The sequence below is a fragment of the Sebastes umbrosus genome, chromosome 19 (assembly GCF_015220745.1).
Source record: "Sebastes umbrosus isolate fSebUmb1 chromosome 19, fSebUmb1.pri, whole genome shotgun sequence".
Lineage (NCBI taxonomy): Eukaryota > Metazoa > Chordata > Actinopteri > Perciformes > Sebastidae > Sebastes > Sebastes umbrosus.
The window spans coordinates 24,367,007-24,492,346 of record NC_051287.1 but is presented as its reverse complement, the minus strand read 5'-3'; the positions used below and the strand labels follow the sequence as shown (position 1 = coordinate 24,492,346).

General features: G+C 39.6%; 3 protein-coding genes across 5 annotated transcripts; 2 read left to right on the top strand and 1 right to left on the bottom strand.

Annotated features, from left to right (window-relative positions):
• Nucleotides 1–37,840: 37,840 nt before the first annotated feature.
• Nucleotides 37,841–52,250, bottom strand: lhx3 (LIM homeobox 3). The gene is made up of 6 exons (XM_037753055.1): nt 51,769–52,250; nt 44,915–45,086; nt 44,092–44,294; nt 42,100–42,251; nt 40,787–40,958; nt 37,841–39,512 (listed from the first exon to the last, which is right to left on the bottom strand). The coding sequence occupies exons 1-6, from the start codon at nt 51,842–51,844 to the stop codon at nt 39,076–39,078; spliced, it is 1,212 nt and encodes a 403-aa protein (XP_037608983.1). The 5' UTR covers nt 51,845–52,250; the 3' UTR covers nt 37,841–39,075.
• Nucleotides 52,251–75,316: 23,066 nt separating this feature from the next.
• On the top strand, nt 75,317–114,823 carry gpsm1b (G protein signaling modulator 1b). 2 transcript variants are annotated; one of them, XM_037752957.1, is made up of 14 exons: nt 75,317–75,598; nt 90,079–90,300; nt 92,122–92,257; nt 93,318–93,460; nt 96,658–96,781; nt 98,176–98,291; nt 98,809–98,964; nt 99,057–99,165; nt 99,261–99,375; nt 101,772–101,842; nt 101,975–102,145; nt 110,729–110,852; nt 111,786–111,991; nt 112,873–114,823. In XM_037752957.1, exons 1-14 carry the CDS (start codon nt 75,516–75,518, stop codon nt 113,071–113,073), a joined length of 1,977 nt encoding a protein of 658 aa, XP_037608885.1. In that variant the 5' UTR covers nt 75,317–75,515; the 3' UTR covers nt 113,074–114,823. The 2 variants fall into 2 exon arrangements, with proteins under 2 accessions (XP_037608885.1, XP_037608884.1); XM_037752956.1 differs by having other exon boundaries at nt 110,729–110,891.
• Nucleotides 114,824–116,420: 1,597 nt separating this feature from the next.
• ak1 (adenylate kinase 1) lies at nt 116,421–124,037 on the top strand. 2 transcript variants are annotated; one of them, XM_037752120.1, is made up of 7 exons: nt 116,421–116,568; nt 121,275–121,311; nt 122,042–122,077; nt 122,193–122,356; nt 123,469–123,585; nt 123,674–123,865; nt 123,951–124,037. In XM_037752120.1, the coding sequence occupies exons 2-7, from the start codon at nt 121,305–121,307 to the stop codon at nt 124,014–124,016; spliced, it is 582 nt and encodes a 193-aa protein (XP_037608048.1). In that variant the 5' UTR covers nt 116,421–116,568; nt 121,275–121,304; the 3' UTR covers nt 124,017–124,037. The 2 variants fall into 2 exon arrangements, with proteins under 2 accessions (XP_037608048.1, XP_037608047.1); XM_037752119.1 differs by lacking the exons at nt 116,421–116,568; nt 121,275–121,311 and adding an exon at nt 121,787–121,905.
• Nucleotides 124,038–125,340: the final 1,303 nt, after the last annotated feature.

Genomic DNA, 125,340 nt, shown 5'->3' with positions numbered 1-125,340 from the left:
ACACACGCAGCACCATTACAGCCAAGTTTAGATGTTCCCCCTACATCTCGTTAATAACTGCATCCAAGCTGAGGAAGCTCCTCCGCCTCGCACCATTATCAAGAAAAACGATGTCAATAAAGCGGATGCTAGTAATTTAGGCATCCAAGTGCCCTTGTAAAGGATGTATACGGGTTCTAATCAGGCATTACGGCAATATTATTGACTCATATTTTTCTCCTCCAAAACATGAAGACCTTTTGGAGCGTTGCCTCGTCTTCCCGTAGGTGGAGGTTGAGTCAGGGAAAGCAGACTCTGCACAGGTTTAAGAGCCTTTCCAAGTTTGAAAGCAACTGAAGAATGGTGCTTTTAAAATGTCATCGCCAAGGCTACTTCTTCACTCGCTGACAAACTGCAGAAGGCCAAATCTACTCCGCACCCGCAGCCTTGTGAAGGGGCAATTGCGATCCATGGCTATCCGCCGTCCACCCCCTCAAACCTTTGCCAATACATCGCCATCAGGACCCAAAGAGTGTCTGGAGTGAGCAAGATTAAAGGGGTAACATGTCAAAATCCTTTTTGACTCCCTCCAAATACTCTTGGGCTAAATCAATTAATTCATTAACTAAGTAGAGGTCACAGCCAATAGTCGAGCTTAAGACAAATTAAATCAATTAGTCGGGCTAATAAGATGAGGGAGACTTTAATTAGTGAAAGTTTAATCAAAGCCATGTGCTGCGTTATGAAGCAATGGATCTCCTATAAGAAGATCCATTAGGCCTGTCAGACCAAACTTTAGCCACTTGTATGAAAATATATGCGTGTCCCTGTTTAATAAGCTTATATGTTAGTTCCATTTCAGTATTGGGAGTTTCTGTCCTTTTTGATTTGTTTCTAAGGAATGCAATTCTGTTGAGGAATCAAATTATTCAGGAAAAAAAAGTTTAAAAAAAGTAAAATGAATCAAATTAAAAGATGAGGAAAAGGGCCTAACACTGATCCACTTCCAGGACAGTTAGGTGTGCAGAGGATGCCAAGCCTCGGAGAGCAAATTAAGTACCCAATTAAAATAATTAAAATAAACCACGATGCAGGCAGTCGGGTCAGACAGTTGCTTCCAAGTCTCTTTGCTATATAAAGTTGAATTATTAAGGAAATAGCCCCAAGCCCGTTCAATTTTCCTCAGTGCTTTCTTTTTTTTTTCTTGTGGTTTCATCATCTCTTGTGTGTCTGTGAAGCGCATGCATCTGTGTGTTTCATAATCCAGTCAAGCCATCTGTTTTCATTAAAACCTGCTCCTGTTGCACCATAGATCCCGAGTATTCATCTGGCCAGATGTTGACTTTGAACTGTTGTAGCTCAAAGTTTTGCTGGGTTGTTTTTGCAAAAACCTCAACAACTTTAGACAGCTTAGTGAAATGTGTTAAATTGAAGAAAAGTTCACGTGTTAGTGGTTTCTGTCGTACTCTCAGAGGAGTTACACCTCGGGGAAATGCTCAAGTGTGCGAGTGTTTTCCAACATTTTTATTTCAATAATGCGCTTTATGCCTGCAGATGTTGCCTGTAAATAGTGCATGATTAAATAAAACAGAGAACTGTTCACATTGATTCCCTTTTTCGTCCGTCTTGTCTCTCCTTCTTGTCCCCCATATGTGGCTGGATTGGGCCCGGCTAGTGTTAATCCTTGGCATAAGGGGGCTAGGCTGGATTATCGATTATCTGTGGAAACATCTGCATGCGTGGATGAGAGGAGGGTAGCGAAGCTGCATTTGTATCTCCCAAGATGTCACACGTCATGAAGACCGTCACCAGATCTTTTGACGGGTGCTGATTTGGTTACTAAATAGTTTCGGATTTATATTTGCCCATCAGGATATTTAAAGTCTTTTTTTTTACTTTTACTGCCAATTTTCCAGCACACACAGCTGTTAAAAAATCTGTTTCTCTTATTGCTCATCATGAGCCCCAATAAGACAGAGGCCTGGGTTTTCTGTTTTGCATATTTTGCATATAGAGCCATTTCTATCTGCATAGAGCCATTAATATGCAGCAGGGATGATTTAGAGGGCAGGGGAGACGGGGGGATTAGACCTGATTCAGTCCTCACTGGGGGGAGTTTGAGGAAGGAGGAGGTTTACATCAACAAGCCCTGATTTACGTCGGTGAACAGATGGCGGAGATATTGCTCTGTTTGGAAAAGATGTGCAATTTATTTTAGTTGATATTGTAGGGAGAGACAGAGAGAGAGGGCTGAGATGAGGTTACTGTGAAACTGGCAGGGTGAACTTTACTGTCATCGTACGGTGAAAAACAGGGGATGCCGTCGGCTTTTCTGAAGTATTGTGCAAGGTTTCTAGACTAACATGAATCATGACAGTCCAGAGTGCAGTGCAAGCACATTGCAGCAATTTGTTTTTTAGCAAACATTACTTTTATCCTCTATTCTTGGTCGAATTCTTCATAAATGAGCTGTGTCAATGTTAAGTAAATGGCATGCAAAGGGAGGCCAAAAACAGTTAGACCGCTGTCTAGTGCATCCATCTAACAGATAGCAACCGATGTAACTGTTTCAACTGTTTTTGGAGCCTTTTTTTAGCTGTATAGCAGAGCGCTGAAGGCTGGTGCAGTGTTCACTGTTCATGCAAACTCGTGGTATTCTGCAGCACTGAAGGACAAGAATAGAAAAGAAGAAGACAAGAAAACTGGTGAGACAAAGAGCTGCAGGTAAATTGTAGCTTGTGCTGCGATCAAGTTTGATCATAGCTTGGCAGAGAGCAGATATCTACCATGAAAAGCAAACTTGTCACCTTTTGGCTAAATTCTACGTTGTGAATAAATGGTAAGCCATTTGTCTTTCATTGCTGCTGCTTGAAATGTGGCTGTAAGTCGTATGTGCGCTTTAGTTTGGTTCACCTCTTAAAGGGTAACTTTGATATTTTTCAAACTGGACCCTATTTTCACATGTTTTTGTGTCGAAGTGACTAATGGGGACAATTTTTGAAACTGGTGGAAACGTGAGAGTGGAGAGAGGAGTGCCAGGGGACACCGGTGTTGTCAGAGTTTGTTGTGTTGGAGTACAGAAAGGGTAGCTAAGTGTTATCTAAGGGTGTTTCTCAAACTCAAAGCGATTTATATTTGCGTATATGTGAACGCTACAGGTTCGCTTTGCCTTTTGCCATTTTTTATTTTAGCCCTCTAGAGTTGATGTAGACAGATCGCACTGTGACGCTTGAAAAAACAACACGGAACCATGGCCGCTACTGGAGGAGGAGTAGTTTGGACCAAAGAATATACTACTGCACTACTCCAGATATAGAATGAAGAACACATCAAACAGCAACTGTCTACAACGCACAGAAACACTGAGGTTTTCCTCCAAGGTTTCAACTTCTTTTAATCCCACTAGAGTTTGGCCTGTCCACCCCACTGCGTCTGGAACGCCACCCCTGACGTAAACCCTCTTGTCAATTAAGGATCCATACACTACCATTACATCAAATAAGTGGAAACATGATATAGTTACCACATACTGGAACTGATCAATACAGTCCACTGCCACACACACACACACACACACACACTGGGCATTTCAGTATATAATTGATTTATGGAGATCCAGCCTTGCAGAAACATATTGATCCACATGAGGCAGTTTTGATGGAATATGGTGATTCGGCATTTTCATGATTACTATGAACATGTGGTGCCAAACGTAGTAATTTGTACATTTTTACATGAGACTGAGAGCTGTGACAGCGAAAAGTTAGTTGTGGTTCCAAAACAGGCCTGTCGTGTTCTTGTATTATAAAGTGAACTGTTGATTTTAGCAGGCATGCAGAGGGAGAAAGGTCAATGCTAACGAGAGTCCCTCAGTAAAAGGCGTGCCAATACAGGCAGTAAAAATGGAGATGGGTTAGAAACCTATAGGGTGTGAGATAGGACTGGATGTGTTCGTGTGTGTGTGTGTGTGTGTGCGCTCGGTGACACAAATAAGGCGTGCAAGTGAAAGGATACCGGTGAGGTAAAGCTTGAACCACTAGCCGCCATTAGCCTGATTGGCCTGAGAGGTCAGCAGGGGTCAATTGATGGGTCAATCACATTGTCGATTTGATGACCCGACCACATTGGTTTGGCAAACAAGAGGGCTTGACGCCGGACACGCTTCGCTCTCCCTCCCCTCGTCTGAGTTATTGTGCACGCCGGGGCTGCGTTACATTAACACAGAAAAATCTATCCGATCACTTATGCTGATTTACGCCTGGACTGCACTGCCCCGTCAACCCTCTTGACCAGCTCAAGAGAACATTTTTAATGCAGGGAGATTTATGCTGCAAATTACTCCACAGTGGTAAAATACGAGTGCATGAGATCTGACATCTGAGCAGAACGCACCGTTGGATTTTTTTCAAAGCAGACTCAGTAAGAAATCAGATATTCTGTGTGATATTTCTAAAATCTCTCTCTTCAAATGTTTTTTTGACGACATATATCACCCAACATCTTTTCACTATTGTATCAATTGCACCCATCAAAGTAAAAAAAAGCCAGACCTACATGTGATTTGAACCAAAACGTGGCCTAGATAGAAAACACAAGATAAACGCATCAGTTTTCGAAGCCTGTCTCCTGATCTATAGCGAAGTGCCAGGAGGTCTGCGTATCTTTATCGGCGCCCCATTAATGATACAGCAAGTACAAAAGTACCTCAGCTCGGATACCACTCCTTCCTTTAACCTGCCAAATCCAGATCCGCCTGAGCCACCAGAAAGAAATACCTCCACAGCGACATGATGTCAGGGGTCAAAAGGTTAAGGGTCAGGAGAGCAGGTGACCTAACCTCATTGAATCATTGCCACCAACACAGCAATGAAAGAATTAAAAAGGGGGGGACCTGTTTACCTTACTTTCCTTCCTTTTTTGTTTGTTAGTCTACCTCTTATTATCTGACCGCACAGAGAGACAAAGTCAAACCAGAATTTCATTCAAAATCACGTTGATATTCACACAATTTACTAAAAGTCTAGACCTTTTAACAAACATGGGACGTTCACTCAGGGGACCGGCGTTCGTCTCCCGTGTGTAACCAAAAGTTGAGTTTTACTGGCGACGAAATGTCACGACGCTACGCCACTGAGTTAAGAAGAAATCAGCTAGAGCATTTGCCTATCTCCGTCTCCATCTCCGTCTCCGGAATGGCCTTCCATTCCATGTTAACCCTCTGAGACCCCCAATAGACCCGTTTTTGTCTTTTTTAGGGGGGTACATAGGGTCTTTAGGGGGAGCAGGTCAATAGAAGTGGTGTACAACATCTGAAAGCTGGGAACCTGAAGATTAATTTCAGATGCTGCTCAGCTTAGTGTCAAGTTGTTCCAGTTATAAATCATAAATTAATATGAATTAACTATTCATTATTTAAAATTAATTGTAAAAGTGTATAAGGGTTTGGAACATTATGATGGAAGTATATGATGGTCGTCCCCATGCTCTATTATCTATCATAAGTTGTTGCAGCAATTTTTGGGTTGATACCATTTGTTACACAGATTTTTTACCACTCGAGAATTGATAAAAATGATCAATAATCCCTCTTAAATACCACATTAAGTCACCAAGACCTTGAGGAACACCGTAGAAAAAGCCATGCTGTGATTTGGGATCAAAAACTTTTGACATTTTGAGATTTCTGCAAGAATTTAATTTTTCTGCGATTGGATGGTGAGCACTTCTGTTGTGTAAAATGCTCAGAAACCCCCTTATTGTCAGTCTACCTAGGAAAGCCTCCATCCTCTGAATGCTCTAGGTCTCTTGTTTGTGGCTGTAAGGTTTCATGAGGCTGTGATTATCCTAGAGATCCCCACAGGTGATTTTATACAGTGAGGTCAATTTTAAAAAATGGTCTCACTACAATGAAATGGCTACTATGGGCATAAAGCCCTGCTGCAGCCTCTGAAAGACAGTAAAGTCAGTATAAATAATATAGGCATAAAGACTGAAAACTTTCCTTTATTCACTTTATTGCTGCCTACCCTAGAGCTCAGTTGGGTCAATCTCCTTTTAACATTGATGTTCTTAATGTGGTTGTTTTTATATGGTGTATTATTTGTTTGTTTGCTGTGTGTTCTGTCCCTAGTATTTATTACAGCCTACCCCTGAACTTAATCGGGTCCATCATCCCTTTTAACATCTCCGTTTTGGGTTTTTGGTTAATGTTAATTATTGTATGTGCTTGCTGTGTGCTTAGTTCTATGTATTCTTTTTTAATTGTAGAGTGTACTGGGACCAGGCTGCATGGTGATTCTGACACTTTAAATAAAAAATGATTGATTGACACGACGTTACAAGCGTACTTACTTTAAGCCAAACCATAATGCTTTCTCTAACCATAACCAAGTAGTTTTGTTGCTTAACCTAACCGCCACTGTTTCACAACGTTAACCACGCACAAACCTTCTGCGTCAGAATACTGTACGCCAAAGGGCTTCTGCCCACGTGGCAAAATACGACGAGCATAGTTCAGATATGTCTGAAGGGACAGAAAGCCTGACTGGTGCATTGTTGTTGTTTTTTAACTTTGTTATAGCGGCATGAAGTGATTTTTTTGGGAGCAGAGCAACAAGCTGTTACATATTATCATCTTATAAATTTAATTTGCATCCAGCAGATACGGAGCAAAATTAGCATTCATTTGGAGTTTTTCTTCTGTCAACCTGATTAATGTGAGTCCGATATTCATGGCTCTGGTCTGGTCTCCAACTCCTGAGGGAAATATCTGGCTCTTTAGCGGCTAAATGCTTCACTATGTTCACCAGCTAGTCACTAACCTTGTCTGTCTGCTGTTCGCTGCTGGGCTGGTAGCGTACAGTGAGTTTATCAGAGCTTTTCCTCGGGAACAGCCTCTGCTGTGTCTGGGAACGTAAAACTGATGAGAGCAGTGAGACTGAACCAGAACAGTGAAGTTATAGGTGGTACAACCAAAACAATGACCTGAAAGATGCTTTAAAGCTGCATAGAACTGAGAGGATCTGTAGAGTTATCAATGTGAATGTGTCACTACAGTATGTATTTCACATCTGCGTATTGTTGATACAAAAATATTGCTAATTTAACTTTAATAATAATAACTTTAATAGCCATAAACCCCAGGAAAGCTGAACGAGAGATTGCATAGAGTTACAGAAGCTAGTGGAGCAGCAGTTTGCCCAGAGGTGACGTCAGGTCTTGGGCTGTCTGTACAATTCTCAGTTGTGAAATCAAGCTTTTTCCAACTGTGAATTTTATCCAGGGTTAAAGCTGAAGTAGGCGAGATTGGAGCAAATATGATTAAAAAAAAGTTATTTTTATAAAATGGTTGCTATATCCTGACAGTAGTTCATGAAACAGGTAACCTGAAAAAAATAATGTCCCTCTGTGTCCTCCGGTGTCCCCCGGTGCTCCTAATGGCATCTGCAAGATTTCACAGACCGGAGGAAAACAAGCAGTCAGAGCTGATCTGAAGTCTGCTGTCCATCTGCTGTCTATGAGAGCCGGCTGTCAATCACTCGCGATCTCCGACCAAACGGTCAAACTAGGCAGCGCTGATCAAATATGAATCAATATTCTGTTACGTTAATGCCTATTTCTCGCCTCAGATGTTTTCAGAATCATCTTGTAGTGCACGGGTTAGCTGTAAAATGAGAAAGTTTGTGATGCCGCCGCCGCCATTGTGAAATCTGGAGAAGGAACGCCAAGTATCGGCCACATGACCAGAGCACAGCCAATAGGAACGCTCTCTCAATGAAATGACCTGTGATTGGTCAAAGTCTCCCGTCACGGGTTAGATTTTCTAAAGTCTGAAAACAGAGCCATAAGGAGGAGCAGAAGTCTAGTTTTCTCTCAGAACACTTGAATTACAATATGCTGAAAGGTTATTATGGAATTTTGCCCAATGATGCCAAAAATATACTGCCTACTGCCACTTTAAGTTGTTTTTTTTACCTCCGCCAAGGCCAAAGGCCTAGGAAGGAGGTTATGTTTTCATCGGCATTGGTTTGTTTGTTGGTTTGTTGGTTTGTTGGTTTGTCCGTTTGGAAGATAAAATCTGTGCTCTCTCGCTTGCAGCTTGTTCAGAACGCGGCAGCTCGTCTTTTAACTGGTACACGTAAATGTGAGCACATCTCCCCTATTCTGGCTTCTCTTCACTGGCTCCCTGTGCGTTTTAGGGTTGATTTTAAGATTTTATTATTAACATATAAATCGTTAAAAGGGCAAGCTCCAACTTATCTCTCAGACCTTTTCAGTTGCAGCTCTAAAAGCTCTGGAACGCTCTGGAACGCTCTGCCTCCACATGTTGGGCTGTCCCCCACACTGCCTGTTTTTAAATCAAACCTCAAAACGCATGTTTATTCCTTGACTTTTGGCTTTTGGCTCGGCATGAGAGTTGCCTTTTTTAATCCTTTTTCCTTTCCTATTGGTGTTAATGCTTGTATTATTTTAATGTCCTGCTGGTTTTAAATTGGTCTTAGTGTTTTAATGTGTTGTTTTTATATTTAATTGTACAGCACTTTGGTCCACTTTTGTTGTTTTTAAATGTGCTTTATAAATAAATTTGGATTGGATTGGATTCTCATTTTCTTGCGTAACCCATGTTTGCTTTTCGTTTAATCTGTCTTTCACAGAATTTCTGCTCAAACTAGAGCAGCTACTGGTTTAACTTTTAATGAATTGTGTTGAATGTTTTGTAACTAGTAACTATATCTGTCAAAAAAATGTAGTAGAGTAAAAAGTATAAAGTAGCATAAAATGGAAATACTCAAGTGAAGTACACATACTTAAAAATTGTACTTGAGTAGAGTACTTGAGTAAAACGACTTGTGTATTACAGCTCCCTTGTCACTCATTCTAGGGGCTCCGTGTCTCTACAATCCCTCCACCTGGCAGCATGAGTTTACTTCCTGTTAAGCTGTCCACACCTTTTTCCTACATTTCCACCTCTCCACCTTTTGCTCCAGATGTCAGCGGAGGGCTTTAAGTATCTGATTGATCGCCCTTGTACCTCATATTTCTTCACTAGCTGATGAGAGATTATCAGTGTCAACTAGTGTTTATGGGATTACTGAAACTCTCTGAACAACTTGCCTCTTAGTGGAAGAAAGATATAGTATTTATTAGCATTTTCCTCCTTTGCATATTTCTCATTTTTGTTATTTCACATTCAAATATTTCACAAGGAGGAATAGCATTATACAACTGTGATTATCAGTACATTAGGATCAACTGTTACATCTTCTAAACCCTTCAACACACATAAAATGTATCAATGAGTGAAGCAAATGGAACAAAAATCAGGTTAAAGGATATCAGTCGTCCAGGCTGCTGGTTTTGACAATAGCTGTGCTCAGCAGTGCTGCGGATCAGGTGTCCGGCTTCACACACGGTGACCCCAGGTCTGGAGGTTTGCGGTTACCTCCAAACTCCTCCAATATTAAACACAGACGTCCATTATCTGCAACTGGTCTCCCTTTACACGGGGACACACGCAGAGACACGTGTGCACGCTCGCACACAAGCATCTGCCTTTTACACGTGCATGCGCGTTTTGTTGCTTGTGTTGTGTGTGAACTATAAGGACAATAGATGGGCTCACAATGAAATATTTAAGAAAGAGCAGCCTGTAAGGTGTTAGAGGTCACATCACCAGGAGAAAGAGGAAGAAACAGGTAACGTCAAACTTTGTTGTTATGTGCTTAAAAACCTGGAGGGTCCCGGCAACATTCACTTCCTTTCCTTTCCTGCTCCTGTGGACATCCCAGGTGTTAGCTTTAGCTTTTAGCACATGTGCTTAATATTCAGAGCCGGCCATGACCAATTTGGTGCCCTATCCACCTTCTTCTCGGGGTGTTACTGTAGAAATGATAATGTGTGTAACTTCCGGTGAGGTAGCGGAAGTTCCCCCATCAATATTTGGGGTGATGCTGCAGGCAACCCAGAAAATAGGGCCTATTTAATATGCTTTGTGATTATGTTGTTGTGGGGATTTATTTTGTAATATTTCTAAATAATATAATTGAAATAGTATTAATATAAAAAAATAGTAAAAGTTATACATTTTGAATCATTTTTTTCTCCCCTCATTTAGGGCGCTCCTATGGAAGGATGGCACCCCTGGCTTTCGCCTACAGTATAACTCCTATGCCTAGGGCCGGCTCTGGGACAACCAAGAATAAGAGGGCCTCTTTAAGTTTTCACCGGCATTGGTTTGTTTGTTTGTTTGTTTGTCTGTTAGCAGGATTACTCCAAAAGTTTGCAATGGATTTGAATGACATTTTTTGGAGGGGTGGAGTGTGGCACAATGAACAATCCATTAGATTTTGGTGGTGATCCAGCTCATGATCCGGATTCAGGAATGTTTTTAAGGATTCCGATCAGCCTCTGCATTAAGACCACAGGGTATAACGCATGCGCAGTGTAACTGATGACGCGTCGATGTCACGTGACCCCACCTCCTTCCTTCTGAGAGCAGAGAGATACGTGTGTGGATGTGTGGCGAGACATCGAGGTGCGGGAGCTGCTGGCCGTCCGCGGTGAGAAAGAACAAAGCGGTAGATGACGGGATGAGAGACAACGTAGTGTAACGTTATACAGACATAACAAGGCTGCTGAATGAGAGAGGCATCCACCGATACGTTACACGGAAACACACCGTGTTAATAAAAAGCCGACCACATTCGCCAGCTGTGAGCTGTGATCAGTTTTTAAAGTCATGCACCTTGGCGGAGGTCTGCGCTCTCCGAGTGCCAGTCTAGATTAGATTTGCAGCTAATATTTGTGCAATTTATTCTCTCTTAATTTCACTTATAAATGTAAATGGTGTCACTTTCTTTAGAACTTTGAGAGAAACCTTTACTTGAAGTGCTTTGGGATTTTGTCTCCCAAATTTGTTTTAAAATAGCATGTTTAGAAAATCAATTATTGTTTCACTTTAATGTTCCCTAACATCGAGATATGCTAATACGCTTCTTCATAAAAAGCTAATTATGAAGGAGTGCTATTTTCTAATTATTTCCTGATGTTATTTTCTTTTTAATACTGTCTCTGTGATAAAAGGTTGGAGCCAAACAAACTTTCTTTTTTCCTCCACAATTCCTAGCATGTAGCAACATTTTCATGCTACAAGAGCAGACTTGCTTTGGAGCTTGCGGTGACTTATCCAGCCCAGGTGGGGTTTTGTCCCAGTCAGCTCGCTACAAAGAGCGTTTAGCCTCTCCTGAATAATCCAATGAGAGCATCCGGTAGATGGAGGCCGGGGGTTCGAAACCTGAGAGCGACATTTGACACGCACACACGCACGCACGCACGCGCGCACTAACGCACACACGCACGCACAGAGGGGAGCTGGGGACTGGATGACTTTGCGTGGTTGGTGGTTGTTGGTGGTGGTGGTGTGGCTTCTGGACATGTCACCTGACCCACAGCTCTCTCTGCCCCCCCCACCCCTCCCTTTGCTCCCTTGTTGATGCTTAAATGGGGCAGAGTGTGGTTGCTGCAATAAACACACGCTCTCACCTGGCCTCGAAGGGTCCAGTTTCCACCAAAGAGTCTGGTCTGGTTTTGATGCCTTTCTGTTGTACGGCTTGATATTTTTCCTTTACTGTGTGTGTGTGCATCTGTATTTGATTTTGTAGACAAAATAATATGCTGAAGAAGAAATGCTAAAAGAGGCTTCCGAGATTTTACGTCATGTAATAAACCCTGCTAATATTTGCAAATAGATAGTTGAGAAAACCAATAAAATCAACGTATCCTCATACAACGGTTTGTATGATATCTTACGAATTTTTCAGGCGCTTCCCCATGAAAGTCCATCAACACGTGTCAATTTCCTCTTGTTACAGGCATACAGTCTTTTCAAAATAAACTTCCATCTTCATAGGAAACAACAAAACTACTTCGTTAGGTTTAGGCAACAAAACTACTTCGTTAGGTTTAGGAAAAGATCATGGGGTTAAAATAACTACGGAAACGGCCTTACTTAAGTACAGAAGTTATGTGTCAAATAAGTCAACTTTTGGGTTAAAATAACCAAGAGAGTGGCGTTACTTAAGTACAGAAGTTACGTGTTAAATAAGTCAAGGTTCGAGTTAAAAGAACTATGGAATTGGCGTAACTTAAGTACAGAAGTTACGTGACAAATAAGTCAACGTTTGGGTTAAAATAACTCCGGAAGGGGCGTCACTTAAGTTCGGAAGTTGCATGATAAATAAGTCAGCGTTTGGGGTAAAATAACTACTTAAGTTGCGTAACTTAAGTACGGAAGTTATGTGACAAATAAGTCAACGTTTGGGTTAAAATAACTCTGGAAGGGGCGTCACTTAAGTACGGAAGTTGCATGATAAATAAGTCAGCGTTTGGGGTAAAATAACTACTTAAGTGGCGTAACTTAAGTTCGTAAGTTACGTGACAAATAAGTCAACGTTTTGGTTAAAATAACTCCGGAAGGGGCGTAACTTAAGTACGGAAGTTACGTGACAAATAGGTCAACGTTGAAGTTAAAATAACTACTTAAGTGGTGTAACTTAAGTACGGAAGTTACGTGACAAATAAATCAACGTTGACTTCTAGTTTTGCTCGGGGTATGAACATTGGTTTCCTGGGCGACAGTCCAGTGTGTTTTCATCCACCTGCCCACCCTGACCTCCTCCACAAATTTATTTCATAGGATATATACGGATTACAGTGCATTACTTATCATAGATATAGCTAAGAACGATGTATGAGAACCGCCTGATAAAATATATGATAAATGAGTACACAGGCATTTGAGAAACGCAATGTTGCACCTTTTCCCACACATTTCCCACCAAAGCACGTCATGGTACGCGGTCCAGCCGTGACAGAGGTTCATGTCCCGGCTGTCAAGCAATCACAATTACTGGATATTTGTTGGCCACCTCTACGACTCGCCCTGAACGCGGTGCTCAGTAACTTATCGCCCCGTCCCTAACCTTTCTGGGCAGAGGGAGCATCCATCATCTTAAAGTGCGATCTATTCCGGTCCACCTTCAGTCAGGAGGGGAAAGGCCTGAGCCAGCGTGTGTGTGTGTGTGCGTGTCGGCACAACTTATGGGCTGTCAGCACAAAGTGCAGAGCCTTGCCGGAAACTGACAACCACTGAATGACTGACAGGGACATTGCGCCATTATGTTCCCTATATGTGTGTGTACCGTGTATGCTCGTGTGTATAATCACGCACATTAAACCTCCCTTCGGTTACGTTTGTCTCTTTGCCCTAAAGGTGTTTTTTATGCCACTCGTCACGTAGTGAAGCAATGTACACAACCACCACTTATCATTATGATGGCTTCAACGCTGTCACCTAGAAATGTGACTGTGGCAAATTAGACAAGCGTCCTTTAATCATTTCTACAGTAATGGCATCCATCCTTCCACAAGACTTGTATAATTGTTTCTTTTTACATTTTAATGTACCTCTATATATTTTCATATCTGACGCCCAAAAGCAAATTAATTTCCCTCTGGGGGACACCAAATAAACAAGTTGAAATTCTGCTGTCATCTCACTGCTTTATCTGTGCGCCTCTGTCGCTTCTTGGTGCAGCTCACATTTTCTCCCACATGCCTCCTCCTCCTCCTTCATTTCTCCTTTTTCCCCACTTTCAAATATTCTCGCCTCTTCTACTCCCTCCCTGTACCATGTGATCCCTCGCTCCATCCCACCCTCCCACCCCGCCGACCCTCCTCTTTCCCATCAGCACACAGGGGCTGATGAATGCGTGGCCTACTATTGATCGCGATGGGTGATGGATGATGGCTGGGAGATGAGTGATGGGGTGCAGGCAAAGGTGCCAATAAGGGGGCAGCCGGAGGGTGGGGTCTCCCCTACTGGCGCTAATGGGAGAAGACTAGGGGAGACGGCCGCCCGGACCCGCCTTCTCAACCCCGACCGCGTTCTGTGCTGCGTTTCAGCTCTGCTTTGCATTTTCTTCCCACACACGGCATCTAAGGGTCATGCTTTTAATGTCCTGTTTCAGGCGTTGCATCCAGTGTGTTTGTGCATGTGTGTTTTGTGTGATCGCATGAGGTTGCAGAAAGTGTTCATGTATGTGTGGCCATGAGTAAAACAGAGAAGTGTGCATGTGCGTGGGTGGTTGCAGGGTGGAGGGTAGAGGGGGAGGGAGGGTGGAGTGCCCAAGTGGTGGTTAGTACGAAAAGATGATGGATGATGGGGCAGGAGGGGAAGACTGCTCCGCAGCTCCAAATTGATATCCCAGCAAATGTTTTTGTCTGCTGTGAAAAATGGTGCTGCAACTCTCATCTCCACTACCCCCCCCGCCCCCCCCTCCCCCTCCCCTCCTGCCCTCCTCCCCCTTTCTTGGTCTCTCTCTGCAGTGAATCACACCCTGCAATCCATTCCCAACACCCAAAGCTTTACTTCCCTGCTCCCCGGTATCCTGACAGCAGCTGATCACCTCACCAGCCTCCTGGCTTTTCTGCTCACATTGTATACCTGGCTCTCATTTCCTTGTTGCCATAGAAACCTGCCTCGGATTATTGTTCTTCACCCCTCATCATTTATCGCTTTCTTTGCCTTGCCCCTCGTGGCGCAGCATTTAGAGAAAACTACCCATCAGAGTGGACGATCAGTTGTGGACTATTAGCGCGGCTGCTGAGGGGAGGAGTGCAAGAAAAAGTAAAAGTCCTCCAGGGATTCTCTAATTGAGTGGGATGATGTGGAAGTTTGGTAATAGAGCCATACAGTTTAGAACAAGCTGTATAGATTCTTCAAATGCACCCTTTTTATTACTGTATAGATTTTTGGGCAAATTTATGAATAAAGTAGATAGTTAAGAGTAAAAAAAACACACTAGTCTAAAGAAAGAAAATGAATGAAATGGATTAGAAAGACCATACCAGTGTGTGAGCAATTTTTAGCTCTTTGACAACAAATGCTGTGTGCATTTCACATTTGATGTATTTTTCCCTCCATTCCAAGCAGCCGTTGTCTTCCAGTCTTCTCTGTACAGTATGAAAATCAATTAGCTAACTCATAAAGCTTCTTCGGTTTGTGTAATCCATCACTGTAAACATCAAGTCTGCATTAGCTCATCACAATAATGGAACTGTGACAAAACCTTCTCTATGATAACACAACTCAAGCAACAGTGTGTAGGTTTGTTTAGTAGCATCTAGTGGTGTGGTTGCAGATTACAACGGTTTTGCACTCTGCGGCTCGCGTTACCGCAGTTTCACAAGGGTGTCGGAGAACTACAGGTACGGAAACAGGTGATTTCAGGTAGTTTCAGGTGATTATAAACTAATGAAAACATGAATATGATGGGCCATTTTTGTTAATAGATTTCCCGAAAGATTACACGCTGTTCTTTTAAGAGCCAGCTAATTCATTTAGGCTTCAGGCTGCCTGAAAAAGTACATTGAAATTTCTTAAACACAGCCCCATAGTTCGCAAAGTCATGTAAAACATAAATGATTTATAGTAAATAGGCCAAATCTGACGAACCTTTTGATATGTCTTTGTTTTTATTTTAAGAATGTAAATCACATTGTACATCTTAAATACAGAATATGCATATATGCAAAAGTTTAGGTCATCACCAAATGATTTAATACAATTACACATGATATACAATCAGGTCTGCTTTTTGGTTTTTACTCCCAAATAAAGTGCTTAAAGGAACAGTATGTAACATTTCGGGGGATCTATTAGCAGAAATATAGTATAATATTCATAACTATGTTTTCATTAGTGTTTAATCACCTGAAACTCAGAATCGTTGTTTTTATTATCTTAGAATGAGTCCTCCATATCTACATAGGGAGCGGGTCCTCTTCAGAGTCCGCCATGTTGCTCTGCCATGTTTCTACAGTAGCCCAGAACGGACAAACCAAACACTGGCTCTAGAGAGAGCCTTTTGCGTTTTTACGTTACCTGAAGGCCACCATAGTTCTCCGACATGCTTGTGAAACTGCGGTAACATGAGCCACAGAGTGCAAAACCGCAGTCTGACTTCTGTTGTTCCTAAAGTAGTGTTATTATGGTGAGGCACTCGGCGGCTCACGTTACAGCACTCTTGGAAAGGGAGGAGTGAGCAGAGGGGTATTCAGTTGGTTGCAATCTGCAACCACACCACTAGATGCTGCCAAATCCTACACATTGTCCCTTTAAGATATTCTGGCAAAAGTGCTTGTTTACCACATGTCCGATCACCTCACCTCTTGTTTTGTTGTCCTGCCTGCCTTCACTGTAGCATCGCCACCTCATTCCTAGAACTCAGCGATTGCTTTGGCGAGTACAATAAAATCCTAATCGATGGAAATGCTGGCAAAACCTACGAAAAATAAGAATAAACCGGCATTTTTATCTACTCGTCTATTTCAGGTTTTATTTAGGCTGCTATTCCCTCGCAGTGTGGATTTAAAGGACACATCCACACCGTCGGATGGCACACTTGAAAGCTCTCCGTGCTTTATGGCGTTGTGGAAAATCAAGTGCTCGGGATGAGAAATGAGAGAGTAATGTTGGGAGAAAGGGATGAGAGATAACAGGAGAGATACATGTAGGGATGAGCTCACTTCCTTTGCGGTGCTTAAGGAGAGAACCATCTGCAGGAGAGATTTTGCCTCAGATTAGGAGTGAGGCGAGGCTCCAGTGGAGGGGATTACGCCTGCGAAACAGAAGCAACACTAATAGAGGACAATCCAGCTGCCTGGAGCGAGCTGTGCCACCCATCCAGGAAGACACATTAGCAAAAAGAAATATAGACACACAGAGATACACATCAACTAAAAAACACACATGCTTCTATTAAAATTGGATTTAAGAGTTCTTGCGATAAGGCAGTGGGCCAAGAGCAATATTTTGGAGACAAGTGATAAATATTTGTCTATGCAGACATCATAAATCAGGCTCATTATTTATCACCCTAACTGTTCTGTATCTGGAACACCTTTTTAATGTGTCTGTTGTGAGGACATTGTTCTGATGCTATCATCACTGAACATAGCCTTGACTAGATTATCAGAAAATGACTGAAAATGGTGCAAAAACTTCACCAAATATACATAAATATATATATATATCTTTCAGAGTTTTTCTTACAGTTCCATACTCTTAATCTGAGGATAGAGTCCGGCTACGTTTGGCTCCTGGATATGTCGTCATAACTCTAATCCTAGTTCACTAACTGGGCTGCCCAGTGAAGGGGCCAAGAAGCCTACTCCCATAAGACCAATCTCTCTGACATCTGGGCCTCTGCCTTTCTCTGGGCTCCAGACAGATGTTGGATGATTGTTAAGCTCCCAGGGTTCTTAGGGGAGGAGAAGCGAGAGTTGCCCATGGTTTGACTGGTTCTAAAATAGCTCTGTGTCAATCAGGCATGTAAGTATGACAAAAGGTTGGTAGACGATGGGGTAGACTAAAGGCCCATTGAAAGATTATGTGGTGAACTTGGTTTTGGAAATACTTTAAAATTGATCTTTCAATATTATCTGCCTAAGTTACATGGTACTGATGAGTTAAAGCTTCAGTAGGTAGAATGTTTTTGGCATCACTGGGCAAAAATTCCATGATAACCTTTCAGCATATTGTTATTCAAGTGTTCTGAAAACTAGACTTCTGCACCTCCTCATGGCTCCGTTTTCAGGCCTTAAAAAATCTAACCGGAGACTTTGACCAATCACAGGTCATTTCAGAGAGAGAGCGTTCCTATTGGCTGTGCTCCGGCTGGTGGGCGGTGTTTGGTATTTCCTCAACTGTTGTCAACATGGCTGCCGGGTCACAAACGTTCTCATTTTACAGCTAAACAGTACAGCACAAGATGTTTCTGAAAACATTTGAGGCGAGAAAATAGAATATTGATTCATGTTTGATCAGCGCTGCCTCGTCTTTTAGAAACAATTCAGAAAAAAGACCACCACAGCATTTTATGAAGTTTTAAAGGCAGAGTTTTAACGCGCAGCTCAGCCGATAAAAGAGGATAAAAAAAAGGTTAATCGAAACCAATTGAGAGTTAGCCCAGATAGCCTGCTACCCTCACTACAAAAATGCACAAGATAAACAAAACACAAACCATCAATTCATTTTATCAAATTAAATATTGCTGTATTTAACCCAAATAGTAGTAATCAAATCAAAAAAAGTACATCCATTAAATCAAGAGAAACAAAACTCAAATTCGGAGCCCAGATAAGAAAACCTAATGTCCTTTAAATCATTTAATTAAATGAGGACTTCAGATAAATGTCAGTTTTTTAAAAAAAAAAATCGGAAAGAATCCGGTTCATATATGTGTGTGTCTGAATGAAGGCAGTTCAGTTCAGTTCAGTTCAGATCAGATCAGTGTGTGAGGTTTTAGGTGTTTGGTTTTTTTTTTTTAAGAAAAAGAAGCCTGGAGAGTGTCAGAAAAGGAGACTTATCTTGATGGCCCAACAAAGGAAAGGAGGCCACAGTTGCTTCCAAACAGGTCCAAGATGAACAAGATTCCAGTCATCCACCTGCTCCAGGGATCAGCACACATCCAGCAGTGCCTTGTTGTCTGAGACAGTTTATTGAATCCAGCCGGTTCTTAGCTCACCTGCTGCTCAGTTTTACTTTTATAAATTATATGTCACTGTTTTCTTTGAAGAGCAAAGATGTCCAGAAACGGAATCTAACTTCAAATTAAATATATATATATATATTTAATTTATTAATTTCGTTCTAGTTTTTCCCCAAAAAAACATTATTCTTTTTTAAGCATTTTTATTCCTTTTTTTAATTGTGTCCCTTTTCATGACTGTGCTATGACTTGCTGATATTCCTATACTTTGTGAGGATGCATATGTCTTGATATTGTCACCGCCAAATGTTATGTCGTGTATGAGAAAATTCAAGTAAATAGATCACAAACTAAGGATAGAAGCTTTGGACTCATGACCATTTTCTACAGCCAAGGCCCAAAAAGAGCCCTAAAGGCCAATTTTTAACCAATTCATCATGATAAACTCTTAATCCATTTAGCTGTTTATTGCACTGTACATGTAGTAAAATATTATCATTTTATTCATGAATTTAATCAAATCAGTGGACAAAACCTCACATTGTGTATCATCTTCGTGTTGGCACAGGCAAAGGTCACAACGGAGGTCAGGTCAGAAAAACCTTCTCATGCTGCTTCATCAAATCCAACCTGACATCAGTCAGCTGTTTTCTAACCACAGAATGACCTACTGTGTTAAGACATTCGGTCAATGGAAACGTGCTAAAAGTCCTATCAGGATCGTTTTCCTGCCCCTGTTAACTTTAGCACTCTGGTCCAGATTTACAGTTGTTGGGGGGGTCAGAACACTTGTTATTCTCAGTCTACGCAGATTTATGGAGTCTCTCTGGTCAGCCAGTAGTGAAATAATTAACACATCACTGAGAACACACACACGGACAGTTGCCACAATAAATTGCACTTATGTTTTACGAATAAAACCTACAACATCGCTGTTTTGGTTCACTCTCACGGTTCTCATGGCAACACTTTTGGGCTGCAGCTGTTTTTTAGTGAAAAAGCTCAAAAAAAGCCAACTGTACTTTACTTGCTGTGCACCAACCGTCAGACAGACAGTTAGCAACTAGCTGGTGATCAGAGTGGAGCATTTCTAGTTCCTTCGGGAGTTGGTGGTGGAGGCCCTACTTTCTGAATTCTACATACCACAGCAGGCTAAAAGATGCTAAAACGTGAACCCACCTTGTTCACCCCATAATGTCCAGTTGTCTCTATAATAGCCGTGATATAGTTTGAATGGTGGATTAAACACTTATCCCTCCCCTCAGTCCGCCTTATTGATTTTCCCCCGTCCCTCTCCCTCTCCACCTTTCTCAACCCCCCCTCTTAAAGGTGAGGTGGATGCATGGCCTGATAAATGGCAGACGATTGATTCGTATTTAATTAACAATTTGCCGGAGACTCTCTCTCCCTCCCCGCTCTACTCCCCCTAACCCCACCCCTCTCTTCTTCTCTCTTATAAGGTCTCAGACGGCTTGTGAGACACACGCGACGAGGAGGGGAGAGGTGATGCATGGGTAATTTATAGTCTGATCGATAAGTCCTGGCCTAACATCTACACTTGCCTGGATATGAGGGCTGGAAGGAGTGTCAGGGTCCACAAACGGGGAGGAAGGTGAACGTTTTAAAAAAAGGGTAGAGTGACAGAAAGAGAGAGATTGATAGAGGCTGACACAGGAACAGGAGCACAGTGTGGAAATCATATTTACAGAAAATGAAAACAATGAAAATGACATTTTCTGATGCTAAAACAAAGGGGAGAAAAAGACGGAACATGTAGCTGAAGTGGTGCACAAGACTGATGGATGACATGGTCAATAACATTTTAACCAAAAAGAGAATTTAGTCATGAATAAGTGGGTGAAAGAACAACAGAGATAAGATTAGTTTTGCATGAAGGAAACAAAGTTAATTACTTTTTGGGTAAATAAACTACTATTTTTAAAAACATTTTTTTTTTTACAAATAGCTTCTAATCTAGTCCATTTATTGATTAGTCAATTGACAGAAAATTAATTTGCAATCACATGGGTAATTAATTAATCATTTAAATAATTTTTCAAGCAAAAAAAAGGAAAAAATATGATCTAATTTCGTCTCCTCAGTTATGAGGATTTGCTGCTTTTCTTTGTCTTATTTGACAGTAAATTTAATATTTTTGGGATTTGACTGTTGTCATTTAATCAATCAATCAATCAATCAAATTTTATCTATATAGCACATTTCATACAACAGGCGTAGAATCAATGTGCTGCAAATAAAAACAAAAAAACTGAAAAAAACATAAAATAAGAATATATAAGATAAAAAGGTATTATTATCATTATTATTATAAATGGAATTAAAAAAAATGATGACATCACCTTGTGATTTTCATTATTTTCTGCCAATTAATAGAGCAAACAACGAATATTCTAATAACGAAATAAATGATCAGCAGATTAATGAATAATGAAAACAACTGTTAATTGTTTCCCTGTTTTAGTTATATGACACATATCATACTTCAAGTTAGGGGGGCTGCACGGTGGTGCCCTTCTGTGTGGAGTTTGCATGTTCTCCCCGTGTTAGCGTGGGTTTTCTCCGGGTGCTCAGGTTTCCTCCCACAGTCCAGAGACATGCAGGTTAATTGTTGCCCGTAGGTGTGAATGTGAGCGGGAATTGTTGTCTCTATGTGGTTGTGGCTCTGGATGGATACCTCAAGTTAAGGCGCTGTTATTCTGTGATACATCCATCAGGGGGCAATGACGGGTTTAAGCCCATATTCTCTAATGCTCCTTTATTAGCCCCCCCCCCACACACACACACACAGAGCAGAAGAGAAAACATGAAAAGCCCTTATTATGATCAAATTCCTCAGGAGAAAACCTCTCATAAAAGTAATGATGCACACATAAGATAGAAGTGTTTGCATGACTTGAGAGAGGCAACAAATTAATTTATCCAGACCGAACCTGGACCAAGGTGAGAACAAAGACAATTAGTCACATACACATTCAGGATCACTGGATCTGGACACTGGACACCAACCCCTCCCCACACACACACACACACACACACACACACACACACACACACATACGACCAAATGGGCCGCTTAGTGGGCACAGTGTGGGATGAGCCCGCAGCCTTTACAGCGCTCCCCATAAAAGTGTTTTATCACATATCTTGTAATGCAACACATTAAGGGGTTGCTGTTGTTATTTCCAGCAAGGTCATTTTTACCCCCTTCAGCTGCATCCTACAAGTCTACATCATCACTGCCTCTCTCTCTCTCCCTCTTTGCTGTTCTTAGCATGCCGTGACACCGAGGCATGATGGTATTATTATGCTCATAAAGGTGTGAACGCTGGGGAAAATATACACATGTGGGGAATAGCAGAGGGCTGCATCATGACAAGGTTATCCGCAGCATCAAGCAATGGTTTATCTGTGCGTCTGTGCCGTCTGTGCATACATTTCTTTTTTTTTCTCTTCGGTTCAGCCGATATGCACATTTCTTTGTTGGGGAGCTTATGTGAGATGTGTGTGCACTAAGTTGTAATCAAGTGCGTTTGCGCAATCGTCTTCTGTGTCATTGTTGAACTGCTTTTGAGCTTATCTCAGGATTATTATTCCGTCAGACCTACTTTTACCTTTTATCAGTATTTTTAGCCCTTCTTTTATTCAGGTTTTTCACTCAGTCATCATCTTAATGAACACATATATGTATTTTTTTTTTATTATTCCTCCCTTCATATTTAAGTCCCCAGGCTTTTCTGGTAATCCTATCAGTTTGGCCTTACCCCCTAACCCCACAACTCTCGTCCAGCTCCAGCAGTAATAAAAGAAAAGCATAATCCAGTGTTTAGAAATATCAGATTTGCTTGTTGGAATCCAGCGAGCCATGTTGGATTAAGGGTGGCCTAGGCTGGCCCGTAGACGGTGGCTCTGAGCCCCCTGGTGATCACGGCTCTGGATGGACGGGAAGTGTGAAAAGCACAAGTTTGGATGGTATAGCGGTAGTTCCAGTTGGAGAAGCTTTAGACATCAAAATGAAAAGGTTTCTTGATCTTAAGCAGTGATTAAATAAAAAAAAAAATTGTGCTTAAATAAACAAAATAAAACATTTTTTGCAAAGAGTTTGGTTCAGAAATATTTTTGTACATCATGTAAAAAAAGGAAGAAAATTACCTTGTGCACATACTGTATGTGCCTTTGAGAGAGAATGTGTGTGTGTTCATGTTATTTATGGCTGCCAGGATTTGAGATGATAGAACAGGAAATTGGGCCGCTTTTTCATTTTTTTCCCCCCTTCCTATTTTACTGCACCCCGCTCATTTCTTTAATACCCTCTAAAATGTAAATCCGTATGCACACATGCATCCTGGACAATGCCCCCGATGTGAATTTTATGTAAAACGTACCCATAACTCTAGTCGACGGTGTAACATATGACTCGATGTAATTTCATTACGTAAAAGGGTTTTGTGTTTGTTGGAGAGCGGGAGGTGTGTGTGTGTGTGTGTGTGTGTGTGTGTGTGTGTGTGTGTGTGTGTGTGTGTGTGTGTGTGTGTGTGGGCACGTGTTTGTGGTTGGGGGTTAAGAAGATAGAAGAAGTGATTATAAGTAAAGCTTTATGTTTGTGTCATGCCTGTGCGTACTGTGTAGGGTCGAGGGTGAGTGTGTGAGTGTGTGTGTGTGTGTATGTGTGTGTGTGTGTCAGCATCGAGATCGTAGAAATGCAAAGTGGGCAGAGGCATTAACTAAAGAGGAGAGCCTTTCATTGACATTAGAATAATCCAAACAGTTTTTTGTTTGGAGATTTGACCATGCACTCATATAGGTAGGCAATCTACATATGGGACTAAATTGAAAAGGTCAGATCCCAATAATTTGTAATATTCTAATGTGAAACAGAGGCTGACCTCGACTCCATGTCGACTTTTATTTTGTTAAGTAGGTTTTATTGTGGTGTTTAAAAAAAAGCACGTCCATATAGCAGCACTCCCATACAGTACAATCATGGACATTGTAAAATGTACCGTTTTATGTTTTGCATTATTCTGTTTAACATTTTTCATAAAGATTTCAAAGACCATATGGTATGTTTTTTTCTTTTTTTATATGATAATTTGATATATGTGACATGGACTGTATGTCACAGCGAAACAAAAATAATGCATAATTACATGGTACTAAAAAAACAAAATGAAAATAAAGCATGCTGTAATAAATAAATAAATAAATAAATGAATAAATAAATAAATAAATAAATAAATAAATAAATAAATAAATAAATAAATAAATAAATAAATAAATAATATGTATGAATATATATATATATATATATATATATATATATAAATATATATTGGTGATGCATAATCTATCTTGATCAGTTTCTCTGTTGACTTCACGAATACTTTTTCCAATAAATAGATATTCTGGAAAAAAAGTAATATACTGTGCATATGCATGTATATACACACCACACACATACAATTCATGTATGAGTGTGAGAATGCCTCGTTGTGTTTTTGTCCTTGTGGGTGCACGTTAATATCTCTTCATGCTGTTCTGGTTACGCCATAATTCTCATATAAATATATATCCTTGTGTGGATTTCATTCATTAGTGTAATTGGAGGTTGAGTTAGAATGAGTATTTTATCTTCTCCTGTATTGTTTTTTTTTTTACTTTTTCTTTTACTCATTAACCTTTTTCGATCCATGTGTGTGAAGCAGCCCCACTGTTCAAGGGCTGATTCACTGACCTGTTTCAGGATTGTGAGAACAGATTATCTTTCTTTTTGTTGTGTCCCTGCTGGATTTTCTTATATATTCTAAAAATATTTTATTGGCGGGTCAAAAAGCCCTTGTAATGTAGCTGTAACTGCAACTGTAAATATAGTCATGTCACTCTCTTTCCCCTCAGTGTCTTTTATATTCTCTCTCTACATAAACAAGCATACATTGCACACACACACACACTGCATACACACATGCACACCTTTTCTTTTATTAAGGAACTGCCAATCTGTAATGTGGAAATCATGCTCCGCTGATATTGATCGGGGCGGTGTACCGGTTAGTAGCAATGGCAGCGAGACCCTGAGTGTATTTGTACACATACAGTATATATTTGTGTGATGTGTGTGTGTGTTCCTCTGTGTCTGTGTGTGTGTGTGTAAGCTGTGCCAGACACTCCAGTCTATTGGATTGAGATTCATTCGCTATTTAAGGGTCAGGGTTCGGGCCACGTGTGCGCTGCATGCCTCGCTGATCAATACCGCCGCCACACACCCTGCCTGACCCCAGCGTTTTGTCACCGTAAATCCCAGAGCTCCCTTTTTTCTCCTGTTCGCCACCCCCCCACCCTCCTCCTCCTCCTCCTCCTCCTCCTCATCCTCCTCTTTTTTTGTGCTTCTTAAGTCATTGAAAGAAGTGATGGATTCAAGGGGGAGCACTTTGTAAGATCTAAATACATTTAATGTAGCCGGGGATGGCCCTTTGATGGCTAATGCTCAGAGATTCAAGGGATGGTCGTGTCTCAGGAGGGATGTGCCGAGGAGGAGAGAGTCGGAAAAAGGGTTTTTGATGTTGGAATTAGTGGGACGATGTTCAGTAAGAACAGTGGAGATTTGTAATTATTTGAGAAAGAGGAGTGAAGAAGTTGAATTTCTCACCAGATACACAAAAAGTCAGCTTTTACACTTAACCATTACATAAGGTAAAACGGAAATTGACCCTAATCTTAACTAAAATGTATGTTGAACCCCTTAAAATTAACCAAAAACTAGCCTATACACAACTTTTTTTTAAGTAATATAATAAAAAACAGGGCTATAATTTTCCATAGGATACGATACTAATACTAGTATTTCCTTTGCATATGTCTGAAATAAAGTTAACGCCAATTAGTCGACACACAGACCAGTTTTTCTGCATCTTTTAAAACCATTAAGCGCACACACACACACACACATTCATGCACATCCACATGCACAGGTACGCAAATACACACACATGCAAAAATAAAAACACACGGCACATTTGCCCTTCCTTAGTGTCCTCCACACACGCTCCTCATTCCATACAGAATGCAAACACGGTGCCCCTTCACCTCCATCACTTCTGCTCTACATACCTCCCTCCCTTCCTTCCCTCCCTTCCTTCCTTCCCTCCATCCTTCCCTCCAGCCGGCGGTGGCAGCCGTCACACCGCGCAGACATGTCTGCCTGTCTGCTTTGATATAGTGGCATAAGGTTTGCCTGATCACCAAGGTCAGGGACGAACAATCTATTCAATCCACTCATTATTATTAGGGGTATAAATAAATTTGGATGGGAGACTGCACCTTGAACCTTGAACCCTTTACCCCCGAGCTGAAATTTATCTTTTTGCCATTTTTTCCCCCTTGTTGCTTGGCGACAAAAGGTGTCTCTTCCTCAACCTCTCTAGTGAGGTTTGGTCCAAAGTGTGCAACAAATCCATTAAGTGAATGAGATGGATGCTGCCGCTCTACATATGCAATATCACAGTTTCCATATAGACAAATCTTCCACGATAGATTTAGACAGATGTATCAGTTCATCACAATATGACAGTAATTGTTTTGTTTTTATTATTGAAACAGATAAAAAATGATCTATTAATTAAAGGTCCCATATTGTAAAAAGTGAGATTTTCAGGTCTTTTATATGATAAAGCAGGTTTAAGTGCTATATACTGTTAAAATATCAAAACGCTCAATATACAGAGAAATACACACAGCCCGTATTCAGAAATTGCACGTTTGAAACAAGCCGATTTCTGTCCATTTGTGATGTCACAAATATACAATATTTAGACCATTACAGGGTTTTAAATGTAAACATTCAAAATCTGTCCCAGTTTATTTCCTGTTGCAGTGTATGTAAATAAGATCAGCTGACAGGAAGTAAACATGGACCCAAACTGTTGCCTGGCAACACAATTCTGTTGCAATTCCGTTGAAATGCACTAAAACGGAGCGTTTCAGACAGAGGGTAAATACAGGTATATTCAGGCCGACAGTATGAGGAAAATAACGTTTTTTTAACGTTACAGCATGTAAACATATTCTAGTAGAAACACAAAATACAAGTATGAACCTGAAAATGAGCACGATATGGGACCTTTAATTCAATTTAATTAATATCTGGCAAACTTCCTATTGGACCGGTAAGCTAACATTACTGCAGAGCATGTGGAATATATAGCGATATTGTGGTTTTCACGATCAGTCTCTGTTTTGACCGATGTTTGCTCTCGTCTACGTAATGCGAGCAACAACAATGTTGTTGACTTAACGGCCACAGGTGTCACTGTTAACATTCAATATCTGATTCTTCCATAGAGCCCCTTTAAGGTTTGGTTATAACATGTCAAATGAGAAGTTGCTTTGGTTTTAATAGACTTTGGGAGAGATTCCATTCAGTGCCGTTGAAACATGTATGGTGGGCGATGTCTTTCTTAGAACAGCTCTGTATGAATGTGTATCAACTGTGTGTCTCCAAGTTGCCAACATTTAAAGTGCACAAACCTTTTCAGATATCTGAGCTCGAAATCACAACCTGAAAGTGGAGCTCTGTACTGTATTCTGCTCCTGTGTTAACAATAGTTCAGCGTCTCCCTCTTGCTTTTGTCCCTGATCTCCCCCCCTCCCACCCCCACCCTCCCTCTCTACCCCCAGAAACCAAATTATAAAATCATCGAGAGCATGATGAGATTGCTGCTCGGTTATTAATCTTCAATAAATACATCTTGACCCAGGGATTAAGTGTGTGCCCTCTCCACCCCCTTGTCCTCTCCACCCATCCACCCCTCCTACCCCAACACACACCACCCTCACTCATCTCCAGAGATGCTTTGACATGAATTATGAAAAAAAGGAAAGAAAACAACAGCCAAGGGTTGAGAGAGAGAGAGAGAGAGAGAGAGAGAGAGAGAGAGAGAGAGAGAGAGAGAGAGAGAGAGAGGGGCTGGAACAAATGTTCCAAACTGGATTGAGTGTCGGCGACTGATGGCGGCGACCTTGGGAGGGCCCTCGAGCTGAAGCGGGATTACTTCTTCTCTCTGGGAAAGACAAATAGCGTTGCTGGAAACAGTCAAATGGAAGCCAAGGCACTCATGTTCAGGATAGGTACAATGAATGAATTTACAGACGGGCTAGTTTTTTCAGACATGCTCATATCTCCAGAAATTTAGAAAAATCATATAAAAACCTTAATTACAGAATCGGAACATATTATTACACCAGCAACTTATTGAAAATAAAACTATATTCTATTTACAACTAATTTATTTGATATTAAGTGAAAGGTTAACTGAAATCCTACTGCAATTGTATACAGAATCCAATGCACTATCCACCTAAAAACTGTTAGAACACACCACAAACAGAAAGATAAATCCATAAACTGTAGTCTGTATAACAGCACAGGTAAACTGTGGTCCTGTTGTTGCTTTATATTGTGACAGATGTCATCCTGTTTTGTCAGGCCTGATGAGAGAAGACCTGGCTCCTGCCACATGTTTCTGGCCTCATTGATTACCTGTTAGACGCAGCACCCAACAGGGATAAGCAGGGGAGGAATAAGGTGAGCTCTAAATGATGGATACAGTTGGAAAATGTAAAAAGAAAACCCAACAGTTGACATTTTAATTTGGAAAAAATGTATGAAAAATGGACATTTTGATTTGGAAAATGTCAGTAAACATGCACTAGATTTACTCTGCAAGTGTAAACTGTAAGAAAATGATACACAATATGGGGTGATATATTGTGTTGTATTGGAACTGGAGCAGCATTGCCAGTTTCTCAAAGTATTGCATCACCTGGAGTGAATTATATCTTCATTATTAAAGGTGCTATTGATAACATTGATAACATTCAGCCACTAGATGTCTCATTCTTCCTCCCCCTTTCCACTGCATTTACTTCACAACAAGCCGTTGCCGGGTACTTACCGTCAATCTCAGCCATTTATCCATTAACTGACGACACAAAGATACCACGTGATACCGATGTTGTTTTACTATTGGTTCACAAGCCTTGTTAGAAGTGGGAACCAAACATCAGATATCTTCCACAGAGATAAACAAAACATTAATTTTGGACCCGCCAAAATTTTTAGATTGATTAATTTACAATCTTAATATTTTTTTTTCAGGAAAAGCCATACTTTTATTTGGCACCTTTCTAAAGGCTCTGTGGATGTTGTTTTTTTTTTTAATATATATTTGTCTACATAGAAAATGTTATCAATAAGAGATTAATACTTTTGAATCGTTTTTGAGACAGCTACGACACAAAAAGCTTAAAGCAGCAGTGGGTAGAATTGGAGCAAATATGTTTCAAAAAGTTATTTTTATAAAATGGTCACTATATCCTGACAGTAGTGCATGAGACAGGTGATCTGAAAATAACGATGTGCCTCTGTGTCCTCGTAAACTCTGACCAAACATCTTGTAGTGTACTGTTTAGCTGTAAAATGAGAAAGTTTGGGACCCGGCAGCCATGTTGAGATCTCTTGAGGAAATACAAAGCACCGCCCACCAGCTGGAGCAGAGCCAATAGGAGCGCTCTCTCTCTGAAATGACCTGTGATTGGTCAAAGTCTCCCGTCACGGTCTAGATTTTTTAAAGCCTGAAAACAGAGCCATGAGGAGATGCAGAAGTCTAGTTCTCTCTCTAAAAATTATTGCCTACTGAAGCTTTAAAGCAATGCTTTAGGACATTTTGGAAAACATTCTCTTTCTTTGCACAGAGTCAGATGTGAAGATCGAGACCACTCTCACGTCTGTCCACTAGATACGAAGCTACAGATGGTAGCTTAGTTTACACTGTGGTGTTTGTATTGATTAAACATTAGAGTTAGTTACTGATCAAGACATTTTTGATCAGATTCCAGTCATTATTTGTCTTTTTTCTCGAAGACCTTATTAGGAAAGACCCTGAATAGTTGTAGCTGGATGGTGCACACACAGGATGGGCCTGCTTCTTGCCAGACGATGTGTTCGACTCTGACCGGCTCTACGTTATGCCCATAACTCTCTGATCATACAGCAGCTACAGAGTTCAACCTGAAGCTACTGAGAGATTCTGTCATAGTAGATCTGACAAAATCATTACAATAAATTGCCTCAGGTAGAAAATGAATATTGCTTGTTTGTGGATGTTCTGATGATAGGTTGCTGGAGTACAGGTATGATGGTGAAGTGAAACTGTGTTTGTCTGAAAACAACCAACTGGAAACAACACTCATGATCCTCAATTTCCTGCTCTCTTTCCCCCACTGTGAAGTGATATTCAAATTAAATCGCTAACACGCAGCGCTTGCCCTCCTCGTCTCTCCTCCCCTTTCCTCAATTTCATGCTAAAGTGAGCCGCGGGTGCTTCAGCTCCTTCCTTTGCCACTTCAACAGCCGGCTTCAAAAAACAACAATTATACTAAGTGATTTATCGCCTCCTTCAGCCAGAGATCAGAGCAGACTCTGACCCTCTTTGATGATCACTGTGAAGTGGTGCAACGCTGGTTGGATTTCTGTTGGTAGCAATGATCATGTGTGTGTGTTTCCTCAAATACTGAAGTCTGCTCTTTGGGGTTTTTCCAACTTTTGGATGCAGGAATTCTCAATCTCCCATCCCTCTGTGGCTCCACCCTCTGAGTGCTGACAGCTGAGCAATGGCCTCTCCCGGGCGCAGCGATAATTGAAAAGCGCAATGGCTGCTGGTGTAGCGACCATCTGTGAGTCTGAGTGGTTTGGTGAGTGTTGGGCTCGTGGGCGGGGAGGTCGAGGGTTATGTGAGAGCCAGACAGCCTCCCGTGGGGAGCTGTTAACACCTCATAGATGCCGAAAGGCCCCAAGATGGCCCTTCGCACAGCCAAGGCTCCTAATGAGAAAAAAGGGTGATTATCCCACTGCGACGCAAATATAAACACACGCTGTTATGAATCCTGACAACAGTAATAAGAATGCAAAATCCAGCAGAAACATGGTTAAAGCATCAGTATTTCAAATGTTCATAAAGTGCCTGTACAAACACAGGTTCGTCCACAGCGACCGACTAAATCATCACTGTTATATTCTAACAGGGAATTTGTTTGCGATAAACCAACAGAGATGTAGATGGAAGATTTATCACCAATAAAAAAAACAATTAATGCTGAAATGATTACTCAATTATTCAGCTGATCCGTGGAAAATTAATTAAATCCACGTTGGATAATCATTTGTTTTAGTCATTTATCAAAAACAGCTTCAAAATGCAAAAGAGCTGCTCTCTTTGTTTTCTGTTATTAAAAATGGAGGGCTTTTTTTTAATGTTGGTCAGAAGAAATAAACAAATATATTTCTTCATCAGAAATAATTTTCTCTGATACATATAACTCAAAATACATACATTTTCTTAATTCCATCCACTCCATACCAGGGCTGTGTGTTGACAAGACTGTGGTGATATGATATGTATCACGATACGGGGGTCCATTTTGCCCCATCCCATGTTGATAAGAGTATTAAATAATTGACAAATTTCTCTTTAAGGAACATTTTGAACAGATAAAAAATGTGTGATTAATTTGCGATTAATCATGATTAAATATTTTAAAGCAAAAATGCAAAACGATATATTGCATTTTTTTTTGCATATAATTTTAGGAAAACTGCCATTGTATAAAGAACCCACCACCATATGCATAAAATCTTTTACTTTGTTTTATTCAATCAGAATACTGAGATCTGCATTTGCATTTATTACGGAGGGCACATACACTGAGGACATATTACTTTGCAAATGAAGCAAAGCATTGACTGAGTTAATCTTTGCATGTTAACTATTATTGGCAAATATATTAATACGAAATCAATACAGTATTTTTGAGAGTCAATACAGTATCACAAAACATAATATCGTATAATTATTGTTAGAATTACAAACTTTTCATGCAATTTGGTAGATATCATGCTATAGCTCAAAAGCTCAAATGAAAGCAGTTGTTAATGATGATACTTGAACAAACATGCCATCAGTATGCTTCTCATGTGCCCGCTCCCTGGGTTAATGTCTGCATGAAGTGCTCTGAAGATTGCATAAAACATGACAAACATCTAAACGCCAGCAGTGAGGAGAAGCGCTGGGTGATACATTAGCCGATACATTTCTAATATGAATGTTCCCTGAATGCATTTCAGTCAACCATTGCAGACAGATTACCAGATATTGCATTCCCGTCTAAGAATGAAATGAAGAGATAATTATGCGGCCGGTGGCGGGTAATGGAGAGGTGGAGCCATGATGGATTTGATTAAAGTTGTCAGTGAAAACACACGCTAATGACCGTGTTGATTAGTCAGATTGCTTTAATGCTGCTGCATGCTGCCATTAATCTACAGCATAAACAAAAGCATCCTGTTGGTCAGTGCTGTGTTTGCAGTTTTGCACCATCATGGAGACACTCTTTTCTTTCTCTTTTTCAACTCTCTCATATACGTTAAGTTTAAAGCTGCCTTTTTGTGTTGTTATTAGGAAATTTAACAATTTTCTGATCATTTCTTGGAAAAACAAAAACCCAAATCTTATCTTCTTGTGACTAATCTTCCTTCCCTCCTAAGTTTTCCCTTTCCCATATCTGCCTCCATACTACCACAAAGCCTTCAACCACTGCAGGATCTTATTCGTTAACACGTTGCCATAATTGATTGATATCTGTACCACAGATAATCCACCGTGCTCCTCCTCTTCTCCCCCCACATCCCTCCCCTCCTCCAGAAGTCCCAAAATGAAACGCTGCTTCCATGCATCCATGCATACATTTGCACACACACACATACACACACACACACATGCACGCACCAAGCGGCCTCCCCTCCGTTGCTGCTCCATTAGGTCTGAATTGTAGCTGTGATGTGTGGGACCCAAGGGAGGTGTTATTGTCAGGCCTGATTTACTCAGCACCATCTGACATGGGGCTGGGGGGCTTGTTTGTGTGTGTGTGTGTGTGTGTGTGTGTGTGTGTGTGTGTGTGCTTATGAGAGACAACAGGCGTGCTGCCAGCCTTAAAGAGTCCTTTACAGAAAGGACAGTCTAAAGCAACAGTTTAACAGTAGCTGCGAAAGCAATAGGCAACCTTAACAGTCACCGGGATATGAATTTATATTTCATGATTTACATCTTGTCGTTTATATCGTGTAGTTGTTACGCTGTCAGCACTGGTGACTTTATGAAGCATCTATTTTTATTTCTGTCTTGTAATTTAGAAACTGAAAAAAAAATCATCATTACTGTAATCAATTTAAATATCATTAATACACTCCTGTTACATCAAATTACAAATGACATCTTTAAAATCTTAAATCTCACAGTAATATTTAAATACATACATTTATTATTATTTTTAAATAATCTAATATACTCCTGCATCTTATACCATCTTAAAATACACTAAGCAGAGGCCTTATCTTTAGAATTATATGCATATAGAATTAATATTGAGTTATCCACATATTCTTGAAGCATTTAGAGATTAAACTTTTTTAATAAAAAGGTCCATCTCTGAAATTGCAAGGTGAATTATTATTGCTAATCCAATCACAAAGACGTCTCAGTGAGGACCAATCAAAATCTTCTTTTCATCAGCGGCGTTGCTAATGTCCTCTGAAAGAGGAGTGATAATGAATGTGAACCTGAATGTGGTGTTAGTGGGGTTATTTCTCTTTATGTATCATATCATACAGAGAGGATGTGAGACTCAAAATGATGAGATATCTAATAAGATATGGGTGAAAAATTAAAATGCAATGTATAATAAGTACTCAAGTACAAATTATTGTATTGCTCTTTAAAACTGTAAAACTGTAATGTCATTTTTGTGCATATTAAAGACATTTCAGCAAACACTGAGGACACATTGATTCAAATAAATAAATGGAGAGTAGATGGTCCAGAAGAGAAAAAAGAAAAACTATGTAAAAAAACAAAACACAATATATTTTTTGGAGTTGTCCTCTTCATCTTTGTGCAAGCTGCCAACAACAGTGGACCAGGAGTCTTGTACAAAAATATGAGGCCGACCATTAAGGTCAACTTAATTTGAGGTAAGTAAAAGCACCCGAGCTTGTAATGACACACTGCTCAGTGTAAATGTGAATTTATAAATGTTGCTCTGTTTAGGATTGAAAAAACAATCCCAATCAATTATATGAACATATTAATAATTTATTGATATTAATGAATTCTATTTTACTGTAATGCAATTGTTATGTGCATCCACAACTGCTTCGATAAATAAGTTTACCATTATGTCATTGTAAACAGAAAACACCTTAACGGATCAGATGTAGATACATTATTTAAAGGTGTAGTATGTAGGATCTGGTGGCATCTAGTGGTGAGGTTGCAGATTGCAACCATCCATCCATCCATTATCCGTAACCGCTCATCCCATTCGGGGTCGCAGAGGTGCTGGAGTCGATCCCAGCTGACATTGGGTGAAGGCGGGGTACACCATGGACAGGTCTCCAGACTATCACAGGGCTGACACATAGAGACAGACTACCACTCACACTCACATTCACATCTACGGGACATTTAGAGTCAACAAGGAACCTAACCTGCATGTCTTTGGACTGTGGGAGGAAACCGGAGCACCCGGAGAAAACCCACGCTAACACGGGGAGAACATGCAAACTCCACACAGAAGGGCCCCCAACCGGATTCAAACCTACGACCCTCTAGCTGTGAGGCACCACTGTGCAGCCTAGATTGCAACCAATTGAAACTTATCCTGTGTGCCAAGTGTGTCCAAGAACTATAGTGGAACTATAGTGGAACTACAGTGGTCGATGCAAAAAACATGAAAACGTCAATGTCCCTATCTAGAGCCAGTGTTTGCTTTGTCCGTTCTGGGCTACTGTAGAAACATGGCGGCTGTGAAGAGGACCTGCTGTAGATATAAAAGGCTCATTCTAAGGAAAACGCAATCTATTATTTTCAGGTGATTATACACTAAAGAATACATACTTAATGATATTATATTCCATTTCTACCAGTACATCCCTCTAAATGGTACACACTGATCCTGTTTATCTGTGTTTTTTAAGAATCCTGCCTTTTACTATTTTATTAATCCCCTATTTATTATTAGATTATACAACGGAGTATTAGGGCCACATTGAGGAAAAAAGAAATCTGAAATTTCGAGAAAAAAGTTGTAATATTACGAGAATAAAGTCATAACTTTACACGAAAAAAAGTCATAAAATTACGAGAATAAAGTCATAAATTAACGAGAAAAAAAGTCGTAAAATTACGAGAATAAAGACGTAATTTTACGAGAAAAAAGTTGTATTATTACGAGAATAAAGTCATAAGTTTTACGTGTTATTTTAGAGGGGAAATAGAGCAGCGTGCCACTTGTGTGAAAATGAGGAACGTGGAGCATCTTGTAAAGTTATACTTTAGTTTAGGTTTCACAAATAAGGAAATACTTCATCTTTTGGCACATCAGCACCACATTATCATCAGTATCAGGACCTTGAAAAGATTGTGCAAGAAACTGCATTGTCCTCTCGCCCGTTTTGTTGGTTGCTGGTAATGTTTTCCTAATATTACGACTTTTTTTCTCGTAAAGTTATGACTTTATTCTCGTAATATTACGACTTTATTCTTGTAATATTATGACTTTATTCTCGAAATCTCCGATTTTTTTTTCTCCTCAATGTGGCCCTAATACTCCGTCGTAAGATTATAGATCTGGGATGTGAAAAAGTGAATGCTCAGTATGTCAAAACTGCTGTGCTCTTCATAGAGATCATGCCATGCTTGAAGTCAGGAAGCATTTGGCCGTCAAATGGCTTTTAATTTAGACCTCTAATCACGTCCACGACAAGGCACAGTTTTATAAACAGCACATTTTTCTGCACATCTGCACATATAATAGCTTTCAATAACATTTGTACATGCCATTGTATTAGACACAAGATGACTGTTGTATCTCTCAGCATCCTCATCTTCAGCAGCTTTACACTTCATCACCAGGAAGCAGAGCTTTTGTTCTCACGCAGTTTTCCCACCATTTACTTAAATATTGTGAAGCTCCCCACTAACACCTCTCTGAACACCCCTTTTCTCACCTAGTCTTATACAACCCATCTGACAAATTGCATACCCAACTTAATCTAATTCTTTACACAGAAAACGTTGGATTTCCAACTCAATCTAAAAGAGTGGGGTGGGGTAATCCCAGATATTTGCTCAGAAGAGTTCATCCAGTGGTCGCCAAAATCTCACACCTGCTGTGTGACGGAGCGTGTCCACTGTGGTTTTTAAAAATCCCAATCAGTCGTCAAATTCAAAGACTTCTTAAAAGTCTTACGAGTACGTATGTGGTGAATCTGCAACAAATCAGCCTGTCTAACCCCAAAAACAAACAGTTTAGTAAAGTGACCAAGGTGGGTATCTAGGAGATTAACACAGCTTTTGACACTTCACTCTCACCCCCTCACTGTCTTTGCCAAACTCTCATCGGGTCGAGTTACACACCTGTCGCTTTTGTGAGGCAACAGCTGATACCTGCCACTCAGCTGGGAGGATTCAGCTGGATATCCTGTCTGGTGTTCCTTTTCTTGTTCTGGGAACCTGAGGAGCAGAGCGGGCAGCCATTAACGGTGGAGGAAGTTGGAGATTGCACTCCAAAAACAAAAGGTTTGAGGACAGCTGGCTATCACCTTCATGCATGTCATACTTTACAGAGCTGCACGGAAAGCTGCTGACATTCATGCATGTAGGAAAACAACAAGCACACAATCTAAAACTGACAGAACCTGATTCTAAAAGGCTTCAGTTATTTTGTTCACAATTGTCTGATTGACAGAATCAGCAAATATACTCACAATAATAATATCAAAGTTAAGTTACTGTGTTAGATTGTGATAGCTGATGCATTGATGTGTAAACATCATTTTAATGTTGCTGGACTATGCGGGGCTAATTTTAATGACTGTATATTTCGCTTGATAGTTTGATCTATACCTACTGATATATCTCGTGTTTTCATTGATGATGTTTTGTATGTAAAATCCTAATCTACAAAGTAACTATAGCTGTCAGATAAATACAGTACAATATTCCCCCAGAATTTCAGTAAAGGTAATGTATATAGCATAAAATGGAAATACTTAGTGTAAGTAAAGTACACTTAAGTACTTGAGTAAATGTTCCCAGTTACTCTCCACTTCTGGTTGTCCAAATTAAATGAAATAAAAAATCAATAAATCAATAAATAATTCAATAAATCAATAAATCAATAAATCAATAAATCAATAAATCAATAAATCAATAAATCAATAAATAAACAAATAAAATAAAATAAAATAAAATAAAATAAAATAAAATACTATGAAAAATAAAATTTGATCTACATATTTAGGAAGATTCAGTTGAAAGTTCCACAAAGTCCCACAAATAGTCGTTAGGCTTAGCTTTAGAAACACTCTGCAATTAAATAAATAAATAAATAAATAAATATTGAAGAAAGTAAAATGTTTAAAATGTATCACTTGATATTCACCTACAATCACACAAGGCGTTCATATCAAAAAACATTATTGAAGCAAATACATAAACATGCAATTTCACTCACACACACACACACACACACACACACACACCCACGCACACCCACACACACACACACACACACACACACACACACACCCACGCCCACGCACACACACACACACACACACACACACACACACACACACACGCACACACACACTTGCACGCGCGCGTGCCCACCTACACATGTACTGTTTAATCTACTTAATTGAACCTGACTTTGAATAACTAAACAAATGAGGAAATTCACAAGGGGCACTTGATCCCCTCTCGGCTAATGGATTGGAGATTCCTTTCCCATAGGGGCATTTGGGCAAACAAGACCCAGTAATCTCTGAATTGATGAGTTGACTCTCTGTCTGCATCACATTTCTCCACTAAAGAGCTGTTGAACCCCTGATACAGTGTTGGTAGTTAGCCAGATACTCAATTTGCAGACATGGGCAGTTACTGTGGGCTCGCTCTGGTTTCACTATCAGTGCTATAGATGTGCAAGATAGATAGATGCTGCATGTAAGATATAAGATAAATGTCAAGGATGACTCTACCTGACTCATGTTTCCTGGCTTCGACAAGAAATGTAATCGAACAAATGACTTTGAAAATGTCTCATGATGATGCACCATTTTGTAGTCCAACCAAAAAGGATAGAACTCCGTTCTTGATTTAGGTGACAAATTTATTAAAGTCCTGCCATTTAATCAGGAATCATCATCATCATTACCAGAGGGAATAAATAAGACATAAAACATTTTCCACATAAACAAACATATACATCAAACCCCCGGGTGCTACGGCGACTTCTTCTTCCTCGGGGGTTATTTTTCGGTAGAACAAAACGAACAAGATACATCTGAGAACACACAAATGCATAGAAGTAATTGGACCCCTAGGTACCATTTAAGACAACATCTACATTTTTGCCTATATCCCTGTTTAAGAATGTACAAAGTCCTCATATCTGGGTTCTTATTCGCGTCCAGGAAGGGGTTTGTATAAAAATAAAGTCTCCACAATGATAAACCATTATATATTTATATATAGACATTTGGCAACGACCAGACATTTAAAGACTCTGAAGTGAATTCTCAACCTGAACACAGTGTAGAAAACAAAGAGATGAGAACGAAGAGGGGGAGTTGGTGAAAATCCAAATGATCGAGTGAGTCTCGGTGTTTTGAATAAGCTTATAGTGGTATCTGAAAACTGAAAATTTTTTGACAGATTTCTTGCTTTACATACGGTTTTACTACTGAAGGACGATTGTTAGGCCAAGTGCTTTTAATGAAGGATATTTCCTTCCTTCGTTCCATCCAGATCCCAGATATTGAATGGACCTGTTATACTGCGTTCCATTTGAACTGGGAAGTCGGAATTTCAGAGTTCCCAATCAGAAATTTCAACTGGAATGCCTTCCTGAAGTCAGATTTCCAACTTGGAAAGTTGGACGAACCTCACCGACCCCGACCTCAAAATCCAAGATGGCTGCTCCACGCATCAACAGTAAAAAAAGCTGTAGTAATATACTGTTTATTAGCACTTCTGTCTTATTTGTGTCTCATTAAATCAGTCGTATACATGTCCAACTTCTAGCTGTGGACATATTGCGCAAAATACCATTGTAATGCGTTGTTATAAACTGATATTACTAACAATGGCCAACCTGGCTGGAGCAAACCCGTTAAATTTTCCGACTTGTTGTACTGAAATGCGATCAACTTAGATGTGACGTCATTCCCAGCATTGACTTCCGATTTCTGTAAATGGAACGCAGAATTGATCAGATATTTGTGAGATCCGAGGACAGCAATCTAGTCCTTTGCACGATCACTGTCTTGTGTGAGACTATTTTCCAATTCCTAAAATCCAACAGAAGACACAGAAACACCCCCCTAAAAAAAGTCCAATTTCTTGTCCCTGACCAATCAAAACTGTCCGTGGTCCACTTCATCTAACCAGGACGCGGGACTGGCAGGAAAGTCTGGGTATCCTCCGCTGCTGCCGGTCGAGAGGTCCGAGCTGGGGCCGTTGGCGGCCCCCATGGAGACCCTCACGGCGGGGTTGATCCCGGGCCCGCTGCCCTGGGTCATGATAGAAAGGCCAGAGTCGGGGTAGACCAAGCTGGAGATGAGAGGCTGGTGTCTGGGTAGCGCCTGAAGCGACCCCGGCGACTGAGGGAGGCCGTAGGGGCTGTTGGAGCGGATGTCGTGGAACTGGTCTTGAGATGGGAGGACTCCGCCGTGCTCCAGGGGGAAGGAGCTGTGGTTGTTGCCTCCTTGGCGGCCCGACATGGCTGGAGAGGACTCACTCAGGCTGCTGTAGATGCCGTTAGTGAGGCCGAGCTCAGACATGGGCGGTTCATCTGTGCAACACGGACAAGAGGGCAACGGTGAGATTTTATATTCTGAATTGTAATAATCAACAATGGAAACATTAATTTCTTGTGTTTTTCTTTCTCTTTTCTTTCAAATAAATTGTGTGAACATATTGTCCCTTTAGCAACTGAACTAACATGCTTGCTTCATTAGCTTGGATAGCTTTATCCACTCCCCTTATTGAATGAAATAATGTACAGGAACAAATGTTATGTGAATGATTTGATCATTCAATGATTAATGTTATGTTATGTTGCTATGGAAACTGCGTACTCGCCGGCAACGCATGGAAATGGAAGAACATTTTAAAGTCCAAAACATTTAAAATTTCTGTTAGAGATTATTATCCATTTATTTATTAATGAATTATCCGGAACAAAGTGTGTTTTTGCATTAGGAGGTAAAACAATGACACGCCTATAAATGTATGGAATGTAGTCATTTTTTCAGGCTGTTCTCATACACCGTTCATAGCAATACCTATAAAAAGGAAATTCACTGCAATTTGTATTCATCCCACAAAATAAATTTGTATGTAATCCACGTAATCATGAACAAAGAAGTATAAACAGCGGCAAACGCTGAGAAGGTCGGGGGTGGATAAGTGGGTCAAAAAACACCAGACTTTCGCCCAGGAGACAAGTGTTCGTCCCCTGTGTGAAACCAGAAGTCAGCGTTGATTTATTTGTTACGTAATTTCCGTACTTAAATTACGCCACTTCCGGTGTTATTTTAAACCAAACCACCATCTTTTCCTAAACCTAACTAAGTAATTTTGTTGCCTAAACCTAACCAAGTAGTTTTTGTCATAGAACGTCCATATTTAAGTTACGCCACTTCCGGTGTGGCGTAACTTAACCACAATCTTTTCCTAAACCTAACTAAGTAGTTTTGTTGCCTAAACCTAACCAAGTTGTTTCCTGTGGAGATGGAAGTTTATTTTAAAAAAGACTGGACAGAAATTGACGCTGGACATTCGTAGGAAAACGTACGAAAAATGAGGAATAACTTTTCGTAAGATATCATTCGCACCATTGTATGAAAATATGTTGTTTATATATATATATATAAATAATATAAAGATGGCTGAATTCCATTTAGCTGCTTCACTTTCAAGGTCCTGGTATTGTGCATGCTGGCTCACAGTCTGTGTCTTGGTTTACTGGGACATTTGAATCAAACCTGTGCTTTTCCTTCTATGTCTAGTCAAAATGTGTCCTGTGAAAAGTACTCATTCATTTTTGCGTGGTTGACTCTGTACCTGTGAAGGACACCTCGGCGTCGCTGTCCATGCCCTCCTCCTGGATGCTGTCCTTGTCGGATTTGGAGCTTCCTCGCGACCTCTTCATGTTGCGGAAGTACTGCCCCCACCTCTGCCGACCAGCGTCTTTCTTCAGCCTTTTCTCTTTAGCTCTCCTGTTCTGAAACCAAACCTGGAGGGTAAAAAGACAAGATGTCTTGTTTGGTAACGGGTTTGGTGACTTATTAGAAATACATTTGACTGTTAAGCACAATGAGAGAAATTAGGCTTCAGTGTAAAATAAAAAAATGTTTGTCGCCTTAACTTGTTCTTTATTGAAATCACTGATAAGTACACCTTTGAGACAGTAGCAGCAAAATTAAACAAAATACTAGCATATTTATTCACCTAATTTATATATTCCTCTCAGTCTTGAGGAACCATATACAAATAACCAACTATGTCTTTTACAAAGTCCTCTACATCCACAGTTCTCTGCTCTTTGCTTGATGCACATATTATGCTTCAAAAAGCATTAAAACTAAATTAAAGTTCAAGGACTGTCTGGACACGGCTTCACACCTTTGTGAGTTCAAGTGTTGAGACTGAACCAGTGACACTGAACAGTAATCCTGGGACCAGCGTCCCTCCATGCCAGATTTATCACACATTTAATTAACTTCTCGACAGCTACAAGTTGTCCTCACCCAGGGGGAGCAGACAGGTTAGCGTGCCACTGGTTTAAATTATTCAAACTTTTCACACTTTTGATCTGATCTATAAATTTTCACTTGGAGAAAACACAAACACATCATAAACATCATAAACTTCAACTGCCTATAACCTCACTGCTTGAAATATGATACAAAAATGTCACATTTCTTATTAATCTTTATGCAAAAAAAAAACTAATTCATTTCAGTCACAAACACAAAAAGCAGTTTTACATTCTCCTTAATGATATTCCGCCCTGAGTGAGCCCTCTTCACCCCTTCCCTTTCACTGAATAATGAGGAGCATTTTAGTGGCTTCCGTCTCTACTTTTGTCCTTGCAAATAAAACAATATATATGACCAACACCACCTAGCAACCGGCGTGAGGCTCCTCGGCAGCAGACAATATGCGAGGGGCCCCTCTTAGCATTGTTAACGAGCGTGCACTTAAACCATGCTGACTTTCATGTGGACTTCATTTCACTCCATCTAGCCATAAATCCCCCCCCCCCAGCACACACACTTATTCGTACAGTAGACTCGTGCCAGTTCAGCCACAATTGTCCCTCGATAATGAAGTCAGGACACTAATGGAATAGCCCTTAATGGATAATAATATACCTGCACAACCCGCATATCCAGGCCCGTCTCTGATGAGAGCTGCTCCCGGACGTGGCGGGCAGGTTTGGGAGAGTTATTGTAGGCGTTCTTCAGCGTTTCCAGCTGTTTAGCAGTGATGGTTGTTCGTGGCCTTTTTGCAGTTGAGTCTGCTTCTAAAAAAAAATTAATGGACAACACACAATGTAAGCCATAGCTGGGCAGTTATTCTGCCTCATAGCTGTCTTTTTTCTCCCATAAAGGTTCCAGGCCTGAAGTGTCAAGAAAAATTGTTAAATTGTGCAATAATTAAATTAACAAGAAATAAGACAAATTAGAGGATGAACAGTAAATTAAATAGTCTAATAATTCCATGTGACTGCTATTATACTTGTACAGATTTTCAATTCATTGCTGTCTCTAACACTATAATACAGAAATATATATATATTAATTATATTAAAAATGTTACTATCAGCTATAGTGTCCATTCATGTGCATGTATTTTGGGTCAGTAACATGAAAAATCTTTGATAGAAAAACCCATTCAACTGATAGCATAAAAAAAGCTTATATAATATACAACTTTCTAATTTATCATAAATGGATAAATTCTCCTCTGCCTATAAACTAAACTCTGGCATCCTGTGCATAATTGCATCATGCCTGCACATCTGTTGGCCAGCACAGCAAAAATACACAACCATCATCCAAATGGATGCCACCCAAGTAATTGCGCCCTCTCATTAGCAAAATAAACGTGTGTGTTTTTAGTGAAAACTTGCGTTAACTCGCCGCGTAAATCAACACTTGGTGTCGAGGCAGTAAATTCAAACAAACAGATGGGGAGATAAAACTGGACCATGCTCCAGTCTTGCCCTTATAGCAGGAGCGGAGCATGCTGGGAAGTTAGTGTGATATAATCAGGGTATCTAAACAGTGTTGGGGGGGAAATCTAAAATGTTATTAACTATTTTCAGACAAGACATATGTTTACTGTAAATCAACTATTTCAAATCAATACACATACTTCAGCTGGTAAACAGCAATAATAACAGTCTAGTTGTGAAAACTCATATGATTGTTAATAATTTCCTGTTATTGAACAACAAATTATCAGATATTACTAGACTGTATCTATGAATTATGTTTTTGGTAATAATATATTTTGATAATATGGCTTAATTTATGTATTTCTATATGTTTAACACTATATGTTTAACACTATATGTTTAAATATTTGTGTGATGTCCCTTTAAGAAAATGATCTCCAATATATACTGTATGTACACTTTGATGACCAAACAGGCCAAACTTTGAACAATTATTACAGATATTAACAAAATATTATTGTAAAATATTATTGTCCTGATGTATTTTCAATGATCTGGCTTGAAATTGTAATAATGCAATTTTATTTTTTTATTATACTATACGAAAACTCTCTGTTTATGTCCAGACTTACAGTTGCTGCTGACTACCTATAATTTGCACGAATAAAAGCAGTTTCAAGAAAATACTAATAAACAATACATGCCTTTGTCATTTAACTCAATTGCATTTTTCATTTAAAACATTTAGATATTTAAATCATTATTATGCATGGCTGTTATTATAGCTGAACAGTTCTTGCACCTGTAACATAATTAGACATAATAATAGATTGGTTTTCTCTATTTTTCTCTTATACACACACACACATGCAAGCCTACACACACACACACACACACACACACACACACACGCGCGCGATAATAAGAGTTATTGAAAGCTGATTCCTTGGAGCCGCAGAGTGCAAGTGTGCGCCTCCGGGCCTCCACTTTACGCGCATTTGCTATCGATTGGGTTGCGGGCAACGACGCAATTAGCGCAGGTGGGTCAGAGTTTATGGGTGACCTCATCGTCACGTCAAACGCACAACTCAAAGCGCGGGTACTTAAACACACAGCCTGCATGCACACAAACGCATCATATAACGCTATAAAGAGTTCAGGCCAACAATAGAAATGTTCTCACCTCTCTGTTTGGCGGTCTCGTAGTCGGCCTTACACACCAGCCTGCTGTCCTCCATCAGGTAGTACTCGTCACCTGTGGCCAGCTGCCTTTTGCACACGATGCAGGCGAAGCAGTGCAGGTGGTAGACGAAGTCCTGCGCTCTCCTCACCACCTGGGTGGGCGGGATGCCCTGCTGGCACGCGGCGCATTTGGTCCCGAATCTCCTTTTGGGAAATTAGACGGTTTCCATCAATACATAATAACTTTGTAAGCATTATTAAAGGGGACATATTATAAAAAAAGGGAGATGTTCATGTTTTTTTTTATTATAAAGCAGGTTTAAGTCCTATATTAATACTGTGAAAGTATCGAAACTCTCAATCCACAGGGAAATACATACAGCCCGTATTCAGAAACTCTGCATTTGAAACAAGCTGTCAGGATTTCTGTCCTTTTGTGATGTCACAAATATACAATAGTTAGACCCTTTACGCAGTTTTAAACATAAACATTCTAAAAGTGTCCCAGTTTATTCCTGGTTGCAGTGTATGTGAATGTCATCAGCTGACAGGAAGTACACATGGACCTAAACGCAATTCCATCTAAATACGCTAAAACGGAGCGTTTAAGACAGAGGGTAAATACAGGTATATTCAGGCAGACAGTATGATGAAAATAAAGTTTTTTTTTTAACATTACAGCATGTAAACATGTTCTACTAGAAACACAAAATACAAGTATGAACATGAAAATGAGCTCGATATGGGACCTTTAATATAATTTTAAGTATATATTTTTAAATGGCCCCTGAGATTTTTTTTTTTCTTTTTTGAAAGCTACTCACTTGAAGAAGTCCTCCTTGCAGTAGACGCTGTCGCCTCTGCTGAAGCACTTCTCCGACAGCTGCGCCTGGCAGTCGCTGCATTTCAGGCACTTGCTGTGCCAGTGGCGGTCCAGCACTTTGAGGATGAAGCGGTCCACGATGTGTTGACTGCAGCCGGCACACACTGGGATCTCTGCAGGAGACACAGATGGAACCACCGCGACATTTTTTAGTCATGTATTATGTCAGAAATATGTTTAATGGCATGGGAGAAAAGACACAACTTCAACCTGCTTATTGTGTTGAATATGTGCACATGTGATATAGTTATATGTTAATGCACACACTTTAATATATGCATGACAAGACGTCACAGTTTGTAGATGAAATAAAGATCAGCGGCGTAAATATACTTAGAAAGAATGATTCACTTTTTTGGTCCTTTTTGCATTTTTTGGTATTGTAAATAGTTGACTATTTGGTCGTATTTTTTTTTTTATCTTAGGATTTTATAAAACAATCTATACAATAATATACCATTTTCAATTGGAGCCTGTAAGACCTTTTCTCCCTTCATCATCACTACATCATCATCATCATCAGCCTTTTTGTTTCACATATCTCAGAATCAGTGACTCACCCAAATGCAGTAAAACAACTAAACACCAGATAAACATAACTGCACGTGAACACACAAACGAACAATTAAAAACAAAGATAATGAAATTAGTAAGTAAATGACAGTGGGTGCGTATGGACGCGTGCACATACACTAATCAGCCATAACAATTAAGACCACTGACAGGTGAAGTGACTAACATTGATTATCTCATCACAATGGCACCTGGCAGTAGGGGAGATATATTAGACAGCAAGTGAACATTTTGAACTTTGTGTTGGAAGCAGAAAAAATGGGCCAGCGTAAGAATGTGAGCGACTTTGACAATAAAGGTCCAAATTGTGCTGGCTAGACGACTGGGTCAGAGCATCTCCAGAACTGCAGCTCTTTTGGGATCCAATAGAAGAGCTGCTGTTGCTCAAATTGCTGAAAAAGTTAATGCTGGTTCCGATAGAAAGGAGTCAGAACACACAGTGAGGAGTAGTTTGTTGCGTAGGGGGTTGTGTAGCCTCAGACCGGTCAGGGTGCCCATGCTGTCCTCATGTTATGGCTGTTCGGTGTATATGGGCCTATTAGTGATTGGATCGTGTGTTTATCATCATTATATATACAAAAAAGCATAATTTCTATCACCATGACATTATTCCACACAGGTGCTTGTGCAGGGACTTTGATACCAATTATATCCATTTGTTTCTATCATACATTCGGTCTCAGTTTCATGAGGTCGAGAAAAAAGAACATGAGGCCATTATCCAAACTCATTCACCTAATCACCATCTGGCGGAAATATATGATTTTTTTAATTTTACGTTTTAAATGTCGAAGCATTGTCCTTGTCCTCAGCATGGAAAGGATGGTTTCATGTGCTCGAAATCAGACTCCAGAGGGTCTCTCTCATACATTTAAGTCAAACCTGACTTGAAACCACTCGTATATTTAGCATTATATCTCTCACTGAAGAATCGATCATTAAGTAAGTCATATTTCAAAATGTAAGTGTTGAATTTATAAAAACCTGTTATACTAGAAATAAATATGGATATCAGAGCAAACTGTAGCGATAAACAGATAACCAAGCTACTTTTTAAACTTCCATGATTTTAAATGGACATTCACACACTTATTCTGCCAATATATTATACTAAATAAAATAAATCCAAATAAATCCAGTTGTGCAGACCGAAGTTTGAAGGATTCTTAAAAGAAACAAAAAATATGAGATGCATTTCTAATCCCTAAATGAGGTGTAAACTGCATCATCTTGGCAATTAATAGCTCGTTAATTGATGATGTTACACGCAAATGTTAAAGCTGATTATTATTTTGCCAAGTGTAATCATCTTTAACAAGCAGCAGCCACTTTTACGCAAGGTCAATTTCAGACAGACGTACAGCACGTGACATCACAAAACCCCATCATTTCAACAGTTCCCTCAAAGCAACAACGATGGATTAAGACAACAGCTTTCTGACAGATTTAAAAAAATTAAATAGAAATAACCAAAAATAAGACCAACTGAAGTTCCAAGAAAAACGTCACCTGGCCTCTTTATTAATTAATTAAAATAGGCTCAACCACTTCATATTCCATCCGTGCAAGGAATCGCATTCCTATTGTTCTGTTGTGGACAATTCGTGAAAAATTAATGAACCATTTCTTCTTGCATCACCAGTGAAGCCCTGCACTAGTGTGTCGGTGGGATCCAGCCACGTCGAGAGAGAGAAACAGGTGTATCCAGCTCATCACTAATTCAACGATGAGCGCTCTGTAAAACTAGAAAGCTGCGGCCTGTAGTCTCACGGTGCAAACCAATGAGGTGTCCAAGCAAATTGTTCGCCTAACAAGGCCCTTTTGGCATATTAGAAATAAAATCCTAATGGAAATCTCGTGCGTAAATTCACAATATCTAATATATATATATATATTAATAATACTTTGGAGGAGGTGAGGTTCGACGGATCACTCCCTCCTCATAAGTGTGCAAAATGGACCTGTGTGGTAAATACAGTGTGGACTGAATGATAAACAAACCATTCAACAAAAGTTAATAGAAACATATGGTTAAAACTGTATTCTCAAACATGTGCACCCTTCTGAATCTTTATAACAAAGGTTTATATCAAACTAAAAAAAAAAGCGTAAAAACACATTCCAAATTAAAACAGTGCGTAAAACCGAGTTACACCTGTATCCTCCAAAAACAGTGCACTAAATATGAAATATATCGAAATTTAAACGAGCATTCAGATAAATCAAAAGGTCAAAAGCCTGATGCGTAAAAAGATCCGAAGCAACGAAAATGGCACCAAATGTCTCACCAGCTGTAAAACGCGACAGGACAATATCCCCAAATTAAAAGGATGCACAGCTGCAGCATCATCCATCATCCAACAGTTATTATGACACTTATCCAACATGGTGGAAACATTATCAACACACTGCAATTACAGCCACACTTGAGGCCTATTTTTAAAGACACTAAAAGTATGCTATACACGCACAAATGTGTGTAATATAAACCAATAAATGTATTATATTTTGTCTTCCGGTTACCTTTCCGTAGCTCCTCACTGTGCGCGAGCAGAGCGAGGAGCATCTCCGTGTTATCTGATGTCTCTTTTGGAGAGTTGCGCTCACCGCGTCCATCCATCGCTCATGATTCACGCTCACATTCATGCAAATCTGTCTCTTCATGCACAGCAAACCAGGTGTTGTCAAAATTTAGTGTATCAGGAGCCCCAATGGCGAACACGAGCGCGCGGTGGAGTTTGCTGTGTTTTGTGCCTCTCTGTGTTGGAGATGGGCAGGATTACGCTGCGCCGTTTCCAGGGCGACTGAGGAGATAGATTAACATCACCTACCGAAAGGAGCTCACACCGGAAGAGGAACAACCGGGAGGTGAGAGGAAAAAGCCAATAGAGTTTCAGTGTTGGGTCGTAACGTTACTCAAATACGCGTTACAATATTGTAGTAATATTACTCCAAATAACAGGAAAAAGCTGTAGATAAAATATTCTTCACATCCTCTTTAAAAAATCCAAATTTCTCCAACTCTGAAATGACATCATCCAGGAAGAGTTAATTTCCGTAAATGTTTTCACCATTACGTTGAACAATATGATGGCAATATGTTTCTTTTGGCAAAATCATATATAAAAGGGAAATAAAAAAAAGGGTGTTAATGCCATTACAGTTTTGTAAGAGTCATACAAATGCCACCCTTTGAAGTATAAGTATTTAGAAGATATTCTGCAACTAATTCTTATTACAGTTGTGACCGAGCTAGTGCGTCCTATTCTCTGAAGTGTTCTGAGTGAGAACCCGAAAGAGGCAGAACATTTATTACATAAAATGTTAATGATCCCCGCGTGGACATTGGACTGATGCATTGAGCACTAGAGAAAAAAACAAAAAGAACTCTACAGCCTAGAATAGATAAATAAATAAATAATAAATAATAAATAATAAATAATAAATAATAAATAAATAAATAAATAGATAAATGGATAAATAGATAAATAAATAAATCCAGAAAGCTGGACACCAGTATGTTGTTGATTTATTATGTAAATCGACCAGAGTGGTTTCTCGCGAGGATTCGCCATGCCGATCCATTTTTAATTCAGACCCCAGTATACTGCCATGCGTAAAGGAGAGATCGGACCCACTACAGTCTTGTTTAGACCCTTATTGTCTTGGGCTGAAATTTTAATTCATCCATTTATTTTTTTCAGCAGAACATAAAAAAATTATACAAATATATAATATAGCAACAATTCTTTCTCTCAAATAATCGCTCTATTTTACAGAAAGGTGCACTTGGAAGAAAATAAAAATATATTGCAAACAATACTGTTTGTCACTATTATTATTGTCATTACTACTACTACTACTACTACTGTTATTAATATTGGACAACATTTTTACGAATTCAATATATTTGCTTATGGAGCAATGCGTACCATTTTTGTACCATATTGAACCTTATCAGATGTTAAATAAGTGATTTTAAAAATCATATCCAGACACACATACAATCTCCATCTCATGTGTGTGGAGTGCTCCAAGACAAGTGTTTATTTAGGGGAGAGATCTGCTGTTCAATAACATGTTGATCGGGCCAACACCCCAATGAATTTTATTGACACTGATCTTTGGCACAAAAGAGCGCCTGGGGAAATCACGGCTAGTGCCACAGCCGCCGCGCGCACGCTGATGAATCCAAAATCAATGTCCCATTTGCCTGCGTTTTAGAAGTATATGAAAGACGTTTCGGAGAGAAAGGTGCGCTGTTCATGGGAGCCCCTCTTATACTTTTCAGCTTTATAATAATTTTTATGTCATATTGATCGCTCACTTTTGGGGGTGGGGGGTGAGGCCGACAGTAATGTGACAACAAAGCGATAAAATGACCATCAGGGTAATGGTCAGACAGTTAGAGAAAGTCGCAAATAAATTCACGTTTTTCGTTTTATTCTTTTTTTTTATATTTATTTTTTATTTTTTGCGTCAATCTGAATTTGTAAATTCGGGTTAAATCAATTGTGTGACCTGATTAAAAAATGGCAGTTTTATTTTCAATAATTTCACAGAAAACAAATATTTAAAATAAAATGAAAATGTAGAAATCTCTCCTGTATATATACAATTTGTGACTCTGTTTATATCAAATCGATTCTATATAGCAAATTTCCCCACTGTGGGACTAATAAAGGAATATCTTATCTTATCTTATTCTCTAATATTAATCTTATATATATATTCACTTAGTCCCATATGCATACTCTATGTACATAACCTCTCTGTGTATAGATATAAATATAACTCCACCTGTATATATAATTTATTCTTTTTAATATATAAATATTTTATCAGTATGAAATTTATACTTAACTCTTATTCATCAGAATACAACATATGTCTATACTTTGCACCTTAACTGCAATCTGTATATATCTATTCATATACACCACATATATCCTCATTTGTATATATTGTCTTAATTATCATTTTACTAGTTTTCACTCTGATGCAAAAGTGCATTTCGTTGTACTTGTACTATGTGCAATGACAATAAAGTTGAATCTAATCTAATCTAGTTTTATGTTGGCATTAGACTCAATAAATACAAAATCTCATTCCAAAAACAGGCCAAACTAACAAAAAAGTTCCCATCTTTAGATGCCACTCACTATTTATACAAGCTACAACTAATCATTTAACCATTTCATCCAGAAGCTTTGAATCCGACCACTATTCCATCTTCACCTCCTCTACTTGCAACTTCAGGTGTCCCACCTGTCAGGACCGGAATGTGACACCTGTTGAGCATTTAGTGTCGGTGGGTGGATGGAGAGCAGCTCCGCGTCTGTCGCATGTGGAGCCGCAGAGAGGCTGCAGGCTGTCTGTCGTCCGGTCCGGTGCTCTCTCTCTCTCTCTCTCTCTTTCTCTCTCTCTCTCTCTCTTTCTCTCTCTCTCTCTCTCTCCATCTATCCGCTCCCGTTACAACCGCAGGCGGCGGTGTGAAATGACAGCACGCGCATAACATCTGTTGGTGTGATTCTCCAACAATGAAGGCTCATTACAGATTCATAACGTTTCTCCCACACGCAGCGCAAAACAAGCGCCTCTAAACAGTCTGTATGTTGAATAACAGAAGGTTTCCTGCAACTGGTATATCACTTTTTAATGTCTACAATATGTCCTGTTTTGGGCGCATCCAATCCACAACATAAAATCCTAGTTGAAAGTCTTTTTGCTTTTCACAATAAAATAAAAGCAGTTTAAGGTCCATTTCACGCTTGTCAGCGAAACAAGAGTCCTGCTGTGCTGATCTGTTGTATTATCCTCTCTATATATTTCACGCCTAATTGTAACTCATTAACGGACCCCAGGTCATCAATTAACGGAAAATTAATCCACAACTATTTAGATAATTGATCAATCGTTTCAGTCATTTTTTTTTATCAAAAAAATGTGTAAATAATGCCAAACATTCTCTGGTTCCAGCGTCTCCAATGAGAGGAGTTTTTGCTACTCTTATATCATTGTAAATGACATCTTTGGGTGTTGGACTGTTGGTCAAACAAAACAAGATATTTGAAGATGTCACCCTGGACTTTTAATTGGCATTTTTATTCATAGTTTTTTTTAACAATCCGAAACGATGAATTAATTAACACTCTTAATATCTTCCCCCAATACCCAAATGATAATGTACATGCACAGTGAAAAAAATAAGTTCAAATGGGCTCTTACCTTGGCCTGGAGTGTATCGGGAGAAACTCCCGGTGTTTTGACAGCTTGACCCCGGGTGTTCAAGCAACATTTTCAAAGATGTTCCAAATGGGAAGAAAGCGGCCGAAACGCGTCTGTGGAAAAACCTATAACAATACTATGAAGTATATGGACTCTGGATGATTAAAACTCGCACTTCTACTCCTGGATGAGTTTATCCTCTCGATGGTGAGTTGATCTCTATTATTCGATGGCAGCTGGATTTGTGAAAACTATTGAAACGCAGGACGCCCGCGGAGCTCTCTCTCTATTTCTCTCTCTCTCTCTCTGTTCTCCTGTCGTCAGCCAACGAGGACGTGGACTTTGAATATTCATCAAGTTGCTCTTTGATTTCCGCGTTGATAAGCTCGAGATGATGATGGCGGTGGAAAAAATTGTGTGACCATGAGCGGCGTCAGCTGACCTGACTGAATGACTGACTGACTGTGAGCAGCGACCGGCAGCCGGAGACTTTACGCACAAGTAGAGGAGTAAGCGGCGGTCAGCTGTCTCTGTCCAGGGTGCTGAACGGAAGAGGGGAGTTTCTCTAAACGGGCTAGAGGCGTGTGTGCGTGTGTGCGTGTGTGTTGCTCCTATACCAAGTGGCACACACACACTCACACACACACACACGCACACAAACACGCATACACACTTGCCCTCCCCTCTTCCTCCTCCTTATCTTTGTTGTGGTGCACGTGTCTGTCTTTCATTGCGCACAATGGGGCAAGTGCGCACCGCTCGGGAACATTGTTGTCGTGCGTTTCCATCAGTGCGTCTCTCTTTTGTTCGGTTAAAAATAGGCAGCATCGCATTAATGACACAAGTGGACGGAGCGTACATACCGTTATGTTAGCTCATGGTGTCACGGTTCGGTTGTAGGCCTACTGAGATAAGAGAAAATGCGTGCGTAAAACAGCTGTTTTAAATGAAAGAACAAAAAAATACTTTTGATTGAGAAACATGACCACAGTACAGCATATTAATGGTTATGGTGGAATCTTAAAATGCACAGATGTTCTTTCTTTCTTTCTCTCTGAGGTCTCTACACTGGCTCCCTGTCTCTCAGAGAATTGATTTCAAAATGCTGCTGCTGGTTTACAAAGCACTAAATGGTTTAGGGCCAAAATACATTTCAGATCTTCTGCTATGTTCTGAACCATCCAGACCTCTCAGGTCATCTGGATCAGGTCTGCTTAGTGCCCCCAGAGTCACAACTAAACATGCAGATGAAGCAGCGTTCAGTTTTTATGCACCAAATATCTGGAACTAGCTCCCAGAAACCTGCAGGACCAACTCCAACTCTGAGTTCTTCTAAATCAAAGCTTAAAACTTTCCTGTTTGTTGCTGCCTTTTAATAAACCAGATAATGATCTTATACTGCACTGGAGCTTTTACTCTTGTGTGTTATACTCTATTTTAGCTTCTATCCTAGCTTTTATTTTTAGCTTGTTTTTATTTTCTAATCTTTAACGTTTTTTATATTTTTATGACTGTTTTAATTATGTCTTAATGTTCTTTTGCACTTTGTCGCAATGTTCTTGAATGTTTATGTAAAGCACTTTGAATTGCCCTGTTGCTGAAATGTGCTCTACAAATAAAGCTGCCTTGCCTTCCTTAAAAAAAATGTCCCTAATTTATGCTTTCCTGTAAGATTTCAATTTACGCGCTTGCGCAGAGCTGGTTGGTTATTTGGCTCGTTGCCAGGCTCCATGCTTTTTGACACTGTGCCAATTAACCACCACAACAGCACCAAACTCCTCTGACGCAGTCCTCCAGCTTTGATTCAATTTTACTCGCCCAGCACGCCGGCCCACAAGTGGTGTAAGCCAATTAGAGCTGCGCTGTTCATTAGTCCACTCAGGGCAATTAGCCTCCACAAAGTTGGACAGGAATCAACCACCTTTTTTTTTTTCTTTTCTCATCATACCTCACTGACTTCACACCCCCTCTCTCCCCCTCATCCAGCAATTCCACCACATCTATGTTGAGGTTTTTTAAAAACAAAAATATCTTGTTTTACATGGATGAGAAGCAACATTTTTTTTGGTGTTTTCATGGGCAGTAATCTCTGGTCATCAGGTCAGTGTGGATCTGGATTAAGGGAGAAGTGTTTGTAAATCTGGAAGGAGCCTGTACACAGTAACCTAAAGCCAACGCAGCATCAAAGGAGCTTAGAGTACAAGCACAACAACAGGACTGCTTTGCTTTTCCTTTTCATCCACTGAGAGAAGAGAGTCTTTGCTATTCCACTGTGGTGAAGATGTTTAAAACCTTTCGAATTAGGATCTCAAATAACGCTGTTACTAATAAAGGTGAATTCATAATCCATGACATGAATAATTTCCCTGTATTTATTATTTTATAACAACAAAATGAGTTACTGCATGTTTAAGAAGGGATTTGAGGGATAAACTGAGCAAAAAAGAAATTAGAAATTGTATGAAAAATGCTGATACTGACACTTTTTTTTAACACAAACATTTTGTTTTCTGGCATGCTCGGCTCCCTCGCATAAACATCACGACGAGCCAAACCCTGAAAACTTGCAGAGGCTTTTATCCTGTTTTGTTTGTCCCCTTGTGAAACCTTCTAGAGCATCATCACAGGAAATTGGTAAAGTGTTAACACACCTGGGTCCTTCTTGAGAAAGCAGCTGCAATCAGCCATTAAGGGTCCTCCGTGAAGACTCCACCTATTAGAACCTGATTTTGACCTTGAATATGAGCAGGTTCGATAGGCTCACAAGTGGATTAGACCTCAAGTCTCGCCCCTCAAGGATTACTTGAAAAGAACAAACGGTATACTGCACATGAAGCCTCTGTTTTCAAGTGAAGGCACTTCACCTGAAAAGAGAATTGAACAGTTTTACGAATACAAATCTTTACTCTAAGATTCTGTTTGTGTTTTTGCACTAAAACCTTTTATGTCTTGCAGGTGTAAACAAAAACAGAACATTAGAGTGAACTTTATAAGCACTATACCAGCGGTTCTCAAACCTTTTCCACATCAAGGATCCCGAAACTGACACAAATTAAACCATGGACCCCCATTTGATAAGATTTTGTCCCATGGTCCCCCATCTGATTGGATTCATGCTTTTTGATGTTTTATTACAGAAAATGTATGAAACACATGGCCAAAATAGTCATACATTCTGTCATTGTGTTAATTATGGATGAAATTATAGTGAAAATAAATTATTCCCCCTTTTTGCTTGAGACCCCCTGGATCCCCTCAAGGACCCTGGGGGTACACAAACCCCACTTTGAGAACCACTGCACTATACTGTCTGAACCAAACTATATTTTAAGAAGAAGAAGAACAAATCCCCATTCAACGGGAGGACTGCAAATACTTAAAACAATATACTGTATAATTGAATGGCATATTTTTGTCTTTAAGAATCTTTAAATCTTTCTTTCGCCAGCCATGTATAATGTCGTTTAAAAAATGTGTTTGGGATTTCGTTATGAAAGTAATTTGCAAAATAGATAATGTTAACATTAACTGAAAAATGTCCGAAATTTGACAGTTTTCAAATGTAGTATTTTTGCTAAATCGGCAAAACATGAGCAGTTCTCCAGAAGAGAAAACACTCACCATTAAAGTTCTTAACTTAAAGGTCCCATATTGTAAAAAGTGAGTTTTTCATGTCTTTTACATTATAAAGAAGGTTTAAGTGCTGTATAAATACTGTGAAACTATCAAAACGCTCAATATACGGAGAAAAACACACAGCCCATATTCAGAAATTGTGCGTTTGAAACAAGCCGTTAGGATTTCTGTCCATTTGTGATGTCACAAATATACAATATTTAGACCATTACAAGGTTTTAAACATAAGCATTCTAAATGTGTCCCAGTTTATTTCCTGTTGCAGTGTATGTAAATAACATCAGCTGACAGGACGTAAACATGGACCCAAGCTGTTTCCTTGGAAACGCAATTCCGTTGCAATTCCATTGAAAAGCACTAAAACAGAGTGTTTCAGACAGAGGCTAAATACAGGTATATTCAGGCAGACAGTATGAGGAAAATAAAGTTTTTTTTTTTTAATATAACAGCATGTAAACATGTTCTAGTAGAAACACAAAATACAATTATGAACCTGAAAATTAGCACGATATGGGACCTTTAATGACAAAAATACAGGTAAAAAGAATGAAACATTTTGAGAATAAGCTCCTATAATCTTCTGCCTCAAGGTGAGATTTCCCAGATTTGATTAGAATTCCTTTGAAACGTGTAGTCTGACTGTTAACGTGCTGGCTTTGATGCATTTACATGTATATTGGAGCACATGATCTTGTCATTTTAACATGCTTGCGTATGGCCACAAGTGCCTCTCTGTGCTGTCCTGAATTGTGCACATACATGTCGTGTGTGTGTGTGCGTGCAACTGCTATTGCGTAGCTGAGTCGGAGTCGGGGGTCCTGAGTGTTACCGCGGGGGGTCCGTGTGTACCCATGCTATACCCCTCTGACACCAGGCTGCGATTGTGCTCCTGTCATGATCAATCACGTCCTCCAAAGAACTGGCCTTGTTCAAGAGGGAGGGGACCAATCACACGCCTCATTACCCAGGCTTGGTTACTCCTAAGCGGAGTAGTCCCAAGACACCTCGGCCTGTTGCTGTCTGGAGAGAACGAGGAAGACGGCAAGTGTGTGTGAGGGAAAATGAGATAGAGTAAAGAAATAGGTTGCAAAGGGATGTCAAAGATGGCAGGAGAATGACTTCTGGTGAAACATTATTTAGATGTTGTATATCAATTTTCAGATAGGTCTGAATCATTTGCTGCTAGGGAGATAAGTCAACAAAGGCGTTAGAGATGAAAAACTTGAAGAAAACCCAAATTTCCACAGGAATAAGTAGCTGACCCAAAGAATATTTCCAGATATTGCAACTGGTGGTAGACACTGCAGATAAAGGCCCAACCCTCTGCGTCCCCTGAGCAACCAGCCTCTAGTTTTCAACCATAGCAAGCAGCTCTCATTGTTTTGAAATGGCTCCATCTGGCAAGGTTTCACTGACCAGGCCGGGCCGCGGCTCGCTCCCCCAGCAGCTGGCTAAACTGCCCAACCGCTTTTCCGCTTGGCCCTCGGAGTAACCGACACTCTCTGGTGGCTTTGCCCCTCCGACACACACAATAACACACAAGGTTAACTGTCCCCGTGCAGGCCGGCCAGTCTTTGGGTCAGCTGGCTTGAGTCGAGGAAGGGGAGGGAGGTGTACGCTGGAGGGGTTGAATGGGTGACACCATTTAACCCTTTGTTATTGTTATTCACCCAAGACAACTGGAGAAATGGTTCAAAAGTGCTTCATGTGTACTGTAAGACACCAGAAATTTTAGGAAACGGACAAACGCTTTACGCCGTGATTCCAAGTCAGCTCTATAATTCATTACACTTGTTATCATTATGGGCTTAACGCAACAGCTGGCCCTTAAGAGTGGAATGGAGGTTCCATTATTTGTGCACGAGGGTCTACTCTAGGCTAAAAAGGCTGCCACCTCTGCCCAGCATCAACCCCTTTGAATATTGATATGCTAATGATGAACAACACAGGGAACAAAGCCTGACTGCTACCACTGGAAACCAACACAATGGCCCTTCAGTCAGGTCTTGACACTTTTACCACCCAACATGTGTCCCCGGTTTCATGCTCAGACAATAAAGGCCAACAACTGCCCATCCATTTAAATGGGGGGGATGCTGCTCCTCAGTTCCGACGTGCTGTCTGGGGGACCTGACTGGTCGCGTTGTGTTTTAGCCGTCTTTTGTCCAGGGTGGGAAATATCAGCTTTTTAGAGCAATGATAAGCCACCCCAGAGTCAGACATAATGCCCGGGAGGTCAGAGTTCAAACCTTTCAGGCAGGGCTGAGGCTTGACCTAGCTTGTCATTACAGATGTTGGCCTGCTGTGGGGTCCGCAGGTGGTATATTTTGTTGGAAAAACTATAAAATAAAGATTTCTGAAGTGATATGAGCTTTACATCTATGGACTGGTTTAAAGTAAGTTTCATATGTAGACCTAATCAGCTTGATAGGATATTTTTATTTAGTTGCATGTTTTCATCAAAGAGAGGCATCCATGAGGCCAAAGAAGCTGTTCATGGCCAACGGTTTGTGGTAGACTATTTAACAGAATCAAATATATCAGATTTCTGCATTATTCTTAATTTGAATTTTTCTTCATTTAAGCTTTTATCATGAGGTATTCTGCTGTTCAGCTCAGCTAACACAAATGAATATTTTCACATACTTAGTCTTCTAAAAGCTAAGCGATGTTGCCATAGCTACCATCGAGGACACTGAGGTTATGTCCTCGGTATTTTCTTTGGGAATTTGGGTTTCTAATCTACAATTAAAAAAAAGGAAGAAAACACTATTTTCTTTCAGTATTTCTCCTCCAAAAATGTGAAAACATGCTTTGGGATATAAGAGTCAAATAAATTGTAACAGTTAACAAAATTAATCCAATTTGACTAACTGAAATAAGTAAAACATTTTACTCATTTTATTCTAAAATCCTGTTACGGCTCTGATGTTGCAGTCTACATCTTAACATTTTATTTTTACAGAAGAATTCAGGACCATTAGAAGGGCTGACCATGAGACAGTTGGTGTGCTCTTAATCATAATAATACAGTTTTTCTCATTCGCTTTGGCTCAATTCTCGAATGAGAATTATTTTTTTCAAAACATTGAGCTCAAATCTCTGAACAATTCTTTCTCATTCAAGCATGCAGATTGCATGTGCTTTGGCACATTTGGGCAAAGAATAAGTACAATTGTCTATAATTTGTAAAATAACCACTTGTACATGTCTTGCTGATCAAAACTGATGAGTTGATTCCCAGTGAAATTGTCATCCTCTTCACAACTTCTAAACATTCTTTCATCGTTTGAGCTATCACATGCAAAATGATCCATTCAATTATCAAAATCCGTCAGACATACATGTATATTCCATAGATATCTATGACATGGTGTTACGTACTATGAGGAGGTACAATTAGTTTGTTTTTTTACTGAGCTACAGCAGGTTCTTTCATTGTTGCAGGGTTATCCTTTTTCTGTGTAGCTACTACAGTATTGTACAATATTGACTTTCCCCAGTAAACTTTGGCCTACTGTTGAAATGGGGATCTAAAAAGCTCAGTGCGATATACAACAGCATTCAGCTAAACAGAACTGACACACTGGTATAGTGCATTGAGCAGTCAGTGTCAACAAAAACGTAGAACAAAACACAGATTTGTATATAAGAAACGTGTCCAGGGTTGACTGCTATGGTGAAAAAAGGTCTAAAAAAGGTCTAAAACGTCTAACGTTTCATGAACGTCTGACACAATAAACGAGGTTTTGAAAAATGAACAAAGTGTTTTGGGTGAGTTACTACATTTTGTTGTGACATTTGCACTCACAGTTTAAAGAATGTTAAGATGAAAAATGAGTTAAAGTGATTGAGAAAAACTGTAATATTTTAAATGTTCATAATATGTCCTAACATCATTAGATGAACAGTAATTAGTCCATATCTAAGGAGACTTTTCTTTCTCATATACAGTATTTCGAAAAACACAGGTGTAACTAATAACACTGATGATAACCACTGGGTCAGCATGGACAGAACCAGAGCGCTTACACTGAGATGCAGCCATTATTAATGTTATTAATATCTTTCACTACTCAAACAATAAATGTGTGGTTGTCAAGACAATCAGCAGCAAATATTGTCCTACTGTATACTGTGGGATAATGCTGACAAATTTAAAGCTGTTTTCTTATTTATAAAATGAGAATTCTCCACAGAAATATTTAATTATAACATCTAAATTCTGGACTTTATTGTTGATAGATTTAATGGAAGACAAGGAATTATTTTGACAAAGCACATTTTTTCAAACATATTTATTATCCTGTAACCTTTAGAGGGCACTGGGATCATGTCATATTTGTACCTTAATCCAGGTGCTAAATTGAGACAAAAGACAAAATTTTAAATAATTCCAATAAATTCCGGACAAAATAATATTTCTGGTTTGTAACTTACTGTATGGCATGTACTATTATAGATACATATTTTTATTTATGTATGTCGATAAGGCCTAACAAAAAAAACAAAAAAAATACTTAATCATTTGAACGATGGCTCAATTTAATGTCGTGTTTGGATTTTTAAGGAGGTCATGTGTCCCAGTGGGTGCTTATAATTGAACTCTAATTGAAATCTCTGTCCCGCCCCTCTCTCTCTCCCATGAACCCTCGCAGACACAGAGTGAACTAGACCCCCAATCTGGATCAAAACAATGAGATCAGCAGAAGAATTATAGTTCCTTCTCTGCAGCATGAAACAACCCCAATTCCAAAACACAACAAACTATTGTTTTGTGTTATTCTTTTCCCTTTTACTCGATTTTAAAACCCTCTTACTTTGTATTCACCTTTCAAAGTCTCCACAGTCCCTCGTTGATGCGTCCCTTTCTTTCGCCATCAGTAGGCGGAAAGTCGAGCGAGGGACACTGATTAGCGACGGTGCAAGGCAACAGTCACCTCGAATGATGGATGTAATCATTCTGCAGCAAAATGAATGTATTTATTATTAGTAATTTATTAGCTAATTAATCATACTGTGTGTCAGAGCATACCAGACAACCAGGCTGCCATTAGTATCACAGGGTCAGCTGTTTAAAAGCTGGCATTTATCATGGTGTCACTGTTAGATGTCATTATTGCTGAGCTGGTTGGGATTCGGTAAATTAGAAAACAGTTTATTGGGAACACCGTGCAAATCACACATCCTGAGGTGACATGCCAACTTTTTATTTCTTTTTCTGTTTAATTTTGTATTAACAATACCATGTTGTAATTTTTGTGATTAAGCATTTCCATGACTTTAAGAAGTTGTACTTTTACCTCAATCGCTCCATTAGTAATGCTGCATTGGGAGTCAGTTCTGAATTGTCTTAGACTAACAGTCTTATAGCTAAAGATGTATTGTTTATGTACCCGGGGGTGGTGGAGGGCATGTGTTTTTTTTCGGCTTTCTTTTCCACTGAAGGGAGGGTGTGTGTGTGTGTGTGTGGGGGGTCTAAACACTACGGATAAGAGGCGGCCCGGCACACGCCTGCCTGACGGCCGGTAATCCCACAGTCTCAGACTCATGACCCACTTTCTTGGAGGAGCGGGATGGAGCAGCGGCCTCTAACCCAGGAGGAGCCTCCAGACGCAGGGTGGAGGGGTCGAGGGACCCCCCTTCTGCCCCCCCACCCTACTCTGTCAAGACAAAGGAAAAGACAGACTCTTGCGAGGACTCCTGAAAGCCAAATAAGAGGTTCAGGAACACTAATACCTCAACCTGATGCTCTTATCGTTCTATCTAATAAATAATTCAGAAGACTTGCCACTTTGTTCTCAGTGCAAAATATCGGTTAGTTGGAGGCTTCTTTTATTCCTGATTGCACCTGTGCTTGAGATTCTTTATAGCTACTACAGTATTTTCTTCAAATCTTTGACTTGCAAAAATGTCATTTTATGTGCTTGAGATTCTTTATAGCTACAACAGTATTTCAGCAAACCTTTGGCTTACGAAAATGTTATTTTATGCAGATGATGTTCAATTTTACTAAAAGATTCAAAAGTGGAACAACATGGCAAATATGCCTATAGTTTGTAAGCTTGACCTTCATGTCAGATGGACTATGATTCTTCTTGGGATGCTTCTTAACACTGGATGCTCTTGTCAAATGCAAGGACTCGGCTTTTGTTTCCTAAATCCGGAAACTGCGAGAGAAATAATATTAAGCAAAGATCCGAGCCATTTCCTAATTAAACCGCTGAATTAAGCAGAGATCATCCACTAATACAAAGCGAATGAAAAGAACAGCTTCTTCATTATTGTGTCTTATCCCTTGAAAACATACTGACCGACATCATGGCACGAGCCACGGGCAAATAGGTCAACAAATGATGCATTTATGTATCAGATCATATCACCGCCATTAAATCTTATTCTTTTATTAACCACCACCTGCCCCGCCTCTTCCATATTTTGTTATTGAAAACATCTCCCCACGCACACCACAATGCACGCCGCTCTTACTTCTCTCTTTATCTTAATCCCTGGCAGACTTTAAGTGTCTGGCATCGGGACCAAAATCCTAAACTGGAGAGGAGCATGTTTGGAGACCTAATCCCCTTACCCATAGACTAGAGTTGCCCTAAATTCACCTCTCCCAAAGTAGGCCAAGAACAAGGAGCCACAACAGAGAGGCAAGCGGCTTCACGAGGGCTCAGCGTTGTCACGCTGCCAGACAGACAGACAAGAGTGACACACACACGTTGGCACACACACCCACAGACAGACGCATGGACAGATGACGTATAAGCTGGTCTAGCAGTACAGTATAGACAAGCTGACTTACAGACACACCCAGATGCTAACCTGAAAAGTAGACGCACACTTGCTTACGTGGTTTCTCTCTTGCACTTCTTATACAACATGCACACTGTCTCCTGCAGTACTTGTCTTTAGTCATAGCCTCCTTTCTTGTTTGACTCGGCCACTGGAAGGGGAAACGGATGGGCTGCACTCTGGTATGTTTATTCTCTGTGTCTCCTGATTAGATAATAACTTTCTTTGAGGGTACAGCAGCTTAATGAGAGATAATGTCCTGTTTTCGGTATGGCAAGGGGGCTGCTATAAGCTGTGAACACAAATCAATAAAGTTTTCTAAATCACAGCCCCACATGCTGTTTTCAGCAACCTGTAAGCTTGTGAAGATAATACCCTCGGTCTACAATCTGTGGAGGAAGTCATGAAATACCAACTTTAAAAGGCTTGGTGAAGGTGGAGAGTGTTGCTGCACACACACACACAAACAAACACACTTACATTATATTAATAATCATATTGGGTTTTGTTGGGCCAGTAAGAACAGGAAGAACAATTATAGTGACAAAAAAACAAAAAACATTTTAAAGGTCCCATATCATGCTCATTTTAAGGTTCATACTTGAATTTTGTGTTTCTACTAGAACATGTTTACATACTGTAATGTTCAAAAAAAATGTTTTTTCCCTCATACTGTCGGCCTGAATATGCCTGTATTTGCCCTCTGTCTGAAACGCTACGTTTTAGCGCATTTTGACGGAATTGCAACAGAATTGCTTTGCTGGGCAACAACTTGGGTCCATGTATACTTCCTGTCAGCTGATGACAATCACATACACTGCAACCAGGAATAAACTGGGACACATTTAGAATGTTTACGTTTAAAAATGTGTAAAGGGTCTAAATATTGTATATGTGTGACATCACAAATGGGCAGAAATCCTGACAGCTTGTTTCAAATGCAGAGTTTCTGAATATGGGCTGTGTGTATTTCCCTGTGGATTTAGTGTTTCGATACTTTCACAGTATTTATATAGTACTTAAGCCTGCTTTATAATAGAAAAAACATGAAAATCTCACTTTTTTATAATATGGGACCTTTAATGTACATGCACGTGAGAATTGTCTATGGATTTCATGATTCATGATTCATTTTTTTATAACACTTTCTTACTGTCTGCATGCTGTTAATGTACTTTATAATCTTCACCTTTAACAATTGTCCATCTCGAGTAGACTCCTGCCAGACATCAGTAAACAACACTGCCACCCTTTGGTCACCAGGAGAAAATCTACCCATACATGTTGAGTATACAGTAAATGGTTACAGGATTTGGTGGAAATCGCACGTCTGCATACCATTATGGAAAACTGCGAGAAACCCGAGTCAACAAAGCTATGCTTCTATGGTAAGGGGATTGTTGGAGGCCAAAGCATTGTCTTGGGGATTTCTGCAAAATAACGTGCATTCAAGGAGGTTTAAGGATAGAGCTGAGAGCTCCAGTTGGATTCTCCGATTTCAAAGGCTCATCCACTTCTTTTCCCCTTCCCACCTTCCCTCCCTTCACCTTCTCTCCTATAGCTCCCATGCAGGCAGAGTTCTGGAGTAGATTAGGTCTGATTTCATCCATTATGCAAATTGTTTTCTCCCTCCCAGCCCCCTGTCATCACTTAGTTTTGTTGAGAGATTGCTTCATCATTAGTACCAAACTGCACATAAAATAGCCAGGTTTTAGTGTAGTGTATTAGAATGAGCCAAAAAGGCCTGTTGTCCTGCTTTCAGAAATTAGAAAGCCCAGATGTTTGATGGATAATCGTACTGTCAAGAGAACCAACACTGCGAGAGAAAAGATGCTACTGTACACAGGGATTGTTGCACCTGCAGTTCACGAATATCTGTTGCACATCTGTATGTTTTGACCACAAAAAATATGAAGCATAAGCTTCGATTACTTTTATTTTATTTTTAATTTTCAAATTAAAAGTGGTATCCTATGTCATTCCCTGCTAAACATCATGGTTTTGAAGCTTGATTGGATTGGTAGTTCTGTATATTTTGACATTACAAAATACAGTATGTCAATAAAGAACACTTTATTGGGTTCCCTACACTTGTATATTGCAGTTGCTGTTATTTGACTATGTTTTACATTTATTTTTGTCAATGCCTGTCCTAAACTTGCATGAATGTGATAATCAAAATGATAATCCTGAAATAAACAGTAATTCAAGCACTCAAGTACATTTAAAGGGGACATATTATGCTCATTTTCAGGTCCACACTTGGACCTGAAAAAGCCCAGTCTGCTCTGATTGGCTTGCGAGAAAAATATAGTGCACCTTTACAAAGGTAGCTCTCAAGCTGTGGCCGGTTTATTCTAATGAGCCTGCATGTGACATAGGAAGGGGAGCCATATCTGAATGGCTTGTTGAATCACATGTTTTCTGATCTAGACAGCCCACAACAAACTGACTGGGTTGTCTTAATTCAGTTTGTGGGTTGGTAGGCACTCCAGGTACATGGTTTGAATATATGGAATGCAAAAAATAAATAAATAATAATAAAAAAAAAAATGACTGAAGATCCCACTGATTAAATCAGTGAGGGCACAGATTGTAAGTAATCTTCAGACCTCACATGAGAGGTCAAGTGGTCTTAAACAGGCTTAATCTATATATATATACCATATGGTAAACCCAAGCTTTACATATTTATTATATTAACAGTCTGCACAGAAGGGCACAATTTACACCTATAGTAAAAATAAGCTGTATCTGGAACTTACTCACTGGGACAGAGACACATGATGCAGGTGTTGTTTTAACAGCATGTAGCCATAAATGTTTTACTCCTGGTTTACAATCAGCTTTCATCTTTTATCTCTGTCTGTTTAACCCTGTCTTAGGTGGAAAACTGGATTTCTGTTTATCTCACAATATTTCAGACTTTCTGGTATTTACAGTAGTTGCATCACCATTGTGTGATTCATATTTTTGCTGTCGTAAAAATGTAACTTCCTTTTTCCTTATTGGACTACTTCTCTTAATCTACTTTACTTTCTCTTTTACCTTCATTAAAAAGGAAAGATTTTCAAGGTATGCTGGTATTTTGCATTGCCTCACTTCTACTTCATGTTTGGACCGTCAATGCATTCTTGCATACACATACTGTAAGCCTGTAACTGCCTGGCAAAAGTCTTCTGTTCTGTTTCTCTGGGCAAAAATCCTACAAAGTCGATTCAGCTTTATCATGAGCCATCATAACCAAATGGCTTTTATTTTCTTGTGTAACATAGTGCAAGAAGTGGAATCACACATTTTCTTATGATGCAGTTGATACACAATTTAACTTATGCAACTCTGGAATGCTTCCTTTTACTTTTGAAATGGCAGCAGGGAGGTCAGAATCAATGGGGAACTGGTGCTTTTTTACTTTATTTTTCAGTCTTTCGTGGAATCTCACATCAGGGGAAGCACACTATCGCCATAACCATGTCAGGAATTCTCAGAAAGAATTTACCAATAGCTTGCTGTGTTAAAGCTTCAGTAGGCAGAGCGTTTTTGGCATCATTGGGCAGGGTAGAGATGGCTGAGCATTGCAGGGTTTTTGAGGAGATCTGGATATGGTGATGCAGTGCAGCTGGTGGCTCCTCCTTGACTCCGGCACACCTGCAGACAATCAGACACAACACAGAGAGTGCTGCTCCAAGGCAGACACGTTACCATGACACATAATGTTCAAGAAGCAGATGTAACATGCTGTTCTCACTGGCTAAAGTCAAGCAAAACAAGCTTTAAAAGATCCCATTACTGTTTAAGCAGCACCCGATTCGAGGTTCTTTAGGTTTAGGCAATGAAAAACATTGTGTTTTGGGTTAAAATAACTACAAACACAAATTCATGGTTTTACACAGGATGCAAACTCCAGCCTCTTGGGTGAAAGCCCTGTGTTTTGTGTCCCATCCATTGTCCCTGACCTCCACCCCTTAGGGAGTTTCACACTGTCTCTACTACAGCGTCTGACTTCCGCTTCTGCTCCTGTCATAATTACTGCGGTTGCTAAAGGTCGCTGCCATGTTCTTTTATACCTTCTTTTGGTGATCTACCTATCTACCATGTGAATAGATGATAAAACCTACTAGTGGGTGTAGTAGGCCTCTATTGACCCACATCTATGGGGCTTATAGCAACTGATAATGTCTATGTAATAGCCTGATAACAGTCTAATTGCCAGCAGAAACACAATTGTCTCACTAGATACACCCTCTGTCTCTTTTCTGGTTAATAACACAAGGTACAGTTTCCCCCTAATTGGTGCATCTGTTTTGTCATTCATTGGCAAAGGGTGTTCAGACCATGGTCAACATCAAAAACACCAGTGTGTCCTCTTGGTTGTGTGGGTGCTGTGTTACTGTTAGAATTAGTGCTCGTGCAGTTGGAGCTGTGATGAGGATGTTTCCACCTCCGGATTATCAGCACCACCACAGTGAGGATTGTTTGGTCGCTCAAGGACACCAGCAGAAAGCAGAGAAGCATCAAATGAGAAGCTGGAACAAACTAATCCCCAGCTGCTGAAGACCACCTAGGCTCTTTTTAATGCTAACAATCACACAACCAATCAGAAATAAGTAGAATCTTTATTTCTAATCTTTCATGTTTGTGAAAGATGGGAATCTGGATCCAAACTCAATCCTCAAACTTGGCAGGATTTGAAGACAACAGTAATTTACCTGGCGATTAAACTGCTGTCAGGGTATTAAATAAACATTATCGGTCGCTATAACCTCCATAGATGTGGGTCAGTAGGGGCCTACTAAACCAACTAGTAGGTTTTATCATCATTCACATGGTAGATCACCAAAAGAAGGTCTAAAAGAACACGGCAGCGACCTCTAGCAACTGTAGTAATTATGACAGGAGCAGAAGTGGAAGTTAGGCGCTGTAGTTGAGACAGTGTGAAACTCCATAAGCAGTGGCAGTTGGGGTAGATGGATGGGACACAAAACACAGGGCTTTCACCCAGGAGACTGGAGTTTGCATCCTGTATAAAACCAACCATGTGAATTTATGTTTGTAGTTATTTTAACCCAAAACACAATGTATTTCCCTAAACTTAAGTAAGTGTTGTAGTTTTGTTGCCTAAACCTAAAGAAGTTGTAGTTTTATTGTCTAAACTTAACTGTTTTTTTCCCCTAAACCTAAAGAAGTTGTAGTTTTGCTGCCTAAACCTAAAGAAGCTGTATTGTTTGTGTTCAAAAGGTGATGTTTCACTCAGTTTTACAACATGTTAGAACGTGTTGCTTTTAAGTTTCACTTTAATTTTTTACAACGTAGTATGCCCCTACTGACCCACATCTATGGTGCTTATAGCGACTGATAATGCCTATTTAATGGCCTGATAACAGTCAGGATACACCAAGAAAGCCCCTCATTGTTTAAGTGCTTTAGAAATAATCTATGATATATTATAATCTATGATAAGATCAAATAGTGTCAAAATGGCTATCAAAGAGAATATAAATGTGAACATTTTGACTCATGGTCAGCGATGTACTTCAATCAGAACATGTTTAGCTTTTATGAACAACAATGAAACAGTACTATGATGTATTATTCAGTAATATACAGATGGAGAAAGGAAAATGCACGTCCCTTTCATACATACGTACTGACTGAAGTTAGGATAACCCTGTGAAAAACAATACAACATTTTTAAGAGTACCTAATGCAGGCAGATGGTTTTGTTATTGTAAAATGGGCCGCCTAACAAATGAGAAACAAATTTGAGTTGCTCAGTTTAAATCTGAAATCAGCTTACCTCAATCTCATTTTGCTTTTGTTGCTCCTTGTTGTCTGTAATGAGCTGCTGCCATGCACAAGATCCAGCAGATACTGTATATACGGTCGGAGGATTAAGGCAAAAACAGAACAAAACGTAGAGCAGGAGACCAAAAACAACAGAGAAAACAACAAGAGTATGAAGTAGCTGATTTGATGAGCTTATTATGCCAAATATACAAGTGGAGTTTCATTAATATAAGTGCTTTTCATTGCAATAATATAAAAGCAGAGAAAAACAAATACATTATAAAACATACTCTAAAGATTAGTGGCTGCTCGTTTGTCCTCTAGGAACATTTTTCTTATAATCCCAAAGCAGGAGCTCTGAATAATAAAGAAATTTGGCATAACAATAAACTGACATTCATTTTGATGATATATATATAAAAAGATTCTGTTCCATATTATTAATATTTTCATTATGTAATCATAGATATAGCTCATGTCAGTGATATGATGGATATAATGAATAAGATGAAAATAACAGATAATGTGATATACAGTGTATAAAGAATTTTGGCTCTAGGAGAATTCCAGCTTTTATAATTTAATAATATAATAAAATTCACATAAGACCTGCATTTATTAACAGGCAATGGTCCTTTAAGCTTATACGTATAGTTAATGTTTATTCTGTATCTTTGTTTAGTGGGGACTTTTCTTTTCTTGTTTTGGTGGATGAAGGACGCTGGGAGATGCGAGGATGTGTGGCTCTATACATTAATAGCATTTTCACGTATCTGAATATCATTATACATTGTCACGTTGGTACTAACATATTAATGCCATAGAAAAGGAGCATTGAGGAGTGCTGAAAAGCAGCAGGACCTGATACAGTACAACGAAAAAAAACAACAGGACTATGGACATCGCAGCACAACCGTCTGGAGCCTGACTGAAGGACGACATATGTGCTCTATCTCAAAATGACAAGTCGAAGCAAAGAATGTGATATCATCTTACAACATTTGTATATTACACATATAACTTGTTTACGTACATACATACGTACAAATAATTATGGAAAAATAATATCAACTTTACTATTATTGTGTATGCATCCATGTGTATGTGTGCCCCCACTGGTCCATGTGAAGTGCATTAGGGTAACAGGTTTGAATATACAAACAAACACTACATTATGTAGAGCAGTGACAAAATAGTTCCAAAAATGAATATAAATACTGAAAAAAAAAAAAATTTACCGCTGGAATTAAATAACACCAAAACAATGGAAATGAATCATCATAATTAAATAAATAAATAAAAATAAATAAAAATAAATAAATAAATAAATAGATAGATAGATAGATAGATAGATAGATAGATAGATAGATAGATAGATAGATAGATAGATAGATAAATAAATAAATAAATAGGAACCACAGATCAGAAAAAAATGAGAATAAATGTAAAATTTAAGGGTTTAAAAGATGAAAATGTAGCAGACAAACAAGTTCAATATTTTGCTGATGTTATATATTATTTAAAATGACCTCATAAGGACTTGGAAAAAAAATTGCCTCAACAAAAGCTTGATATTATAAGAATTGCAAAGATTGTATTTTTTGCATGACTCAAGTTATTTCCTATTTCATCGTTAGGTGTTCATGTCATTGTGTCCACCTCATGTACTCTTGTGTCTAAGATGCTTCAGCATGGAAAACAAATGTTGATCCTTCAGACTTATCGTTCACTAGTGCAATGCTGCTCTCTTATGGTGAACCTCAGGTACTGCAGATACCTCTTAGTTATAAAATAATAATCCTTTATTTATTCCTCAGAGGGGAAATTCAGGTGCTGCAGCAGCACAAAGACAGACAGTACATTAATATCTGAATGAATGGATGGGTGGATTCTCCTCTGTTGATATTAATACATTTAATTACCTTGAAAGAAATGAAAATGTTAAAGCCTCTGTGCACCCACACAGGTGTTTTCAGTTAATCTGGCTGATTAGACCTCTTCTCAGGACTGTGTGGGCGTGTAATGACTAATTGATTGACATCTTCCAGAGTCTCCTGGTAGCTTTGTTGAACCTGTTAGGGCGGCACAAATTACACCTTTATCATTCTTATTGGTAGATGAAGTTTTGTGAATAAATTCCCATCAAAGCTCGGGCCCACCTTCAACCTGAGCAGAGGTCTAATCAGCCAGAAGAACTGTGTGGGTGTTCAGCGGTTTAATGAAAGCATCACATGCATTTGGTGCATGTCTAAAATATTTGAACAGAATGTGTAAAACAGGATCATACCAAGGATTTTACTATTTCAAGCCACTGACTACATATACACTTCATGTAATGTAAACCTTGTGTTACTGCTGGCCATTTTACAAAGCATAATTCTACGTGGGCAGCCATTGTTCAGGTTGTGATAGCCTCAGGGAACAGGCTGTATGTTTGCCTGGTGAGCAACTTATCTGACACAAGAAGCATATACAGTATGATGTAACAACAGAGAAGAATAAAGAACACTTTATTTCTGTGGCAGCACAGACATAAACTTTGGGTCACGACCCCCCAAGAGGTCACAGAATAAATCTAAATTGCTACACAAAAAGTACATTTATTTTTTTCAGACATTCCTCTAATCTTTGCTTTTTTTCTTGTAAATTGCTGGATCATATCTCTTTGCATCTAATAATTACTCAAATAATTTATACTTTTTGGTTGACTTGCTCATAACCTATATGCAACTGTTCACTTGTGATAGGTTTAAAGTGGACATTGCTTCATTTTAAGGGGTTACAAGCCAAAAGGGTTGTGAACCACTGACCTAAAGCATATATTTAACAAATGCAGATATGTTTCACAAAAACAGACTTTACGAATATATCTGGGTAGCATCTTGAGATGCAAATTAGTTACTATGACATTGGCAAACCAGGGGCAACAGGGTGGACTGCACCTTCACATAATGGGCTACTAAACAAACTCAATGACAATCTAAACTAGGAAAGGCTTAAATTAAGAGTATATATCTAGAGAAAGGTTGTTCCAAGGCTCTGCAAAGCTGACGATGATGCCTGTTATAAATTTAGTAAGGTGGTGTGACACAAATCTGACTGACAAGGAGCCAGTCTACGAGGTACAGATGCAGTTAGCTGGAGGCATTATGAGAAAGTTCAGGATTGTCAGGCAAGTTGAAAGTCGCTGTGCTTGCACTAATATACTGAAGGTGGTATATTGAAAAACGCTGGTCAGCATATGCTGTTTGCGTGGCTTTAAAGCTGCGGTCGGTAACTTTGAGCAAATATTATAAAAAAGTTATTTTTATAAAATGATCACTATATCCAGACAGTAGTGCATGAGACAAATAATCTGTGAAAAAAAACGTGTTCCTTTGTGTCCTCCGGTGCTTCTAATGGCATTTGCAACATTTCACGGCGCTCAAAGGAAAACAACCAATCAGAGCCGAGCTGTCTCTACAGCAGCTGTCAATCGATGCTCGTGACCTCCGATCAAACGGTCAAACAAGGCAGCGCTGATCAAATATGAATCTGTTACTTTCTTGCCTCAGATGTTTTCATAAACATATTTTAGTGTACTGTTTAGCTGTAAAATGAGAAGGTTCGTGACCCCAGTTGCCATGTTGAAAACAGTCGAGCCAAACCCAAGCACCGCCCAACGGCTGGAGCAAATTTCTCATATAACAGCTAAACAGTACACACGCTCTCTCCTCATTGGAAACAATTGAAGAAAGATGCTGGTGCTCAGATAAAAAACATCCACCCAGCCTTGATGAAGAAGATTAGCTGTTTTGGAATGTTGAGATGTTAATAAATTAAAGATGTAACTTCCATAACTGTCATTGTTGCCTATTTAGTCGTGAGTTTTCATTGTCAGAGACACACCTAAGATTTGAAACCAGGCTCTAAGGGGCTTTACACAATCATGAGTCATGTTCCAGGTAGTGTAACCATTGTAGCAGTAGTCAGAGTACAGAGTTAAAGTTCTTGTGAGCTTTAATCCAGAAACAGCCAGAGGTCAAAACCAGGAGATCAATCGGAAAAAGGCAAGTTAGCCAGGTGAGGAATCCCCAATCGGAGAAACAGGCAGGTTCAGACAGGCTTGGGCTGATGCGGACTAGACAATGTGGCAGAGATCTAGTGGAAATTAACTGTTGTACGTTACAGGGCAGGAGGGAGTGGCACGATCTGGAATGACATCAAAGTTAATCACCGAGCAAATTGCAACAGAATAAATGTTATGATCAGACTGGAGTTGTGAAATCTAGGGATTTTTAACAACCCATGGGGGACTCAATATTTTGAAAAATTCACTGCTTTTCGGCTAATAATTCAATGAAAAAGAAAATATTTAATGGTAGTGTGGAGAGGGCTTTGGAACAGCATTTAGGTATTCATGTTAGGATATAAAATGTATAGACCATTAAATAGTTAACTTAAAATGTGAAAATACAAATTTCTCTCATTATTTCTAAAATCTTGATATAGTTCCCGATGCTGGGTTACTAAACAGAATAACCTTCAAACTGTAAGTAAAAAGCAAAAGTACCCTGTAATATTTGTGAGTGATGAACAAGGAGGCTGGGAGTATTTTAATGTTTTAATGGTAGTAGATAGACTCAGCCCATTCTCATTCCCAGGGAGTCAAATACAGATGCTTTGTCACGGCAGTCGGCATTATATACCGACGCTTAAGACACCCTTTTGCGCCGGTATGAGACGCACCAGGCTTTCCATTAACTACAATGTAAATGCATCCGCGGCAACAGTAAACGCACAGGGAAAGTGCTGTGGTGACGTAGCTTTAAGAGCGAAAAGAGACAAAGCGGGCGGGTGGGAGTTCAGGTGGATGGGTCCAACAAACACAAGGCTTTCATCCAGGAGACCGCTGTTCGTGTCCCGTGCGTCACATTACAACCAGCTGTTGGTTTGTGTACCGTGTTCACAACGTTCAGTGTCATTTCCACTGTACAAACGTAATAGTTTTAAGCCCAACCATGTTGTTTTTTCCTAAACCTAACTATAGTGGTTTTATTGCCTGAACCTAAGCAAGTGCTTTTGTTTACTTCACAACATTAAGCACGTGTATACTGTGACCGAAAAGAGTGACAAAAGCGTCAGTATATGACGAGTTGGGAAAGGAACACGTTGGTACACTGTATGACTGTAAATAAAACCCAGTTAACACCCCCCCAAATCTACCCAATCAGCTGACCTTATGAGGTTCATAAGGTCAATTTGGTTTTCAAATAATACGTTACTACTGGACAGAATAGCAGTAATATGAAAATATGATCACAGAGCACAAAAATGAGAAGCACAACGGCTGAAAGAACACCATGATCAAGATCTACTTAAGAAAATCCCTAAATTGACATAAAGACTGTCTCAATGTGTGTGTGTGTATGACAGTGCTACCCGAGTGTGTACGTGTGGGCCTTGTAATATTCCTACAGCATGCTTTTACATATGGCATTAAATTCTACCGGGCACTACATTTTTTTGTCTGACACTTTTGAAATCTATGTATAACGCTTTAGATGTGTTAAGACAGTAGAAATATGGAATATATCATGTAACCTTAAAGCTAGAGTTGGTAATCTTCTTCAGAAGCATTTTTGTTTTATTTGTTGAAATTCTCATTACATCCCGACAGCAATCAATCAATCAAATGCTCTGACAAAAGAAAAAGAAACAAATATGGTATCTGTAGATGTCGCAGGACTGTCATAAACCGTCCAATCATTTTATTCGGCTTGAATATTTTTAACATAATATTTCTTATTATAAGGAATCTGCCATGGTTGCAGGTGACCTGAAATTTGTACTTGCCACAGCCAACATTTACCCTGTATTTGGCAGGTGGCAGGTGCTAATTTCATTCCCTGATGATGAGTAAGGGTGGGGGGCCCATACAAAGAGTAGCATAGGGGCCCCTGACCACCTAAAAGCTGAAGTAAGCAAGATTGGAGCAAATATGATTAAAATATACTTTTATAAAACGGTCGCTATATTGTGACTGTAGTACATGAAACAGGCCTCTGTGTCCTCCGGTGTCCTCCGGTGTCCTCCGGTTTCCTCCGGTGCTCCTAGTGGCATCTACAAGATTTCACATACTGGAGGAAAACAAGCAGTAAGAGCTGATCGGAGGTCTGCTGTCCAGCTGCCGTCTATGAGAGCCGGCTGTCAATCACTCACAAACTCCGACCAAACGGTCAAACTAAGCAGCGCTGATCAAATATGAATCAATATGTTACGTTAATGCCTATTTCTCTCCTCAGATGTTTTCAGAATCATCTTGTAGTGCAAGGTTTAGCTGTAAAATGAGAAAGTTTGTGATGCCTCCGCCATTGTGAAATCTGGCAAAGGAACGCCAAGTTCCAGTCACATGACCGGAGCACAGCCAATAGGAACGCTCTCTCAATGAAATGACCTGTGATGGTCGAAGTCTCCCGTCACGGGCTAGATTTTCTAAAGCCTGAAAACAGAGTCATGAGGAGGAGCATAAATCTAGTTTTCTCTTAGAACACTTGAATTACAACATGCTGGAAGGTTATTATGGGATTTTTGCCCAATGATGACAAAAATATATACGGCCTACTGCCACTTTAATCCACCACTGTGTACAGATGAAATCTATCTGTGTTGTTGTCAGAGGTAAAAACACTTTGAAACAAGAGCAATAAAACATTGACAAAATAAAATACTTTGAGTGAGCATTAAATGTGTTTTCACATCATGAAAGGCCAAACAAAGCCTCAGCCAGCTGATGACTCCATTAAGGCACTGTAGTTGCTACTGCATGCCATGAATGGCTAGTTTTTGGTTTGCATAAGAGATCTCAATGAATCATTTTTTATGGGTATTTTTAATACCTATTTTTTTAGCCTCTGTTCACAAAAGGGGTCAAATACTGTGGGTAAGTGACAATTAACCAATAAGCCAATAGGTGCTACTGTAAACCTTCAGGTCTAATTACTTACAGGTTGAGAGGAAGCAAAGCTCCAGATCAGGATTGGTAACTGTTGTTTGTCAGTGATGGTCTACTACTTTTTTCACAACTCATTTGTCTTAAAAACAAGGTTATGCCTTCTTTCATTTCCACTTTGTAAATAATATTGGTACGGGACATGATGTCATTGTGTGAAACACACAGTTTGTCTTGCTGCTCACCAGTCAGCACATTTAACTAGCAACTCCCCGGCCTGTGACGTCATTTAGGGGGGCGGGGCTAGGCGTTTTTATAGTTTATTTGCACAATACGTCACTTCCTCTCAGCAGCTGCCATTGCTGTGGTGAATGAGGAGGAAAGAGGGAAGAGAGAGAGAGAGAGAGAGAAAGAGAGACAGTGGCGAAGAACGAGAGGGAAAAGAGAGAGGGGGAGGGAGTGACAGAGAAGAAGCGGACCGACAGAAAGAAGAGAAAGAAAAGGGTTGCTACGTCTGGAGGAAATAACTGTGAGGGGGGGCTCATAGCGAGGAAGAGGAAGCGAGCTGTAGGAGGCTAGCAGCTCTATGGCTCAGTCTGTCGCTGCTAACGGGGTGGACCAGGACCGGGACCAGGACCAGGACCTGGCCAGCAAGAGACTGCACTCAAGGTAGGAGCCAGGGGGGCTGTGAGGGGGCTGTCATTGAAAGAGAAAGGAGAGACAAGAGGGAGCGGCTGGAGGCAGAATAACAGAGAGGCTCTGCCAGCTCCTACTGAGGAGGAGTCACTCACTCAGGCAGGCAGGCAGTCAGTCAGGCGGAACTTGACCAGCCAGCTTTCACTCATTTTTTTGTTTTTGTATATTATTTTTATTGACAACACATAAATGGTAATGGACTTGCATTTATACAGCGCTTTTCTAGTCTTCCGACTCAAAGCTCTTTACACTACATGTAAAGTATTCACCCATTCACACACTGTGTGGATGACAGAGGCTGCTAAGGTGCCAACTTTGCCCATCAGGATCTAATTTAAATACTCATTCACACATATCCCTTCGGGAGCAATTTGGGGTTAAGTGTCTTGCTCAAGGACACATCGACATGTGACCTGGAGCAGCCGGGGATCGATGCGCCGACCTTCCGATTGGTGGACAACCTGCTCTACCCTCTGAGCCACAGCCACATCAGACAAAAATCAAAACCCCTAACCCAACCCAAAAGTTCACCACCTGCACTCTTACACTCATACACACACTCACACACTCACACACATTTACACCTGGGGAGGAGTGATAACTTAAGAGAGAATTATCTAAACCGCATGTTAAGGACAAAACATACATATCATTACATACAGCATCATCCACGTGATGGTTAAATGCAAGCCGTCCATAGTGGAAGTATTCAACAACAGAACAGAGAAAAGGAAAAACAAAACGATCAATATACAAATAGAAATATTGTCAAACTGAGTCCAAATATTGCAGAAAAGGGGCCCCAAGATTCTTCCCATTTATGTTGACATTTTAAATTATTGGCTCGCAATTTCTCCATGTGGATAACTGAGACCAATTCATGCAACCAGTTTCTGAAGCACGGTGGAGTTGCTTTCACTGATTTAAAGCTCAAGAAGACCCAGCAGCCACGGCTGCTGCAGCCAGAGCCCGGATCCAAGCCTCATTCCTGGCTCGGGTCACTGAGCTGCTGTGGCTGGAATGTGCAGACTGAGAGGAGCCTCAGAAGATGTGGACCTTGGGAGGAGAGTTGTGTCCAGGTTGGACACATTGACAGTATACACATGTCTTTGGTTTTAAAGGTGCCACATGTGGGTGCAGAAGCAAACTGTACAGTATGTGAGGAGATCACAACCTGAACACAGGTATCGTGTGTGTGTGTGGGAAGATAGATTTGTGTAGCAGAAGCTGTCAAAATGACAGTTTAACCACTTATTTGCATATTTGGTGTATATGTCATAACCATGTTCCCACTCATTTGCAAATTTTCTCGCTTTTCTTGCCTCACTACTGTCTGTGTTATTGCTCTATTTGCATATCATACAGCTTTAACATGTAACTGTGTTTCATGACAGTACCAATTGAAACACAATTACTTGTTTGCCTGTAAACCGTCAGAAAAAAGAGAAAAAAATGCCCATTATGACATATTCTAATTCATTGTTTTATGAAATTATGAGTCCAAAACCCAAAGATATTAAGTTTCATGTAGGCTATTACCAAGAAAAGCATCAAATCCTCACTTTTAGGGATGCACCGATCTGACTTTTTCAGTCCCGACACCGATAGCGATACCTGGGCTTTGGGTAACGACCGATACTGAGTATCGATCCGATATCAGTGTTTAATCGATAAGCTGAATGCTGGGATCATTCTTTTATGTGTAAGGCAACGTCACGCTTGACTTAAACATTGTTTTCTTATCTTTTTAAAACAAAATGTAACAAATAAATGCATAAATATAATTTATTAAATTGTTATTAATTATTAAAATAAGAAATCGTACACCAGCATCTTTGCAAAAAAATCTTCCAAGATTAACAGGAATTATCACTCTAGTGTAACCCTTTTTAATGAAGCAAAAAAATAGCCATAACATAAACGGGAATTAAAATTACATTATATAATGATCCCTAGTTTCATCTTTTGAGAACTTTAAAGAAAATATGTTTGGCATTTTTTCTTTAAAAAATGCCTGAAACGATTGATCAACTGTCAAAAAAGTTGCAGCTCTACTTATTTTCACAGTTGCACTGACTTATTTATCTGTTTTGTTTGCCTTTGTGTCATGTCATATCTTAGACACTGCTGATCATATTTTGGTAAAACTTGTCAGAAATACACGTCTTTGTTTTATAATTTGACATTTTCAAAATTACTAATCACCATAACACTGATTATATTATATTAGTGTGCCTCCACATCTTTGTTAGTCAGTCAAGTAGAATATATCGGATATATACCACCCACGGATTATGTAAACATTTAGGGAAGTGATGACAACAGCATGGTACCATTTTCCAAAGAAATGGTTGGAGGCGGAGTGCTGCAAGTCAAATCAATGTGTGTAATTGTGTAACATACATTGAGCAAGCACATTTTCTGTGCCCCCCCCCCCCCCCCCCCCCCCCCTTCATTTGAAGACACAGAGCGGACTGCTGGGAATGTTAATAACTGTTGAGAGTTTTGAAGTGACATTCACAAACCCTGCAAGGTTGTCCATGTCCCGAACAAACACACACACACACAAGATAAATACACAGGCTATGAGTCACAGTGCTGGTCATGATAATATGGCCAGGTCTACCCTCAGTGATTGCTTTCTTTCTATTTTACAAACAGATAAAGTCAATACATGACCTTTCTACGATGAGGGTTGGTTGTGGAAATTTTTGTGTGTGTGTGTTTGTGCATGCTTTTTTTTGTCTGAAGCTGCTAAGGAAACACAGGAGACACACAAGGATATTATCTGTGCATTCTGTGGGGTCTTTATCAACAAACAAGTCCTGTAAAATGCTTTAGTTTTGTTAGGCCCTCATGTTCCAGGCATTAAAGTCAGGATGGGCGATCTTGAGAAACCAGCAAGAGTAAACTAGATGTTTAAAAATGATCCAGTCGAAAAAATGAGCCCAGTGATGCCAACTCTTTTCCAATGAAAGTAGTTAGCAGCATCAGTTGCTAACTAGCTCCAAAAGTCCCTAAATCTAGAGAGAAAGTCACCAAGTCAGCTACACTGACAGTCCGTCGCTTCAGGCCTTCAACCCCAGCCACTCCCCCAAACTTATCATTGCAAACATAAACATATCATAATGAATGTGAACGGCGAACATGGCTATTGTTAGTACTCACAGCTGTCAAGCTAGCAGCTTGTGGAAGACTTTGTGACGCACAAGGAGTGCACGGGCAGAGAACACGCGGGCAGGTAGCTGGTTTATTACATTCCTGCGACAGCCACAGAAAATGCTCCGCTCATAGAAAAATCAAGCCCTTCCTAAACTAACAGCTAGAGATGGACCATCAGTCAGCAGCCATCCAAAGCCGGCCGGTTTTCAGCAGGCCCATATATCCCATTTTTTGATGGTCACAGTCAAAAATGAGTTCTGGCTGATGGTACATTTTTACCCTTTCATGATGCGTTCAAATGTTATCTAATGTATTTTTTGGCGAGAAACTTGAATAAATCCGGTTGTTTGAAGGAGATGTTTTCAAAGCCATATGAAATAGATATTAGAGAGGGAATTATGATTATGTATATATATTTAACTTCCTAACACTATCTCTAAGCAGATTATAATATATAATTAGACCTACTAATGCCAAGATTTTTTTAATCAAACCAATGTTGAAATTGCAATAAAAATATTTTAGATTATATATATACGGTTTATATATAATCTAAAATATTTTTATTGCAATTTCATCATTGGTTTGATTAAAAGAAATCTATAAATATATATATATATATAAATAAATACATTTAAATTAATGAATAATCGTGATAAATAACAATGATCTCAACATTGATCAAAATAATCGTGATTAGCATTTTGGCCATAATCGTGCAGCCCTAGTCTACTTACATCACAGATAACTGATTCTGTTAAATTCAATTATGATATGTGTACTGAAACCTTAGTTAGACTTGCTTCTTTATGAAACCTTTGTCCTGACCGAGAAGAGCAACACAGTTGTATTTCCTGTTTTACACATTCAGCGTTATCCAGTCTTCAATCAGCAACAGAACATAATAACTATCAAACAAAAGGCGGTGCCCTTACATCACCTCATTGTGAAAGGATAAATGACACTGAAGATGGACATGTCATTAGATCCATATCATGTTCGTCACAGAAACCAAGGATCATGGGAATTACTGCCTATGATATCAAATTACAATGATTCTTCCCTAAATGTCATATGTTCTCTCAATGTTTTCCGTTGTTTAGGAACTGACAAAACAGGGTTCAGAGAAACTGAATCGCGGAAAATAAAATGCCATTTTACAAGCAAATCAGACAAAAGCATAAAGAAGGAGACAGCTCTGCTCTAACTGGAAGAGACATGCGCTGCGAGAGGAAAAAACATTCCTAGAGAGTTTCTCTTTGGTTTCCCTGACAACTAGCCGTGGCACTCTGTAATTATGGCTGGATTACTACTCCGAGCACAGAGTTTCTTAGCTAAGCCAAGAATAATGGGGACAGTAGTGTAGAACCCTGGATATGGAATAAGGATCCACAAAGGAAGGCTGCACGATTATGGCAATCACCATTATTTTGATCAATATTGAGATCACGATTATTCATTGATTTTAAAGACAAAATATTTGATTGTATTTCACATTTAAAGAAACAGAGCGCTGCTTTCACTTCCATTCCTGCTAATGTACAAATCTTTGCATCAAAATGAGACTTAAAAAAAGGTTCTTCTTCACCTGAATTCGATGCATTTTTGTTTTATGAGGGTAAAAACAAGTAATATACAGTATATTACTCTTCTACTCTGGACTGCAGCCCCAACATTCAGGAAAGGTTTTCACAGTTTGCTGCTGTAGGTTGCGAGTGCAGCGGCATGACAGCTCCCTAAAGTGAAACCAAGTCATCTCGACCGCCGGCTGATGGCTGGCTCTTAGTTTAGGGAAGTGCTTGATTTGATATGCAGCTGAGTTTTCTATGAGCGGAGCACGCATTTTAAGCGTCAATATTGCAAACGATCATGTTCATTTAATTGTGGGAAGCCAAAATCGTGATCGCGATTATTATCTGATTTAATTGTGCAGCCCATAGCTCCAAGAAAAAAATGTAAAATAAAAATGTGCTTATTTTTATGAAGAAATATATTTCAGTGAAATAACATCAGGATTTAATTGGGTCAGATTTCATATTCAGGTTGTGGCTGCATATCGGAACTTTTCAAAATTGTACTATTTATTATCATTGATAGACCTTTTATGGGTTCATGGGACTTTGATTTTCATTCATATAAAATATAATATAAGAGGTGGTGTACAGTATGCAGCAGGTGTATATTGCAGCATTTGTTTACAACTATTTAGTTTGTGAAAGTTGTATCTAGGGCTGCATTACTTTCATTAATCTGCTGCTTGTTTTATTGATTAATTGTTTGGTAGGCTTGCCTCGGTAGTCGGTGTTGGTGTTACACGGTGGTCGGGCAGACACCAATTACATTACGTACCCACCGCCCCCACCGTCATTTTGCCATGCCGTTAATGAGGTAATCTCTGCGAGGAGGACGGAGCGGTCACAGCTGGTGTGAGCTGCAGAGCAGCGTTGGGCGGAAACCTGTGGTCCCGCAGTGAAAGCATAACCGAAGAGACCAGACACACAGACACCTGACGTTAAACATCCAAGTAAGCGCGCTACACATATTGACCGTCATCTTTTCTTTTAAAATGTCCGGTGTAATCGGTCACACCGGTGTTGTCACAAGTTTATTAACCGGTGGGAAAATTTCCTCACCGTTACATCCCTATTGTTTGGTCTACAAAAAGATTTTTGAAAAATGCCCAACACAACTTCCTAAAGCTTAAGGTGCCAGTTTAAATTTTGTGTTTTGTCTGACTAAGGGCCCAGACACACCAAGCAGACATCAGAGAACTGGCGGCGATGAAGGCCGACAAGTTGCATTTGAATACAACGCAAAGACTTCAGCCGACGGCCAGTTAGCATGTACGTTCTGTGCCTGCGTGACAGGAAATATCTCTCCACACCAGCAAGCGGCAATAATCTGTATTCGTCATTCAAAAAGGGAAACCAGAAGACCGAGGATTGCGGATATGCAGGCCGTTGTTATGATACGTACAAGAAACAAAGCGGCATTTGCTGACCATTTTCACAACACTCTCACTCACCACTTAGACTTATTCTAGATGGCCATGCTGCTGATTCAACATGCTGACTCTTCCGAAAGAACTCCAACATGGGCAGACTAGAGCTGACGGTGCGGGATACACCGCAAAAGACGCTCACCGACGGCCTCAAACTGTCTGACGGCCGACCGTCGGCTTGGTTTGTCACGGCCTTGACAGACCCAAACAAGCAAAGTTTGCAATTATGTAAAACAGTGTAGGACTGCAACTAACAATAATTTTCATAGAATACTTTATTGTCTACTTTTTGCGTGCAAAAGGCAACGTTTTTTCTTTAGTTGCATGTACAAAATCTGCTATTAAAAATGGTAAAATGCAGCATATCACATCCAGACAGGACACATTTACTGATTAATCCGCCAATTATGTTCTCCATTAATCACTAAACAATTTTGTCTATAAGATGTCAGAAAATAGGGAAATGCCTGTTAAAATTGACCACGGCCCAAGGTGATATATTTTGATATTTTGAATCCAGAGATATTCAGTTTACTATAACACATGACAAAAGACAACCATGCTGTTTCCCACGGAAAGAACAAATATGTCATAGCTCAGCTTAAACACAGACCTAACGTCTACCTCACTTACTTACTCCCTGAAACCTGTCCAGTGTGTTACATGTACTCTGTGCTGCCTTGGTAATGGCGGTGGGAGACTCTTAGACCACAGGCAGGCTATTATGGGATAGTGTCTCCCAAACAGACCAATTAGAGAGGTAATCAGAGGAGGGAATAGCAGACTGTACTGCACACATCCATTCTTACTCCAACCACAAACGATGACAAGGATTAAAGTCCCTGTGAAGATCCTCTCATGGAGAATAATCCCTGTTTTGTCTTGTTGTGCCTTTGCTGTGCCGCTCTTTGCATAAATCTCTCACTCTTGGTCTCTTTTTCTTTTATTCTTCTTTCTGCCCTCAAGCTAGCTCCCACGCAGTACTTTGAGTCCACTGACTTTGATCAAGATGAGTGATGATATATTGGCCTCTAACTTTACAACTGCACAGCTGAAGTTATTTAACCGTGTCGCCAGGCGTTATTAAAGCTACACCCTTTTTCCACAATCTGTTTTACTATTCAGGGTTTTACAGTTCGGTCCTGGTTTATAGAGGCCCCTGCACCATCTGCTGGAGTCAGTGTCCTCATGTCTTCCTTCTCATCTTTGTCTTTCCTCTGCAACAGGAGCTTCAGCTTTACTCCTCATCACTATCATGCTTCCACGAAGACACTGCACTGCTGTCCTTGCAAAGCCTCGGCTTCCACCTTTGATTGGATGGATGCTAGGTTCCTATCCTACCTCCTTGACACATTTTTTTGCTGAGGAAGGTTCCTAACGGAGTGAAATGACCCAGAAGTATCTAAGTAGCAGCCATGTTGAGAGCTGTTTGAATTCTCTAAATGCTAAGGAAAGATGCTTCAATGCTTCCTTATTTATCACCTTTAGCATAGGATACACTGGACCATCCTTTACCAAAGGAAAGGAGATAATGCCGTCCCACAATTCCTTGCGGCCGCAACATTTAAAGCGACGCACCATTCTGCCGTTCATGAAAACAAACAATTGACTTTCACTTCTTTGCAATATACACTCACCGGCCACTTTATTAGGTACACCTTGCTAGTACCGGGTGGTTTTCTGCTGCTGTAGCCCATCTGCTTCAAGGTTCGACGTGTTGTACGTTCAGAGATGGTATTCTACATACCTTGGTTGTAACGAGTGGTTATTTGAGTTACTGTTGCCTTTCTATCATCTCGAACCACTCTGCCCATTCTCCTCTGACCTCTGAAAAACAAGGCATTTTCCTCCACACAACTGACGCTCATTGGATATTTTCTCTTTTTCGGACCATTCTCTGTAAACCCTAGAGATGGTTGTGCGTGAAAATCCCAGTAGATCAGCAGTTTTTGAAATACTCAGACCAGCCCGTCTGGCACCAACAACCATGCCATGTTCAAAGTCACTTAAATCCCCTTTCTTCCCCATTCTGATGCTCGGTTTGAACTTCAGCAAGTCGTCTTCACCACGTCTAGATGCCTAAATGCATTGAGTTGCTGCCATGTGATTGGCTGATTAGCTATTTGTGTTAAGAAGCAATTGAACAGGTGTGCCTAATAAAGTGGCCGGTGAGTGTACGTTCTTTGTGGAGGGTTCCCCCCTCCACTGTTGCAGAAGAGCGATGACTCGCTTCTGTTATTGCCAGCCCACCTAAAAGATGTTTCGAGCACTTTCACTCTCGGGCGTGGACACGTTGCTCCAACAACAGCAAGATTAATTTGTCATGAGCAAGGAAGACGGTTTGGTCACTTCAGATCTCCCTCTGAATGAGGGGACTGGATGGTTCTGATGGCCCAATTATTTATTATTTCCCCACAAAAAACGCCACTATTTGTTAGTTTGCCACACAAAGCCTTGCTGTCCAAACCAGACTGATAATATAGGACCATTAAGGATTGAAAGAGTTATGTTTGGGCACTATGACAACATACTGTATACTGTAGATGATTGTCAGGTATTAAATTCCCAGGATTTGCCAACAGCAGACATTTCTGTTATTCATCAGCAGTTTCTTTCAAAACTGATTTTTAAGAAAATTTTCGTAGTATTCATAGTATTAGAAGATTTATTTTCCCCTCTCGCCCACTGCTAGAGAGTGATATACTGTAAGTAGGGATGCATAACCCTTTCTACAGTAGTGCATGAGACAGGTAATCTGAAAAAACAAACATGTGCCTCCGGTGTCCTCCGGACAAATCTGCAAGATTTCACAGACTCGAGGAAAACAACCAGTCAGAGCTGATCTGGAGTCTGACATCCAGCTGCCGTCTCTGAGCAGCTGTCAATCATTTGCGAACTCTGAACAAACGGTCAAACTACTAGGCAGTGCTGATCAAATATAAATCAATATTCTGTCACTATTTCTCTACTCAAATATTTCCAGTAACATCTTGTAGTGTACTGTTTAGCTGTAAAATGAGAAAGTTTGTGACTTGGCAGCCATGTCGAGATCAGTTGAGGAAATACCAAGCACCGACCACCAGCTGGAGCACAGCCAATAGGAATGCTCGCTCTCTGAAATGACCTGTGATTGGACAAAGTCTCCCGTCACGGGCTAAATTTTTTTAAAGCCTGAAAACAGAGCCATGAGGAGGTGCAGTCTAGAAGTCTAGTTTTCTCTCAGAACACTTGAATTACAATATGCTTAATGGATTATTATGGAATTTTTGCCAAATTATGCCAAAAAATGGTTGCCTATTGAAGCTTTAATAATACCATTACATTTTTAAAAATGACTTTGAAAACCTATTTTATTTTCATCAGATGCTCCTCACTTTCTAACTGTAACGATATTGAATATACAACTTGATGCTGTTGCTGACATTTTAACATCCAACTTTGTGTTTTTCTGATGCCATCAAACATAGTTTGCATTAGGGATGTTAATAATTAAATCATTGATAATAATTGGGTGGGACTTTAACGACCGCAGCCCTGCATGCAAGATACTAATGGAGCGGTTTAAGAGTACATGAGCACAGTATCGGACCCAATACTGATATCTGTATCGGTGCATCCCTAGATATAAGTAACAGGGGGAAAAAATACATACTGTAAGACCATCTGGTGGTGGACACTACCAAGGTCAAACGATTCTTTTTTTTTATTAGATCAAAGCGCTAGTTATGATCTAAGCCTGCAGTATCAGCATCTGTTTTGAAGAGGTCAGCACATATAAGCCTATTCACAGAAGACATTTTAATAGGCTTTTGTCACAGTAACAAAAGCACAGGTGTAAATAATACAATGAATGATGGCTGAATACCCTGTAGCTGCTTTGGTTGCAGTTTCCTGGTACGACTGGGACGCTTGATTAAAACGGAGCCATTGTTAATGTTGTTAGTAACACCTGTGCTTTTGATACTCTGACCAAAGTCCAAATGTACAGTAACTGCTGTGAGAAAGGCCTATAGCGGTCCAATGGGGCAGCTCTGGTAGTGAGACACAATGTAACTGACACAAGGATATGTCTAACGTCTGTCAAAATAGCAGGAAAAGGGAATAAAATACTCCATTTATTTAGATTGTGGGGTAATCTCATTTAATTACAATGTTTTTTTCAAGTATATCGAGATTTTGATGTTTGATTATGGTACACCACCTTGTATTATTTATATATACCTTATATTAGTTCAATAGACCTTTTTCCTGGCAGGCATTTACGTGTGATAGCAGGAAACACACAGGTGTAGTTAGTAAAATGATTAGTGGTTAGAGGTATAGAGGTATTCCAGTAGTAGGGCCTGGGTATTGTGCATGCTGTCATGGCTTACTGATGTACCTATATGGAACATTGTTAATGTTATTAGTTACACCTGTGGCAAGCTTGTGTGATGTTTCCATGGCAGACACGGGATGCGTTCAGGCACAGTATAAAGTATACGTTAACCGCACATTGGCAGTGTATAATATGGCTCTAGATTGTGTTTACGTACCTATAGCGCATAAACTAGGGCTGTCAAAGTTAACGTGATAATAATGTTTTAACGCAAATTTGTTTTAATGGCGCTAATTTCACATTAACACAATCGATCTTTTGGAGGGCTCAGTTTAAAGCTAGAGTAAAGATACTGGCATCATATGAAACTAGCAAAACTAAGAAATCCATCGGTACCAACCATGTTATACTGACTTGTCACGAAGGAGGCAAATTAAGCTTGCAAAAAATTTTGGCGAGGAAAAACTGGCATGTCCATTTTCAAAGGGTTCCCTTGACCTCTGACCTCGATATGTGAATGAAAATGGGTTCTATGGGTCTCCCCTTTACAGACATGCCCATTTTATGATAATCCCATACAGTATTGGCAAGTCATAGTCGAGTCAAGTTGACAAATCTCCTTTTAAGGTACATTTTGAACAGATAAAAAATTTGTGATTAATTTGCGATTAATCACGATTAACTATGGACAATCGTGCGATCAATCGCGTTTAAATTTTGAGTGAATGTAATTGAAAATGTATGCACTCCCAGTCTTGACATGTATTGGTCCCGTACCTCCTCTTCACTCAGTCGTATTTGTCTTGGCTGGTGAACTAAAAATGTTTCTCCCAGTGTCAGCAGATAGCTGGATTAGTGTGGGCCAATCAGTGCACTGTGGTCTCCTCCAAGGAGCTGCAGGTCACTGGATTAGCAATTGTCTCTCTCTCTCTCTCATCCTTCCTCTCTGTCTCTCATTGGGCCAGTGGTCAAGCTTAGAGGTATTGCCCTCGCTTTGTTGTCCCTTGACTGCTCTCACCCAAATTGTTCCCCACATTAAACAGTCCCCCCTCTCTTTCAAAGCGTGGCTTGTAATGGCAAGGCAGAACAATGGATCTCGCTGCCACAGCTGATATTTTCTACAATTCCCTCCTGACTGACCCGGCTGTGGGAGTAGAGGGTTCATCGTTGAATTTTTGGAGCGTCCTCAAGGACTTGAAAAGCAGATGTGATTCTCGGCCGGTCTGGGACTGTGTGTAGAAATTCCTGTTGGATTGTGTCCAGGTTTTTCTGCGACATTGCTGACATTTTTGGATTCTTATGGAGTAATTCAGTGGACAATATGGACTTTGAAAAAGAAGAACTATTAGCTGGAAATTTCATCTCAATTAGCTTTATCAGCTGATGTCAGTAAAAGCCTCAGCACTGCATTACCAGTGATTAGTGTACTGCTTGAGTGAACTGCAATTTTTGGACATAGCCAGTCTTGTTCACCCTTGTCCTCATGGCATCTGAGCATTGTCCTCTGACCGGAGCAGAGCGAGCTATGTGTAGACTGGTCCACTGTGGACCCCGACCTCAAGCTATGCTAAGGCCGTTACACTTGGAGCTTCAGGTGTACGTGGAGAAAACACGAACCAAGCAAAAACACAGGTACTGCTTCAACACCGAAAAGGACCAGTTCTGTGTAGGGAGGCACCGACCTGACTTTTTCAGGCCCGATAGCTATACCTGGGCCGATACCGAGTACCGATCCAATACCAGGGTTTAATTAATAAGTTGTATACCTCACTGTGTGGAGGTGACTGAGTTCATTCTTTCATGTGTAAGGCAACAACAGGCTTTACTTAAACATTGCTTTCCTAACTTTGTAAAGCAAAATGTGATCACTAAAAACATAGATGTAAATTTATTTGATTCTTTATGATCAAAATGATAAATCTTACAACAGCAACTTGATAAAAAATCTTCAAGATTAACAGGAATAACAACTCAAGTGTAAACCTTTTTAATGCAGCAACAGATTAGAATTGGAATTAAAATTGAAGTGAATAATGTATTGAGTATATAAACATAGAATTGAATTGAACTGAATATATTGGCCCGATTTACACCGATATCCGATCCAGCTATTTGAATTGGTATCGGTCCCGATAACTGATCCAGTATCGGTATCGCTGCATCTCTAGTTCTGTGGTGATGTTGATGCTTGACAAACAAGGTTTTTGCAAATGACCTTGGTGAGCACACTGATTCTAGATCAGGACGTTGAGAAGATTTGACCAGAAGATCCTGTTGGTAATGTAATTAACTGTTAATTACCTGTTACAATAGATCCTTTTGGCATTGACAAATATGTACCAATTGCAATTACGGTCATGATTTTGACAAGCAGGAAGACTGAGGAGACATTTGCATCTACATTGCTCTTGACTACACACAGGTGACAAAATACAAAAGTGCTTGTACTGTGTGAATTGTGCTTCATTAAATTTAAGATGACCAACATTACAGGGAATCAAAATAGTAGTTTGTGTGCAAGTGAAATTAGGTAAACATTCCCGTGTCCCGTGAATTGCAATGTGGAAATATGAAGAAAAAGGGAACAGGTAGATCAAATAAATAGATATAAAAATGAGATGGGGCCCTGACCATTGTAAATAGAGATTAAATGACAGATAGATATACTTCATGGGATAGGAGGTGTTTAAAGAAATGGAGGAAGTGTTTCTTCAATGCACCTATGAAACAATTGAACGCTTTGAGTTTCCCTACTGAAGCTGCAGGTGAAACTACATATGGTTCACAGCATCTCTTTGCTACATTTTTGAATGAGTGCCATTTGTAAAACAGATTAGATTGGAGGATAATCCTTGCTTAACTCTACATTCTAGTACCGTATCTGGAATTTAGAGCTGCAACCAAATCGGCTGGTCTCTAGTTTATCCTGGATTATACAATGAACCTTGGGTGCAGACTTTCTGGATGCAACTCACTAATGACGAGGCCTCGTTGTGCATGTTGGGACTGAGTGCTGTATGTGCAAGATGTTTTAAAGGACAGTAGTATATTCATATGTCTACACATTTTTGTCTTGATACATCAATATTTTGGTAAATGATTATTTTGTCTCCTGTCATACCTGGTTTGTGATTTTATATTTATTTATTTCACAAACATCTTAAAAAATAGTATATCTGTGTGTTCTGTGCACATCATCTTATAGCCCTGAGATGCTTACTTTTCAGATATGGGTTCCATCAAATACCATATGAATTGATTGAAATGTTCCCTTAACATTAAGGAAGTCGCCAATACACACAAAGTTAACATTTCTTTTACTTTCCCTGAGTCGGCGTCGTTGATCCAGCAGTTGCCATGGTAACTAGGGCTTGTAGAGGTGGTGGGAAGACTCCTCTTGACTTGGCCTTTGATATTTATTTCTGGAAAGTGTTTCTTCTAATGTATTTCAGCTTAGCAACATAGGGGAGCAGATACACTCGGATTGTCATGTGTTGACACAGGAATGACCAACATTTTTGATTTGCTGATTTTTCCCTGTTCACATGGACTGTGAAGAATATCAGTTGATGACTGACTCTTTTTATATTTTTTATAGAAAGCACTACTATTCATATACAGTATACTCAACCATTAATGCAAAACAACTGTACGTCTTTATATGTGAGCAGTAATGAGCGAAAAGTGCAACACCTTTTCAAGGTGCTCATCCCTGAGCCTTAGACTCTGTTGCTAAGGCAACAGTCCACAGATATGGCTACAGACCTTGTTGTCATGGCGATGCAGGCAATTTGTTCCTTACCCTGAGAAGATATTGCTCTGCCACTGTAATAATCCATATATATTACTATACATTGTTCTATCTCTGATCGTGCTCATGTGTTAATACTGTCTTCTGTCTTTCCCTGTATGTGTGTGTGTGTGTGCGTGTAAACCTGTGTGTGCGTGTAAACCTGTGTGTGCACCCTCTAGGATGGAGGCTTCTTGCTTGGAGTTGGCTTTGGAAGGAGAGCGGCTGTGCAAGGCCGGGGACTTTAAAGGCGGGACAGCGTTTTTTGAGGCAGCCGTGCAGGTCGGCACAGAAGACCTTAAGACCCTCAGTGCCATCTACAGCCAGCTGGGCAACGCCTACTTCTACCTCAAAGAGTACGGCAAAGCCCTGGAGTACCACAAACATGACCTTACTCTGGCCAGGTGAGCACTGTACCTTTTTATGCCTCCGCGCCGGTGACAGCTGTGGCTGGAGGCATTATGTTTTTGGGTTGTCCGTACTATGGCGTTTAATTAGGATCAGAATTCGCGGAAAAAGCATCATCGCGAGGAAGCATTTCTGCTCCGCATGCACAAATGCAGTCGCGCGAGCGCGGGGGCTGTGATGAGCGCTCGCTCGACCCTCTCTACACGCTCGCAACTGCTCAACTCGCTCGCTCATCAAGTTGACTTTTGAGACTTTGGAGGCGGGGATGGAACAGACAGTGGCTGATGTGTCCGCTCTTTGATTGGTCACATTCAAAACCTACAGTCTCTGACGGCGAAGGCAGAACATGAATAATTCATGAACACGTGACACCGTTGTCCAATCATAGAGCACAGAACACGTGACCGTCCACTCCTCCAAATATCACAACGTTATATCTGGGAAGCAATTACAATGTGGGTGGCTCACATGCCGGCAAAAGTCCACCGGATGACACAAAATTACATTTTGCCTCATCCGGCAGACCCTCGCAGGCAAAAGGGGGGAGAGCTCCGGGCGCCGGTAACACAGAAGGAAGCCGAACATCATTTCATACCACCCACATTGCAAAGTCAGTTGAAAATCGGCAAAGTTTCCCTTTTAATTTGAATTTGAGAGAGGTATTTATTTTCATCCAGTCAGATACTAAGTTATTGGGAAATGTGCTTGAATGTTGCCTGTAATTTGTTTGTACATGATCAACAGTAATCATCTGTATTTTGTTTTTACAAATCACTCTCCTCAGCCTCGGAGAAAAGCTTGTGCATATTTATCCCAGCATTCAAAACCACATGAAACACATCCAGAAAGTTTAATTTATGAGGCATTGGTTGCATATTTGTTGTTGTTTGTCTGCTTTGGTGGCTTAAAGCTCTTACAGTAACAGGCACTAAAGGACAGCATCTTCCTACTAAGGGAACTTACAGAAAAGGAAATAATATAAACTATAAGGATTCCAATGATTAATCTAAAGTTTTTATTTTTTTATTTTATATTGATAATAATAAACTGTCAAGAGAGGAACTTCTTGTTACCAGTTACATGAGATTCCATTGGGTTTTTATTGAAGACAGTCTGCATAGCTGGAAAAAAATATGAATTGTTTAAAATCAGTGACTGAAGCAGATGAAACAATGATTTATAATTTATAACAAATGAAAACAGACATTCTGCTGTGTCCATCTCTGGAGCCTGATTGCAATTCATTTATAAATGAATCCTTTTAGTTGTGATTTGATAATAGTTTAATGATTTTCGCTTAATAAAGCAAACTTTGAAGCTGGGTAACAGTTATTCACATCACTAGTCGGCTCATTTATGTAATCGGAGCTCTCTATATATGGGAGGAATGATGTACTAATGATTCTACCATTTGATACCCGGACCAGATGCATAAAGAGCATTGGGGATTTTGATTATATTGACATTGAATTAGACAAAGAAAATTCCAAGAAAAAGTGAGGGGACTTAGTAACAGTAACAGTCGACTACCAGCTGGATATTTAGCTCGTATGAGTAATCCGGTCCCCTGCAGTGAGTGCAGCTGGTTCTTCAGCAGGGAACTGATCAGAGACCTTGGGGAGATTTACCTTGTTACATTAGAGTCTCACCAGGGCCACTGGGACCTGGTCCTAGTCAGTAAGCAACCAATTAAAAATGTACTATCTCCCAATTAAATCTTCTTCTAATGGATACTGTTTAACTAAATGACATTGACATAGAAAAACTGTAGCCCCCACCACTGAATATCAAATATGTGTTTTCTTTTGCTTTCTCAGAACAATAGGAGACAGAATCGGAGAAGGAAAAGCCAGCGGTAACCTTGGTAACACATTAAAAGTGTTGGGGCGCTTCGATGAGGCTGTTGTGTGCTGTCAAAGACACCTGGATATTTCTCAAGAGCAGGGAGACAAGGTAACACACGTTTTTATAGCATCTCTAATAAAAGTCCTCAAAAAGCTACAATACATTCAGTTTGCTGCCTGTAGTGTTTATTTGCTCGTTTGACTGCATCAAAATTGTCCTACACAATCTCTATTTAATATTTGAGACATTTTACATGTATACGCTGTATTTTTATACCTCCAGTTTAACTCTAAGCTTCATTTAAGCATATTACTGTAGGCATATGTGGATGTCCATATGCTCGTATACACACAATCTTCTGGAAAAAAAAAGGAAATCAAAAGAATATAAATAAATAAAGATCTTTGTAATTGATGTAAACTAGGGCTGTCAAAGTTAACCTGATAATAACGCGTCAACATAAATTAGTTTTAACGCACATTAATGCAATTGATCTTTCGGAGGTAATAGCAGGCTCAGTTTTAAAGTTTTAAAGCTTCAAAAACTTAAAGCTAAGTTTTTGGGTGAGGAAAAACTGTTATGGCCATTTTCAAAGGGGTGAAAATGGGTTCTGTTGGTCCCCACGAGTCTCCCCTTTACTGACATGCCAACTCAATAATAATTAAGTCATCATAACTACATGATCACATGCAGTTTTGGTGCAAATCACAGTCAAGTCAGCACACTGACGGGCTTGGTTTTGCCACTTTATGATTTTAGCACATTTTTTATGCTAACTGCAGTACCTGTGAGGGTTTCTGAAAAATATTTGTCGTTTTGTGTTAATTGATTTCCAATAATAAATATGTACATATATGTATATACTGTACGATATGTGCATGGGATTATTTGCCCAATCCTATGTTGATAAGAGTATTAGATACTTGACTATATACTATACTATATACTATACTTAAATCTCCCTTTAAAGTACATTTTGAACAGATAAAAAATGCACAATTAATCATAGACAATCATGCGATTAATTGCAAATCTCGATTAAATATTGGAATCGATTGACAGCCCTAATATACACACATGTCTTGATATGTGTGAGAGATCTTCCTGCATCCTTTTCCCACTTTTTTTTAACCTTTCTCTTTTGTGTCTCTCTACCGTCTGGTTGCAGGTTGGAGAGGCCAGAGCTCTGTATAACATCGGGAACGTGTTTCACGCGAAGGGCAAACAGCAGTTATGGGGTTGCACCCAGGAACCAGGGGACCTTCCTCCTGATGTCAGAGACACTCTGCAAAGGGCTACTGGCTTTTATGAGTACGTATTGTTGAGTAGTGAACTCACACACATAGGGATGTCACAGAAATTTAGTAATTGATACCAATACCAGTTAAATTCCACGAGTCTTGATGCCCAATTCGATACCCCGGTAAAAAACAAAACAAAGTGATGAATCCCATGTACCTCAACATACACTCCTTTATTCCCATGTGCATACTTTTTTTTGCGAATTTATTTATTAATCCCTGATGATCCGCCTCAAGTTTCTTGCCAAAAACAAAATTTTACAAGATTACATTAGAACACATCTTGATAATGTTATAATTTACCTTTGCTTAATACTCATTTTTACTGAATATAGATTGAACACATCATAATGTAACTAAATGCCATCTCGGTACGTTTTATTTAGCCAAGCAAGACTGTGCTGCCCAGCTGCTGCTAACAACGTAAAAAGCTTTCCTCCTGCCAATTTCAACACCGATTTGTTATTCATGTAGCGTTATCGGGGAAAATTTCTATCCTCCCCGGGACGATGCGACACTGTCATCTCGAGCCCTGATCTACCTGCGGTACTGTAGAGGAACTAGTATCGTAACATTTTCCGATTTTTGGCATCGAATTCTAACCGAAGTCTGTATCGGTTCTCGTGACATCCCTACATACACAGATGGATGTATACAACAGAAAATCTAAACCACAGTGACAGACTAGAGCGTAACTGGACATTATGTGTCAAAGTGGATTTAATGCAGAAAACATATTGATGGATTAAGAATATTTTGCCTTTCCAAAAACGCATACAGAAATCTCATTTATATTGGCATGTGTCACTACTTTGATTCCTACTTTGACTCACCTCTGGCAGTTATTACCTACCTTATTGTTGAATACATCTGGTCCTGTGCGGCACATCTGGATTTGTGTGCAGAGTAATGTGGATCAGAGCACATCTGTGGGTGGAAAAAGCATATTTTTTTTACTGATATTTCACTCCTGGCTTTGGCTGCTCCATTTGTTCTGAATTTCACAATTCTTGTCAAGAGGCAGTCCAGACTTGATTTGGCTCTGTGGCCGGGGTGGTTTTATCAAAACTAACAGCCCTAAGATGTTGCTCACACATACACAGAATAACATTTACTTGAATTTTCCACTAGTCATTGTTCCATTTATTTTCACAATCCCTTCAATCCCAGATGCTTAAATGAATGCTGCCACTGTCATTCTTTATAACTGGGACGCTGTGAGAATTTATGATGAGTCGAGTCATTTTTTCAGACTTCACATTGTTGCTGAAGATTTTCATCAGACCGCAGAATAAGTGACTCCATGCTCTTAGTGTTTCATATGCCTTCTGGCGAACTCCAGGCTCATGTTTGCCTCTCTGTTGAAAGCGCTTCCTTCAGGCCAATCTGCCTCATAGCCCAGTTTTGTGATATACTACACACTGCTGTTCTTTTGACAAGATCTTCCCTCACAGCTAAAGAGCTCTGCAGTTTTATCAGATTTGTCCTCGGGTTTCTCGGTTTGGGGTGGACAGCAGCCTGTTGTAAAGAATGTGTTCACTCTTAACGCAATAGTATACACATATTTTATCTCCACGCCATTATCCGAAGTGTTCAGTTCAAATTTAATTGTAGAATTTACATTCTGACATCTAAATCGTCGGCTTCAAATTGAATTGGTCACCGGTAGACTCTCAATGACATTTTATAGGAAATTGAATGCAGTATTTGTAGTGCCTCTGCAAAGTAGGGAAAATATTACTGAATAACTTAAATATCAGGAAATAAGAGCAACAAATATCTTACACTTATGTTGATTATGTGTAGATCAGTGTTGATGCAATCAATTTAAAATGAAATCTGCAAAATTCAGAAGACGTGGCGGGATTAAATACTTTCTGAAGGTTCGCTAGAAAAAAGCAACTCACTGGTGGGAATGTGTAGCTCCATAGATGTGAAAAAATAGCATGCACATTTGGCATTGCCTGGATAAATAAAACATAATAACCCCATAATGATAGCTCATCTCACAGGGCAATTATACTGTATAGCCCCTATTAAGGCCTTTTTTAAAACAATGGAGCAGTTAACATCAAATTGAGAAACTGGCAAAGGTGAAAGAGAGAACTCCTACATGAATACGAGGTACACATTAAAGGTTGAATTAGTCATTTTTATTATTATATAATAAGCAATATAGCAAAAAGAAATACAGTAAGCTTTTTTGTGTGTTTCATAACTTATCATAATAAACAAATACCATTGGTTTACACCAACATATATGAATCTATTACAAACTTATATTTAGCTATTATCTAATGTTAACATATATAGTGACAATTTACTTTAATCTCGGAAATTTTCATTTAAATAAATGTCTGTTAAGTCACTATCGATCGCCAAATGAGGTAAAACAATGATTGAGCCTATGGCCCACTGATGAAAGTATTGCAATATTTCTATGTTTTCAGTATTATTATTATTATGAAATGGGTGTGGATGTGGTGACATTCCCGGAAAATTACAGTTTTTCTCCGTTGTAGACAAACAAAAAATGGAACTATGAACACAATTCTGAAAACTTGAAACTCATTGGTGCCTTCAAATGAAACTCGTGAGCTCGTGTTTACAACATGGGAAGTCGTGTACTAGATATGCTCGGCATTCAAGTGGTTAAGTCGTGAGAACACCGCTGCTAAGCAACGGCAATATTAACATTACGGTCGGCGTCTAGAAGCCACAGAGGCTAACAATTTAGCAAGCTGGCAAGTCGGTAACATAATGCAGTAAATGCAAAGGCATAATGACAATGGAGAAAGATGAGGCCGTTGGGAATATCAACATTTTCCTCAGACATGTTATACAGTTACGAAGAATAACAATATACGAATAAAATGACAATATATTAACTTATTATGCACCGAAAAATTAACTTCCGTGGCCTCCGCCATTTCTGACAGCGTTCATATGGACTCTTCTCGTGAACATGGTAAACACGACCCCATTTGAAGGCACCGCACTGTAAGTACATAGAAGTTGAATTTTTCTATTCTATTTCTATGCACACGTATCAACAAAAAGACTCCAGACTGCTAAACTCTAAGCACAATTCCATTTTTTTCTCTCAAATAGAACTGATAAATCAACCAGGACTGGAATCTTAAGGATTGCCACTCTAACATAATTTACATACTGCTACTAACTTGCCGTATACGTCTCTCTCTGTAGGATGAACTTGTGTTTGGTCAAAGAACTCGGAGACCGAGCTGCCCAGGGGAGGGCCTACGGGAACCTGGGCAACACCCACTATCTGCTGGGAAACTTCGTTGAAGCTATCAAGTTCCACCGTCAGGTGAGAAACTCAAGACCAGCATCATATTAATACCACCAGTGCATAGATAAGAGCTATCGGCCTTGTTGTCATGTTAGAGCAGAACAGTGACCTTGCGTCGCCAGGGCAACAGCCTTGCTTTGCTTCTGACACAAGGTCATTCACCTTGCAGCTGTTTAGTAACTTTGTGGCCCGCCGTGATACTGCACTGGAATGCACTTGATTGGTGTGTAAAATACAAATCAAGTGCAGTTCTGTTATCGAAAACATTTTTCATTATTTATCTCTCTTATTTAGATCAGGACTCACAAATACTGTGATCACTCACGGCCTTCTGTTTTCAGTACAGCATGTTGGCTTCGCCTTGGCTTGTCCAAACCATTAACACGCACAATAAAATATGGTTTTGTGGTGTTTTGGTGGCTTGTTGTGCACATGCTGTGTGGCTATGATGTCCCAGCCAGAGATCTTCGAGTGTCTTCCCTGAAGCCACAGTGCTGCCACGAGATAAATTTGCAGAACCGTGGTCGTCATCCTGTTCTCCGCCTTATGTGCAGCCCAGAAACAAACAAGCGGTTACCGCAAAATTTGATTTATTGTTGCGTTGTGATCAAACATGTTTGTATAACTTGAGCTTTTAGCTTATGGGTGCAGTCAGACTACACTGCTGTTCATTTCAGCGAAGAAGCAGGCCGTAATGCATTTTCTTCTTGTTGAGAAAATATCTTACCTAGTTTGCCTGGCTTGCACAGACTTCAGTCCGTCTAAAATTTTACATGCAAAATAGCAAGACTCTCCAATGCACAGAGATGGCATGTGTGGCAGAGAGTGCAAGGGCAGGGAGTCCTAGCTTTTCTTGCGAGTAAATAACACCTTGGAGTTTTTCAGTGGATCACAATCTGCCCCCCCTCTGTACCAACACACAGTGTGCAGAGATTGATGACCTCTCTTTGGAAAAAATTGAGGAAATTGGTTTCTTGGTGAATCAGTTGCAAGCATTGCTTCAAGCTCTCTCTCCCCATGTTCTCTGTCACTCTCCATTGTAAACCACTTGTTTCCTCATGGGAGAAGCCGGCCTCTCCTCTCTTCCCTATTACAAATCTATCAGTGTGCCACAGAGGAGAGCACACTTCCTTTAAAGGGAATCAGAGGAGCTGATTTGATGCACCGCCGCTGCTGCTGCTGCTGCATCAGCAAGCACATCTTTTCAGGGACCCATGTGGTCAGAACAGAGCTTGCAACTTGAACTTGTGTAATTGCCTCTGCTTGTACATTGAGTAAAAAAAAAACATAGGGCAAAGTCAGGTGAAATGACATGAAAAGTTAGCATTTTATGATATTTAGCTGCTAAAATTAAAAGTGGCAGGTTGAAAATATTGTGCTAATTTGTTTTAATTTTGCTCTGTCATCCACAGCGATTATCCATAGCCAAAGAATTTGGGGACAAAGCGGCAGAACGGCGAGCCTACAGTAACCTCGGCAATGCCCTGATATTCCTGGGCCAGTTCAACACAGCCACTGAATACTACAGGTGAGGAGAGAGGAGAGTCTGACATCTAGTGGAGGAAAGGGAAAGTGGATATCTGCATGTGACTGAAACAAATCTGATGCACGACACGAGAACTCTTAAAATACCATAAAAAGGGCTGTAGGACTATTTTTTCCATTTGTTTTCTCCTTTTCTCATTCACCTCTTTGTTACCTTCTACATGTTCAGTGTTTCTTTCACTCACTTTATCCCTCTGTTTCTTTTTAAAAATAAATAATAAATTAAAATAAAATAAAATAGGGGGTGAATGAGTATTACCCTTGTCAGCAAACCAACTAGTGTATCTGTAGAGGTTCTGTCAGAATTCTGTTGTCATAATCAAGAGTGGTAAACTCATAATGAAGATGTTGGTATTCATATTTGTTAATGTTTCTGGTCTGGTTAAAGTAATCCATAAAAGGCGATCATATTTTGTAGAACCTACCCTCCTGTCTTTTTAATGAGGTACCTTATTTTCTCTAAATCTAAATGCGTCATCCTCTTGTTTCTTTGTCTATAGGAAAACTCTGCAGCTGTCCAGGCAGCTGAGGGACCAGGTGATGGAGGCTCAGGCCTGCTACAGCCTTGGAAACACCTACACTCTTTTGCAGCAGTATGAGAGGGCCATAGACTACCACCTGAAGCACCTGTACATAGCTCAGGAGCTTACTGATAGGTAGAATGAGCAATATCTAACGCATATGCACAGACATGCCAGAGTACAGGAGTAGTTTTTAAACATCTGTCTGTATGTTCATGTCTCATTAGAGTTGGTGAGGGCCGTGCCTGCTGGAGTCTGGGAAACGCATACGTGTCTTTACAGAACCACAAACAAGCTCTCCACTACGCCCGAAAGCACTTGGACATCTCGAAAGAAGTGAGAAATTCTCAAAAATGCCCCTTTTGGTAAAGTCTTCCTGCAATCAAACTAATGTGACCCATCTGGACCCTGCCTCTTCATTTCCTCCTCAGATCGGAGACAGAAATGGGGAACTGACAGCCAGAATGAATGTGGAGCAGCTGATGGAGGTTCTGGGGGTCAACGAGAGCGACCTTTCACCATCCAGCTCAGAGTTTGAGATGCAAGGTGACACTCAAAGATTTTGTTACCGTCAAACAGAGCCAAGCCAGCTGTTTCCCCCTGATTCCAGTCTTTAAGCTAAGCTAAGCTAACTGGCTGCAGCTTCATATTTAAAGGGACTGTTTGTAACTTTTTAAGCGTATAAATGTACCGGGTCGGCACACATGCGCGTTCGCATATGCGCGCTCGCGTGTGGCCGGCGTCCCCGCTCCTCTGCCTGCTTGCCTTCACTCAGACAGCGCGCGCGCAATATCTAGTGAATGTACAGTGGACGTTTGTGCAGAAATAAATGCTGCAGCTTCACCAGACAAACGAGAGGTTTTCCGTGTTTTGTGAAGTGACGGGACTCTGCAGAGAGAAACCTTGTCATCTCATTACCGACCGGGTGCCGGTGTCTCCCTGTTCACTCCGGCTGCGGGCGGAGAGAACAGGAAGACACACTGCGGAGCCCCGCTGCTGAAGCCTGCGATGAGGCAGGAGAAGCAAACAAAGTATCAGCATTGATTCATGGAGAGACCTTCGTCTGGTCAGCTAACATTACTGCCAAGCAGCTGAAATATAGAGTGATATTGCGGTTTTAGCTGACGTGTGTCGCCTCACTGTTTTGAGCGATGCTCGTTCATGTCTATGTAGAGCGAGCACAAGCACGAGCCCGACGCTGACTTTCGTAGATTTCACGGCCACAGGTGTCGCTGTTGAGAAGAATTACTGAAAGTTACAAATAGTCCCTTTAACAGACAGACATGAGAGTGGTATCAATCTTCTCATTTAACTCTCGGCAAGAAAGCAAATAAGTGTATTTTCCAAAATGTTTAACTATTCCTTTAAACAAAAGTATAAATATATACACACACACACACACACATACAAATTCACAGAGCGGGAGAGTCTGATTTAAGAGATCCCTTCATTTACAGTATGTTTGTACAGTATGTACTCTCTATTGAATGTTAGTATTGGGATGATACTGAAAAACTCTTTAAAAACTAATTATAGTTGTTCAGATAATGAGATAGGCAAACGGGCTAAATGTAGCAGATTTGTGGTCTTTAGTGTTACTGAAGAGCTTTTATTGCATTTTATGAAGAATTGTCCAGGTATAGTGGCTATTTTTGTGAGCATTACCTTAGAATGTCACCGGGGAAACACACAGTATGCTACAGCATGCAAAGCACAATATCCTTTATAAAGTAATAATTTAGTTTGTACATAACACTTTAGGCTGTGCTGATTTTAGGTGTACTGCTTGATGTGTGTATCTCTCTTAATGATTTATTCTGCTTTAGTTTTTGTATAATGTGGGATGTTTAAATCTATATGCAACCATAGGTTTGGTGAAACAAACAAAGAAATGAATCTTGGGACTCAATGCGCTGAAGACTTTAGGCCATCAGTGATTTATGTGCACTGTAACCTTATTTCTTTAACATTACGTAAGCGAGTTACTCCGTGTCCTTAGTAATGGCAGAGGGAGAGGGCGCGGCAGATGTAAAAGCCTGTCTCTGTGTGAGTGTGCTTGTATTTGTGTGTGTGTGTGTTTAAATGTGTCTGTTTGCGCTCTGCAAACCGTGGTTAGGGAAAGCTGTCTCGGAGCTGCACGTGCTCTCCCATTTCATAGAAATGGGAACAAAAAATAATGTCCATTGAGCTCCAGTCACGTTTATAATTGTTTATAAACGTGACTGAAGGGGTTAATTAGTAAATGGGCATTTATAAATCACCTTAAACTACAGACAACATACTTTAAAATCTTTGTTTCAGTAGTTTTTAGATTCTGCTCTTTTATCTTCTATGTTTGACAAAAATAACATTTGTTGGCTCGAGCAAGCTGACTGGAATACTGTTTGTGTACACAAGGTGGCCATTTAAATGTAAAACCAACTTAAGGTGAGACAGACATCACAGGCATACAGTGTCTGTTATGTCTGAACTGAGTCTAAATATGAGAGAAAGCAATGGGTGTGTATATTTTTGGGGTAAAATTCTTGACTTTACCCCCCAGCCTCAGGAAGATGGTTTGATTCTAAAGCATAGTCTGCTGTCAACATTATCCTCAAATATGATATAGATGCCCTCCAACTCACGTGATTGAGAGCAGTTGAAAATGCATAAAATGAAGCTTGGGAGAAACTGTACAATCTTTATCTGTAACAGTCAGCCTGGCTTTTTGTGGGATGTTTGCTTTCATGAACCCTCCTCCGGGCAGAATCTCACACCCATGTCCTACATTTCCCTCTCTGGTGCGGAGCTGGCAAACAGACTCTTATTCAGGTTGTTTTGTTGTCTGTCTAGACCTCGTATCCACACTGAACATCACAGGGCAAATGCTGACATGAGAAAAAAACAAAGAGCGCCTTGCGTGCTTGATTTGTAACATTTATTATGTGTTTTTTTTTCTGTAGGAGCGAGACCCAAATTCACCAAGAGAAACAGCATGGACAGCGTAGAACTGTGGAAGTACTCTTCAGATAAGGTGATCTATCTCTCACATTTCAGCACGACACTCCAGAGAGAAATGTGCCTGTAAATGTAGCCCACACACACACACATCTCTCCCCAAAGCGTTATCAATCCCCCCTCTAACAATGTGTTCTTTTTACTGCAGAACGGTGAGAACCAGGACTTGGAAAGTATACCCAGGAGATCCAAGAGTCAGCTGTCCCAGCCAGGCAAAAGAAAAAACTATCCTGACAGCCAGTCATCAGATGAGAGGCCGTGGTTGGACTCTCCTCTAGACACTGATGACATCACTGTGCAAGTCCCGCCTCCAGTACCAGTGAGTAGCTGCAGTATATTTTCCTCATTAGCTTCTTATTCTGACACGACCAGTGTTTCAAGTGGAAAAAAAACCCTCTCTTATTCACATGTTGGCGTGTGTATCGGCCGGTATCAGCAATCTCTTGTGACTTATTCCTATTTATTCATTATTTCTTTAAGCATGTTGTACTGTGTCAGTCATAATCAGCTGTGATTTTATTGCCATATTATTATACTTGGGCTGTGCATCTTCTATAGTAGGCCTATAATACTTCAATAATATTCCAGCTGGAACATCATAGGGTTAAGGTGGTGTGTTTAGTGTTAATAGTTAAAGGGCTTTCCTATATTATTTGTGGCATATAGTCGGGTATCATTCAGGAGTCCAAGTAAGGATGATCCTACATATTATGCAGCAGGATAAAGAGACACATACTGAATTTATACAGTGAATAAAAGATACTAGGAGATATTGGGTTGGGGGGTCCTCCCCCAAGAGAAATTTGAAGGTTTTTGACTTAAAACTATGCAATTTTACATCATTTTGGACCATTATTATTACTAGTTAAATGATTATTTTATTATTTACACATATCACAGCCTTCGTCTGAACATTTAATTCTTCTGGGGAAAAAAAAGCAGATTCAGAAAACTTTTAAATAATGTTTCATTCATTATAATTGTTCACAAATAAAAATAGTTATGACGAACAGTTCACTAATTATTTTACAAAAAGGGACGTGAACATTGTATTGGTAAATACAATACATTGCATTGAAACTGATTATAAAATGTAAGTTTTGCACTTTCTTATGCCACACATCACTGCACTCCTAATAGTGTCCAAAATTCAAGTACTTCTCAGTTTTGAGACTTAGTTAAAAAGCCTGAGGATAAAGCAATAAAAATAGGTATATTATTATTTATTTTTTTTGCTGACAAAAGACAAAAAAAGACTGCTGAAGCTCTACAATTTATTTCATGCCTCAGAGTATTAAACACCCCACCAAAATCTGTAATAACCCCTGCCATAAATCTAAGATATGCCATCCTTTTAACTCAATCAGGGATGGGTTTAATTCCTCTCCTAGAAAGCATCAAGGGGACCTGAAATGCTGACTGCTGAATTCACCTACCTACTTTTTCCCTTCTTGTCTGCTCATCCCCCTGTCCAAGATGCCTTCAGGGCTTCTGCTTTAAAGAGAAAATGAGAGAAATTAGAGAGATTAAATTGGGAACATTTCCCTTAATTTCCCACGAGGTAATACAGTAATATGTTAGAAGTCAGATACAGGGTAAAAGGTGTCTTCTCATTAAATGCCAACAGTGCTCCATTTGCTGTGAACTAGATTCCTAATGAATATGCCGTTTCACAGCTGTTATGTATCCCCTAAAATCCTGTGCACCCACAGCACCTAATCGTGCCTTGCTTCTGAGGCTTTCTATGATAATTGTTGTAATCAGTGAGCTGACAGGCTAGAAAAGAAGTGGAAATTGCCGGGCTGCATGATGATAGTTCATCACGTGGGATTAGAATGCTAAATGTTGGTAATCCCGATGACATTGAAGCATCCCCATTTTCTCAAATCTGCCAATCTTTTAAAGCCAGCTGTGTGTCAGTGAACTCTCTTTCCTGAACTTGTGATTTCTTTAGGCTGTATCTTCAGGGGCAGTTAAAACTTTGTGGAACCATCAAATGATCAGTTTCAGTATCAGATTGAAGTTCACATTCTTTTTTTCTTAAACCTGGAGTAGGCGAGATTGGAGCAAATACGATTTAAAAAAGTGATTTTTATAAAACGGTCGCTATATCGTGACAGTAGTACATGAAACAGGTAATCTGAAAAAAATCATGTTCCTCTGGTGTTCTCCGGTGCTCCTAACGGTATCTGCAAGATTTCACATACCGGACTCAAACTAGCAGTCAGAGCTGATCTGAGGTCCACTGTCCATCTGCTGTCTATGAGAGTCGGCTGTCAATCACTCGCAAACTCCGACCAAACAGTCAAACTAGGCAGTGCTGATCAAATATGAATCAATATTCTGTTACGTTAATGCCTATTTCTCTCCTCAGATGTTTTCAGAATCATCTCGTAGTGCACGGTTTAGCTGTAAAATGAGAAAGTTTGTGCTGCCGCCATTGTGAAATCTGGTGAAGGAACGCAAAGTTCCGGTCACATGACCGGATCACAGCCAACAGGAACGCTCTCTCTCAATGAAATGACCTGTGATTGGTCAAAGTCTCCCGTTCGGGCTAGATTTTCTAAAGCCTGAAAACAGAGCCATGAGGAGGTGCATAAGTCTAGTTATCTCTCAGAACACTTGAATTATAATATGCTGAAAGGTTATTATGGAATTTTTGCCCAATGATGTTAAAAATATACTGCCTACTGCTACTTTAAGAGCCAGTTGAAATCATGTCAGGGTGCAACAAACAACTTATTGGTCAACAACAATGTCAATGCCCCATTGGTTGTCAGTAGAGCAGTTTCACATTTTAAAGCAAGAAATTCAATGTATAGTCAAAGTATACAGTATATCAATCAATCAATCAATCAACCAAACTGTATTTGTATAGCACCTTTCGTACAGGTTGGTGCAGTTCAAAGTGCTTCACAGATGACCGACAAGCCGAAAGTAAGACCGAACAAGTGAACCGTGAAAACAACAGAAAAAAGACAAAAAAATGTATCAATGAGATTATTTGAGACCAATGCACGAGAGACAATAAACTTATAAAAAAATAATTTATAAAATAGAATTAATAATTACAATAATAGTAATAGTAATAAAACAGTGTGAAGTAAAAACTAGATTATTAAAATAACAATAAAATATAATAAAATTATACAAATATAGGTGACTACAATCTACTACTCATTTGCTCATTCCGGAGCTTTCCACTATATCACACAGTCTTCATCAGCCGAATATACGGTATATAGATTATTACAATTTTAGTTAATTTATTATAAATGTATTTATTATCTGACACACCAGGGCTGGGCAATAAACACAATATATATTGTCAAAACAATATAGAAATGTCTACTGTATATATGTTTTTACATTGTTTCTATCGCGATATAGGTTAGTAATATATTTATTTATTTATTTATTACTCTATAATTTCACTTAAAACTGTCCATTTTGCGCCCACGTTCTTAAAACGAGAAAATACTCAGGCTACTTTTCATTCGTCACGTATTTAATCAACACAAAAATAAGATTTACCATTTGTTTATTTCATATATTTATTTATTAAATTACCAGAAAACCTGCTATATCATGATATACTGTATATCGTTATCAAGATAGGAAATGATCTGTATCTGAATAGAAGATTTTGGCCATATTGCCCAGCCCTATGACACACTTGTAGTCATACCATTAGCTAAGCCACGCCCCTTAGTTACTGTTGCTATGCCTGTCAAGCTTTCCATTCTCCCACGGTAGTCGGCTAGAATGACAACTGTTGCTAGTAGATTTTGTCAGCTGTAGCTACCTAGCTGATGAAGCTAACGTTACGAAAACCCTGCAAAAGGGTCTTAAATATGCAGCGGATGGAAACATACATGATATAATACTTAAAGACTGAGGCTTCGTCCGAAATCTCACGCTATGTACTACGTTCTCAATAGGTGTACTATCGTTCAACATACTTTCGTGTGAATAAACAGTATTATGTATCTTTTCGGACGCACTGAACAGTAATTTACGTCGTCACTTCCTGAGAGCCTCCTTGCCGGTTGGAGACGGTTTGTGAGAATCAAATTCTGAATTAATTTAAAATATATACTACGCCTAGTAAAGTGAAATCTTATACTTACAGTTAAATTGAAGCGTTATTGACGTCACAGAGCTGTCCGTCAACGTCCGTTATGAACGTCGTCTTCCCCGCCACATTGCATTGTAGGATATTTATGCCGCCGTAGTGTACAGCGTTGCATACTGTAATATTTCACCGGAAATTGTATGCAATTGTTATACTATTGGTTTCATACTAAAGTTTCGGACATACTAAAATATCTCACATACTAGCGTACTAAATAGCATTTTAGTGTGGAATTTCGGACACAATCTGAGGCTGAAGCTGCATGTTTCAGGCAAAAAGTCGTCATCCTTAGTTTATGATCCATGTAGGAGACATGGAAATAAAGAAATGTCATTCAGAGTAGAGCTAGTTTAAAAATACATTTACAAAAAACGAATTAGTATTATAAGTATGAAAAGTAAAAAGCAACGATTGGACAACTGCTGTTCAGGGGAGCGAGTGAGCAAGTTAGCGAACATTCACTTGAGGATTGTGTTTTATGTTTTTAAATTGTATTTAAGTTTTCCTTTCTTCATCTGTAATGAATTGAGACATGAACATATGCGGTTAGAAAGCACAACGGTGATAATATCTAGTCATCAACTTGCCTTTGTCTTTTATTCTCTCCTCCATTCACACACTCGCTCCGCCTCTCTCTTTCACACATAACTTCATTTCCCTTCTTCTCTCATTCTCTTCCTACCTTTTTTTTTTCTCTCTCTTTCTCTCTCTCATCATCATCACCATCATCACGTGTTCCTCTCTCTCTTGTTCTGTCCCTTTGGCCTACTTGATTAATTGGACAATAGAGAGAGGGAAGTGAGGAGATCCTCACAGAGACCTCGGGACCAAGGACAGAGGACGGAAACTGATTTAAGTCACGGCTGATTAGTGTGCCAAGAGCAAGTCAATAATAAACATGGACGAGTTTTTAATATGTATTTCAGAAATGGTATATTATATAGATTTGAAGAAGTGCTGACATTGGTGGTTCTTGTCATTTGAGGGTAGTTGATCTCCACTGGCTGCCACTGATGGCATGCAATTTACTCATGACTGTACCTCCGCAACCATCTTTCCACCCCCTCTCTCTCCCCCTCTGTTGATAATGTGACCTTGATCACAGAGCTGCTACCCTCCCCACAGGGTCAACCCCCTCCACCCCCCTGCTTCCCATAATGAGTTGTTTTCCCACAGTGGGTGAACGGGACAAAAATGGCCTGCAGAGGGAGAAAGAAAAAGAGAGGGAGAGACGGAGTGGATGGTCGACATTAAAAGACGGCTGGGAACAGAGGGATGCAAAGAGGAGAGGAAATTAGAGGGAGGGAGTCGAGCACAGAGAGAGAGAGAGAGAGAGAGAGGGAGAGAGTGAGAGAGTGAAGTGGTGGGTGAAATAAGGGGAGAAGGAGGTGTTAGCCAGGCGTGTGGACAGAGCGAGAGGGAAAGAGAGCTCCAAGAGAGAAAGAGAGAGAGGGATAGATAGAGGACAAAGAAGAAGTGCTGCTGGTAAGATACTTCATTTCTGTTTTCACAGCTTGAATATCACCATGGTGCTCAGGATACCAGAGGTTATTAACTTTCTTTTCCTTTACATTATTGACACACGTGACTGCGAGTGTATTTAGATATTTGATCCTACTTTCAGGGACAGTGTAAGTGAAGAGCTTTTTTTTATAGTAAATAGTACTTTGTTTTGAAGTGTAGTTTGTTTTTCAAAATACAGAAAAGTTTCAAAAGAAGAAGAGAGAGGATTCCTAGAATAGAGCGGAGTGAAATCAGGTGTCTGCTGACGCTGACCTACTTCACATCTCGCTGTAAGGCAAAGTGGTTTTAACTTCATCCACCAGTAGGTGTCGAAGATGTTGTATATTTTTCTGGCTCGGTGGTACGGTGGAATACTTGTAATTGTGAATGTTGTTTGGGGGGTAGTTTGTTAATGCAGCGGGGGAGGGAAGTGGATTCAGAAAGCTTTTCTAATGGGGAAACTGTTTTCGATCTGTGATGCTTACTTTGACCTCGTCTCCCATTAACCTGGCTTTTGGACCAGGGGTGTTAGAAAATATCGAAAAAATCTAATATCGCGATATGTCTTGTGATACTGCATCGATTCTCAAATCGATTTTTATTAATAGTTTACAGTTTAGTCAATACTTTATTTCATTTGCAATAAGATGCGCCCTCTCTGTGTATCTCAAAGTAGTGCTATGATGTTAGATTTTACAGGGACTGTGATAAATGCAAATGCAGATCCCTCTGTTCTGACTGCACAAAAAAGTCAACTTTTGTTTTTACTCCGATTTTATGCATATGTGTTCTTTATATTATCACAGTTTTCCTAAAATCAGATAAAAAATATCGCAATATATCGCCTTACTTACAGTATCACACTATACTGCAATATATTGAATTGTAACCCCTGTATCGTGATACGTATCGTATCGCCAGATAATAATAATATATATTTTTTTCTGTCTTTCAATAATGACTACTTCAAGTCTTACATATTTATTTTTAAATTATTTTTATAATATGTTTTTTTAATTTTATAAAGAATATTATAGTTACTTACTCTTAGAGTAAGTTGATTAGTAATTAATGTTTAAATAATCATTTTCTTTCTAACAATTTAAGTATATGTGGCTTAATTTTATTTCAAATAATTTTGAGATTTTATTGCTTCCTTTTAAAGTTTTGGCCACAGACTAGATTTGAACACTCTTTGAGATGCATTGTGTTAAAGATATAAACTCTCAACGTTCCCAGTTTTAAAGCTTAAAGGAAAAAGGTGATCAGAAACTTGTTCCATGAGGCCGTTTTAATTATTTATGCGGTTAGGTTTGCTGAGTAAAAGTCAGAACAGGTCTGTTTGCTCTTCATATTTCAGACTTATTTATCCAGATTTCTTAGTAAACTCCTTCTTAGAACTGACCCCGGGCATTTCTGAGTAGAGCCCTTGAAATTGGAAGGATAAGAGGGAGGAATTCAGCATACTGTAGTAGTTTATTTTGTTTAGAAATACAGATGTACGTTTTTTTTTTTATTTTGTTATCTGATAGTTTGTCTATAGTTTTATATGTTCTCAGACCATTTTTCTGTAGGCCAGCAGCTTAAGTTTTATTTTGTGTACAACTCATTTTATTGCCGCTGTCCAGTAGATTAGATCTCATTCGGTATCATAACATCGCAGACTGGTCGCCTGAATATTTCAGCAGCGCTGGTCAAACATAATAAATTCCACATCTGCTTTGCTGGCTCAGTGTATCTGTAGCTGAAACATTATTAATGCATATGTTGTTGCAAAGCTTAAACACATTAGCTAGAGTCTGTGACGCCGGGTGAGAGAGCAACTCTTGGTGTTAAAGCAGCGCTGTCAGAGGCTGACTAGACGGGACGATGTAATGCAGTCAGTCAGTGATTGAATTATTGATCAGCTGATTATTGATTCCTGCTAGAGTATATGCTCATTTCCAGCCCTGCCAGCTAAATCTGAAACCAAGGACAGTTGGTGCTTAAAAGTTCCATTGCTCATGTGAATGTTTTAACCAATGAAAACTTAACTTTTAAAATAACTTTTTCCTTATTAGATTGAGAAACTAAATAAAAAATATTTATTTTATTTTTTATTTTTTATTTTTTTCAAAAATATAAACAAAAACTAGGGATGCACCGATCCAACAAAAAATCTTCAAAATTAATTCAAATTCAGGTGTAAACTGTTTTAATGCAGTAACAAACTGGTCAAAACTTAAACAGAAATACAAATTCCAGTCTATAATGAATATGGTATATAAACATAAAAAATTAATCGAATAGATCGGCCCCATTGTCACTGATATTCGATCCAGCTGTTTGAGTCAGTATCGGCCCGATATCCGATCCTGTATCGGTGCATCCCTAAGTACATCTATTACAAAGTAACGGTACATATATTAATATTGTATCACATTCAAGTAATAACTGATCAACATGCTCCATGGCGGCTGCAGCTATATCTGTTGATATTTCCATCTGCTGTTTCAGGGTACCACTATACAGTATGTGGGCCATTTTACTTAAAGGTCCCATATCATGCTCATTTTCAGGTTCATACTTGTATTTTGTGTTTCTACTAGAACATGTTTACATGCTGTAATGTTCAAAAACCCTTTATTTTCCTCATAATGTCGGCCTGAATATACCTGTATTCACCCTCCATCTGAAACACATTTAGAATGTTTACGTTTAAAACTGTGTAAAGGGTCTAAATATTGTATATTTGTGACATCATAAATGGGCAGAAATCCTAACAGCTTGTTTCAAATGCAGAGTTTTTGAATACAGGCTGTGTTTATTTCCCTGTGGATTGAGTGTTTCGATACTTTCACAGTATTTATATAGGACTTAAGCCTGCTTTATAATAAAAAAACATGAAAATCTCACTTTTTTATAATATTGGACCTTTAAATACAAATGGGTTGTTTATTTTTACACGACATTTTATGATATTGTACCACCTTCAGTATCTGGGCCAAGGTAGTCTCACCAGGAAGTCCATCCCAATGCGAGTTAATCAAAGTATTTTTTCTCTTCCACAAACTGGACACGTTGAAAATCCTCATCCTCATGCAGCTCTACGCTTCTATGCAGATAATGTTTTCTTGTATTTAGTAGGAAAATGGTTCAACATAATTAGGTAGTCCAGTAAAATCAGAGACTAGCTTGGAAACGGGGCAGAATTTCTTTCATAATATCCATATTCAGTCTTTGTCTATTTGTGCTGACCAGACTTTCTCATCATTTCTCTTTCAGAAGCTGGGCCGTGACCCGTCCGATGAAGACTGCTTCTTTGACCTCCTCAGCAAGTTCCAGAGCAGCCGCATGGATGACCAGCGCTGCCATCTTGATGATCCGCAGAACGGAGACAACGGAGAAGGTGACGAAAACTCCGTGCTGTCCCTGAATGAGATAATAGGTTGGTTGAGAAACCTGTTCACACGGTGATTTGGTCCTTTATCGGCTATTTTAAGGGTAGAGACACTGCAGGTGAATAAGGGTAAACATTATTAACTAAGAGATACCAGCATGAAACTTCCTCAGTTGATTACTGACATTAAGACAAATATTTTTTTGTATTGCAAGTTTTCTGAAATGTCCTGTTTAGATATGCAGATGAGGCATTATCTTATCAAATATGTGCTAACTTGCATACATTTCCAGAATGGAAATCTGAGCATTGGATGAAGCCAGGTTCAAAATTCTTGTTTCATTTTGTTGACATGTTTGAGTCAAAGGATTTTACAGAGGGGATTTTGGATATCTCTTTTTATCACTCCATAAATCAGGCAGCCATAAAAGCCATAAAAAAAAAAAAATTCGCCATTTTTTTAGGAATAAAATGTTGTATTAATCAGGCTATCAATGATATATGAACAAACATAATTAACATAAAATAACATTTAAGAAATAGGTATCATGAGGTATCATCCGGAGGGAGCGAAAGAAAATGGATGGATGGATAGATGGATGGATAGATGGATGGTATCATGATGAAACTTCCCCACTTGATTTACTTACATTAAGTTTTCAGAAACTCTATGTTTAAATATGCAAGTGAGGTGTTATCTACTGCAGACATTTGGAGAATTTAGGAGAAATCTACAGACGCAAAAAGACAAAGTGTCTTGAAATAAACACCTAAATGTGCATTTTGGAGCCTAAAAGAAGACATGATATGGAGGCAAAATAGCCCCAAAATCTCAAAATTGACCAGTGCATGAAAAAACAACATTATTGCCTGTAGTGTCTGTCTCCCCTTTAGGACGCTTGATCTCTTTTTTAATAACTGGACTCTTCTCTCTCCTCCTAGATTCTGCAATCACCACTTCCCCCCAGACGGAGGAGCTGTTTGATTTGATTGCCAGCTCCCAGAGCCGCCGTCTAGATGACCAGCGGGTTAATGTTGGTAACCTTCCAGGCCTGAGGATTACCCATAACAATCTGGGACACCTGGTGGGAGAGGGAGATCATCAAGAGCCCAGCGACGACTTCTTCAACATGCTCATCAAGTGCCAGGTATAAGGCCACATGTTCACATGTGACAATCCTCTTAGATTCTTCATTATTAGTCTTACAGACAGTGGAGATTGTTGTACGGGGGATAGAGGAAGTTGCCCAGATAACTCAATTAGTCACTTTACACCACAGTGGGCCTCAAACAGGAAGTGATATACACAAAAAATGTTGACAAATTTTAGTTCATATCCACAATTTGTTTTTATTTTGTTATTACCCATTGATTTCTGGGATTCACCAGTGTTTTCTTATTTTTGCTTGCTTATGCTTTTCTTAGGTAAGAGACAATTTTACGAGTGGTTGAGAGCACTAGTGTGTACTCTCACTCTGTGAGCCTTAAAATATTTAATTGCGATTAATCGCACACTTTTTATCAGTTAAAATGTACCTTGAAGGGAGATTTGTCAAGTATTTAATACTCTTATCAACATGGGAGTGGGCAAATATGCTGCTTTATGCAAATGTATGTATATATTTATTATTGGAAATCAATTAACAACACAAAACAATGACAAATATTGTCCAGAAACCCTCACAGGTACTGCATTGAGCATAAAAAATATGCTCAAATCATAACATGGCAAACTGCAGCCCAACAGGCAACAACAGCTGTCAGTGTGTCAGTGTGCTGACTTGACTATGACTTGCCCCAAAACTGCATGTGATTATCATAAAGTGGGCATGTCTGTAAAGGGGAGACTCGTTGGTACCCAAAGAACCCATTTTCATTCACATATCTGGAGGTCAGAGGTCAAGGGACCCATTTGAAAATGGCCATGCCAGTTTTTCCTCGAAAAATTTAGGGCAAATTTGTAGTGTTATTTAGCCTATTCGTACAACAGCCTTTCCAATCTAAATGCATCTATGTTTCTGACTTGCAGTCCTCTAGGATCGACGATCAGCGGTGCTCCCCACCAGAAGCAGGCCCCCACGCCCCCACAGTGCCTGATGAAGACTTCTTCAGTCTAATCCAGAGGGTGCAGGCCAAGCGCATGGACGAGCAGCGCGTCCACCTGCCCTCGGACGACCAGGACGACCCCGAGTCCCCCGACCTGGAGCCACCCGGCGGTTTTTCCAGCTAGGACTGACGGGTGAATAATGCTGCGTAACTTCACGTCAAAGAAAATAAAAAGCAGAAGAAATGAAAGGGGAGGGGGGGGGATGAGCCAACATTTAAAAAGACAGCACTGAAGGGTGAACTAACAAGATTTTTAATAACAAGACGAATTCCATGTGCAATAGGTGGTGCCCTGTCAAACGTTGCTCGATGTGTAATGTTCTAAATGTGTTGTTAATGTAACGGGAAGACAAGCAGAATTTTAAGCTCGGTGGCGTGGGGAAGAAGATGTTTGGGGGTAACATGAAAAAAAAAAAAAGTACTCAATGCCTTAATCAGCATTTATTTTTCAGACTTAAGATTGTATTCCCTGTATTGTCAGATGTGTTCTGTAGAAGCACATGATGGTTATACAGTGTAATATGGAGACCTACAGCATCACAAAGATTGAATGATAGGAACAGAGTTGATGAAAACATCAGAGACAGATTTGCACTGAAATCTAAACCAGTTTTATAAAGACATGAATGATAATCTTAATACCAGCTGTCTTTATCAAACAAATCGTACTCTGATCAACGCTGCTTTTATCATCCATTGTTTGTGGTTCACACGTCTCATAGAAAGCTGGTGTTATTTGTGCAGTAACAGTATTAGGGATCATCATCCAGTGTTAAACAACAAGCTGCTTTTGGTCAGTTTAAACTTTTCCACGCTTCGTTTTTTTTTTTCTGACTTGGACACATTTAAAAATTGACCGACCGCGAGATATGATTTCCCACATAAATATTTATTTATGTGCGTTTTTTTTTGCATTTATAAAAAAATGCATCTCTTCACACAGTATGCGGTAACCTTGGTTACCGAGCAAACGACATGAAACAGCTGCTTCTTTTAGAGATCCGAGATTAGAGTCGTGTGATAATTCAAGCTCCAGTTAAATGTTCCTGCTTAGCTTTGAAAGTAACGCTGCCCATAAATGTCCTAAACATCTGATAACAGACTACTGCTTACTTGCCATTATTATCATTACTTAACATAGAGATAGAAGCATATGGGTGAGACGGATGTGTCATATTTCGATGAATCTATAATACCATGAACAATATTGAAGCACTTATTCTAGGTTGTGCTGACAGTGTGCTGCCTCCCTGTGGTCAAAACCTTGTATTACCGCTGTGAAATCCAGAGTACAATCTATTGGGGATAAAATGCATTCCCTTCTCTTGAATATGTGTAGGACAACATTATAATAATAATAATAATAATGATATTGCGATACAGTACAAGTATGATGATTATGAGAATTTTTCTCTGGTTTCAGCAACAAAGTTTTTCCAACTTGTACCATAAATGAGGAGATTTTTTGGACATTGTTTCATAAATGTTACACAAACTTCAGAAAGATCTGTATAATGGTACTGTAAAAAAGAAAAGAAAATTTGACCGTACCGTATGGGCTTGCTTTTTATTCAAAAATTGCATACCTCATTTTTGTACCTCAAAGCTCATGAACCTGAACCGGGATGGATCGTGTACCAAGTTCATAGAGGTTATGTTTGATTCATCTATCTTTGATAAACAACGCATTGGGAGCTAAAGTTAATATTTTTCTTTTTCTGTTTTTTTGTGAATTAACATTTTTAGAAAGTACCCGGTACGCTTCTATTTGTCTTTGCCATAATTTGTACATATAAATATATTTTATATTTATGTTCCATTTGAGGACATGAATATGTCCCCTCATGCTTTTAATAAAATGTTTCAGATGTTTATTTGGGCTCTGTTTTTATTTAGTTTTGGCAAAATCAGGAACAGCGTAGCTTTTGTTAAGTGTGCACACATCAATTTCTCTTTTTAAAGAAGACCTATTATTCTCATTTTCAGGTTCATACTTGTATTTTGGGTTTCTACTGGAACAAGTTTACCTGCTTTAATGTTAAAAAACCCCTAAAACACACACTAAAAATACATTTTTCAAGCTGTGCTGCAGCACCTCTTTTCACCCTCTGTCTGAAACGCTCTGTTTGAGCTCATGCCCCCCCCCCAACCCCTCCATTAGTCTGCTCTGATTGGTCAGCTAACCCACTCTGTGTGATTGGTCAACTGAACTAAACTCTTCGGACTCCGCTCCAGCTCCGCTCTAACTAGCTTTGTTTGAGGGCGTGCCAGACTAGCCGCTAGACAGGTATTATGCAAATATGTTACTCCGTGACATCACCACGTTACGGAAGAAAAGGCGGGACTTCAAGCAAGGCGTTTCAGACAGTTAAGGAGCAGTGTTTCTGTGGGGGGGGGAGTAACTCCCTTTTCCGTGGACTTAGGGCTTTCTAACTTTGCAGACCTTTTACATGCACAAAAAACTATACGACACACTAAAGGAAAGGGAAAAAGCACAAAAGCATAATAGGTCCTCTTTAAGCTTAGGAAAATTACACGAGTAACACTGATTTTAAAGAAATATCACATGCGGCACATTGAAAAATTATTGGATTTCCCAAACTCTAACCTTTAGTAACAAAGCATAAAGGGTTTACCAAACGTGTTGATTTACTTCCAGTTTGGTTGCATCACCAAGATTAAGTGGCAATGTAATTCAAATACAAAGTCCACGCGAAAAGGAGTTCCTCTCCCCCACAGAAACACTGCTCCTGAACTGCCTGAAACGCCTCTGCTTGAAGTCCTGCCTTTTCTTCTGTAACATGGTGATGTCACCAAGTAACACATTTGCATAACGGCTAGTTTGGCACGTCCTCAAACAAAGCTAGTTAGAGCGGAGTCCAAAGAGTTTGGTTTGGTTGACCAATCACAACAGAATGGGCCAGCTGACCAATCAGAGCATACTGGACTTGTCGGGAGGGGGTGGGGGCAGGAGCTCAAACAGAGCGTTTCAGACAGAGGGTGAAAAGAGGTGCTGCAGCCTCTTAACCTCTTTAACCTTGACATTAAAGCATGTAAACTTGTTCTAGTAGAAACTCACAATACAAGTATGCACCTGCAAATGAGAATAATAGGTCCCCTTTAAGTCATGAAGTATGTCTAATTTATCTCATAACAATAATGATAGTTTCTTAAATTCCAGTTTGATCAATGACAACCACTTCAAAAATGATTATTATGACACCAACACCGACGCTATGACATAATCTTTCCAGTTTCCAATATTCTGCTCGGTCCGAATAATAAGTGAAGCACAAAATGATACGAGTATAACAGAATGCTGAACCCCCCCCCCCGCCTCTAATTTCACCCATGCCTCCTCATGTCCATCATCCTCTCCCTCCCTCCCTCCCTCCCTCACACTCACATCCATGCCCTCCCTCTCCTTGCCTGTGCTTCCTCCCCTCTTACCCAGAATGCAGCGCGGGCTGAGCAGGCTCAGCTGAGCTATAAAAAGGGATAGCGAGGGGGAGGGAGGGCTGCCGTGCAGTAGGAACTGTGCAGACACACACACACACGGGGATCCAGGGACAGCAGCCCCCTTGCACTGGGATCTAGAGCCACAGCGCGAAAAAGAGAGGTCAGTACAGAGGACAAAGGCTCCATAGAGGAGGAAGCATGGAATGACAGGGAGAGGGAGTGACAAATGGAGAGATGTCAGAGAGAGGGAGAAGGAATGTGGGCAGGCAAGAGTGGGCAGGGCTGTTTGATGGGATGGAAAGCGAGAATATAACAGTAAATGTTGAGACACTTTCTGTTTAAAATGGTTGTCAGAATCAGGCATTTCTGCATAGTGCAAAGGCACATACCTCTCGTGTGTCATTGACACTGATGGCACTCAATGCATGACACAATTGTTTTGCTAAAAAAAGAATATGTATTAGCATCATTTCCTCCACTGCAGGTGGTTTTGCCTTCACTCTAACAACACATTATCCTCCACCTACACCCATTAAAGGTCATTTTCGTGCAAGCTTCTCTAGCCTGTTAATTCCACAGCCATGCTTCCAGCCCTAGTAACGGTCATTAATATCTGATTAGGGGCTGAGTACTATTGATTCTTGTGAGCGGTGGGCGCACTTTAATGTGTGAAACAAAAGCTTTGCAATTTGGAACACAAACATCCTGTCCACAACAGCTAACACAGACATTATCTCGCTCCATCCTTCCTTCCACAAACATCATGGAATATCTCCCACTGCACTGACGTCAAAGAGTCCCCTGTTCTCACCCTTAAAGGAACAGTACTAGCTCAATTAATTTTGCCTTACAGTAGTAACCAATGGTAACACAGAGAGAATACACTAATACATCGTGTGCCCGGTACTTTGTTTTTACTCCTGTTGCTTCTGCTGTCCGGGGCAGTCGGTGACAGCTTCATCCCCATGTGCTTTTTGAGAATGGTCGACACGCTATGCCTTTAACAGCTGAGGCTTTTTTTAGCAGGGACGAATTTTAAAAAACGGTAATAAGACATGAGGGTGGGACGGGTCGGGTGACTAACGTTGGGGTGGGGGTTTGTGGGGGAGTCCAGAATATTAAGCCTATATTTCAATTCAGGGATAGAATTACAAAAATCATGTGCTTCCATATATCCAGTTACACTCTGCACACTCAGTCACAGACAGTACATTATTTATGCAATTGTAAGAGATCCATGCATGTTATATCCTATAGTTCATTCACAGGGCTTTGTCCTCAACACATCTATATCTCCAGCACTGATACAGCCTCTGTTGGGAAATATTAACACAATCACACTACTATGTAACGTCTCGCCGCATGGTAGGTTTCCGTTCCACAATTTCATGCAGCATTGAGCGCGATTCCCACACACCGAGAGCCATGAAATGTTGTTTGCAGCATATTAGATCAGAACACCTCTGACATGCCAAAGACCCGGGAGATGACACCATAATAGGCCAGAGGGAGGGATTCCCAAAACAGGATCTGTGCTGACTCAGATGCAAGTGACATTTAGGCAGAAGATAGGGGTTAAAGGCCCCCACGACATAAAACTGGACACTTGAGAAGCGGCACCACCGGTGCTGAGGAGTGTCGCATGTGAGAATCAGAGAACAAGCTGGCAACATTTGGTGTAAAGTATTTCTTAAAGGTGAATCAGGAAACATGTGGTATAGCTCTAGATAACAATCTTTCATTTGGACCTTGAACAGTATATATAGTATAACTATATATTTTTTTTCTCTTTGCTGCAGTCTCTAGCTACAATGGAACGACTCATATCGCCTCTCTAATGCCGTACATTCCTTAAAGCTGGTTTATCAACCTGGCGCCATAGTGACAGATTTGTTTGAATAGCAGGCATGTGGCAAGGGAGCAAACAGCCACATTGTCAAGAGGTCAAATTCAACTGCAAGAAAGTACGGCCAAGAAGGGTGTAGAATTACCCGTCAAGACTTAGAGAACGAGTCATGATTATAATCAAGATGTTAATGATATTTGTAATTATAATTGTGTGCAGTATGCTGTTTCCTTCCTTTGACCATGCCAAGCTTGGAGCTCAGACTGCAACCTAAAGATATCAGTCCGTTGCCCCAATTGTCACAAATCTGGTCTTACAAAACTCTATTACTTACTTGATGAACATAAAGTAATAACAATAATGCATTTATTTATGTAGCTCTTTTCAAAACAGATGTTACAAAGTGCTTCACAAGACAATAAAAACAGATAAAGTAAAAAAATATATATTGTAACTGTTAAAACAGAACATATCAATAATAATAAAGTAGTAAAATGGTAGAACAAGGTGATAAAAATAAATATATATATACCTAAATGTGTATAAATATACACATGCATACACACACATACATACGTATATATACCCATAGTATACACATATACACGTGTGTGTGTGATTTAAGTAGCAAATACAACAGGCAAAACTGGAGTGTGCATACCTCTAGGGAATATCACTGCAACATAATAGTACATGCAGGTAGTATATAATTCATATACTGCACATTTACAGGTGGCATAAGGTACTATTCTGACAAACTAGTGTCAGATATCAAGGCAAGTTTATTTATATAGCACATGTCAGCAACAAGGCAATTCAAAGCACTTTACAAAAAAATAAACATTAGAAGCAATGAGAAACACATTATAAAAGATCAAATAAGACAACAAATACGATAAAAACAAAATGAAATAAAATACACAGAATGCATAACATAAGAAGTCAGAGGGACGTAGCTGTATTGAAGATATAGAAAATATTTAAAATACGTGCAAAATTGAGAGCTGAATTTCAATCAAGGCGTTGTCATATTTGACCTATAAAACTTCCTGACAGTCAAAGATAGATACCACACTAGGTGCTTATTCTGGCACGTAGGCGACACCTGTTGAGCTAAATCTTAAAGTTATTTAAAGTCGCTTCTATCAAACACACTCATTTTGAACCCGAGGCACATGACGCTGAAGATATCTGTTTCCACATGCCAGCACCAGTGACACCCCCGGTCTCCTTCCTCCTCCTTCTTCTGTCTTTAAGTCTAAAGCTGAAAGAGAAGTGTAAACAGGAAACCTTTCTTTAGATATGTTGAGAATATACATATAATGTTGAGAACACTTGATCAGTGATGAGACACACTGTAAAAGATACTTACTAGGCCTATTAATATTATGCTCTATGAGGCCACATCGTAAAGTCTCTATGTTACAAACTGGGAAACCCACAGAGAAAGAGGCTGGACTCAAAATGCACGACTCAGATCAAGACAGATCCAATCAAACAATCTTTACTTGCCAAACAGGTTCAGTAGTCAGATAAGGCAACCAGAGCCAATAAGGGTAAGGCAAAAACAGGCAGAAAAAAAACAAGATAACCAACACTAGGAAGTTGCAGGAACGCTTGACTTGGAGGACAAAGACGAACTGGTAAAGAGACAGGGAAACAGACAGACTAAAGGTATAGGCAAAGGTGAAACCAATAGGGGCGGGGTAGGTAATCACACAGGCAGGAAGTGAAGTTTCTGAAACGAGAGGAGAGGTAAGTAACACAATATAAAACAGGAAATAATAACAGAATAGAAAGAATAAAACACATAACCTAAGGAGCAGGACGAGACATGACACTTTACTGAAAAAAATAATTACTAACTGCTCCAATAACTGTTCCTTGAAATATTTTTAGAGATGCATATGTGAATACCAACAGTAACATTACCAGCAATACTAATGCTAATACCAGCTTACTTCTGTAGATGTGTTTATGTGTTTGTGAGGAGGAAGTGAAGTTGAATTGAGGTGGGTTTCTTGTGTTAGTGTTGTGTTATTACACGGTACAAAGTATTCAAATAAAGAACGTTTTAAACCAATATTGATTCTCTGAATAGATAACACAGTTATGTAACACTTGTTTGGAAATGTGTTTGGAGAAATAATTGTTTGACCTTGAGTTAACACTTTCATATTTCAAATTTCATGGTAATTAGGTGATAATAAGCAAGTAAATTACTGCCAAATTACCCCAATATTTACCTCAAAATTTATCGAAAATTATTTTTTTATGAACGTTATTTAATAATTATATTCCGCTATTTCCCAATAGCTGGTAATTTATTTAATACATTTCCAGAAAAAGAATACAAAGTGAATTGCTTTATTTCCATGTCTGCTGGTAAATAGATAATAATTAGCAAATAACTTCTTTGAATTTTAATAAAAAAACTTCCTGAATCATGACATTAGCTACCAGGTTACATTAGTTTAGACTATAAGTCACACAATGGTGAGATTTGTGTCTGATCTAATAGATGTGTCCTCTATTAGTCTTGGTTTTTCCACCTCCGATCAAGCTTAAGGGCCCTATTTTAATGATTATATGCTTTTTTAGCATATAATTATTAAATCATGTTTACAATAAAGTACTTTTCAATACATTCGGAGGTAAATATTGGGATAATTTGGCAGTAATTACAAAGAAATTTTCAAACAGGTGTAACCGACCTTGATTATGTTACTTCAACAATAGAAATAAGCAGTTGTTGGGACTATGTTGTGTGATTTACAATGGGAATCACTTTATTTGGAGAGTCCAAAGTTAATTTTTGAAAAAGGATCAAATGATAAAAAAAACAAAAACACGATCAACAAAGTGGCAGTGTGGCTTTTCACATAATACAGAATGTTAGTTTACCATACAGCAATGGACTCTCTAAATAAAGTGTAAATTCTATTAGACTGCCTTTTTTAAAAACAATATCTGCTTTAGTGAACTTATTTCCTTTTTCTGTGTCCTTTTCTGTCTTTCAGTTGAAGGAAATACTCGTCTAACGCAACACAATGGCAGGTAAATAATACATCATGTAGGAGATGATACTTGATGATGTGTGAAGTTAAGCAGAAGCCGACTTGGTGTGTTGTCTTAGACGCTACTGCCCTCCTATGGTGATTTTTGAGAATACAGTCATGGTCTTACATTTTACATTTTACTACACTGGGGCCTACTTAGATATGGTATTCCTTTTTAATAAAAAAACAGATGTTTATGTTATTACATGTTATTACATTATTACATAAATTAACAACATAACATTGTATAATAATGCAATTATTTTATGATAAAGTTGCATACATTATCATACAATATAGTTAGGAAGAACATGTCAAAAGTTTGTCTTTTCATTTGTAGCTCTTTTGTTAGATTTAGAACTCAGACTCTTCCTGTAGTTCCCTGTGAACAGTTATAACTGGCTTGATGACAGGTGACAACAGTTGCCATAGCAACACTGTTTGAATAATAAGATAAACCTACACAAAAGCAATCACAGTCAAAACAGGCTAGTGGATCAGGAGACACTGAGCTCTGCAACTAGAAACATGGGGAATATCTGTAGTGTTTATCCAGCTGTATGCCATTCCTCCACATCTGACTGTCGAGATGGTTTGTTCCAAACATCTTTTACTCGTGAATTTAACCTTTTTGTTCATCTATTTGTTTATTTTTGGTTAGAAGAAAGCTTTGCCATATCACATACTGTATATGGACTCCTAACCTCTTTTGTACATGCTCATTTCAGACAAAATTAAAGATGCCAAGATCATCTTTGTTGTGGGTGAGTACAGTCAGAATTTTGTCTCATTTTGTAACAGAAATACTGCTAAAAAAAACCCAAAACAAACAGCTGTCCCCCTTTTGCTATACCAATGCTGTTTGTCTGTCTTTTTCAGGTGGGCCTGGCTCAGGAAAGGGCACCCAATGTGAGAAGGTAGTTGCAAAGTATGGCTACACCCACCTGTCATCTGGGGATCTGCTCCGTGCTGAGGTGGCTTCTGGCTCTGATAGGGGCAAGCAGCTCCAGGCCATCATGCAGAAGGGAGAGCTGGTGCCCCTGGTAAGAGAGCGGCACACAACAGTCCTGCAATACCTTCATGAAGTTTATAATGTTCAGTTTTTGTTGAAACGGTGTTAGAGCAGCTGATTAAGGGGGATTTGGGCTATTAAATAGGCATTATCAGTCGCTATAAGCCCCATAGATGTGGGTCAATAGGGACCTACTACACCCACTAGTAGGTTTTATCATCTATTTACATAAATCACCGAAAGACAGTATAAAAGAACATGACAGCGACCTCCAGCGACCGTAGTAATCATGAGGGGCTGTACACAATATTTTTCCCTAAACTTAACTAAGTGTTTTTTTTGCCTAAACCTAAAGAAGTTGTAGTTTTGTTGCCTAAACCTAAAAAGGTTGTAGTTTTATTGTCTTAACCTATAATAAGTTGTAGTTTTGTTGACTAAACCTAAAGAAGTTGTAGTTTTATTGCCTAAACCTAAAGAGGTTGTAGTTTTGTTGCCTAAACCTAAAGAAGTTGTAGTTTTGTCGCCTAAACCTAACTGTGTTATTGTCTAAACCTAAATAAGTTGTAGTTTTATTGTCTAAACCTAAAGAAGTTGTAGTTTTATTGCCTAAACCTAAAGAAGTTGTAGTTTTGTTTCCTAAACCTAAAGAAGTTGTAGTTTTGTTGCCAAAACCTAACTGTTGTTTTTTCTAAACCTTAAGACGTTGTAGTTTTGTTGCCTAAACCTAACTGTTGTTTTTTCTAAACCTTAAGACGTTGTAGTTTTGTTGCCTAAACCTAAAGAAGCGTTTTTGTTTGTTCCAAAGGTGATGTTTCATTCACTTTTACAACGTATTAAGCATAGTAGGCCCCAAATGACCCACATCTGTGGTGTTTATAGCGACTGATAACACCTATTTAATGGCCTGATAACAGTCAAATCGGGTGGTTATAGAGGTGTTTATTTAACTCTATGATAATTCTGGAGGATGTAGTTTGTGGTGCTGCTGAATTGTATTGCATTATACAGAGAGGTGTTTCTGTTATTTTGCCTACTCTCACTGATAATAGAAAGACCTATCAGTATAATAAACTGAGTGTATTTTCTATCAGAAGAGCCATATCATTGTGAAGGTTGATCATAATGTCTCGGGCTTGCTTTCAGGACACAGTCTTAGACATGATTAAGGACGCCATGATCGCCAAGGCTGATGTCTCCAAGGGCTACCTTATTGATGGCTACCCCCGTGAGGTGAAGCAGGGCGAGGAGTTTGAGAAGAAGGTAGGAGAGGGCATGAGGTGTTGGTCCTGTAACTCATTCCCGTAAAAAAGAAAAAAAACTTAAACAAGCAAACTATCTTTGATCCCAGATCGGCAAACCCTGCCTGCTGCTGTACGTTGACGCCAAAGGAGAGACCATGGTCAAGAGGCTGATGAAGCGTGGTGAGACCAGCGGCCGCGCTGATGACAACGAGGAGACCATCAAGAAGCGCCTGGACTTGTATTACAAAGCGACTGAGCCAGTCATCGCCTTCTACGAGAGCCGCGGCATTGTCAGGAAGGTGCGTATCACGACTGTGATGGTGAACATTTAAAACAAAAATGTGAATTGTGTGTAAAATCTAACATTTATTTTATGTATCCTAGGTTGACTCTGAGCTGCCAGTGGATGAGGTCTTCGGCCAAGTCTCCAAAGCTATTGATGCATTGTAGTAAAGCAACATAACTAGATGAGCTGTGTCTGGTTCTTGTTGTTTTATTTTTTTATTTGATCAGTAGCAATTTCATAAGGACAAAACTACAGAAATAATACCCTTCCCACTCATCTTGGTTAAAAAAAACCCTGAAGGCCGTTAAGGATCAAAGATGCCTTAACTCTCCTCCTACTCCAGAAGTAGGAATCTACACGTTTTAATCTCACACAACAACGAATCTGCTTAAAGCAGCGTCTGAAAATGTCTTTATATAAGTGTTTTCTCCATTCTGTGCTGAACATGTATGTGGATCTATCCGAGGGACATCTCAAAAGCTACAGTATACAGGAGGTGTCCATCTCCTATAACCTTTAAGGCACCATGCTTACTCTGGGTCAAACCTGCACTTTACACAATCTTATTTCCCACTTTAACCCTGCCATATAGAGTTTAGAGTTCATGGGAAAAGTCCTTTATGATTGTGCCATTGAAAAACAGCAGAGATCACCCACTGTGGACAAACTGGTGAAACTCTGTATACATGTAGCCGACATTCACAGATCTTTTAAATTACTTTTCTCAACCATTATATTACATTATTTTCTAATAATCCATTTACAACTACTGTATATTTAAAGCACAGAAATTGTTTTTTTCATCAAGGTGCACACATGTAACATAGGTGTTTATAAAGTGGTATATGGAAAATTAAAGTATACGGAAAAACATATTTGAATTTGTTTGTTAGCTGTTTGAATTTTTGGAATATACAGTCATATTAATAAGTATGAAAATAAGAATTGTTGTGAGTTTGTTAGTTTAGAATGAGCCGTTTATATCTACATAGGGAGCAGGTCCTCTTCACGAAACCGGCTGCCATGTTTCTACAGTAGCCCAAAACGGACAAACCAAATACTGGCTCTACATAGGGCCATAGTTCTCCTACACGTGATATACAGAAGAAGTTCAATAAGGTCTCAGTTGGTTGTAACCGTAGACTGTATATAAAGATGGACAACATGACAGCTCCGCAAAACAATCTGCAACCTCACCGTTCGATGCCACCAGATCCTACACACTGCACCTTTAAAAGATGCAATTTATAATGACATGCAATCTATATTATTACTATTTAACTGTACGCAGACGGAGAAGAGTAATCCTGGACAAACACACATACACACACACACACAAACAAGACAATGCATCATGGTTGAAAAAGGAAACGTTTTTCCATTCAGACAACATGGTCAAGGTGCTGGAGCATGTAGACACAACAGGATGCAGGACACGCTGCTACAGCAGCAGTTCACCACTGTTATTATAACTTTTCCTTTGAGCCC

Excerpts from the sequence above, each read along its gene's own strand:
- gpsm1b (XM_037752956.1), top strand. The coding sequence starts at position 75,516 with ATGGCTCAGTCTGTCGCTGCTAACGGGGTGGACCAGGACCGGGACCAG. Across the intron at positions 98,292-98,808 it reads ACAGCCACTGAATACTACAG|GAAAACTCTGCAGCTGTCCA; the intron begins GTGAGGAGAGAG and ends CTTTGTCTATAG. Across the intron at positions 99,166-99,260 it reads ACTTGGACATCTCGAAAGAA|ATCGGAGACAGAAATGGGGA; the intron begins GTGAGAAATTCT and ends TTTCCTCCTCAG.
- ak1 (XM_037752119.1), top strand. The coding sequence starts at position 121,842 with ATGGGGAATATCTGTAGTGTTTATCCAGCTGTATGCCATTCCTCCACA. Across the intron at positions 121,906-122,041 it reads CACATCTGACTGTCGAGATG|ACAAAATTAAAGATGCCAAG; the intron begins GTTTGTTCCAAA and ends TGCTCATTTCAG. Across the intron at positions 122,357-123,468 it reads AGGGAGAGCTGGTGCCCCTG|GACACAGTCTTAGACATGAT; the intron begins GTAAGAGAGCGG and ends GCTTGCTTTCAG.
- lhx3 (XM_037753055.1), bottom strand. The coding sequence starts at position 51,844 with ATGTTGCTTGAACACCCGGGGTCAAGCTGTCAAAACACCGGGAGTTTC. Across the intron at positions 45,087-51,768 it reads CACTCCAGGCCAAGGTAAGA|AGATCCCAGTGTGTGCCGGC; the intron begins GCCCATTTGAAC and ends TGTCTCCTGCAG. Across the intron at positions 44,295-44,914 it reads TGCAAGGAGGACTTCTTCAA|GAGATTCGGGACCAAATGCG; the intron begins GTGAGTAGCTTT and ends ATTTCCCAAAAG.